Genomic DNA, 122,471 nt, shown 5'->3' with positions numbered 1-122,471 from the left:
GGCAGGGTCGGTCCCATGAGAAGGTGCTATCGACTTGCATCGTGGCACATATAGGATCCAGAGTTTTGGGAATTTGGCCCTTATTACAGATTACAGATTATTTTAATAATCTATCTCTTGTGAGTCCCTCAATTTCATCTGAGTGTGTCTTAATGCATGATGTTTTTGTTATACCTGTGGTTGGCATTTGCAAAAACATATATGTATATAAAGCATACTGTATGTATATATATGTAAACAAAAAACAATGCACACAGACCTTCCTTGTTTCAAGCCAGATGCCCACATGTCTTCCTTTTCAAACAACAGGGATCGTTGCCATGCCGACCCCTGGGACCTGACCTATGGAGGGGTGAAAGGTCAGCCTCCCAGCCTGCTGCTGTTGCCACAGTGATGAACGGCATCCTGAGAAGTGTGTGTCTGTGTAAGTGTGAGAGATAGAAGAGAGAGATTATTTATGCATCTGCCAGAACCTCTGTGCATGTGTGTGTGTGTCTGTGTGTGTGTGTGTGTGTGTGTGTGTGTGTAAGAGACAGACTGACTTTGTTCTCCATCAGTCATAGTCTGCAGTAGAGTTCTGATAATGTCATTAGGAATATTACAATCTGATTATGGGACAGCAGCAGGTCCTGTGTGTAAATGGACCAAACACAGGGCCACACACAGAGCAACTTACACTCTATACACTGAACACACACACACATACACAACTCCTAGACAACAACATGAACACATCTGACACACACACACACACACACACACACACACACACAGAAGAGCAGAGGGTCCCTGTATCCATGTCTACAGGGAGTCAATTTGCCTCAGGCCAAAGGAATGACATCACTAGGGGAAGTCAAAGGTCATGACACGGGGGTAGTAGTGATGTGTGTGAGAGGAGGAGAGACAGGAGAGGGATTTAGCCTTCAGACATCATCTGTTTTTCAGTAAAACAGAAAACATCTCTCTTTTTATATTAATGTCCAATTAATCAATGGACAGCTTCACTCACATACTGTAAGATGCCAGATCAACGGGCTGCTTCTAGTCTTCTAGTCTTTAACCTGCTTTCCGGTGCTGCCCAGTAGATGGATGAAAGGATGGAAGGGTGGATCCGGGTCAGTGTGACTTGATAGATAGGGTAGTTTGGGGTGAACTAATTATTTGGCTGGCCTGATTAGTTATGTGGGAGTTTAGTTTTGTTTTTGGTAGTGAGGGCATTTTATGATCTAACCCATCCTGACGTCCTTTTTGATTGGTCATCATCACTTCCACCTTTGTTTCTGAGAGACAACAGTAATTATAGAACAGCGCTGCACCTTATTCTTCAGAGGAAATGTGTCATTTGGGCTTACAGATTTTCCCACATAACCCCACTTTCGGCTGCGGGTGTTGCAAAAACGGGCGCCTCCAAGCTGTCGCGACAAGATGTAGATGTAATTGTTCTGCTTCCTCCAATATCTTGTGAAAAAAAAAAAAAAATACAAAAGAAGAAGAAAAAACTCACACATCCATTCTGCTCAGTGAAACGAGCTCACAACCTCGTGCCAACTGGAATCTCACCATCACTCAGTTATAGCCACAGCCATTTTGTATGCCAGGCTGCCTAAATGCATTGTGGGAGCAGGATGAATGTTTATGGTGATACGTCTATCCCACCTTGTGTGTGTGTGTGTGTGTGTGTGTGTGTGTGTGTGTGTGTGTGTGTGTGTGTGTGTGTGTGTGTGTGTGTGTGTGTGTGTGTGTGTGTGTGTGTGTGTGCGTGTGTGCAGTCAGCAGGAGAGGTGGAAAACAGCAGTTGCCTCTGCAGAGAATCGAGATACACAGTGGGCTTGTTCACTAAGAAAATAGATATCATTAGCTAGCTGTACACACACACACACACACACACACACACACACACCACCACACACAAAGTAGATATCATTAGCTGGCTGTTTAGTATTCATACCCATCCACTCTACCTCTCCTGCACACTCGCATCGAGGCAGAAATTAGCCAGCAGCACCTGACACTCCATCATGATGTCACAGCGGGATTTGGGTGTGTAGGTGTCCATCTGTGTGTGTGTGTGAGGGCGTGCATGTGTGTGTGTGTGTGTGTGTGTGTGTGTGTGTGTGTGTGTGTGTGTGTGTGAGGGCGTGCATGTGTGTGTGTGTGTGTGTGTGTACCACATTAGAGGCTGGGAGGAATAAAAAGCCTCCAGCCATTAGCTACCTAACACACCCTCTGCTTCCTGGAGGGAGGGACACAGAAAGACAGAGAGAGACAAAGAGAGAGAGAGAGGATGAATGGACATTTAAGAGAATAGTTAGACATACAGTGGAGAGGAAGAATACCAAAATACTTGTAGAACGTGTTCTACAGTGTTTACAACGTCTGAGACCAATGCGGTCTCCCGGGAAGGTGTATAAATATTACAACATTACACGGACATACCATGCGTCATGAGGACGCATTTTAGCCTTTTGCTGTGTCATTTCTACACCACGCATCCAAACATCCAAACTGCGGTAACATCCTCTGTTAGGTTGAGGCAACAAAACCACTGACTTAGGTTCAGGGCCGGCTCTAGCCCTTTTGGTGCACCGGTACCTCCCGCCCCCCCCCCCACATGGCGGCCTCCAGAACCCTAACCCTAGCCCTGTGTACTGCAAAACACATCAGACATCACAATGGTTTCAAGAAAAAAATTAAGATTTTTATTTTCATAAATAACTGTATTTATTATAATATGAATAAACAATTGGTCCCTGATATTGTTGGCCTAAAAGTGATTAGTCAGTTTCACCACAATTTACACTTTTATTAACAAATATGTGCAGCCTGGCAGAGGAAAAAGGGTGAGAAAGAGAGTTACAGGGCCGAAATGTGTATTTCTTTTCTTTCTTTCTTTCTTTCTTTCTTTCTTTCTTTAATTGTTACCTCAATGCAGAAAATGAGGCGCCCACTGGCATTTTTTTATTATTATTTAATTATTTAATTTTTTTAGGGGGCGACCAGCACCCTAGGCAACAGCCTATATGGCCTATGCCTTAAGCTGGCCATGCTTAGGTTTAGGAAACAAAACTACTTAGTAATGTTTAGGAAAAAACGTCATGCTTGGGCTTAAAATAAATACATACGGAAACAATTTAACATTACTACGGAAAACACGTCACAAACATCACAAAAAAATGTGACAAACTCCACTAACGTAGCTTACAAAACAAAACACCGGCCTCGAACACCGGCCTCCTGGTTAAAAGTCTTGTGTTTGTTGGACCCATCCACCTCCCACCCGCCTGCCATAAGCGAGAAAAGGTTTGTATTGCACGCCAAATACCTTGCGCGTTATGGTGGCATACATAGCACAGGCTGCTGAGACAGAGGTTGCATTTTTGAGGGTAATACAAAACTACATTACAAACTCACAATTTGTAGATTTTATGGCAAACACTGAATATACAGTATTTCAGCAAACTCAAAAAACCCTAAACATGAAACACTGTGAAGAGTCTACAGCCACGCTTACTGCCCTCTGGGGTTGTACTTACATGCTAACATGCTGATGTTCATGCTAATACTTGTTTATAAGTACAGCTGAGACTGACAGGAATGTCATTAGTTTTACAGGTATTAAGTCATAATCCAAAGTATTCAAAATTAAATTTTATGGGGAACAAAGGGATCAGCATTATAGCACTGTCATTAGCTGTGTTTCCATTCAATTGTCAAGCAAATTTTGTCGCAAAAACAAAATGCAAATTAGGCCCATTTCTATCAACTCTAGTTTTGTCAGAAGTTGGCGGTATAGGCTACGCTTTACGCGTTTTAAAATGGTTAATAAATACTAATTATAAAGCATTTATAAACATTATTCAGATAGATAGATAATACTTTGTCAATAGTTAATAATTAGTTTCTGCTCCATCTATCTATGTTATGTTTATAGATGTTTAATAAATGATTTCTTAAAGGTTTACAAATCATTTGTTAATCATTAACAAATACTTAATATAGTTTATAAATTGTTACAATGTGTGCAGAATTTATAAACTAATTATTTCACATTACACAAACTCATGATAAAATAACAAATTTTAATTTGACTAATAATTAGTAAACATTGTTAATTGTCATTTCATTGTTTGTTGACTGCAAAATAACTAAGTTTAATTACCATTTATAAATGATGGTTATTATAAAGTGTTACCAGACCAAAACACTGACTGATATTGAGAATATAAATTGTTTTCAGCTTCAGTTTGGATTCTTCCAGTCCGGTCTCTTCCTGATCTGACCCGAAGCCGTCCATAAGTGAACTATTGATCTGCATTGACGTCTGTGCCCAATAATCAATGATCTTCTCTTCAAAATTCTCCAAGCGGAGAGGAGAAATTGACACGTGGGTGGAGAAGTAATGACATAAATGTATTAGTAACGATATTGTAAATCAGAGTGAGGCACTGAGAAATGGGACAGAAATCGACAGCTGGGCAAAGACCATGGAAACCTCCCAAACTAAATAGTATTAATGTATACGTAACTAAATTACAAATTGCAAGAGAGAGAGGGTACCAAAAGATAGCCAGACAAGTGATGCCCTTTAATAAATGGCATAACATAAATGTGACGGTACATTATATGACCAAAAGTATGTGGACACCAGTATGACAGTTTTCCTCAAACTGGGAAAAACATTTCTCTAAAGGCCTTTACACACAGGAGGCGCACGTCAATATTTTTTTTTCAAACTATTGTTTTTGCCATGAGAATTTTCACACAGAATGTGAATATTATGAAAAAGCAATGTAATCTTGTTTAAGGAACGATTTTTCTGATCTTTCACACCGCAAATAAAAACATCTACCAATTCAACCAATCACGTTATGCGGAACCGACATATTCAAAATGTACACTATAATGTACAACAACACACAGGCTCCGTAGTCGTAACCAAGACTACAAACTTAATTACTCCTTTCAACCTTGACAAAGGCAGCACGGACCACATCCACTCCTTCCACTCTTACTTTTCACAATAAAAGCCCTAGACATATACACAGCGTTACCAGAGGCAAATTCACTCAGAGCATATCGCTAACAGGAAACTCAATAAAATAGGCCTAGTTTGCATAAGCTCAAACATTTTGGGGCCAGGGACCCTTTATAGTGTAGGACACTTTCCAAGGACACCCTTCATAATCATAACACAGATTAAGCATAAGGTTTACTACTATTTGTACTCTTAGATGCCATTTGAACTATTTGTATTCTAAAACCTTTCAACCTAAATACTTCAGACCTGTTAGATAATGATAAACAGAAACACATTTCAATATGAATCATGTTAATATCACTTTGTTTTGCCCTGATATTCTGGGTGCTTTGTAATCAGATTACTTTAGCATGGCTGGTTTCATGGCTTCGTTCGCTAACACCTGAAGACACATGACGCATTTGGTCTTCCGTCGCTGACGCTCAATAAAACCAATCTCGATATAACTGTTGTCATATTTAGCAATGCGTCAATTTATAGTTTGGTCTTATCATCACTTGACAATATGGACTGACTCAAATATTTATCCATGCTCGCCAGCTAGCTAGCTGGCTAATAAGCTAAGCTAAGCAGCAGCAGGAACGGTTTGTTGCGCCCTGAGTGAAGCGGCTGTTTCAAGACAGATTGATGTGATGTGTCAAATTCATATCAGAGTTTCTATTGGCCCAAAGCTAACATGGGTGGTAGTAATGGACACAATATGCTTGTTCTATTGACGCAAAATGGTCCCCATCTGGAGATATGTGCTTTTTAATGACACAGCACAATTTTATAATTTATAGCAAATTATTTTGTGGACCTCCACGGTAGAGTGCCACGGACTCCTGGGGGTCCCCGGACCCCACTTTGAGAATCACTGGCTTACGCTATACTAGCTCAGACAGACTACCCGCCGCTGCTCTGGGTCAACAGGATCCCAGTAGTTGGTGTTCTGCTTGCAAAAATCTATTCAAACCTTTTCATTGAACAACTGTCGCAAATTTGCATCGCTGCTGGTATGAATAGTTTTAATGGGAAAATATTCACAGGCGACTATTTGACATTCTACAGTGGAAGGACACTATTGTCTAAATACCATTGTATGATGAAGCAGTAACTAAGGGGCCCAGCCCCAAAATAAAACTCATTGGTTGTTTAAAATTCTTCGACCAAACGAGCAATGTTACTGTTTTCATGGTGATGTCAGTTTCCACTAACGACTATATGAAAGACATTTACATAGTGGCGATCAGAGAGACATGAAGAGAATAAGAGGGAAAAGGAGATCAACAGCCAGAGTAGGTAAAGACCTTTAAAATATAGCATCAATGTACTAATAGAGACAGATACGGTGTTATAGAAGGAACGGTAAAAAAAAAAGAAATTGAGAGAGGGAGAGAAAAATCGACAGGTTGGTGGATTATTGATGTCTCGTCAGACAAATGGCATAACAGTATTGGTAACAATATTAGCATTTTACCCTCTTGTCATTGCTAATAGGGCTGGATTGATGCTGTGTGAGCAGGGATTGACCCACAAGCCCCACGGTCCAGTTCTCTTAATTACATTCAGAGTGTGTAACAATCGGTATTTCACATTTACATTACATATTTGAGTCATTTAACTGTGGCTGAGATCCAAAGGAGCTTACAATGAGGGAAACAGTATAAAGACCCATGTTCTCACTTCACCAATGACAAAGGATCATAATTAGATGAGTCTAAATCAAGTCAAGTTAAATCAGTTTTATTTTTTTAATCAAAAATCAGAACTTTAGATCAAATGGCTTTATAGAATATGACACCCTCTATCCTTAGACCCTGTTAACAGGTAGGGGTGGGGGAAAATCGATTCACCTATGTATCGCAATTTTACCGCTTTTATTGTTGTAGTCTGAGTAACGTGACGTCATATCCATTCCGTATCTTTCAAACAAAACAAACAGTAGCGAACCGAAACGAGAAAGTATAAAACGGCGGAGGGTCTGCGTGGATACAACCTGCACCCTCACATGTTAAATCCAACGTGGTAAACACTACAGATCCAGTAAAGTATGGAAACACTTTGGGTTTCACACATTGCCAGGAAAAGCAGAGCTAGACATCATTGCTAAAGCTGCATGCTAACTCTGTCATGGACAGGAAACATTATCGTATCACGGTAACGTGCGGTCGAGCAGGCCGTCACTCTCATCTCCGTGGTCAAATGGGCCGACGCTACAACTGTAGAGCACCCATATACTGACATTTATGTTAAATGCATTCAAACGATGGAGCTGACCATGGATGTATAAAGAGAACGGAGCTGACAGGAGAGCTAGAGACGGACTTGGAGAAGTTAGAGGAAGTAGACACGTGGGACTACGTCCGGTTTTCAAAATAAGGTGTTAACAAGGGGAACTGTAAATACAAAATACATATATGGAAATAAGATTGATTGGATTATATTCACCAAAAGTATAAAATATTACGTGTTCCTTATAAATTAAAAAGAAATTACCACTAATTTGTGAGGGAAATGTCTTTATTCTTTGATTTCTGGGTTGCTGGAAAAAAATTTAATAAATAATGCCTGACAATGACTTCAGGACACCTCTGACTACATACACGTTGAAAATCAAACAATTTTACCGTATTTAATTTATATATTTTCCAAAAGTAAAAGTCCCTAGAAGTGAATGATTCAACCTTTTCCCATGGTCTAGGGTTAAGAAAAGTTAACAAAAATCTCAATAAATCGTAATATTGAATCATAATACATATCAAATCGGTACCCAAGTATCGTGATAGTATTGAAATAGGAGATAGGTGAATCATCCGAGCCCTATTAACAGGGTCTTTTACAGACTACCTCAAAGGCCGGTCGCAGTATGTCCACTTGAATGGCTGCGTCTCAAAGGTGGTGATGAGCAGCGCTGGTGCACCCCAAGGAACTGTACTGTTACCGTTCCTGTTCAATACACCTGAGACTCACTTCAACTCAGGAACCTGCCAATCATCTCTGATAACGCCTCCATCGTCAGATGTATTGACAAGCACAAAGGGGAGTACGGAGGCCTGATGGAGCGCTTCATAGCATTGTGCCACAACAACCACTAGAAGTTTAATACTGTATCAGTAAAGAGCTGGTAGTGGATAATATTATTAATAATATATATATATATATATATATATATATATATATATATATATATATATATATATGATACATGTATCATAAGAAACTAGAAAACCTAATGAATCCATTGGTACCAACCATTTTGTTGACCTCTGACCTCTGACCTTGAGATATGTGAATGAAAATGTGTTCTCTGGGTACCCACGAGTCTCCCCTTTACAGACATGGCCACTTTATGATAATCACATGCAGTTTTGGGAGAGTCATAGCCAAGTCAGCACACTGACACACTGACAGCTGTTGTTGCCTGTTGGGCTGCAGTTTGCCATGTTATGATTTGAGCATATTTTCTATGCTAAATGCAGTACCTGTGAGGGTTTCTGGACAATATCTGTCATTGTTTTGTGTTGTTAATTGATTTATAATAATAAATATATACATACATTTGCATAAAGCAGCATATTTGTTTAATCCCATGTTGATAATAGTATTGAATACTTGACAAATCTCCCTTTAAGGTACATTTTGAACAGATAAATTGATTTGCAATTAATCGTGATTAAATATTTTAATCGATTGACAGCCCTATTAATACAATAATAATAATAGCCTAATCCACAGTGCATAAACTGCTAATGGTCTCCGACATCAGGCTCAGTCATCACTCTGTCTGTCTGTCTGTCTGTCTGCTTACGCTATATTTTCTTACTGAAATAAATCTTTTGAATTAGGATGTAAATAATTGTGAATTACACCTAGAGTAGTAGAGTAGAAACGCGGTGAGTAAAAAAAACCAACAATCACATCTCTCTTTCTCCCTCCACTTCTGAATCCATTCATCCATCTCTCGCTCTGCCTGCTTGTAGCCGAAGACGATGAAACGGACGTGACGGGGATGAAAAAGAGACAATAAAAGAAAATGAAAACACAACAGGGAAAAGGAGGAGGGAGGTGAGCGCTGCAGGCAGACGTGAGGCTTTTTGTTTCTCCTGCCTGGCGAGTTCATGACCGTTTACACACACACACACACACGCACACACACACCAACATGTATGCGATACACACACGGACTCAGCATGCACTCAGAGGGGGAGAGTGTGTATATGAGTGTGTGTAGAGTTGGCACAGCTGCAGCTCTGGGTGGGGGGTCTGACACTGTACTGCCTCGGGGTAAAGACTCTGGTGCTGTGTGTGGGTGTGTGTGTGTGTATGTGTGTGTGTGTATACACGTTAGAAATGCTTAACACAGTATTGTGAGCGTGTACATGTGTGTGTGTCAGTGTGAGTGTGTGTGTATGAGGGTCTTGACCCCCATCAGTCTCACTCAGGACTCACTTAACAGCACCAGAGGGGGCCTCGAGCAACACAAGCACCAGGGGTGTGTGTGTGTGTGTGTGTGTGTGTCTGTGCTGTGCTGAGCAAGCAACAGACATAAACACAAACACACACACCTAACAACACACAGCCCACTGTAACTCATAGTACTGCTGCTGCCCTATACTTTCTATACAAAATAGAAAATTACCATATTATCTTTCAGTTTATATACGATAACTGATAACTGACCAACTACTGCAGTCTCACGCAAGTCACAATCAGGTGCAGATTAACAATACGATTGTGTTTCCCTGTGGAATATATGGCGTTTACTTTTCTGTTATCACTATAACTAACACACCTGGTTCAAAATGAGATTTAACAACTTGGATTGAGAAACTTAAAGGTGCATTGTGTAGGGTTTGACGGCATCTAGCGGTGAGGTTGCGGGTTGCAACCAACTGAAACTCCTCCCGTGTAGCAAGCGTGTAGAAGAACTACGGAGGCTGACGTGAAAACATGAAAACGTGAAACACAAATGTCCCTATCTAGAGCCAGTGTTAGGTTTGTCTGTTCTGGGCTACTGTAGAAACATGGCGGTCGGCTCTGTGAAGAGGACCCGCTCCGTATGTAGATATAAACGGCTAAGGTAACAAAAACACAACAATTCTTATTTTCAGGTGATTATACACTAAAGAAAACATATTTATTAATAAGATATTCCAATTTCTGCCAATAATGGTACAGTAGGTCGACTCAGGTGTGGACTACACCTGGAATCATGCTTCAGCGGAGATACATGTAAACATCTTTGCAAATTCACAGTAAGCAGAGAAGGGTGTTATGGGTAGCTGTAGGTCGCAGAGGCTCTCAAGGTGATGTGCACACAACCAAACTTTCAGAGTTTGGGCATACATTTGAGCATAGTATACTGCCACAAGGGATCTTCCAGCAGAGCTGAGGAATTTATTTTATTGTCCCATCCGTTTACGTTGAATGCGCGAGCCCCTGCAGTGCAAAACCTGTTGTTTAGGCAACAAAACTACTTGGTTAGGTTTAGGAAAAGATTGCAGTTTGGGATAAAATAAGTATGTTTGCTACATAAAATAACTATATTTGTTATGTGGGTTACATAGGTGGCATTAGTTAAGTACGCAAGTTACATAGCAAAAGTAAGGTAAAATAGGTCGACATTGACTTTTTGTTTCACAGGGGACACAAACTGCGATCTCCTGGGTGAAAGTTCCATGTTTGTTTGACCCATCCATCCACGCCGACCTCCTCCCTACCTGGACTTTGTTGCTCTTTATACTACGTCATCTGACTCCCTTACCGGCAGGCCTGCACGTCCTGCATCACGGTTAGCCTACATGGGTTGTATATGAATTACAGTGCATTACTTTTTGTAGGTATAAGGACGAACAGTGAATGAGAACAGCCTGAGCAGTTTCATGTAAAAACTATTTCACATGTTAGAACACATCTAAAAAAAGGCAACACAGCCCGTTCTTTGGGGCGGCAGTAGCTCAATCTGTAGGGACTTGGCTTGGAAACCGGATGGCTGCCAGTTTAAGTCCCTGCATGGATCGAGTACGGAGTGTGGACTGGTACCTGGAGAGGTGCCAGTTTGTCTCCTGGGCACTACCAGGGGCACTACTTGAGCAAACCCCCAACTGCTCGGGGCGCCTGTCCATGGGCAGCCCCCTTGCTCTGCCACCTCTCCATTAATGCGTGTGTAAAGATCCTGTTTGTGCATGTCTGCATGTATTTCAGGCCTGTTCGTGTAATGTGAAATAATGGAATTTCCCTTCGGGGATCAATAAAGTATATATTTTTCTTTTTTTCACTCCCAAGGCGTCAAATACCGACACTTTCAAAACCGCTACACAGGCACCCTATAGTGTCGCAATGCAACGCACCTTTCCATTAACTACAATGTAAACCCATCAACGGCAACAGTAAATGCACAGGGAAAGTGCTGTGGTGACGTAGTTTAAAGACCAAAGAGTTTATTCGTGTCCTGTGCTCACAACATCAAGTCACATTTTCAGTTAACAAACGTAATAGTTTTGAGCCCAACCATGCTGTTTTTTCCTAAACCTAACTATAGTGGTTTTGTTGCCTAATTCTAAGTAAGTGGTTTTGTTTAATTAACAACGTTAAGCACGTGTTTACTGCGACCGAAAAGTGACACAGGGGGGTCTAACAAAGCGTCAGTCAAGGATTATGTAAAACAGCAACATGTTTCCTTCAGGGCAGTTTGTAAAAGACCTTTAAAAAGGTATTCAAAGAAGGGAGTACTTCTAAGGTAATGATATTTTGCAGCTCATTCCATGCCCAGGGTGAATAAAAAGAGAAAGCTAATTTACCAAGCTCAGAGTGCACCCTGGGGACATTTAAAGTAATCCGATTGGTAGATCTATCGCTATAGAGTGCTGGTGTGAAAGGATAACAGGCTGGAGATATAAGTAGGTAGTTTGCCTAACAACGTCATGGCAATAAATCGCAACAGGTGCATTTTTCTCCTCTGATACAGAGTGGACCATGCTAAAGATTGATTTAGAATGTAATTGTGAGTGTGTGAGCCTGCATTTCTTACAAAACGTAATGCAGCGTGATATGCAGAATTAAGTAGGGATGAAGTTGTAAATGCATGTAAATCACATCACCGCAGTCTAATACAGATAGAAATGAGCTGTGACAGACAGCACAAAATCAATTCGTATGTAATCCACGTAATTGTGAAGCGGGAAGTATAAAGAGCGGTGAACGCCGTGTAAGGAGGAGGTCGGGCTGGATGGGTGAGTCAAAAAACACAGGACTTTCACCAGGAGACCAAGTCAAAGTTGATTTATTTGTCACGTAACTTCTGTACTAAAGTTACAGCACTTCCGAATTTATTTTAACCCAAACCTCGATCTATTCCTAAAGCTGAGTAGTATTGTTACCTAAACCTAACCAAGATGATTTATTCCTAAACCTAACTAAGTAGTTTTATTTTGAAAAGACTGGAGCAGAAATTAACACACGTATCACGTGTTGCTAGACATTTGTAGGAAAACGCACTAAAAATATGTTGTTGAAAGTCGTGCTGAGAGTCACAAAAAAAAGTGAAATTTGTGTCTATGTACACGAATCAAACAGATTAAATTTCGTGACTATTTCCCAAAGTGCCATGAGATTGTGTTGGCTCCCGCTACTACTACTGCTGCTGCTCATACTTAGTAGTAAGTCAGTAAAGTAAAGTTGGTGCAGCTCTGGGTTCAGTTTTTCAGACGTTCTTCAGCCTAGATTCCATCCAGCCGTCGCTGCTCACAGTATGTGTGGTAATGTGATATTTCTCATTAAACCAGGCAAAATAAGTCAAACAGACAGCACTGAAGCACACTCTGTGTGAATGTGTGTGTGTGAGAGTTGTGTTTGTGCTGTGCTGGATGAGTGGGTGTGTTCCAACAAGACAGGATATTCATTAATTTGGGAATAATTGATTATCGGCTTGTAGCTTTTATTACTTGGCTTGAGGAAGGGTGTGTTCCTTGTTTTTATTAATTTTATACCCATGAAACTCGTGATAATTGTAGCGCGCAGAAATATATCTTCTATTTTCTTTCATGCTTCAATGACCTCAGACCTCCTATGATTGTTTTCTTGTAATTTTAGCGATTGATCTGTTTCTCATGTTGACCTCAGTGGCGGTCTCTGTGGATGAAGTGAGAATTTATGAGAATGTAAAGTGTAAATTTCCATCTAGAGGCCCCTCGAGGTGTCTGAAGGAAAAGAAAACACAGCGACGCAATAAAGCATGTGAGAAAGAAGCACTTCAGCACTCGGTCTGACACCCCGAAAGAGTGAAATAACAGCTCTTCTGGTTGGAAAACATTTTCCATGCTTCATTTAGAGGATGGATGCTGTTTTCAAACACCTTCAAACACTCCCACACATTTACAGCTCGGGGTTTCCCAGCAAAACTAGGCGCTGCCACACGCACCCTGCCCGTACTGCAGGACGGCAGAAACACAGCAAACAGAAATGACATGTGGAAAAGTTGACATTTCAACCAAAGTGCCTTATAATACAGTTCATCTAGGGCTGTCCTCTACCAAAGAAATTCTAAGTCGACTAACACTCGATACACTTTTGTCTCGTTGATCTTATTGATATGATTTTGATGTATCGATTGGATCAGTTCGACAGATCTGTGAAACTGAGTTTCTCCACAGAGAATCACACAAAAGCACCACTTTAAATCTGGTGTTTACCAGAGATGTGCTCAAGTTTCTTGGAAAAGCATAAAAAAATTAATCGACTAAAGAAATCTTACTGAGACAGAACGACCGATTCGTCCTCTAATCGTCTAAGACGATGGATGCATGCTTTCTTTATAACATAGATTTTAATCTTTGGGCTTGGACAGGATATCAAGCTATTCCAAGTCAGTAGGTCCAAGTGAAGTCATGAGTCATCGGTGTTAAAGTCTTTTTTTTAATTTATTTTGTTGAATCAAATACAAAGTCATGAGTCAAGTGACATCTCTGTTCTAATGAGTGTCTTCGTGGCAAAGGTTTTGTTTTTGGTTACTTGTTTATTTCATTGACAGGTATCTGTCAACCTGTCTATCTAATGGTGCCGCCCAGGTTCAGCACCATGGACAGCAGCAGAACTACATACTGAGGCAATTTGTTCTTTTGCCTGATATTTCTCTCTCCCATCTGTGCAGCTGGAAGCCTTGTTGGCTTGGTATTTGTTGTTGTGTTGTTGAGAGAAGAAAAATATATTGCATTCTGGTTTGTCATCAGTACCTCCATGGTGCAGGGTGTTCAGACTAGGGATGCACCAATCCAAACTTTTTCAGTCCCGTTATCGATACCTGGCCTTTGGGTATCAAAATAATACCCACTTTTTAAACAATCTTCAACATTAACAGGAATTACAGTTCAAGTGTATACGTTTTTAATGCAGCAACAAATTGGTGGCACTATTAGCCCGATATCAGATATCGTTATCGGTGTATCCCTAGTTCAGACCAAAAACAGCACTGTGCCAACAGAAGTGCTTGTCCAACACAGTCTCACGGCAGTTTTTTGAAATAGTCACAAAACTGAATCTATTTGATTCATGTACATAGACAAGAGTTTCCCTTTTCTTTCTTGTCTCTCAGCACGACTTTCAAAAACATATTGTTAGTGCGTTTTCCTACAAATGTCCAGCAATAGGTGACACACGTGTACATTTCCGCTCCGGTCTTTTCAAATTAAAACTACTTAGTTAGGTTTAGGAAAAGATCGACTTGGTTAGGTTTAGGAAAAAATTGCGGTTTGGGTTTGAAGAACATCAGAAGTGGTGTAACTTAAGTACGGAAGCTACGTGACAAAAACTACTTAGTTAGGTTTAATAAAAGATGGTGGTTTGGGTTAAAATAACTCAGGAAGAGCTGTAACTTAAGAACAGAAGTTCAAATAAACAAATAAATGACAAATAAATCAACTTTGACTTGTGGTTTTTATACGGGACAGGAACACCGATCTCCTGGTGAAAGTTTTTTGACCCACCCATCCACCCTGACCTCCTCCCTACGTGGCGTTCGCTGCTCTTTATACTTCCCGGTTCACAATTACTTGGATTACATACAAATTTCGTGCTGACCATCATGAAAAAAATGTGAAATTGGTGTCTATGTACACGAATCAATACATTAAATTTCGTGACTATTTCACAAACAGACAAGGCTGGCTTGCCAGGCGGTTGAACAACACATGAAACGGATAATCCGACATTCGCTCCCACTTCACTCACACTGGAGGTTTGAACTTCTCTCTCAAGCTCTTTTTTTCATTCTTTTCACAACTACTACTGTCACTTTTCATGTGTACAAATCAATGCAACACTATGAATCCCTTCCAGGAAATACTGACCGAAAGTGTGAGTGTTATCCCCATATTTGGTTGATTATCACATCTCCCCCTCTCTACAATGGCCTGCTTTTCACTCCGCTCTGACTGTAGAACACCTATAAACACTTTTACATTCTGACGTGGTCGGTCGACACCTTGCACAAACTAGTTGGGTTTTTTTTCAGCACACCTCCACCTTTAAGGGTCTGCATTACAATACATGACTTGATTTTTCAGTGTGGTGTTGCTGGACACCTGACCTGAGGGAGAAGCTCACAGCTGAAACAAAGTGAATAAATTGTGGTGGAATTTGAAATCAGCATTATTGTTCCAAAGCCACCATGTGATTGACTTCATCGTATTATTTCCTGTACATTCATTTATTTTTTGAAAGTTTTATTTTACTTTAAACGCAAATTTGTTTTAACATCTCTGATTTCTCTAATGCATTAACGCAAGTCGTTGGAGCAGCTCAGTTTTAAAGCTAGAGTGAACATACTGGTACCAACCATAGCTTGTCGCGAAGAATGCTAAATAACGCTCCAAACTTACGCTAAATTCAAGATAAGTGAATGAAAATGGGTTCTATGGGTACCCACGAGTCTCCCCTTTACAGACATGCCCACTTTATGATAATCACATGCAGTTTGGGGCAAGTCATAGTCAAGTCAGCACACTGACACACTGACAGCTGTTGTTGCCTGTTGGGCTGCAGTTTGTCATGTTATGATTTGAGCATATTTGTTATGCTAAATGCAGTACCTGTGAGGGTTTCTGGACAATATCTGTCATTTTTTTGTGTTGTTAATTGATTTACAATAATAAATATGTACATATATTTGCATAAAGCAGCATATTTGTCCACTCCCATGTTGATAAGAGTATTAAATAATTGACAAATCTCCCTTTAAGGTACATTTTAAACAGATAAAAATTGAGTGTCTAATTTGCGATTAATCCCGATTACCTATTTTAATTGATTGACAGCCCTACAATATACACATTAGTCGTACAAAGACGACATGCATTCTATCTCAAACTGACTCAAACTCGTGGAACACTAGAAAAGTTTGCATGATGATGGGATCCCTCCCCCCCGCTTAACCCCTGCTCTCCACACAGACCTGGTACTCCAAATCACATTGACTGAACAACACCAACTCAATTTGTCCCGCCGTTAGGCCAGTGTGTAGCTGTGTGTCTGTTTGTTGACGGAAACGTGTAGGTTCGTGTTATGTTGGTGTGTTACTGTATCTGCACGTCTTTGTATGTCTGTGTGTGTTGGAACATCTTCATACGTCTGCGTGAGAGAAACAGAGAGAGAGAGAGAGACAGAGCAGGGGAGGGGTTAGGAGGGGAGACAGGCAGCACGGCGCCACCACTACAACATCCCCCCAATCAACGAGGCCCCTCTGCATGTGTTCCTGCTCCCTAACTCAATAAGGACAGCACATTGAGAAATGTGTGTGTGTGTGTGTGTGTTTGTGTGTGTGTGTGTGTGTGTGCGCTGTCGTAGCCTTGATATGGGGACATATTTGGGGAAATTTGATCTGCTCCAAAACGAGTCCAATGGAAAATTAAAATACTTGTAAGAACTATCGCAATGTGTAAAATTATGGATGTCGTTAAATTCCAGTATTGACAATAACCGTGATATTTAAAAATGAAATATTGACATCATATTATTATTACACATTATGGCAATATTGTGTAAACAATTCAGCGCCTCTTAAATCATTATGGTCAGTTATGGTAACAGACTCTCTCTCCACCTCCCTACACTTGTAGTTTAATTATTATTTTATTTTAAGATGACTGGCTTTATTTATTGTTTTTCCAGTTTTCTATAGATATCATGCAATGGCTTATTAGGGCCATTGTATGATAAACAAAACAATCATAAAAAAACTTAAAGAGCCGGGAGAGAGGGGTAATATTCAACAAAAACAATTGAAATTTCCGAGATTAGAGTTGCATATTTATGAGAAAAAGAACATTGAGTGGCAAATTAGTGAGACAAAACTCACAAATTTGTGAGATTTATAAAGTCATAAATTTACAAGAAAAATACTCTGAAAAATAGTAGAATATTCTCACAACATTACCCCCCTCCCCCGGCTACGTAATAATTTTTTTTGTACCTATAATAGCCCTAATACGCCATCGTAATACCGTGATAATATTGTTATCATGAATTCTTTTGGTACGATTGGTACGATAATCATGTAGTGAAAATCTGATCCTGTGACAGCACTGTGTCTAATGTTACTTTTATCCAAAAGTATTACAAGTTTAATTCAACATGTATCGTTTAGCGAGCCAGTACCTCAGCTCCTGTTCACTCACTTAATGGAGGTCAAAATAAATCCTACATAAAACCATTGCTTCAATGAAACAGTATATAAAACACTTCTGTAAGTCAGTGAACAGGGGTTACCAATATGCCACTATTTGTGTCCATACAGACAGACGTAGATTATGTTGTACAACTCTAAAAACATACAAATAGAATTAAATAAATTATGACTATTTTACTATATAATCTTGAGTTAGTGTTAAAGAACTATAACTCTGTATCCCATACTTTAAAGTAAATTGTGGTTGTCCATCATCATTTACCTGCTGTATATATATGACAGTGACTGTGATGAGTGGTTCCCTATAAATAGTTTTATTCATCTTGATTAACTCAGAGCAGATCACATGTAAATTTAATATAAATATGTGTTTTACTTTGAATGGACTTTTGCTAACTGTTATTATTTTGTATTATATAAAAAAAAATCCTCAAGGTCCACTTACTAGCTTGGTACAGAACATTCAACTGCATTTTATTCTTCAAAGGAAGATGTGAGTAAAGCTCCTGAATGTTTGTTTTATTTAACTACATTTCTAACATGTAGAATGAACTTTTATATTCAATTAATTCACGTGGAAAACAGACTTAGTTCACTTAGTTCTTGAGGAATTAGAGAATTTTCTACAAATTACCTAATTACCTTAATAAGCAATAATTATAGCACATTTATTCCATAATACAATATTAATTTGTTGAAAATGAGTAATTCACTCTGTTTACTGTAGTTAATGAACTGTTCACTGTTTGTATATACTGTTAAATCACTATTGATATTTTGATTCCATTTTTATAAACCCAATATAATTTTATTTCCATGTCCAGTAATTAACTCTCTGTTATGTCACTATTTGCTTTCATATATATTTTAAATATGTATAATTAGTAATTGACATTCTTTCATAATGAATGTTATTAACATAATTGTTCGATAAATTATCTATTTATTTGTTAGGATATCACTATCGTTTGTCAAATAATTTACTCGAAATGAAACTGTTATTGTAAATCGTAATTCATTTTATACATATACATATATATATATTTTACTGTAATTAATTCATTAATTAGTGTGTGAGCAGGTTGGGAATCAAACCTGTGGTGCTTCAGTTACAGGACACTTTTATTACACAACAAAAGTGTGTGTGTGTGAAGTTGAAACATATGATACACACACTCACTATTCAAATATATCTCTTACACACACACGCACACACACACACACACACACGATCATGCACTCAAAGAGAGAGAGAGAGATTTCCTCCCCCCTCTGTCTCTTTGTGCTTCAGGGGGAGATCAAACTCCGCCCATCCTCTTGCTCGACCATTCTCTCTACTACGCCATTGGTTAATCAACCCCTTTTCTGCTATCTGATTGGTTAGCTGCAACTCTCTCTTTCTCTCTCCCTCACTCCCCCCCCCCCATCTCTCTCTCTCTCTCTCTCTCTCTCTCTCTGTCCACCCCTTTCCCTTTCACTCCTGCTCTCTCTCTATATTTCTGTCCAATCATTGTCTTGGCTATCAATCAGCTCTGACAGAATGTGGGGCCCTCATGAAAAGAGAGAGAGAGAGAGAGAGCATCAGCAGCTGTTAACCTCTCTCTCTCTCTCTCTCTCTCTTTGTGTTTTGTTTTTTTTCTGTTCAGAGAGAAGGTGGAGCGATGGCGGGGTGGGCATTAATCAAACTAACCCCCTGGAACGCCCCCACGCACGCACGCACATGCACATGCACATGGGAGTTCACAAGTACGCTCCTACACATAAAGGTGACCACAAGCACACGCACAGACTGTGTGCAAATACACACACAATGGACAGTGAGTTAGCCTCTTCATGGACAGATGCTCTCTCTCTCTCTCTCTCTCTCTCTCTCTCTGTCTCTCTCTCTCTGTCTGTCTCTCTCTCTCTCTCTCTCTCTGAGCTCAGCTGGTGGTAGAAGTGTATTCAATTCCCTGTAGCAGAGGATGGCAGCTGGCAGAGCTCTGTTAGTGTGTGTGTGTGCATGTGTTTGTGTGTGTGTGTGTGTGTGTGTGTGTGTCAGGTGGTACCTAGCCAGACCAGAACCCAATGGGTCCATGTCCCCTGACACACACACACACAGATAAATGTGACACTAAAATGACGCGTGGAGCCGTGAAAGCGACGCACCGCGGGTGTCGCGCTTCCCCGCTACGCTCGGCATTGTGGGAAGTTGGCTACACGGATGGGGGGGAGGTGTTTGAGGGAGAAGAAAAGGACAGAAGAGAAGAAAGGAGGCAGAGAAAAAGGAAGAAGGGGAGAGAAAATGAAGAGAAGTGAAATAAAACAAGTTGACTGAAAGGCCACAGTGAAGGATATGATGACATCACACCATCTGGGAGCCATTTTGGAGGTCTTCTGCTTCTGAGAAACAATGGCGGCAAACAGTTGATTGTTGGCTCCAAACGGAGAGCTCATCACTGAGTTTATTGATATGCAAATTTGAGTATTGAAAATGTTTGGTTGTGTTTAAAACTGATGGGAACATTGTTGTTGCTGTAAAGATGTGTTCAGACTGAACACCAAGCACATATTCACCTCGCTTTATTCACGCAGGTTCAATCACTGAAGGGTTTATTTTGAGTCTGTTTATTCTCTGTATAACTGTCCAACCGTTAGCTGCAGCTAGCTAGTAGCATACCAGCCCAGTCGCACAGCAGCTTGTGACAAAAGTCACAAAGTTTAATGTATTGATTTGTGTACATAAACACGAATTTCCCTTTTTTTCCATGATGGTCAGCACAAAATCAATTTGTAATTCATGTAATTGTGAACCAGGAAGTATAAAGAGCGGCGAACGCTGCATAGGGAGGAGGTCGGCTGGATGGGTGGATCAAAAAATACCGGACTTTCACCAGGAGACCGCTCTTTGTACCCCGTGTAAAACCAGAGGTCAACATTGATTTATTTGTCAAGTAACTTCTGTACTTAAGTAACGTTACTTCTGGAGTTATTTAAACCCAAACAACCATCTTTTCCTAAACCTAACTGAGTAAGGGATAATGTACAGCTAGCAGGTAAAGCAATGGTCTGTTATACATAGCAACGGTCTGCTATAAAGAAATAACAAACCATAGAACGTCGTGATTGACCAATCTGTAATAAGTAGTTTTATTTTGAAAAAGACTGGAGTGGAAATTGACACGTGCGTCACGTGTTGCTGGACATTCGTAGGAAAACGCACTAAAAATATGTTGTTGAAAGTCGTGCTGAGCGTCACGGGAAAAAAAAGGGAAATAGATAGAACGGCTTCAGTCCCTCGTCAGAAAGGGCTGTCTGACGGCGAGGTAAAGTGATGAAAATATTCTAAATATAGCGTACACGTAAACTGATATTGATTTTTTTAGGTGGCTTAAATACATTTTTCTGTTGCTCCCATCCACAGCCTCTTTACCTCGCCATCAGTCAGCCCTTTCTGACGGGGAACTGAAGCCGGTATATCGCTCTAAGCCACCGGACTACATTCACAAAAGCAGTAATTTTACCTCGTAGAACACAAGAGTATATATACAATCCACTTCAAAAGATCCAAACTAACCCTTTCAGTTATTTCCAGACTTTTGGAGGATGGAACCTGCCAAAATAAATAAATAAATTACTTGATAAATAAATAAATGTGTCATTAAATGTAGCAAAAATAATATAAAAAATAAATGTAGCCATTAATTGATATTTCTGTTTTAATTTGCTTCTTTATTTATTTGTCTTTGTATTAATTACATTAATTATGTACTCTTCTGTTTAATTTTCCCTTTTATTTATTTATGTATTTATTTTTTTATTCATTTCCAAATTTACTTATTTATTTATTTATTTTTTGTTTATTCATGTATTTCTTATTTACTTATTTTTGCATTTATTTTTTATTTATGTTATATTTGTTTTTAAATGTATGTATTTATTTATGCTTTAATTTATTTATTTATTTCTGTACGATTTCCCCTTTGCATTTCACCACTTATTTATTTCCCCAAACTTATTTACTTCTGTATTCTTTTCTTTATACATTTAAAATTAGCATTATTTTGCCTCTTGCATGAAGCTAATAGGCATTAATTCAAACAACTGTCTTACCTTCCTTACATAAACTAAACTGTATGTACTCCCCATGCCATATAAGTCCGCTTGGTGCAGACTGGACACTTGCTCCACTTCTAAATAACAACAGCTGCCATCCAGTCAGAATTTGAGCTGGATGTCAGAGATAATGTGATTGGACAGACTTGTGTAAGACTTGATGCCACGCACTGATGACGTGTTACTTCCAGGTTATATTTTGTGTTTATTTCTCTGATAACTAGATTCTTGTTATTACACGCTCCAAGGAAGAGAGACTTATCAGCCTGGACAGTGACATGTTAATGGATTAGCTTCATGTAACGCTGACAATGATAGGATGGCGTGGGTGTGTATGAGACAGATAAGCAGATTCAAAGGACATATTGATTCCGTACCACTATACAACTGCCCCCAACATCCATTTGAGCCTTGTGTTTGTGTGTGTGTGTGTGTGTGTGTGTGTGTGTGTGATCTCCAACGGGATAAATGGGTTTAAAGGAGAATAATGTTCATCTTTTTAATTGAACGACTTTTTTTAAGCCTTTAAATAAGAAACGTTTGGGTTTTGCTTACTGTAGTAGCTTAGGAGACATTAGTAGCAGCAGAATAGAAAGAATAAGGTAAAGCCTGGAGTTGGTTTTGCTTCATTCTAACCAGAATGTGAATGTGTGACTTTCCAACACAGCGACTGGGCTGGACTTTAGTAGCACTAAGAAACATTTTACAACCACTGAAGGATCCTCAACTTATTCTGTGGCTCATCAGCACATTTCTGCAAACTGTGCCTGTCCTATACTACCAAAGAAAGAACTGTAACACACACTACACAGTAACATATAGGCTATAGGCCTACACTCCTTACAATACTCTGTTCCCTGGACCTTCCGAAGTAAAAACACAAATGTACCCCATAGTTAGTAAGTAATACAAACCTAAAATAAAGGAACTATTTTGTTATTGTCTGTAGCCCTCCAGTGTTGGTAGGCTGATGATAGGCAGGTATGATTTGACCTGATTACACAACACATTCTCACTATTAACTCATCAAATACCGCAGCTTGGTCAGTGCTCCTCAGCATCGGAGACCGACGCACGGGGTACCCGTCTTGCGTTACTTTTGGATGGACCAGGGACGGCGTGTCAATATACGCTCGTTACATGCATAGTGTCCTTTCAAAATAAACTTCCGTTTTCACAGGAAGTTAGGTTCAGGCAACACAACCACTTAGGTAAGGTTAGGAAACGGTCGTGGTTGACGTTAACTTCACTGACTAACAGCTCACACGACTCACGGAGCTGACAATACCAATGAGTCCTGTGACTAAAGACTGACGTGACAAAATAAGTCACTTTTAGTTTCACACGGGACATGAACACCGGTCTCCTGGTTGAAAGTCTTGTGTTTGTTTCCGTCATGAATGACTTTAAGCTCCATGCTTTTAGAGAACTGTGACTGGTTTTGTATGCAAGTAGAAACAAGTAGAACGATTAGAAAAACGTTTGAAAAACATAAATCTAATTTTTTTGTAGCAAAAATGTGTTTTTCTTATCATGTTAATTGCCTTGTGATCCTGTAGATATATCTTTGGACCCCTTGGGGGTCCCAACCCCAGGGTCGAGAGCCTCTGGTTTATGTTATAGTCGGCACGAAAAACGCTCACCCACACACACAATGCTGGACAAACACACAAACTGAGAAGATATGGTCTTAAACACACATAGACACAGTGAGGGAGTACAGTCATTCCTGTATGTAGACACACCCATATACAAAATGATTGTATACACACACACATAGTACACACAGACAGAAGGCCGCCAGTTTAATTAGCCGTTAATTCCCTGGATGCAGAAGAACTGTCTCTGTTCCCTCAGCGGTGGGTTTGCTCTGCTTCTGTCTCATTTAATGAGACTGAGGCTGACGAAGACATCATCCCGCACAACCGTCCAATATGGACGTGAATCCAAGGATACTGGACTCCAAACATGAAACGAAATGAGTTTTTATCTATATATATCATAAAAAATTCCGGTCTCACTCCCAACGCAGCAAGTATCGCCGCTTGGTCTTGTCTGATACCGACGCACTGAGGCGCACCAGGCTTTCAACTAACTGCAATGCAAACCCATCCACGTCATTATTAGACAGTAAGAGCAACTGACATAGTTTAAATAGGGAGAAAGTCTGCGTAGGGCGGGTGGGATGGGAGATAGGATGGGTCAAGAGACCGCTGTTGGTGTTGGTGTGTCAACAAGTCAAACTTGACTTATTTTGCCTTGAATGAGAGGTTTTCTAAAGGCACTCTGGTGCTCAGAAACACTAATGCTTTTGTCCACAGGGTCCGACTAAATCAACACAAAATTAAAGTTTCTCATAGTAGCTTAAAGTATAAAGACATATGCACAACAGTAACATAAATCTCAGATCTCAGGCTATATATATATACACAGTATATACCTACACACAGATGCACATTCATGCAGGAATTCAGACACACACACACACACACACACACACACATGCAGTGATACTGTCAACAGAAGCCAAGGTGACAGTGATGGATTGGGGTGGGAGCTACGGAGGCCAATAGAGTGACCTCTCCACCAATGAGAAGCTGGCCGTGTGACCTTTGGACCAATCACAGCACTTCCAGGTCAAATGTGACCGGAGGGCGAGCACCAAGACAATCTGTCCATCTGGGAATGAATGGATGGAGGAGAAAATGAAGAGAGGGAGAGAAAGAGAGAGTTAAAGAGAGAGAGACATAGAGACAGAAAGAGAGAGAAAGTAGTTCCATTTCTGAGGCTAACTTTAAACTAACTTTAAAACACCAACCTCAGCTGATTGTCTTAATAAACACCAGCATTTTAGCATCTTTCAGCTCATTGTTTTGGATGTGCGTCACACAACTTTACTGGTTCACTCTCAGCCGCGTGTGACGGCTACTTCGCTGAACGGCTACCTTGCTGAACAGCTGCGTGTATCACCCAGCCCTTTTCTTTCTACATAGAGTTTGTCTTTCATAATGGCCATTTAATTTCATTATAAATGTAATTTATATTCATTTTAGACAGAAAAAGGTTAAGAAGCATGAGGTAATTTGTAAATAATAGTAATAATCCACAATTAAAACCCCGTACTTTATTCATTCATGGAGCCGTGCAAGTCACTGCATGTTCTCCAACACTATCCTGCAAATATTTCAGAATAAAAGCCTTGTGTTAACAAATAACGTAGTTTTGTCCACAAAATGCTTGAGGGCTTTTATTTTGAAATGAAAGCAGGAAGTGTTGATTTAAAAATAAATCTTTACTTTTTTCATGTCCGTGACATATTCTACAGATACAGACATTGAAACTGTAGTAATGTTGCTGATATTATGTCAATATAAAGTCAATAGATCATTTTCACTGTCTGTTGTTGCTGTGAACCGCGCGGCTCGCGGTAAAAATAGGCAAGACCTCGAATCTCTAGAAGAGACGCAGCTGACACACAGCCGAGCCACGCTGGGCCACGTGGGCTGTGTGGCTGCTTTAACCTGTTAACATGGACGCCGAAATAAAAAACAACAGGTAATCCAGCCGCCACGCTAGGCGTGTGTGAGGCGACAACAATGGCGGCTCCTGAAGAGATAAGCGTAGATCATCAGTTCTATCAGAACTGGAGAGTATCTCTTCATTGACTTTTTTTTTGAGATGAATGCATATGAACTTGTCAAAATTACAATCCAAACATACGTCAGATCACATTGAAGTCTATGGGATCTTCTGTTTTCTTTCCCCCAAAAGGGGGCGCGGCCTTGACTTTTAGAGAAGTATACCCATATGTGCCGGTCTGATGTATTGGCTACAAGCTATAGTTTCTAGACCATCAGGAAGTTTTACCTCGGGAGCATTAACATCAGGGGGGAGGAACGATAGGCCGAGCCTCCTGCGCTGAAAGTGTGAAAAAACTTGTTGTAAAAGTGCCTGTGATCGGAATTTGACACGATTTCAAGTTGAATTCTGTATGTATGGGAGGGATTTTGCATTATGTAGAGACCGCGTTGGACTGGAAGGTCGCAAATTTTAAGACTGCTTGTGACCGCCCTTGAGCAAGGAACCTTAACGTCTAACTGCTCAGTGACCAGTTGTGGATGCCTGATTATAGTCAGATATTTTTGAATGTGAAGCTGTGTGACAAGCAAAAACTTTAACATAACTGTGTGTGTGTGAGTGTGTGGTGGGAAAGTGAGCTTCACCATACAGACATGTGTTAAACATTACAACCAATCAAGGGTGATGCGCGCACACACACACACACATACACACACACAGATTGAGTAGGCAAATCACGGCACGTGGATTGCGGCACGGTCAAAGTGATGGATAGATCCCGGGAATACTTCCCTGCTTCCCATTCCGCACCAGGCATATGGAAATTGCACGCACACACACACACACACACACATAGGTCTGTTTATTTACAGCGAGTGTCGGGCGTCTGAGATTGATTATAAATGAACACTGGCTCATGATTAGCTTGAACATGATGGTGTGTGTATGTGTGTGTGTGTGTGTGTGTGTGATATATGCCTCTCAAAGAGTTGTAGGTTAATGATTGGCTCTATGCTGGGAATAATGACTTACTGTGTGTGTGTGTGTGTGTGTGTGTGTGCGTGTGTGTGTGTGTAATATGACACGAGAAGAGATGCAGACCTCAGCCTTTAACAAGTGGTTGCAATTAGCTGTATTCTGCTCATAAATTACACACTCATACACACAAACACACAGACACATGCTCAAGTGCACACACAGTATGCAAAGATTTGTCAATCACACCGTCAAGAGCCACCATTATCACTACAATCATCATCATCATCATCATCATCATCATCATCAATTGGACCTGCTCAGGTTACTATTTGTTTCTGTGTAGTTAGTTTATAATATGCCTATGTATCAAAAGAAGTTATTAATTTATAATTTGTAACTTTGTTAGGAAAGGTCCAGTGTAAATACATGATTATCTTCATTGCACATCATCATCATCATCATCATCCTTTAATTTCATCAAGATTAGATGTTGCATGCTGAATACGGATGGATGAATTGTGTTGTTCTGTATAGTAACGCCCACAGTGTGTGAGGCCATGTAGCTGGGGAGGAGGAATAGTATAGATTAGAGTTCAAGAAATAGAAACAAGGTCTCGAACCAACCTGCTGTCACTCCCAATTCATCAGAACGGTCAGAGCAACTGACGTAGTTAGTAGTAAAAGCAAGAAAGTCAGTAGTAAAAGCAAGAAAGTTAGTAATAAGACCAAGAAAGTCCGGTGGGAGGGAAGTTGGATGGGTCAAACTAAACACTAATCTTACACCCAGGAGACCGCTGTTCATGTCCCATGTGAAACCAAGTGAACGTTGACTTATTTTACCGTAGTTTTGTTATACAACTTCCAGAGTTTACTAATGCCAGTTATGTAACAAACGTACTTATTTTAACCCAAACCACAATCTTTTCCTAAACCTAACCAAATAAACCTAAAAACTAAGTAAACCTGCGTTGGAAATGTATGTAAGAGACTTTATGAATGTGGAATGCGGAAACTGTATATTTCCTGTGAACATAGAGGTTTATTTTGAAAAGACAGTACGCATGTAACAAGGGAAAACTGACACGCCGTCCCCGACAGGTCCAAAACTGACGCTATAGGGGTACCTAGAGCGTCATAATTTGAAGCGTAAGGCCACTGACCAAGCGACTGTGTGTAGTTTGCATATTCTCCCCATGTTAGCGTGGGTTTTCTCCGGGTGCTACGGTTTCCTCCCACAGTCCAAAGACATGCAGGTTAGGTTCATTGTTGACTCTAAATGTCGCATAGGTGTGAATGTGAGTGTGAACTGTTGTCTGTCTCTATGTGTCAACCCTGTGGTAGTCTGGAGACCTGTCCAGGGTGTATCCCGCCTTCACCACAATGTCGACTGGGATCGGCTCCAGCCCCCTCATGACCCTGAATAGGATAAACGGTTACAGATAATGGATGGATGTTCTGTAAGGCAGCAGCTACACTTTATTTGCTCAGGCTGCAGGTAACTCTCACATGCCATGGACAATCATTCTTGCATAATTCACTTTAGCCTGAGCAAATAAAGTGCTGCACAGGAGCCTCCATGACAAGTCCAAACATGACAAGAGTAATAACGCACATTAATGCTCGCTACATAAATAAAAGCTTACCTCATGACACATTCGCCAAGGAGTCACTCAGCACCCCACCCCCTCATTTTAGAAACCCTTCGGATCATCTACACGATTCACATGAATGACCTGGCTGACACTAAAAACGGCGATTGTCACTAAAAGCCGACAAGTTTGCAGGTGTGCACATTTGTTATTTTTGTATATTTTGTTGTTTCAACTTGTTAATATTGATTTAACTTTGATCATAAACCTGAATCTGTTTCAGAGACTTATCACAACCTGTGTCATTGTTTCTTTGTTACCCCGTCTAGTGTAGAAGAAAACTTCAGCCAGTCAAACTAACATAGGACTTTCTCCCAGGACGCCGCTGTTCGTGTCCCGTGTGAAACCAAGTCAGCGTTGACTTTTTTACTGTACTGTAGTCTTGTTACGAAACTTAAGCAACACCAGTTATGTAAAAAATTTATCTACTTATTTCATTTAACAAACGTATGTATTTTAACCCAAACCATGATCTTATCCTAAACCTAAGCAAGTAGTTTTATTGTGGAAGTAAACCTAAAAACGAAGTAAACCTACGTCGGAAGTTTATTTTGAAGAGAGACTGTATGTATATAACAAGTCGTTACAGTGAACACATGAGCTTATTTTGAAAAGACACTGCATGTAACGAGCAGAAACTGTACGTTTCCAGTGAACGCGTAAGCTTATTTTGAAAAGACACTGCATGTAACTAGCGGAAACTGTACGTTTCCAGTGAACACAAAAGTTTATTTTGAAAAGACACTGCATATAATGAGCGGAAACTGTATATTTCTGTGAACACGGAACCTTATTTTGAAAAGACACTCTATGTAACAAGCGGAAACTGACATCCTGTCCCTGACACGTCCAAAACTGACGCTAGAGGGGAATCTATGGTGTGATAGTTTGAAGAACAGGCTCACTGACCAAGCGACGGTATTTGACGAGTTGGGAGTGAGAATGTGTTGTTCCACAGCTGTTCAACAGCTGTCTAGACATCTCAACACAGAGCTCAGTGTCACACAGGAAGGAAGGCCCTTCATTCAGAATACACAGAGACAATATCAGAGTAAAATCAAATGACAACTATTTGATATTACACTTTCTTCTATATTGGTCTGTGCTGCTCAGTAACAACAATGCAACACACACACACACACTCACACACACACAGAGACACACACACACACACACACACCAGACTGAACTCTGAGGCGGCTCCCACACACTCCACCCAGCTGCCATCACATGTCAGTCACAGTCTGCCACGACCAATCAGAGAGGCTCATCACTCCCCCATTGTACTGGACACCCTTTGGTCATTTTAGACAGGCAGAACTGACAGCCATTCAGACGACTGGGAGTGTGTGTGTGTGTGTGACGGAGAGTGGTCACCATTTGATCAAAGCTGACCAAGGCGCCATGGCTGTCTCAACAACACATAGCAACATCATGGTAACACCACTGCAATGATTAATTCTACCAATTTTCCATAAACCACTCCCCCCTCCCTTAACGCACGCACGCACACACGCACAATGGGTTTTTAGTTAGATGCCTGAAATAAAGTCTGTGGTTAACACAAGCTGTAAATACATCAATAAATATGCCACTGGTGAATTTTGAAGCCTATGTGTCTTAAAAAAGGTGTTTGCTAGCTTCCTGTGTGTGTATTATATATATATATATATATATATACATATTGTATATCTTTTTTTTTTACCCCTATCAGGAGTTATAACCCCATCATTTATTATATCTTCAGCTGTGTAATACTGATTTAGCAGTACAATAATTTAGTGCAATAATTCAGCCATGCAATAATCTGTTTACTCCAGCATTAACACATTTCTTTATACGGAACATTTAAACTAATATTCTTATTTTACACTATTCTTGCAATTTTATAAATGCATGCATTTATGTTATTTGGATAGATCCTATTTTTCCGCATTATAATTTGCACTTTTGTTTTATATATTTTCTTATTTATATTTTCTCATGATTTCTCTATTTTTATATATTTATATTTATGTTCTAGAACGGGAGCTAAATAACTCAGTATCCCCCCCCCCGGGGATCAATAAAGTATTTCTGATTCTGATATTTATTTCCTTGCCGGAGAGAGGGAAGTTTGTCCCGAAGTGGCCGCTGTATTTCTACCCTCCACCTTAAAGAAGGAGCTTCATTGAGCTGTGAGTGTGACTACAGACAGCGTTCACTGTGTGTGGGAGGGTGGAGGGACCGGATTGGAGTTGGGCCTAGGGGTAAGAACATCTCGGCCTCTGCTTCTTTGACCATCCCCTGTGAGTCATCCCACTTTGTGTTAGTGAAATTCTAAATCACTTGATCACTGAACCCAATGCAGTTTGGTTTTAGAGAACATCGCCCAACAGAAACCTCAATTTGTTATTTTTGTTGAGCAAATAAAATGCATATTGGATAAAGGGGGAGTGATTGAAGCCATATTTATAGACGTCCACCACAAAACTATTATCTAGATTAGATTAATCTGGGACATATAACTCAGGTAGTAATAGAAACCCTGTAGAACTCAGGTAGTAGAACACACAGCTTTGTCTGTGACTCTGGTGACTGTGGACTGGCTTTCTGCACCACCCAGTGGTTAAAAGGAGGAAGTGCTTAAATGACTAAAACATTGGTTAAGAGTTACTGTTGAGAGACAGATGTTCTGACGTGGTCAGTGTTCTGGTACCAGAGTTGGGCTGCATGTTGGTAAAGTGAAATCAGTAAAGGACAGTGACAGATACAGAACTAGTCAACCAGCCATCCACTAATGCAACAGAACACTTGATGATCAACTCTTGTACAACATTGGTCTCCCAACACAAACACGCTGTCACTCATTACACAATGACCTGAAAAACACTAATACAGTATAGAAATACAACAGAGCTAGTCAACCCTGTCTCGGCCTTGATTTTGATCTCAACCACACACCTGTAGAGTTTCGTGACTGCGTCTTGCACGGTTGTGACGCTATCGCACGCTGTCACGGCTGGCAAAGAACGGTAGGAGCTGTGGGGACTTGGTTTTGTAGGACTGAGAGACTACCCTGCTTTCTGGCCCGCCCCACCTTCCCTCGCCTCTATTTTCACTAACTTGTCTCTATATGTTTACCCTCGCTCTGGGATAAATGGTTTTTCTGTTGCTAATTGCGGCTGCGTGTTTTTCTGTTGGCTGGTTTTGTGTTTCTCCAATCAGAGCTCTGAGATCCTGCATGGAACCCGTTTGTTTTTCCAAGCACAGGGGCATCATTTATAATGAGTGTGTGTGTGTGTGAGACCCATTTTTGCTGTCTCGTGGGTCTAAAATGTCCCACCAAGTACAGCAGATCCTGAAGAATTACCACTATTTTCTAGATCTCATATACATATGAGGTTATAATTACATTAAGTTTAGACTTCAGGTATACTGTATGTACCAGGTTGTTTAGTTTAAACTCTTGAACCCAGAAGGTACCTAAAGCTTTATCTTAAGTACTTTAAAGTCAGGGGGGACATCCACACAAAGACGTTTACAGTGTAGAGTTAAGTACAGTAGGTGTGTCGCTGTTTGAAGCCAAAGGGAGACGTTGGTGTGCACATGGGAAGGTGGGATGGCGTTTTTAATATCGAGTGATTCATCTTGTAGATGATCTTTGGCCAGATGGTGGCATAAGAGGCCCCTCGGTTTGCTCCGGCCCAGACCTGGGTTCTATTTATTTACTCAGTCTTTATTTGAAGAGGAGGCGTGCGGCCCAGCAGTATAAAGGCCATGTGTTGTGTTTCTCTTTTCACTGCTGAATGAGGAATGATGGGAGCTTGGCGATGAGGCCCGATTCTTACAGCATCGCTGGAAGAGTGACGAGACTGGGTACAATCTGATCTAGAACGATCTGATCCAACTCCGACAGCGAGTCATCCGTGGTGGAGGTTTGTGAAAGAGTTCAGCCCGGTCGCACGGAAAAGGCGAATGAATGCGCAAGGCAAAAACATGCAATAAGAACGCCGTTCTTGCTTTTAGCGTGTCATTTGTACGCCATGTAGTCTGTACTGACTGCAATGTTAACGCATCTGCGTAAATATGCCAAAAAAAACACAGGACTTTCAATCAGGAGAGCGGCGTTTTGTTTTATAAACTACGTTACTGACGTTTATGACGTGTTTTCCGTACTTATGTGACGTTGTTTCCGTATATATTTTACTTAGTTTATTTACTTATTTTAGGGCTAACCATGACGTTTTCCCTAAACCTAAGTCAATCTAAATTGGTACTGCACCTTCATACACACGTGCAACTTTCACTCCTCGGCGAGCCACAGACACGCTATCCCCTGGTGGACAGGTGGGTCTATTACACACTTTGGCGTGATACTGGGTTGAAGAGTTAAACAGTATAGGATCTGATCTTGAGATCTCTAGAACTCATTGGAGGTCTCTGGAAGATTTAAAAGGTTTCTGGATACAAGGAGTTTTCTGTTCCATATAGGTTGTCAGAGGTTTCAGAAATGTTCTCAGTCTGTCAAACCTTTTTGGAGGTCACTAGTTCGAAGCTTTGTCGTATTCTGTTTGAACTTTCAAAAAGATCCTCCAAAAGATTTTTGGTCCAGCCTCGGTCTGAGGCTCATTCACATAAACGCTGTATTCAGCTATTAGTGCATTTTACAACTTTAAGGACCTAATGATTTAAATAAAGACTATTAGAGTGTTCGTACTGGGAATTTGATTTACATTGAAAAAAAAAAAAAAAAAATGATCCGCTGAGCTCCAGACGTCTCTTTCCCAATGTAAGTCTATGGGAAAAAGTCTTTTTGGGCCCAATGGCATCACGTGACGGAGACGGAGGTTGTCATTTTTCCAGGGTTTGGCCACTTCGTAAAACTGTCTTCAAAGCCGGCGCTCTTCCTGGAGGCTTGGTTTATAGTCCCAGGAAGAGTTGCCAGGCAACCAGTGGAGACTCCAGGAAGTTACTGGATTAGATTAAACAAGTAAGATAAAAAAGTGTTCATTAGTGAGCTTTGGTGCTGGTAGGACAGAACCACGTTATGCTAAGATAAACTAAGCTAACTGTCTGCTGGCTCCAGCTCCATAATTACCACAAACATGAGAGTGGCGTCAACCTTCTCATCTAACTCTAAGGATATTTGCCAAAATGTCTAACTATTCCTTTAAGGAGTATTTGTTTAGTGGATATACTTCTGGGGGTCTCTGGGGGGTTTTCAGATTTTTCTGGGGTGTCTGAGTCTCTCTGGAGATCTCTGGAGGTCTGTGGAGGCCGCGGCTGCCGGCTGTCGTTGGCAGTGACTCTTCTGCTGTCACTTGACTCCTTATGGCGTCGGTGGCTTGGCGTTTTGAAGGCGCTAATTAATTTTTACAGCCAGGCTTCCAGCTGGAGCCTGCTGTAGAAAAATAGCATAATTACATTTCCACATCACATTAAAGGTGACGGTTTGCAGGCAGAACATTTGGCCACGCAGAGACAAGCCTAATGGAAAGCTGAAACGTCACCTAGACACTGTAATGGTACACCACTGCTTTAGGAATAAAGCTTATTTCATGCTGCAAGACATCACAATATCACAGCAACAGAGACACAAACTATCTTTTAACAGGCCAGAACATGTAGTCGTACAGAGAGAGGCCAAATGTAGGCTTGGCAGTGGCTAACTTAGACAGCAAGACAGCTTAGTAGACACAACATGTCATTTTTATGTAACATGAGTTACATTTTTTAATACCAGGAGTCACATTTCTCCTCTTATGGTAGATGCTAGCTGTCTCCCCACATCTCTATAGCCTGGCCAAGCTAACATGAACAACCCTGATATCAACCCTCCATCAAACTTCTAGACAAGACAGCAAACAAATGGACCCCCAGATTAAAAGATTTACATCTTTAACACGAACCGACGGGCTTGGAGCTGTGAGACATGCACACACTGGGTAGGGAAGTCAGAAAGTATGAAGAGACGGACTAACAAATTGTTGGTTTTGGACATTTGGACATTTGGACATTGGAGCTATGTGGTAACTGTGCTACAGACATAAAAACCAAGATTAGGTTAGAATAATAATACAGAATCCAGGAAGTCTTGCTGGATAAATCGTCCTCAAAGTAGTGCAGAAAACCATGAAAAATACGAAGGCACTCAACACACATCTTCAGGTGTAAAAATATATAGTGATTTTGTTTTCTGAGAATAGACAATAAAACAAATCAACACGTATCGACTCTAGATCTTCTTCAGGGTCTGACAAACAACTAATCAGTCAGGATTATATACCAGCTGTGGGTGGCATTCATAAGGCCTTGTATATAACCAAGTGCTAAAGCGTTATCAAGGGCCTCGTGCATGCATATAGTGTGTCAGAGAGATATCAGTATACAAAAAAATAGAATTATTCAATTAGAGCTGTCAAAGTTAACGCAAATTCGTTTTAACGCCACTAACTTCTTTAACACATTAACGCAAATTGCGATTTTTTAGGTTGTAGCGGATCAGTTTTAAAGCTAGAGTGAAGCTAGAGTGAAGCTAGAAAACCTAATGGCTGGGACACACGTGAGCAGCGCGTGGCAGCTGCCTCACTGAACGCAACGTGTCTCACGCGTGTGGTGTCCACACCGGCAGCGTCTCTGCTGCTGCTGCTGCTGTCAGCCCTTTCTTTCTAGATAGAGTTTGCCTTTCATAATGGCCATTTAATTTCATTATAAATGTCATTTATATTTATTTTAGATAGAAAAAGGTTAATAAACGTGTGGTAATTTGTAAATAATAGTAATAATCAACAATTAAAACTACGTACTATATTCATTCATGGAGCCCTGCAAGTCACTGCATGTTCTTCAACACTGTCCTGCAAATATTTCAGAATAAAAGCCTTGTGTTAACAAATGAAGGAATTATGTCCACGGAAAAAACACTTGAGGGCTTTTATTTTTAAATGAAAGCAGGAAGTGTTGATTTAATAATAAATCTTTACTTTTTTTTCATGTTCTAGACACATTTTACAGATACAGACATTGAAACTGCAGTAATGTTGCTGATATGATGTCAATATAAAGTCAAAAGATACTGGAAGTACCCAATGAATACTAATGAGTTATGTTCAGAAAACTGAAAAAAGGAAAACAACATAGAATAAATCAACTAAATAAATATTCATGCCTCAAACATACTGTATGGAGCGAACTCTATATAGCATTCAATGAATTTCAGTGAAGAAATAAGTATACACAAGGAGAGAGACAAACAATTATCTGTACATGTATGTCCAGAAGTCACTGGTCATGTGAGCCACCAGAACTAAGCAGTGATTCCGTCCTCTATTTTAAACTATTATCTGGGAATAAAATCAGGATATTACAATAATAAAGGCGTTAGGGAGAAGTGGTTCCACACAGCAAAAGCAAAATTTGACCATACTGAATAAAATAGCTGTAATGTTATAAACTTTACAGGGAATTAAATAGATTCTTTTTTTTTATTTAAAGAAAATAAATGAGAGAGAGCCTGTGGATATTTGACCACCATTTTTCACTTAAAATCAAACAAAGTGCAACCAGCCAGTAAACAGTAATTCAATCACTTCATTTATGCTCCAGCAGAATAATGACTCTGCTTTAGAGCTGTAGATGACTGGAAATACACTCTCTCTCTCTCTCTCTCTCTCTCTCTCTCTCTCTCTCTCTCTCTCTCTCTCTCTCTCTCTCTCTCTCTCTCTCATATATGTAAGAGCTGGGTCTCTTTACCATTTCCATCCCTCCCACTTCTCTCTCTTTTTTATCCTCTCTCGCCCAGCCCACATTCAGTGACATCACAACTTAATTACCCAATCGCAAGGCGGCCACTTTGTCACTGTCAAAGCCCTGGCCAATCAGCTGCTGTATGCTAATCCCTCCCCCCCCAGCCAATGGCAGTGAGCGTGGCTCTGTTAGTGCCATATATAAACCAGGACACAAGAGGACAGCAAGAAAACCTGATAACTGATAACTTTATGTTTTCATCAATAAAAGGAGATGTCCCGCCCATGAGATGTGATTGACAGGTGGTCTCTGGGAAAGGAAGGGCACGAGGAAGATGAAGTAGAGGAACAACAAGAGAGAAAGGAAAACTAGATGATTGCGGCTGAAATTAATGGCAAAGCATTGCTGAAAATACAGAAATCTTAAAGCGCAAATCCGGAATAGACTTCTAGAAAGTAGGATTTGTGTGGAATATACCTTTAAAACTATAAGTTGTTACACAGAAAGTAGTATTTCGGTACTACCTGACTTCTTTTTGTTGTACGCAGCATTCACACAAATATACTTTTTGTTTTACAAATCTTTTCCTACTGACTGCTGTGGTGATGACTTCTCAATGAGACACACACACACAAACGCACACACACACGTCAGCAGTGAATGCCAAATCAAACAGGGTGAGTCATTTTAACCATGACACACCAGCCGACCTATAAAACATACACCTGCTCTGATGAAAGCCAGACCACCTGAGAGAGATGATGGTGATGATGGTGATGATGATGATGATGATGATGATGGTGACCTATTTCTTTCTGTTGAGTCAGCACCAATTCAAAATCCAATCATTACACTACCGTCATCCCACCTCTCACCAGTTTTTCTGAACATATATTTTCCATTTTTCTGTATTTCTGCAGGACTCTGTGTCTCATCTCAGCAGTGGCTGTTATATAAAACGTGACCCCCCCCCAATTAACAAAACCACACGGAGAAACATTTATACAGTACAGTATGGAAGTTTACATGTTTTATTGTTTTATCAAAAAGTAGATTTAATGTTATTGTACTTTAGTGTCAAGTGAGAAAAGATATCTATCAAGTGATCTGAACTAATTATAAATATTCAGGGCTTGAAGTGGCAGTACTCCCCTTATTCACATGTTGTCGCGTGTATCGGCCCGTATCTTATTCCACAGTGTTTAGACAAACTTAATATTAAGGGTATCAATTTCTTATAAATAAAACAACCCTCCAGGTTTCATGTATTGGCTTCTAATAGGCCTTCTGCCTGTTACAGTTGTCTGTGTTCCCTGTATAGTGAAATGAAAACATTTTAACATTTTAACATGCACAACTTTTTAACTGTGCTTTTAATTATGATTTCTTTGCATAACAGATATGATAATATAAGCTATTTAATGTCTTTCTAATATGCCGAAATGCTTCAAAACTCTTATATAGTCTGTTGATTGTTTGATGTTCTCCGATTCTCCATGTAACATCCACACCTACCCTAAAGGTTTTGTAACAGCAATAACATTATAAGTGGTAAAATTACTGAACATGGGATCATTGCATATTTGCCTGGAGTGTTTCCTACATTAATTAAGATGATTGGAGACTTTTCAGCATCCCACATTTCAGACAAGACTGTCCCACTTTAGGAAATAAATATTTGTCTGAGACAACTTGGCACTAAGAGTACTGATATGTCTACCATTTCTTTTATGAGTGTGATATCTGCATTTTTCCTTTTTTTTGGTTCGATTAGGACACATCCTGGGGATTTGGGAGTGGTACTGGGTTTGGATTTAATGTATTGGCTTCATATTGCAATATATTCCAGAAGACTGAAATGCAAAAATGTCCCACATTAGGCTAATTCACCCCATGAAGCCAGAGCTATAGGAATGGCTTCAAGACAACAATGTTAATGTCCTGGGGGCTTTCCTTCACAGACAGTTTGCTATCTATATTAGAGGTTAGTCCATCTTTACTGTAGAAATGACAAATACACTAAAGTGAACCCCTTATGGCTTCTCATTAGTTGATGCTATGACAGCTAATGACCACCAGAGGGCGACATGATAACTTCCCTCCTCAAGTCTGCAGATATCTGTCTGGATATCTGGATATCTGGATCTGAATCTGAAGGGTGGCAGGTTGTAGATTATATACCTGACAGCTGAAAAATAAACGAGTGGCCAATACATCCAAATACTCACATACATTCATCACTTCATATTTGCATGCAAATCCTATTTTATTTGTTTGATGCATCTACCATTGTCAACATCTGGGAGTTATTTATACATTTATACAAATCGTCATTTAGGGCCTATTCATTTCTTTAATTCTACATTCTTTCATACCATACTCACAGTAAGTAGGCTACCAATATCTATCACAGGTCCCACTGTCAGTACTACTGCATGAAAGGACAACTATTAAAAGCCACCACCAGAGGGCACTGAGCACGCCCGGCTAGCTCAGTCGGTAGAGCATGAGACTCTTAATCTCAGGGTCGTGGGTTCGAGCCCCACGTTGGGCGGTGAACATTTTTGATTTGAGAGCTTTACAATCTGCACAGCATACGACACCCTCTGTCCTTATTCACACATAGAGGATAATGGTGAGACAAGAGGAGAGAGGCTGGATCACACACAGAGGTGTATTATATTATTATATTATTATATTATTATATTATCATATTATAGTGTTATTTACCTGAACAGGTCAGGCAGACTGGTGGGCGCATGCTCTTCTGCCTCTTTAGGCGGCTATTAATCTTCCATTTGCAACGTGCCACACCAGCAACAACACACAAACGCCAATATTCCATACAAAATAACGCAGATAGTAATACTAGTGTGCTCACAGTGTGAACAATATTGGTAAAGTATGCGGGTATTTCGCTGTTCCATATGCAATAACGCACTCCAGTGCCACTGATGAGGGTCGATGCAGTAGTGATGTTAGGACCTCTGTGTTTATCGATCATAAATATGCGCCCAACGTGAACATAGCTAGGTAACTTAGCTCTGTTCCAGTCCCAGATGAAGCGTTATCTGACCTGATGTGTTTTATCAATCTATCAGTCAGGAAGAGAAAGAAGGATCAGACCTGTTGCTGGTGTGAGTTCATCTCAGTAGGAAACACACAGACACAGTAGCTTCAGAGAGAGAGACGTCACTAACACACTTTAAGCTGTGTTGTCCAGGTGTAGTCTTTCTGATTATGTATTTTCACAGCCTGATACTTCAACAGTTTTACTACAAAATGAGACTTTCTGGACTTAAATTATTGTAGGTCCCATGGTGGTCCACAGGAAGGGGCGGGACTTCACCTCCCTCTCAAACATCACATATGAGAAACGAGTTTGTTTATCTTTTTTTCCTTCAACTTACTTCCCCTTATATAAATACATAAATATATGTATATATATATACATATATATATGTATATATATATATAATAATATTAAAAAAATACAAAAATGTATATATATATATATATATACATTTTTGTATTTTTTTTTCAAAAGTCTTTGTTCTATATTTGTAGACAATACAAAGAACAATTGAAACAATACATACATAAACAATACATATAGAGGAAATAAATGGATAAATACAAATAAAAACAAAAACATAAAACTAAAATAAATAAATAAAATAAAACACAAAACAAGCCAGGGGGTTATGTAAATAAAATAATAGTAACTTAAGTAAACACATTTAAATGGGAGCACAAACTCGTCGTTTTAGTAGCCTTTTTGTTTTTTAAAGAAGATATAGTCTTAATATAAAGTTCCATTTCTTTCTTAAAAACATTAAAATGAGTGAATGTAAAATTTTGGGACAATTATAATGAGATTGATTAGAACATATTCTCTCTCATATATTGTGTTGAACCTTACAAAACTTAAAAAAAGTTCAAAGTCAGAGATAATATTTTCCAAGATAAATCTACAAATATCTTGCCATAACTCCCCCCCTTATATTACAGTTTCTGCTCTGAACCTCTACGTCGTCAGATAAATGATCAGTTTGAGTTTCTTAGATACCTCTTTGACTATATTTAGTCTTTTTCTTCCAGATGTGTAGACTAACCTCCACATCTGGATTGAACAGGGAATAAAATGGCTGACAAATAAACCACACTTTGTGAAAACATGGAAGAAAGAAAAGCTGCACGACTCAAATAAATGATAGATTTATACCTATAAGTTATCATATAGGCATCATGTATGAACATAGTGTAGTAGTAAAGCATTCATAGCATACCACTGGATGTCATCAACAATAGGTCGATGTTAATGTCTTGATTAGAATTATCCATTTATTATTATTTTAATAATTATTAGCTTGCACAGAACATCAAAATCCCACCAGAAAAAAAACCTTTAAAACAAAGATTGAATATTGATATCAGGAACAGAGGACCTCTCTTTTAAAATTCGAGCCCTACTTCTAATATATTATCACTGACTCAGTCAAACACAATTTATATAATAGTATTGAATAATACTTATTATTAATAAATTAAATATATAAAATATATATAAATAAAATATATAAATATTATTAATAATAAAACTTATATTATATTATATTATTATTATTATTATTATTAATATAACGTATATATTAGAATTATTTTAATATTGTATGAATAAATATGAATACATAAATAATAATTTAGCAGCCACTGTTCTTTTCTCTGCTCTTCTCAAAGTTATAAATGAAATAATCCTCATTTTTAATCTGAGTTCATGTATTTCGGGCTGTTCAGGGATCAGTTGTAAGAGGATGAGGCAGCCAACCAATCACATTACTCCGGAGTAAAACCAGAACGAACCATTGGCTGGACGAGTAGAGGCACGTGTCTCATGACGTCGCTTGATCTCTACCAATAACATCCCTGACCACACCCACGACTTTGAGTTGTCTCAGTAGAGCTCATTAATATTCAGTAGGGTCATAGACCTGAATCCTGATTGGATAAAAGACGCACAGAGGGCAAATGGATTATACCTTTGACATTATTAGTCTTTTTTAAGTTTTTTGATTAATAAAAAATAAAAAAATAATAAATAAAATAAATAAATAATAAAAAATCAGGAATCTCAAAAAAATCAAGGACAAATGTTTTATTATCAGTTTCACAAAATGTTGGACAGACAAAACGTCCCACATCAGGCTAAATGTTTTACACAACATCCAAATGTAAACAAAATGTCTTTGGCTTTTTCATCTTTTAAACTAAGAAAATATTTAATATCTATTAACATCTTTAACTCTCAGAAAATAGACATTATTCTTTATAATATTTCATAATCTTCAAGGTCCCTTTGACTCCTAAAATCAAATTATATGTACAGATACTAATTTAACCTTCATGAGACAATTCCACTTTAAGGAAAATAAGGGTTTTACTGACAGTGCAGACATAACATCTTACACCTCTTCTTACACATGGTGCTAACATTGTTTAGTGTCATAAGGTGCCATTACATTCCTTTAAATAAGCTTTACAAGACACATGTACCGGGTACGTCATTTAAGGAGCACAGTCTGAAAAAACTTTATTAAACTGAGCAATTCAGTGCACAAATGTCAGTGTGTGAATTTAAAACCACCCTTGGTAACTGACATGGTTTAATTTTAAAAACACCATTTTCTTGTTATGTGATATTCAGTTTTTTAGCTTTAATTAGCAGATATTTGCTGCAGCAGTGTGTGTTTTTCTGTGTCTCATTTTCTGATATGACATGAATGTAAATTTCCTAAAATATTTTTTTCAAAAATTATTAGCATAATGTAACGTTTTTTTGGGGAAAAGTTCTTCATCTATAAAACAGTGTAATTTTCAAATTTGACACATCAGCAATATGCAAAAATAAATCCCACAGTCAGATTCGGTTTACGGTAAATAAGAGTGGAAGATCCTGCTCCACCAAAATAAAAGCAATAGATTATTAATCACTAATCAGTTTTCCAGTATTTTCATAGTTTGGTTCTTAATTACCTTAATTTTCCTGATGTCATTTGGCCTGTTAAATGTCAAATCTATATGAATATGAATTATAGCATCACTCTCAAAACCAAATAAATTAATTGCAATGTAACAAAATGCCATTACACATAGAAATAAAATCCTATTACTGGCTGATTAATTGCTATATAAAGCAGCCTAGATTGTAATGACTCTCCCTTTAGTCTGTTACTATATAAAAAAAAACTAGTAATGTTCTCTAGATGTTCTTCTTGAGAATCCTAAATGAGTCAGAGTCATTTCAGTATGGACCATTTGATCTGCTCCTTGGCCGACTGCAGAACCTGGAAAACAGAAAAAAAGAACAAGATTTAGCGTGATGTAATGAAGCAAAAACAGAAGTCAAAAATATAAAACATTAAAAACATATAAATCCCATTAAATATGAAATAAAATACAGTATATTTACTTATATTTTAGCCTTATATCATCATGAGGCCATGTACAGTTAACTCATTAAAACCTGCTTCTTGTTTTGAAGACCCTTCATGCTCAGCATAAGTGAGAGAAAACTGAACAAAATGTTTGTCTTCCTGCTTGTTTTTTTCTGTGATAATCATTTTGATGATAAAAAATAAATGTTTGGAGTCAGTGCTGTCATTTCTTGTATAGTGTTGCAGTACCACCGTTCACCCACTAGGTGTCAGACTGAGCACATGTTCAGACAACTGAGCCTCTGTGTGGAGCTCCATGGCGCCATGTTGAAAGAGGGATAGGGGCCGTGTTAAAACTAGGGCTGCCAATCGAATGAAAGATTCATTCACGATTAATCGCATGCATTTATGCATAAATATGTGTACATATTTATTAATGTATATCAATTAAAAACACAAACCAAAGACAAATATTGTCCAGAAACCCTCACCTGTACTGCATTTAGCATTAAAAATATGCTCAAATCATAACATGGCAAACTGCAGCCCAACAGGCAACAACAGCTGTCAGTTTGTCAGTGTGCTGACTTGACTATGACTTGCCCCAAACTGCATGTGATTATCATAAAGTGGGCATGTCTGTAAAGGGGAGACTCGTGGGTACCCATAGAACCTATTTTTATTCACATATCTGGAGGTCAGAGGTCAAGGGACCCCTTTGAGTGTTATTTAACCTCCTTCATGACAAGCTAGTATGACGTGGTTGGTACCAATGGATTCATTAGGTTCTTTAGTTTCAGATGATACCAGTATCTTCACTCTAGCTTTGAAACCACCTAAAAGTCGCAAGTTGCGTTAATGCGTTAAAGAAATTAGTGAAATTAGTGTTATTATTGGGTTAACTTTGACAGCCCTAATTAAAACACAACACAATATATTGTTTGTGAAATGTTTACAGGAACTATTTATCAAAAACTCTGTAATTATGGGCCAAATTGACGTCCAATTGTCAGCCTCGCGTTTATGTACGTTGATCATTAAAATGATCATTTGATCAACGACTACACGTGTACAGACTAACCCCATTCTGAAAGCAAATCATTTGCTTACATGTCACACAGAAACAAGTAAAAAAAACAATCGTAGGAGAGAAGAATCTCTTTTTACACTTTTAACGGCTGAATTCTTTCATCTGAGTGAAGTTCCCCGTGGGATTAAATAAAGTTTTATCTATTTTTTTCTGAACCAGTGGATTTTAAAACTGGTGGTCACACAAGTGTGTTCTGATATCAACATTCACGTTTTTTTTTACACAGCAAAGTGACATGATGTGTGAAATGAAAGACGGATCGATTTTTGACATGGAATGAAAAATATCTAAAATACAAAGAAGACTTTTGAGCTCATTATGAACGTAGCAGAAGAGCCTTGTGTTTTCTTTTAGTGTTAAAATGTGTCGTGTGTTTGTTTCCTCCCCGTTGGTCTTTTCATGATCAACATTACAGTTTGTATAGTCCTCCATCCCTCCAACATCAATCAAGACTTCACTTCTGCACTGAGGTTATTTGCACTATCTTTATATCATGTTTATAGCTTATTTGTAATTTGTAAATTGTACATTTTTATTATTTTATTCTAACGTTTTTATCTATTCTTTTGTTATTATACAGTTTGTCTTGCACCAACAATGCCAAAGAAAATTCCTAGTGTATACCTCTTACACCTGGCAATAAACACCATTCTGATTCTGATTCAGGTTGTAGTTCCTCATCTTAACTGCAGGGGGCACATGGAGCTCAGATAACGGTCACTGCAGTGGGATCCTGGGAAATGCAGTCATATCAGCCCCATATGGAGTGTTCTACTGCTGCTTGTGCCTCTTACTGTATAACAGGTGCACAGTGTTGTAGTATAATATGATGATATATATTTTTCTTCATTATGGATACTACTTTTACTTTTGACATTTTGCTGATAATACTTTACTAAAGGGACATATCGAATGAAGAACTGTACTTGTAATAGAGTATTTTTTTTCTTTTTGCTTAAAGGGTAACTTCGGTATTTTTCAACCTGGGCCCTATTTTCCAAGGGACCAATAGGGACAACAATTTCTGAAATTGATTCGGTATTGAGGGAAAACGCTAACGTATACAACGATATGTAAACTAAAAGTGCTTGTTTTGGCCACTGACTCAGGCTCAGATTGTTATCATAAGTGTCTGCCAACATTATGAACCATTATTATTACTAGTTAAATAATTATTTAATTATTTACACAGATCATAGCCTTTGTCTGAGCATTTAAGTATTCTGGAAATGTTTGCAGTTAAAGAGCAGATTCAGAAAACATTTAAATGTTTCATTAATTATATTTGTTCACAGAAAAAAGTTATGATGAACAGTTTACTAATTATTTTACAAAAAGGACGTGCATGTTGTATTGATAAATTACAGCCTTATTGTACAGCTTCGAGCACTGCTGTACAGTAAATTGAAAAAGTCTTGATCTTGATCGGTCTAATTACATATCGGGAGCAAACATGACTAATAAATGACCACTTTTTAGCTTGTATCTGATGTTTTGTGTGACATGTACATATAGATATGGAAGGAATACAATTCTAAAATCAATTTCCTTGACCTTTGTAACGTTCTGACAGTGCAGTGCAGTGCTCCAGTGTTGACTATATCATGTTATGGTAGACTATTCTCACAGTGCTACAGTAGAATAAGCTGTGTGGTGCCGCGTAGGGCTGGTGTTAGAAGAGTTAGTAGAGACTTACGTTAGTGGTCAGCGCCAGTTTCTCTGTTATGTGCTGTCAGGGGTTAAAGCAGCAGAAAAAGAAAAGCTTAGAGCATGAGCAGACATACACACAGACACACGTCCAACATGTTCATTCCTGCACACAAGCAAGAAGCAGCTAAAGAAGACATCAGAAAACACTCCTGTTTTAGAATGCTGTTAAAATAAATCCAATCTGTATGTCAGGAGAGCTCTCTGATCATCCATCCATCCATCCATCCATCTCTGATCAGCGACGCAGTTTTACATCTGTCCAGTATTTAGAGAGCTACGGTGCTTTAGAGGATGTTAATGCATTTATTTATCCATCAATGCTGTACAGTGCTTTGGAGCTGAAGCCAAGCTAGCTGCTACCTTAACATGTGAGGTGAGCTAAAACGTTAGTATGCATGTTAAGGTAGCAGCTGGCTTGGCTGCTACCTTAACATGTGCAACATGTGCAACCAGCATTGTGGGTCTGTATGAGTGGCTGTGTATAACTATACCTGCATGTATCCATACGATTATGTTTGTGTTAAATGTTGTTGTGTATTATGAAACATAATAAGGTGCATAAAGTATTGCTATCTATAATCTGTGTGTCTCTGTACATGTATGTGCGTATGAGATATGCACGCGTGCACACATTCAGTGTCATTTAAGTGTACGTGTGCGTTACCTGGGCCACGCTTTGTTCAGATAATGGGTTGTCATCCACCTGTAAAACAAAATGACATCATTGAGTTGTCAAGTGAAGAATGCTTAAATCATGCAAACTACTTAATATACACACACACACACACACACACAATACAAAAGCAGAGCACTGCAAACACCAATGGATCTGTATAATGTAGATAAGTGACATTCAGTACACGCTGGTTAACTGATTAGCTCAGCCAATCACAACTCATATTAGATTTATAGCCATGCTGGTGGCTCTAGGGCTGGAAATGTTGGTCTGTCTGTCAGTCCCTCCAATAGTAACACAGAGCTCCAGGCTCGGAGGCTTCGGAGGCTCCGGCAGCTCTGGCGCTGAGGACCCATCTCCATTGCCAGGACCCATGGTGGAAAATCACCTGTTTTATCACGCTTATCGATGATAAACAAAGTGGTCTACTGAGCATATATTTAATACGTCGTATCACATCCACGCTGCATGACTTCCACCAATAACACAGAGGTCAACAATACAACCTTAATACTTTGACATGACATGCTTTTGTATCCTGATGATTGATCGTATCCTGATGATTGATCGTATCCTGATGATTGATTGTATCCTGATGATCGTCTCTGGTGTACACAATTTCAGACGTCACTTCCTTTTCCAAGCTCCAAGAAGGAGCTGGGCCCAAACCTGGAGCTCTGCAGCTTACTTAGACCTGGACAACTATTGGATGGCCTGCCGTGACATTTTGCGCAGACAACTGTGGTCCCCAGAGGATGCCGTAAAATGACTTTGGTGATCCCGACTTTTCCTCCTAGTGCCACCAGCAGGTCATAGTTTTAAAATATAGAACAATGCCAGCGTTATACTTTAAGCCTCTCTGTTAGTCAGCATGCTCTATCACCATGCATTTACCTCATCTGTCTCGCCCATCCCTCCTCCGTCCCTTCACTGTCTCTATCTCACTCATTCATTCTCTCTCTCTTTCACAATCTTTCTCCTCATCTCTCTCTCACCCTCTGTTTGTCTGTCTGTCTGTCTGTCTGTCTGTCTGTCTGTCTGTCTACAGCAGCTGGCTCTTGTCTGCTTGTCCCTCTACATTACCGGTGATGTAATCAAACAGGACGAAGCCATAGGCTTGCTCTGACATTAGCTGACACCAATCAGAAGAGGAGAAACAGAGAGGAGAGAAAGAAAGGTAAAGCAGGTAAGAGTAGGCAGGATGCTGATGAGAAAAGCTGTGGGAGGCTACAGTATCGTTCTCAACAGGCCAAACAGCCGCTTCACAATATAACATTTGTTTTCCAATGATTCAAATCAATGATGATTGGGAATGACTGACTGACAGTCATCTTACCCTGTAGTTGACCTTCTGTAGGACCTGCTGGGGGTCACTCTCCAGAATCACCCTGGCAACAGGAGGAAAAAAACATCCAATCAGGACTGAGTACAGCACAAGCAGGATATTTCTGGGATTATTTTCTGACATTTTATAGTCTAAACAATTATTTAAAAAAATGAATAACAGATTAATCAAGATTAAGAACAATTGTGAGCTAGTTCATATGTTAACTAGTTTGAATGGACTGTTAATTGACACAAAGTTTGTGTTGCAGTTGATCTTATAGATGGAAAAATGTGCACATATTGTTCTTCTTATTTCTCTCTTACCCTCCATCAATGATTTCATCCACAACCAGGAACACTCCTTCCATGTTGTCCAGTAAACACCTCCGCTCCACATTTTTCCTGCAGACAAAAACACAACAGTCCATAAATCACAATTTCTACATTTACTTAAAGGAACAGTTTGACATTTTGGATAATGAGGTCATTCACTTGTAGTTTTGTCTCAAATTAGATGAGAAGATCGATGCTGGAGCCGGGAGACGGTTAGCGTAGCTTAGCAAAAAGACTAAAGGCAGAGGGGAACAAGCTAGCCGGATTCCAAAAGTCAAAGATACACCTCTAAAGACCAGGAATGAACAACTCTTATCCTGTTTGTTTTACAAATGAAAACATTATGATTTATGGTTTTAGTGGGATTTGGTGGAACTAATTCTACTTTACAGATTTTACACAAAGGGGAAAAGAAAAGTGTTGGTTAGTACTGGATTGATACTCAGTATCGGCTCATTCCTTGAGTTTGGGTATTGGAAATCATTGGAGAAAAAGTCAGATGAGTGCAAGAAACAGATCCAATATGCAACTCCCTTTAAAACCACAAATTGTCATTTTACAGGTCTGTTTATGTACAGATTAAATAAAGACAAACAACATATTAATTAGAAAAAATTGCAGGTGTTGGCAAGGATTATATTCAGGATGCACCGATTGTAAAATCGATGCAAAAATACCGATATTTTGTTGTTGTTTATTCCCCCTTTGGTGCTAGGGAAACAAAGACATCTTCATTATAAAAAAAAAAAATACTGAACCGTCTTCACTTTAAAAGTGATTCAGCCCTTCATTCATATCTTGAATGAACACAAATTAAATCCTACAAATTTATGAAACAAGCTTTAAAATAACCTTTTTTCACATAAAAAAAAAATAACTGCTTCAAAAGCCCCTTTAGCCTGTATACAACTCAATGAGAGGAATTCATTACCTAGCCCAACAAATATAATAAATGTAATTAAATCAGCTTACGACACAACATTTAGCCGGCACAAAATGAACTCAACACAACACATAAACACTGGCCACTGCCATCGGAGAATGTCATTTTATTTGCCGATCAGTCTCCGAAGTCGACTTACCGATGTTCGGGCGACAAATCGGTGCATCCCTAGATTTTCTGTTAACTATGGATAAACCCAGACTAGCTTTCAGTCCAGAATGGTGGAAGCTGGGTGCTGATGTTGCAATATAACGACCAGTTGATTTTCACTTCTTAAGGCAGGAAGTGCTAAAATTCTAACTAATTTCCGGGTTTTAGGACTCATTTCTGCAGGACTGTATTTCCCAGAATGTCAAACTGTTCCTTTAATATCACAGTCCATCCATCAGGTCCCCAATTGAACAAAAAATTGTAATTAAAATGTAACATCTACTTTACTAGGTTAAAACAATGCCTGTTTCCTAAGAATTTGTAAAGAGTACACCATGTGGAAACAATAGGTCTACCATTATTAACAGGCCTGCATGGAGAACCTTCACTGATGTTCTACTGCACCGCTGTGATCTGGACATTTCCATTTACAATTTAGAATAGCCTATAATCTCTCACACTGTATAATAATATAATCTCTCAATGTCTCTGTCGCTCACACTCTGCATTACTACTGCATCGGTTCCCATAGCAACCACATCCGCCGCGGTTTGGCTGATAATGTTGCAGTCAACAATGAGGGATCCTGGTCTGCAACACACACGCACGCGCACGCGCACGCGCACGCGCACGCGCACGCGCACAGATGGCTTTGTAAACTAATCTTTCTGAAATGTTAAATAATTATCGAAAAATGAGGACTAGGTGTCTTCATGTCATCATTCACCTGCCTGGTTTGTCAAACATTATTGTTCCTGATTCCCTTTCAGGTAACCTGAGAGGCTCTGGTGGAGGGATGGTAGCGTTAGTGTGGATTACCATTAGCGCTGATGACACTGAGGCTATATGCATGACAATACTTTAATATCATATCTCCTGTAACCTTTTTTAAAAGGGGACATGTCGTGTGAAAAACTCACTGTCTAGGTGCTTGTGCTCATACATCTGGCTATCTGGAGTTCCTACCAACCGACAAACTGTGAAATCAGACAACCTGTCAGTTTATAGAGGGCTGTCTAGATCAGAAAACATGTGATTCAACAAGGAGGCAACAGGATACAGCATGTCCCTTTTGAGACTCGATGAGAGAACATACCTGAGGATCTGACTGAGGGACTCAAACAGGCAGTTCAGTACCGACATCAGCATGAGCTAGAAAGAATAACAAAAAAAGAAAATTGCATTTGATTTTGAAGGTGCATTAATCCGTTTCATCATGGTCACTTGGGGGCAAAATTCAAAGTAAAAAAAAAAAAAACAAGCTAAAAATTACACCCATAATTTGATATGGCGTGTTAGCAAACCATTGCCTGTATACATATCCAGCACACAGAGCAACATTTATGGAGGACAGAACCAACCAAAATACAAAATAAATGAATCATTTTAATAAATTACTCTGATTAAATGATAAATAAATAAATATGTCATTAAAATATGTGACATAAATTGATATTTCTGTTTTAATTTGCTTCTTTATTTATTTATCTTTGTATTAATTCCCTTATTTATTTACTCTTCTGTTCATTTAATATTTATTTATTTTTTATTTACTTATTTTTGCTTTTATTTTTTTATTATTTTGCATTTGTTTATTTTTCATTTATTTATTCATTTTTGCATTTATTTATTTATGCACAATTTTCCCTTTGCATTCCACCCCTTATTTATTTCTGTATACTTTTCTTTATACATTTCTTCACACATTTCTTCATGCATTCCTGTCTCATTATGCAAAATGAGGGGGCTGTCACTCAACTTGTGTCATGGGTCAGGGTCCATAAATAAATACATTTAATAATTAATTAATTAAAAAATAAATATAACATAAATCCAAAAATAAATTTAAAAAAAAATGCAAAAATGAATAAATAAAAAATAAATAAATGCAAAAGTAAATAAATAAATGTAAAAAACAATAAAATAAATACATAAATAAATAAAAGGGAAAATTGAACACAAATACAACACTGACATATTATCAGTAGTAACGGCTAACATGCTAGCACACTCATTCCAGCTCTGTTTTGGTCTCCACCAACTCCTGAGGGAAATATCTGTCTCTTTAGCTGCTAAATGCTCCATTTGTCAGTCTGCTGTTCTGTGCTGGGCAGATATTGTACGGTAGGGTGGGGGTCAGGCTCATGGACTACAGGGGTTCATCAGAGCTCTTTCATTGAAAACAGCTGGCTTTAAGAATTCCTTAACAGGCGAAGCTGCCAAGTCGTGTTTTTGCATGAAGTCTAGAAAAGCCCTACCACTTTTCTTCTTCAGCTATATTTAGCATCACTGTCAGGCTACTTAAAGTCACATTTTCAATCCCTCTAATCTCATGTAGTGAGAGCATCTCTTCAGGCGCACATAGGGGGAAAATACTCCAATAAATACTGTATGTCTTACTGGGATAATTTAGCCTTCAAGAGGCAGTCCTTTGATTGCCTATGAGCTTATAAATGCCACCTGCCGGTCATTTAAGTTTATTAGTTGTTTTTTTTACTTTAAAAGGTTGATTATCTTCACATCTACACACTGTAACAAGAACAATCCTTTAAAATACCCTTAATTAATTCTTAATTCACCCCTGAAGATGCACTAAGCACCTCCATCTCAAGTAGTTTGCTGTGGTAAAGAGGGCAGTAATTGGTCGATGAATTTTAAAAGGTGACACCAAACCCTTCATTTCAAAAGTACTGATTTTCCCCTTAATTTTATTCCTCATTCATTTAAAATGTTTGACATGTGTATTAATTATCAACTGAAGAGGTTATTAATGTTGGAACTTCACTATAGTTTACATTACGGGTTGTTGATGTTACTCTAAGGGATTCTTACTCAGTATTCAGGTATTTTAATAGGTGTACTCCTAATTTGGGGGTTAATTAATTAATGAAATGAAAGATTTTTATCTATTGAGGGTTTTTAATTCGTTTTCTGCGTGGATCATGGATCGTGGATCATTACCCCTAAAAAAACATTAAAGCTGAAGTTGGTAACTTTGAGCAAATATTTTTATAAAATATATTTTTTTATGAAATGGTCACTATATCCTGACAGTAGTCCATGAGACAGATAATCTGTAAAAAAAATGCTTCGGTGTCCTCTGATATCTCCTAATGGCATTTGCAAGATTTCACAGCACCGAAGGAAAACAACCAATCAGAGCCGAGCAGTCCCTAGAGCAGCTGTTACTGCAGAGGAAGAGGCTGCAGCTTTGCTTTAGCCACGGAGCCCGTATGTACGTAGAACCTATTATGCCCTGATATCCCGATTCAGTTTTTCGTCACGTTTTTATATCGCGATATTTCGTCACACCCCTAGCTGGTGATGATCTATTCTTTTTTCTTATTGTCCAAAAACTGTACTTAATTTTGTCTCAGTCCCACATACACCATCCGGCTGCACCAAATGTGTATTAATCCGCCGCTGAGAACAGTGACCAACACGTAAACTATTTCCTTTTTGTTCGGTAAAATCTACACTGACCAGCTGCTTTAGGAAATGACTGAGCCTTTATTAAAACAATCTGCAGATGAACAGATATTGTTTTGGCAGAGAAATCTAAATTCACCTCACCTCGTTCTCCTGAGGGCTTCCCACCACGTAGAAGAAGAGATCTATGCTGCTCTTATAGACGATGGTCATCCCCTCCAGGAACGCTATCTCATCTACAGAGAGGAGAAGGAGAGAGGGATGAGTTCAGGTGTACCTCTCTTTTATTCACATCTTCCACTTATTTCATTTCACTGTTCAAGACAGAATCCAAAAGTAGATTTAATAGAACGGCCAATAAAAAACATGACAAAGATTTAAAGTGGCCTTCATTTATTCAGGGAGGCTAGAAGGAAAAAAAAGATGAAGCAGAAGGGCAGAAAAGAGAAAAGGATAAAGATAGAGAAGGATGAAGGGATGAATGGATGAATGGTAGAAGGAGGAGGGAATGGGGAAGGAGAAAGGGAGGATGAGAGGAGGTGACAAAGAGAGGATGCAATAGAGAAAGGACAGACGGGGATGAAGAAAGGCAAGGAGGGAGGTGAAGGAAGGAAAGGATACGATAGGAGAGAAGAATAAGATATAAACCTGAGAGAGAGAGCGAGGGAGGAAGGAAATGAGGGGAAAGAGGAAAAAAGAAAGTGAGTAGAAGTTGTAGAATGAGGAAGGAGGGAGAGAGGGAGGGAAGGAGGTGAGGAAGGTTGAGAGAAGCAGAGGGAGTGAAGGGATGCTTTAAGGAAGGGAAGAGCAGGACAAAGGGAGGATGAGGTGGGAGGGAAGGAGAGGGGATATAGCATGACACGAGAGAAGAAAGAAGAGGAGAAAAGGAGGAATGAAGGAGGAGTTTAGAACAAAAGGAGGAGTATACTGGGTGGGTGATAAGGAGGCCGGGGTCAGAGACTCAGGTATCAGCTGGCTGAATCCTACAAATCCTGAAAATCAAACTTATTCTGCAGTGCAGAAAGGTGTTCGTCATGTTTCTATATAATATGTGCTGTTGGTTTAAACATTAATAAAAAAAATACAAAAGTCACAAGATTTCCAAGGTTCGCACTAACTTTTACTGTAGCATGGTTTGGCTCCATTAGTGGAGACCAGGCTATAAAACCCGCTTCAGGCTGGTATCACGTACAGGTGTTGGGCTACTGGGAGGTAGACTGTGTACCAGGTGACACAGGAGACGTGTGTGAGTGTTCAGTACAATAGAGAGGGAGGGCCACCACAACCGAAACACAGAGCAGAGAGCTACTTACTGTCGCCTTTGTGTGTCTTGTTGAAAATGTTCTTCTCAAAGTTCTTCTGTTCCTTCATGGAGGGGTAGAGCTCAGGGTCATAGTACTGAAACAGACACAGACATCAGACGCTGGATGAATCAGCTGGCTTTCATTCCTTTCAGGGCTGTTCCTACTAGAACTGATGGTACTGATGAGGAAGTACTGATAATAGGGCTGTCAATTAATTTAAATATTTAATCGCACATTTTTTATCTGTTCAAAATGTACCTTAAAGGGAGATTTGTCAATTATTGAATACTCTTATCAACATGGGAGTGGACAAATATGCTTGCTTTATGCAAATATATGTATATATTTATTATTGGAAATTAATTAACAACACAAAACAATGACAGATATTGTCCAGAAACCCTCACAGGTACTGCATTTAGCATGAAACAATATGCTCAAATCATAACATGGCAAACTGCAGCTCAACAGGAAACAACAGCTGTCAGTGTGTCAGTGTGCTGACTTGACTATGACTTGCCCCCAAACTGTATGTGAGTATCATGAAATAGGCATGTCTGTAAAGGAGACTCGTGGGTACCCATAGAACCCATTTTCATTCACATATCTGGAGGTCAGAGGTCAAGGGACCCCTTTGAAAATGGCCATGACAGTTTTTTCTCACCAAAATATAACGTAAGTTTGGAGTGTTATTTAACCTCCTTCGCTACAAGCTAGTATGACATGGTTGGTACCAATGGATTCTTTAGCTTTTCTTGTTTCATATGATCTATCTTCACTCTAGCTTTAAAACTGAGACAACCTAAAAATTGCAAGTTGTGTTAATGCATTAAATGCGCATAAATGCGTATCTAAATAAATGCGTTAGTGGCACCAAAACAAATTTGCGTTATTGTGTTAATATCGCAGCCCTAGTTGACAAGTTTTCTTCTGAGTGTGGTAGTGAAAGAGGACTCAAGTTGATTCCCAAATCAAACGATTTAAACATTATGGCCGTTCCTACACAGTTCTCCAACCATGTGTTATAGGCTATATGTAGCTACATACTTCTGAGACATTAGACCTGGCCCGAACAAAAACAAACTAAAACTAAATACAAAACTAACCCTTTCTGAAAAACTGAAACTAAAAACAAGCAAAAAAGAAATGCCGGTGGGCATCCTTCCTCATTTTCTGCATTGAGATAACAAATGAACAAATAAATAAATTGTAGAAAGACTGACGAAACACTTTTAAGCCAACGATATCAGGGACCAATTGTTTATTCATATTATAATAAACGCAGTCTTAATACCATTGTGATGTCTGATGTGTGTTGCGGTTTACGGGGATAGGGTTAGGGTTCTGGAGGCCGCCATGGGCCACTAAAAGGGCTAGACGTTTGCTCTGGATGGTCAGCAGTAAATTAAGCTATAGGGTTAATGTGCAGTTAATGGGCTAAAACTATGAGATCACTGGTGTGGTGCTTTAACCTTACCTTTGACAGAAGTCTGTTGCCATCATTGTCAAGAATGAAAAGAGCTTTGACTGTGTAGAGGGAGGGTTCCTGAAACAAGAAACACAGAACATCTTAAATATCTGAGCTTTGCCGAGTCGCCTCGGGAGAACACCTAGAGGTCTACTTCATAACGCCACAGCTACAGTCAAAGCCACTCCTCCCACACCTCACCGGTGAGTTGAATAAACCTTAACTATCCAGATAAAGCCGGCTTATCCAGCAACACCCTGAACACACATGAGACGCCCAGTCCAACCAGTTTCCACATTCATGTATTATCTCTAAAGATTTTTGTGCTTTTCTTTTGTTTGGTCATCCAGCTCTGTTTTAGACTCTCATTCCAGATATGGAAATGACCAAAGACATTATCCATTCTCCTGCTCATCCACCCTTCCATCCATCTATCCGTCCATCCGTCTGTCCGTCATCTATCCTTCCATCTATCCATCCATCCTTTCATCCATCTATCCGTCCATCCGTCCGTCATCTATCCTTCCATTTATCCATCAATCCTTCCATCTATCCGTCCATCCGTCATCTATCCTTCCATCTATCCATCCATCCTTCCATCCGTCCATCCATCCATCCATCTATTCATCTATCCATCTATCGTCCATCTATCCGTCTGTCCATCCATCCATCCATCCATCTATCCATCCATCCATCCATCTATCTGTCTATCCATCCAGCCAACCGTCCATCTATCCGTCTATCCATCCATCTATCCGTCTGTCCATCCGTCTGTCCGTCCGTTCATCCATCCATCCATCCATCTATCTGTCTATCCATCCATCCATCCGTCAATCTATCCGTCCGTCCATCCGTCTGTCTGTCCATCCGTCCGTCCGTTCATCTATCCATCCGTCCGTCCATCCATCCGTCCATCCGTCCATCCATCCATCCATCTGTCCGTTCATCCGTCCAGCCATCTATCCATCCATACATCTATCCATTCATACGTCCATCCGTCCATCCATCCGTCCATCCATCCGTCCATCCATCCACCCGTTCATCCATCCACCCATCCATCCATTCGTCCATCCGTCCATCCATCCGTCTGTCCGTCCATCCATCCGTCCATCCATTCATCCGTCCGTCCTATTGTCCATACGTTCATCCATTCATCCATCCGTCCATTCGTCCATCCATCCATCCATCCATCCATCCATCCATCCGTCCATCCATCCATCCATCCGTCCATCCGTCCATCCGTCCCTGCGAAGACTTTTCAGACCCGAGACAAAGTTCTGTTATGCACTGACTAGCATAGATTCACAGTCAGAGTGTATCACAGAACTTAGACCAGGAACTTACAACATCCACTGTCCAATTTTCCCAACTCGCATTACCATAGTTACAGGAGGATGAAGATGAAGATGATGAGGACAAAGACGTATTTGGATTAATCACCTTTCGTTTCAGGTCTTATATTGGCTAAACAGTGTTAACGTGGGTATACAATCACTTTTTGTGATAGAGAAATAATTATTTTGTGATCTTCATTCATAGTGACCTTAACTACCTGTCTAGAGATCACAGAACATGAACTCAGTATCTCAGACTTTAGTCCAGTGTGAGTCTTCAGCCATGCTAACGGCTCTGTGATGCTTCACTTAGGCATGATGGTTCTTTGAGCTAAATGCTAATGCTCGAGGGCCTGAGCCCCTCTGACTGAGGCTCAGCCCGTGGACGGTGTGAGGCCGGTAACGGCCCCCGTCGCGCAGTCTGCCCGGGGGATTCAACTCGGCGGGTTAGGGACGGCCGCTCGGTGTGGGAGGATCCCCTCGCGGGACCTCTCCCCGGTGCTGGCTGGACCTCGCCGGGTGCATTTTATCCGAGGCGGTCTGTCGGCGTGGAAAGGCTCGGGGCGAGGATGGCTCTCAGCTTCGCGGCCGCGAGCTTTACAGCGCACCTCCGCCGGACAAAGTGCTTGCTTTTGTGGTCCTGGTAGTCTCAAAGACATTTGTGGCCCTGGTACTCCATACTCTGACACTTTGTTATTTTCTTTTTTTTTTAAAGACCATACATTTTTTTACAGAAAAAGAATAAATATACATAGGACATTACAATCATAAAAATACAATACAAAAACAGTGATGTGAATCCTGAACACAAAACCGTTGAAAAACAGTTGAACAGTCTAACTCCACAATCCAGTACAACAATTTTCACAGTCTTTTCACATGTTTTCGGTAATTATTTTCCAACATTTAAAATGTGTTGAGAAACAAATCTCTGAATTTCCTTCACACGGCCTTTAAGAGAGTTAAAAGAGAGCTTGTTTTACTCCCTGTTAGTCACTCTGGATCAACATGACAAGCTAAATGCCTAAAATGTAAAAAATTGGCTTTTTGGTTTAAACACAATGATTTTCTGTGGAGTGTATATGTTTAGAAGGAGGTCACAGATTCAGACAAAACCAGAGGACCAATTTAGATGTCTGGAGACGGCTCGCTATAAACAAAATCAAAGCTTCTTGTAATTTGGACTTGGCAGTTTTCTAAACTGCAATTTTGATTTTTACCACATTATGGAAACAATGCACAACCAGGACATTCTAGGTATTTAGCTGATACTGAGATAAAGAATACGAGATGGTAGCAGAGACCTGTTTCAGTTTCTTCAACAATAGCCTCCATAAAAGCATATTACATCCATTATCTGTAACCGCTTATTCCATTTGGGGTCGTGGAGCCCAGCTGACATTGGGTGAAGACGGGGTACACCCTGGACAGGTCTCCAGACTATCACAGGACTGACACATAGAGACAGACAACCATTCACACTCACATTCACATCTACGGGACATTTAGAGTCAACAATGAACATAACGTGCATGTCTTTGGACTGTGGGAGGAAACCTGAGAACCCGGAGAAAACCCACGCTAACATGGGGAGAACATGCAACTCCACTCAGAAGGACCCCAAGCGGGGTTTGAACCTGCGACCCTCTTGCTGTGAGGCGGCAGTGCTAACCACTGAACGACCTGAGCACGGTGGCTCAGGCTGGTGCGCCAGGTGTAGAGAACGATCAGGGAGGCAGGGAGGCATCTGATTGGATCTTTCCAAGCGGGCCGCGAGGCAGTGATTGGTAAACGTTTTTTAAAGACCATTTCAACAAATATAACAAATAGTGTATACTGGATAACATCGTCAACCCTGCCTTTAAGATCCATGAATTTGAAGTTTTGAATGCATGACCTTTACTTGTAATGGAATATTTGTACTAAATGGTCAAAAGCTATAGAGGCCGAGAGAAAGAATAATGAGAAAGACACATGCGCCAAAAAGAACAAGCAAGAGATTGAGAAAGAGCAGTGGTAGAAGAAGTACTCAAATATATACAGAAATTCCTATATTCCCTTATAATATAGGTAGGGATGCACCGATACCACTTTTTTTCAGACCGAGTACAAGTACAAGTACTTACATTTGGATACTCGCCGATACTGAGTATCAATACGAGTACTTCTCTGTACCAAAAGACCCTCGTTAACAGCCAGCTGGAGGGTGTGAGCGACACACGACAGGCAGGGGAGTGACGTTGTATCGGAGCTGTTTTGCGAGTACGAGTACATGAGCACAGTATCGGACTCGATACCCGATACTGGTATCGGTATCGGTGCATCCCTAAATATAGGTAAGTACCTCTCAACACATAAGAATAACATCAAGCCATTGGCTGTCATACTTTCTATATGGCTAGAGTGGAATAAAGGCGTCTCTATATCAAAAAGGATGTAGCTCAGAACAAATAGAGGAGGGATCTATACATCTGAGCCCATGAATATAAAATGAGGGAGGGAACAGCTATAACTGTTACACCTGGAGTAAGTGTCTACTATATTTGCACGGTTAACACAAGAAACACTATATTATGCCTAAGGATGCACCGATACCACTTTTTTTCAGACCGAGTACGAGTACAAGTACTTACATTTGGGTACTCGCCGATACTGAGTATCAATACGAGTACTTCTCTGTACCAAAAGATGTAAAACAAGGATCACAATAACAGTCACTGTCAAAAGTCCAGTTCACCACATGCAAAGCATCCATATCACAATACTAACACCAAACATACTGTATGAAATATGATGGTTTAAATACTCATCACAGAAATGGGTCGAATTCGACTGTTTAGCTGTAAAATGAGAAAGTGTGTGACCCGGCAGCCATGTTGAGACCAGTTGATGAAATACCAAGCACCGCCCACCAGTCGGAGCAAACTTTCTCATTTTACAGCTCAATAGTACAAGATGTTCCTGAGAACATCTGAGGAGAGAAAAAGGCATTACAGTAACAGAATATCAATTCATATTTGATCAGCGCTGCCTAGTTTGACCTTTTGATCGGAGTTTGCGAGTGATTGACAGCTGCCTCGGTTGAATGAACAGCCAATAGGAACGCTCTCTCTCTCTGAAATGACCTGTGATTGGTCAAAGTCTCCCATCAGGGGCTAGATGTTTTAAAGCCTGAAAACAGAGCCATGAGGAGGTGCAGAAGTCTAATTTTCTCTCAGAACTCTTTTAATACAATATGCTGAAAGATTATTATGGAATAATGCCCAATGATGCCAAAAATATTCTGCATACTGCAGGTTTACTTTACATACATGTCATACATACACAGAGAGAGAGAGAGAGAGAGAGAGAGAGAAAAAGAGAGAGAGACAGATAGAGAGAGAGAGAGAGAGAGAGAGAGAGAACGGTGGACGTGGCACCTCCTCTGCTCTACACGTCAACCGATCCGTGCACATTATGCTGAACACAAGCAGACATTTAACTAGAGACACTGCCACGCGACCTGTCCTCGTGTCCTCACATATACACGTATAATAGACATATAGACTGTGTGTGTCCTGTAGTTGTGTCCTGTTGCTCTGACTGGATGAGTGGAGAGAGAGCAGCTGTTGTAATGAAGTTAAGTTAACAGTAGAAGAAGTTCTACTGTGGCTGCATGTGATACTGTTACCAGATCAGATCAGGCCTGCACGTCCACAGTCTCACAACATGATCAGGAGCACCGTGATGAATTAAGAGAAGAAATCAAACCTGTTCCTGATCTGGGATCAGTCTGCAGCCTCACCACCACCACCACCACCACCACTCCTCCTCCCACCACCGACACTGACATAATGCAACAAATGTCCCTGTCCTAATGAAAGCAGGACACAAATACACAGACTGCCGAGCACGTAACACCCGTCCCCCTAACTAAACTAAACGGTGTCGGTGTTCCGAGCCGGTGAAACGGCGGAGAGGCTCACCAGAGACGCGGAGTCCATCGCTGCTGCCGCCGCCGTGCTCGCTCGGTGTGTTGACGTGGACAGCTCTGAGCTGTCACACACACACACACATCACCGCCGCCCGGGCGCGATCCCGCTCCCGCAGCAGCCAACCGGATAAAACCACAGGAGCGCAGCAGATGCGCGCTCCCGACAGCCTTCTTCCTCTCGCTCTCTGGTCTTTCACAATAAAAGTCTTGTTAAAGGATAGGTTAATAATGTTAAAGGATAGGTTAATAATGTTAATGAATAGGTTAATAATGGTAAAGGATAGGTTAATAATGATAAAGGATAGGTTAATAATGTTAAAGGATAGGTTAATAATGTTAAAGGATAGGTTAATAATGATAAAGGATAGGTTAATAATGATAAAGGATAGGTTAATAATGATAAAGGATAGGTTAATAATGATAAAGGATAGGTTAATAATGATAAAGGACAGGTTAATAATGTTAAAGGATAGGTTAATAATGATAAAGGACAGGTTAATAATGTTAAAGGATAGGTTAATAATGTTAAAGGATAGGTTAATAATGTTAAAGGATAGGTTAATAATGATAAAGGATAGGTTAATAATGATAAAGGATAGGTTAATAATGATAAAGGACAGGTTAATAATGTTAAAGGATAGGTTAATAATGTTAAAGGATAGGTTAATAATGATAAAGGATAGGTTAATAATGGTAAAGGACAGACTAATAATGTTAAAGGGTATGTTAATAATGTTAAAGGATAGGCTAATAATGTTAATAAATATGTTAATAATGTTAAAGGACAGGTTAATAATGTTAATGAATAGGTTAATAATGTTAAAGGACAGGTTAATAATGATAAAGGATAGGTTAATAATGTTAAAGGATAGGTTAATAATGTTAAAGGATAGGTTAATAATGATAAAGGATAGGTTAATAATGATAAAGGATAGGTTAATAATGATAAAGGACAGGTTAATAATGTTAAAGGACAGGTTAATAATGTTAAAGGATATGTTAATAATGTTAAAGGATAGGTTAATAATGTTAATGAATAGGTTAATAATGATAAAGGACAGGTTAATAATGTTAATGAATAGGTTAATAATGTTAGTGGATAGGTTAATAATGTTAATGAATAGGTTAATAATGATAAAGGACAGGTTAATAATGTTAATGAATAGGTTAATAATGTTAGTGGATAGGTTAATAATATTAATGAATAGGTTAATAATGTTTAAGGACAGGCTAATAATGTTAATGAATAGGTTAATAATGTTAAAGGATAAGGCTGTTACATTCTGTATTTTTCACATTTTCAACAAATTCCATAAAAAGAACAAAATCACGACTCTTTGTAGGCCAAAAAGGAAGTGATCATCATACACAGCGAGGCTGTAAAGGAGGACAAGTCGGTGTGATGACGTTTAGTAGTCTCATTTAGCCGCTTGTTAACCTTTTTTAAGACACAAAAAGGCTTCAAAATTCATGAGTGGAGTATCCAGTATATTGATGTATTTTATGTCATAGAACAAAACATTAAAATCTCTTCAGCTGGTGTTAACCACAGACCTTATTTCAGGCATCCAACTAAAAACCCACTGACATCCAGACGAAGGAACTGGAAGTGCTAAAATGCTAATTTCTGGGTTTTAGGACTCATTCCTGTAGCACCAAAGCATACTGGGTTGCGCCGCCATTTTTGGAGAGTAGCCTACAGAGCTACGGTGGACTGTCATTATCTGTCACCGGTCTATTCATCTGTCATCTGTCAATCGTTCATCATCAGAAATGTAAATGTAAAGTGCACACAAATAACTATGTAAAGAGAAGCTAACTGAGACAAAGGAGCCATATATTAAGAATAGATAAGTTAATGATATTGATCCTTGACAGCTTACCTTTGTGTCTGACTGTATACTATATATACTACAATTTAGCTTTTGAATCTTATTCACTGTGCAGTGATATGTGTCATCTTTTGACAGTAAACAGCCAGCGGATGGCATCGTATACAGTACCCTTTATCCTCGACGTCACATTCCCATTCCCTATAGTTAATTATTATTAGCCTATTACTAAAAATATATCAGTAAGCCACACATTTTCCTTCATTACGATGAACAGTTTATTTTTGATTCAATCCCACATACATTTGCCATAAATGTCACTAGCGTGTTTTAATCCGCCTCTGAACATATAGTCCCCAACAAATGCAACTATTTCTTCCTGTTTGAGTTGTGTTAAAAAAACACAGTGATCATGTTTGTTTGCTTTTTTTAAAGAAACTCTGAGGCATTTTTAAAGATTCATATCTTCAGTATAGAAACCAATGGCTTTGGGTTATGAGGGGTGGAAATAACAATAAACTGATTTATAAAAATGGAGGTGATGAAAATGCATGTGAATCGAAAATTGTGAAGTGAAGAAAAAAGTGATAAATTGTCAATTGATTTGATGAACTTGATTGACATTTTATCTGAAACAGTGTCGCTCTGATAATCAACTGTGGATTGTTCACCTCATCATTCACAACACAATTTTTCTGTCTTCCGCCCAAAATGTAAATCAAAACCCACGCCCACTGACAAACAAAGACGAGAGTAGAGTGGGTCACTGAGTGGCATGTTTTTGTTTTTTTCGTTAGGCGGAAGCAACAAAAATTGCATGCAGTAAACGATAAATGTTAGTTGGGTGGTTTGGACTGAAAATGCTTATTATAATTATAGTATTTTACTGTTCAACATAGACCATTTTGGTAGAATATGAATAGAATAGAATAGAAATCATGTTGTTTTACTTTTGTTTTTGTTATTCTTTTTGTTTTGTTTTACTGGCGTCCGCTGGTCGCTTTCAGTCCAAAATGGCGGAAGCGTAGCTCTGCCGCTGGGCGCTGATGTTTAACGAACAATTGACTTTCAGATTCCACACTTCCTGTTTTTAACACCCACTTTCTATTTAACATTTGAAGGTTCAAGCTCAATGTGACATAAGCCGTGACATCATGGACCTGAACATGTATTCTTTATTATTAAGATTGACTAATTATTCAAACAATTGAAATACAGTTTTTCTCTGGAATACAGTTTGCAGGCAGTAGTTATTTTCTTTTATAATTATCTTCAATTCTATTTATTATTTCATATTTATTTATTTAGTTTTTAGTATTTATTTTTATTTATATATTTTTTTTATTCATTCATTTTTTTAATTATTCATTTATTTATTTATTATTTACTTAACCCGCTATGAATGAGTAATATTAAGAGATAGTGGTACAAATATTTCAGTACTATTCCCCCATTACTGTGGGATCGAACGCGCGTTCTCGATGCGCGGGCACGCGCCTCTCCAGAAGCTGAGCGAGCGACACACACACACACACACACACACACACACACACACACACCCCTAGCTTACGTCCCGTCCCCCCGCGTTGCATTCTGGTAAATTGAGTTTATTATCGTTGAGGAAAGATGGCAGGCGTGCAGCCGCCACCCCTCCGGAGCCTGGATGATTTCCTCCTGAGCTCGGCCCGGTTCGCCGTGCCCGATGTGCGCGACCTGGACCGCTGGAACAACCGCATCATCAACAACCTGCTGTACTACCAGAGCAACTACCTGGTGGCGATGCTCGGCCTCCTGCTGCTGGTGGGGTGAGTCCGAGTCCCGTTACTCTGACGTGGTCCTCCAGACCTCCACTATACCGTCTCTAACGTACTGGAGGTCTGGAGGAAACACTGACAACTCACACACTGTAGACTGTAATTACATACTGAACGTAACATAGATGCTCTATAAACTACAGTATAGAGCCCACAGACATTCACAAAATGCAACAAAAAACAGTAGTGTTCATGGCATGTACACTACTTTCTGCTAATGATGGTTCATAAATGTTCATACTCCCCTCTGTAGAGTAAACTGCTGAGTGTCTGTGAGATGGTGGAAGAAGTATTCTAGCCTAGTATAGTAGCCTAATACAACAGTGTAGAAATACTCTGTCCTGCTTTCAAATGTTTAGGTAAAAGTAAAATTACTAACATCAAAATATACTTAAAGTACCGAAAGTAAAAAATAGTCACTCTGCAGAATGGACTTTTTTAAGAATTATATATCAGAATCAAAAATACTTTATTGATCCCCGGAAATCCCCCGGATTTTGGCGTTAAAGGTCCCATATCATGCTCATTTTCAGGTTCTTGCTTGTATTTTGTGTTTCTACTAGAACATGTTTACATGCTGTAATGTTAAAAAAAAAACTTTATTTTCCTCATAGTGTCGGCCTGAATACGCCTATATTTACCGTCTGTCTGAAACGCTCCGTTTTAGCGCATTTTGAGGGAATTGCAACAGAATTGCGTTGCTATGCAACAGCTTGGGTGCATGTTTACTTCCTGTCAGCTGATGTCATTCACATACACTTCAACCAGGGATAAACTGGGACACATTTAGAATGTTTACATTTAAATCTGTGTAAAGGGTCTAAATATTATATATTCGTGACATCACGAATGGGCAGAAATCCTGACAGCTTGTTTCAAATGCAGAGTTTCTAAATACGGGCTGTGTGTATTTCCCTGTGGATTGAGTGTTTTGATAGCTTGATTTATATAGAACTTAAACCTGCTTTCTAATAAAAAAACATGAAAATGATATTAATGAAGGAGTATGTAACATGTAAATTATGTATGTAATGCTACAATATATGTAAAGACATATAAGTAAGTAATAAAATTATAAATAAGAATATAAGAAATATGTACAAATATTTGCATATATATTTATATAATAATAACTATTGATGCATTAATGTGTTCATCGTCCATTTAATGTTGCAGCTGGTAAAGGTGGGGCTTATATTTTATCATACAGTATACACTGCTGGGCAGCCTGCGGATTTCACTGAGGGATCAATAATGTCTTATCTTTATCCATAACAATACATCATCATTTATTTGTTGAATATATTTTGTACTAGTAATCTGAATCTCAAAAGTAACTAGTAACTAAATCTATCAAACAAAGTAGTGTAGTAGAAAGTTCAGTATTTACCTCTGAGATGTAGTGTATAATGTAGTATAAATAGACCCACTCAAGTAAAGTACAAGTACCTCAAAATTGTACTTAAGTACAGTACTTGAGTAAATATAATTAGTCACTTTCCACCACTAATGTTAGTCTGTGGCTCATTGGTTCCTACTGACGACGTAAGTCTTTAAAAACATATGAATGACAATAAACTCCCCTCTGTCTGCCATGTATTAATATTATCTCTCTGCTTCCAGATGCACAAAAAAACAAAAACAAAAACGTGGCTTCTGGCGTTACGCAGAAACCTGTTTAGGACGATACAAGCTGTAGCTATCTCCTCCGTCTGTGAAGGCCCGCCTCTAAGTACGGTCAAAGGTGGAGTCTCCAGACTTAGCTAGCCATTGGCCATATACTGTTTTCATACTAGATGCGGAGAAGTTGCCACTAAAATACCAGTGTACTTGGACGAGAACTAGTTTCACGATTTAAAGAAATATTTCACCCTCCAAAATGACCATTTGTATATCAATGACTCACCCTGTGTTGCCTCGCATGGAGAGTAGCGTGCCCGCACAAGCGTGAGACTGTTTCTGCAGAAGTGTTTCAAAGATACACTGATACACTGATACACTGTGTTATTTGGAATCTCCATGTGAGATCTGGTGACAATAAGAGAAATACAGAATATCCCTGGCACCTTCCCCCTCTGCACTTACTGTATGTCACCTGGTGATATAACACTTCCTGTGTGTTGGTAAATGTGTCTTCTTCTCTCAGGTATTTCCAGCCTGTCCAGTTGTTTGTCGGGGCGGTGGTGGTTACCGTGTTATTCCTGGGCTTTGTCTGGGTCGCCGAGAACCAAGCTCCCATTCGTCGTTTCCGTAGAAACCACCCATCGGTCGCTGTGTTGGCAATTCTTTTGGCCAGTTACCTCTTCGTATCGGTGCTGGGAGATGTGGCCGTGTTCCTGTTCGGGATAGCCTTCCCTATACTGAGTAAGTCAGGAACACACACATACACACACACACACACACACACACACACACACACACATTAACACCTAACATACATACATACTTTTTCCAAGTTTTTTTCTTGTAAATTTCCAACTTTATAATCTCGTGTTCAAATGTTTTTTGTTTTCGCAAATTTATGGTTTATTAATCTCAGAGAATAGCCAAGTTTTTTTTCTCGTAAATTTATGACTTTAATCTCTGAAATTCTGAGTTTTTTCTCGGAATATTAGCCCTCTCCCCCGGCTCCATCATTTTTTTTTTTTTTTTACCTACAATGGCCCTTACATGCCGCCGTATCACGCTTACATGCACAAAATATTACGTTTTTTGCCTTTACTCCGAAAAAGAAAATATTCCTATTAAGCTGTTTACATGGCTAATGAAAATGAATATTCCACTAATATTCCCGTTCACATGCAGCCGTGCATACTGAGATTAACTTAGAATGCCCCAATGGTGTACGTCCAAGAATAACTTACATTTCCCTCCTTTTCCAACTGAAGTCATGTTCCTCCTGTGTAGTTGTGTTTTTTTTTGGGCAGCCTCTCAAACCGTTGACTGCTTAGTTTGTGAACGACGCTCAGAGCTGACTGTAAACAAGCAAGAGTCAGTGTGTCGCAAACTGCTGTAAAAATCCTCAATCGAGATGCATATTCTGAATGTGCTGTACACATGTTCAAAGCATGCTCCTAAAACCTGAATTATATCAGTACATCTCGCATGTCTTCATTGGAAAATTCGCCAATCGGAACGAGGCCTAATTCAGAATATCCAAATGGAATATGCTGTAGCTAAGTGGAAGCGATTGGAAATCATTTGAGAATGAAAACAGTATTTGTTCTGTTAGAGAAGAGAAACAGCAGCAGAGCAGTGAGTGTCACATGTACTGATGGAATTAGTGCTGTTGAAGTACAGTCAGTGCATTAACATCATATTAAAACTGGAGCAGGTCACACACCAGGGAGCCTCTCCCTAAAATATGATGAAATATATTTATACAACATTTTGAAATAAAGGCCTGTCTCTAATATAAGCTTGTTTCAGAGGCCTGGTTCTTACTGCGGTTGAGGTAAATAAAGGCTCAGCCAGTGTTGAGAAATGTGGGTAATTTGAGACGAGCCGACCTGCGTCAGCTCAGTTAACCTCGCTGAAGTGATTCCTTCATCCCTCTCTCTGTGTGTGTGTGTCGCTCCTTCACAGTGGTTCTGGTCCATGCGTCGGTGAGACTGCGCAGCCTGAAGAACAAGCTGGAGAACAAACTGGAGAGCATCGGTCTGAAGAGGACACCCATGGGACTCCTGTTGGAGGCCCTGGGGCAGGAACAGGAGGCTGGATCCTAGAGAGACAAAAAGGAAGAGGAGATCTGCAGAGGTGGGGGGGGATAGTTTGGGTGCCATCTGAGGGTAATGGCAAGAGAAGTGGACGTGAAGTGGGAAGAGGCGAGGAAAAAGCGTAGGAGAAGGAGAGAATTACTGCAGGGAAAGAGGAAAAATAATAAGAAAAATGAAGTAGAAAGAAAGAGTCAGGAACAAAAGGGGTGGTTTGGTTTGTCAAAAATAATTAATTGGAGATGCTATGGTCCAATGGGAAAAAGAATAGAAATCATCATAATGAACAAATGAATCGAATCATCCCTGATCTGCTTTTGCACTTTAAGCGCACATTATTTTTTTTCATTTATTTCATTTCATGATACATTTCTGTGTTTAATGCAAGTGTGCAGTGTCGTAGCCGTATGGGCGTATTCACATTGAGTCACATTGAACCTTAAAGGGGTTGTATGAGGTACTTTCTCCATAGTCAGAGAATCACTCACAGTAGATGACGCATAAAATGTATTTTGCCTGAAAAAAATGTATATCTGTTAAAGTGTACGCTATATTTAGAATATTTTTACGAAGGCAAACTGAACTGAAAGTGAAACACATTTCTTCTGTTTTTGTCATCTGAGGTTGCCGGCTTAGGAGAGAGCATCGATAAGTCTCACTTTCAGTTCAGTTCCCTGTCAGAAAGGAGAAGGAAAGGGCTGTCTGATGGCAAGATAAAGCGGTGAAAATATTCTAAAAATAGCGCACACTTAAACGGATATCGATTTTTTTTTTTTTTTTAGGCGAGCCTTTCTTTTAGGTGTCTAAAATACGTTTAGCTGCTGCCCCGTCCACAGCAGTACATTGCTTTGCTGTGTTCCTGTCTGTTTCTTCAAACTGGGGACACACCGACTGTCATCTACTGTGGGTAATACACCTACTATGGATAAGTACCTCATACAACCCCACTTGGAAACACCCAAACTATCCCTTTAATGTGGCAGATTCATTGTGTATATACACATTGACTTGTGCTCTATTGGTGTCTCAGTGATTCGTGCTTATGTACTCTTATCTAAACATTGATCTGCGCTCCGTCTCAGCGCCTGTAGAGCTACGACGTTGATAACGTTATAATTATGCCAGAAAAAGTCAAAAGAAAGAAAGAAAGTAATCATAATTTTATTCTATTAAGCTGACACATCCAGTTATTGACTCATACGTCACAATATTACGTAACTATTTTAATCTTACAACTCTTCTTCTTGTAAAAGCACAACAGTATTCTGACTTTATGTCATACAATTGCAGCTTTTTCTTGTCAAGCTACAATTTTATTTTAAAAATATGTTCCTGCAGAATTACAACATCTTATGTTATTCCTTATTATGTAAAAATACAACTTAATTCTTGAAATATTACTTATTTTTCTCCGAAAATTCCAACTCTACTCTCAAAATATTTTCTTGTGAGTAGTATAACTTTATTATAATATAAGCATCTTTTTCCCATTCAAAATTACAACTTTATTTTCATAATGTTATAGCACTTTTCTAGGAATTATTTGACTTCTTTTTCTTAAAATCTCTGATTTCCTATACCCTTAATACACAGTGGCCTGATTCAGCAATATTGTCTTCCGTACACTTCGTATGTACAACGGGAAAACCAAAGTATTGATACTGTGCCATGGATGTGGTAGTCGTAGTAGTAATTAGCCTTTCCGTTGTCTCATCATAGCAAGTGTGAAGAGAAACAGAATATTATTCCTGTGGAACCACAGTGTGACAGGCAAGGAAATATGTCCACACTGTAAATACAGAGCAAAACAACAAGTACAACAAAGTACCAAAGTATCTCACAGGCCCATTATGGCTACAGACCGCTGCACATGTATGTGTTCTAGCTACATCCCTCCACATCCCATTCACACAAAAAGGCCTATAAATGCCACAATAATGCGCAAGGCGTTTAGCGTGCAATGACTACGCCTTTTCTTGATTTCCGCGTGTTATTTGTACGCCATGTATCCTAGACTAACTGCAATGTAAACGCATCCGTGTATAAATGCTACGGTAAGAGTCAGTGACGTAGAATAAAAAGAGATTTAGACCACTTATGGTGGGCGGGAGGTGGATGGTCCAACAAACACTGGACTTTTAACCAGGAGACCAGTGTTGCTTCGAGACCGTGACAAATGTCACGTGTTTTGTTGATGTTTGTGATGTTTTTCCCATAGTTGTTTCTGTACGTGTTTTAATTAGTCTACTTACTTATGACGGTACGATGGAATATTAGGGCCACATTGAGGAAAAAAAAATTATCTGAGATTTCGAGAATAAAGTTGTAATATTATGAGAATAAAGTCATAATATTATAAAATAATTTTACGTGTTATTTTCTTTTTTTCTCGTAAAGTTATGACTTGATTCTCGTAATGTTACAACTTTTTTCTCGTAATATTATGACTTTATTCTGGAAATCTCAGATTTCTTTTCCCCTCAATGTGGCCCTAATACTCCGTAGTACATTTGCACTTGGGCCCTCACTGCATTAGACTTATATACTATATACTAAGACTATAAGCTGTGTTACCTTCATCACAATGCTCAAATGTTTTGCGGCTCCAGACAGATTTTTTCTTTTTTCTTTGCCTAAAATGGCTCTTTAGATAGTAAAGGTTGCTGACCCCTGCCTTAACCTAACTAAGTGGTCTTCTTGCCTGAACCTAACTGTGGACATTTGCGTGGCGTACAAATGGTATGCACAAAGCGGCGTACAAATGACATGCAAAAATGCGTACTGATGACACGCGGAATGTCCGTGTAATGTCGTGGTATTTATACCGTGGTATATAGTCTCACAGGAAGGCGTATATATATACGATCTTTTTCATCTTAATTTGAAAAGGATCATTTTTATCATCCATTTCAGGATTTTGTCACTAAAATCATCCAACAGCATTTGAAATAATGAACTCACCTCACTGGAAGACTCTTCATTTGATTTGTGATCCAATGACAGGTGTAGATGGACATACTTAGCAGAGCAGATGGAGGTGAAACAGTAACAGGCAGGACCAGAATCATGACATTCTTGTGGTATTAATTGAAGTAACCTGACTCTTCATTAACTGAATTCAAATTAATTCCTTTTTCATTTATTGTTTACGGAAAGTCTTTATTTATGTTGTGCATCGAAAAGTTACTGAAGTGCTTAAATGAGGTGAAGTTCGAAGGAAACGGGAGGTTTTATATGAAGAACAAATGGAATCAGCTCCTTTAATCTAAGACTCTTTGTTGAGCATACAGTAATAGAGAGTTGATACAGGACAAACAGGAGCAGATATGTGAAGGAAACGCATCCTCTGTTTTATGTGAATCATTTCAGTTACCACATTTCTAAGCCTGTATTTATCCAGAATAAAAAAAGCGTCCCATTCCAGTCCTCCACTGGTGCTCTTCCAGTGCTGGCAACTGGGAGAGGCTCCATAAATGAATAACTTTGCATTCACCCTTAATTCCTTTATAACTTAAATTCTTGTTACCATGAATAGCCGTTCACCAATAAAGTGTGTTGGTTGCCGTGCCAACACTTGTGGTAATTGCAGTTTGCAATTTTCTCCTTGTAATTTTCTCTGTTTTTAGCCATGCTAGCGGTGTGGCGCTATAGGGACGGCAGTGTTTGCACTTTGGCCCAAACTGAAATATCTCCAAAAATTTGTTACAGACATTTATGGTGCCCAGAGGAAGAAGAAGCCTACTGACATTACTGATCCTCTGACTTGTCCTCTAGCGACACCATTAGGTCAGCGTCTCCAACCATCCATTGAAATATTTCAACATCTACTACATGGATTGGCAAAATATTTCTAGCACGATCATCTGGTCATGTTATATAGCTATACTAAAGGAGATGTTCTGATACCATTTTTTCCTTCCCGATACCGATATAGAGTACCGATCCGATAAAAAAATATATATAGTTCATATTATTATTATTATTAGACAGCTGATTGCTACTGACCATGTATGGATAGTGGTCAGTAGTAGCCAGTGGCAGTCATGATACATCCAGGCTAAAGGCTACTGTTTTGGAGCGGGCGAAGAATTGATTTCCGGTTAAACAAGTAGATTTTTTTCGGGGTTAATAAATTATGGTAAGGGATCGGTGAATTGACTGCCGTAGTAGATGATACCCGATCCCAAATTTTGCCCAGTATCAGATGCATTTCCGATACTGGTATTGGTATCGGAACAACTCTATGTACTAACGTGCTAAACTAAGATAATGAACATGCTGAAAATGATCTGCTAATGATTAGCATGTTAGCATCCTGACATTAGCATTTAGCTCACAGCACCGCTGTGCCTATAAATACACAACCCAGAATAAAATGTTGGCATTGTGCATTTTTACAAATCACAGATAGCCTACGACGTTGAAATGCGACATTTCTGAACAAAAAATATTCATATCAACATTTCTATACATTGGTGTATATCAGTGTTAAAGTGTTTTAACTGCTCGTGGTGCTTTTGCCGTTTCCAAACTGCATTCTCAATTTAGGTTTAGGCAACAAAACTACTTGTTTAGATTTAGTAAAAGATCGTGTTTTGGCTTAAAGTGAGTACGCTACTTTTGGTTTCACACGGGACAGGAACACCGGTCTCCACCTCCTCCCACCGCAGACTTCCACGTAATTTGATTAAACGTATTTGTGATGCGTCAAATACAAACGTAATCTGGGAGAAAAAACATTCCCTCGAAACGACAAATCGACAAAGCGGTTTCGTTTTATGGGAACGTAACTTTTAGGAGACAAGGCTGAAATACAGCCTCACAGCATCGCTAGCATGGCTGAAGACTCTTAGTCTTTGTTAATTATCATTTATCTATTAAGTGTCTGAAAAGTCCACAATCACCACCAACTAAACCAGTATCAAAATGGGATTTAAACCTTCACCTCCATTCCATAAACGTCAACACATTAGACCACAGTGTTTACATGAAATAGGTGGTCCATCATTGTAATATATAGACATGATGTAGGACAGCTGTTCTTTGAAGAAAGATTAAAAAGAAGTCACCCTTGTGTTGTTCTCGTGAGCTAACAAACATTTAGAAAACACTATTATGTAAAAAGGGTTTGTTAGCAGTTTTATAGGAAATCATTTTGTACACTAAAAGCTGAGTGAAGGGATCTGACTAATTGTTGTTTGGACTGTGCATTGTATTGCTTTGGTTAAACCTATTTTTTCATGTGTGCATTTTTGATATTCATTTCATATTGTTGACAGCTGAAGACTTTGTTAGCATCAGGGCCCTGCAGAAACGAATTATGTTAGGTGGTTTCGATTTTCTTATTGTATATGTGCCATTGCAGTTTTGATATTTGCCTTGTATGATTATGTTTTAGACATTTAGCTGACGTACTTAACCAGAGCGAAGCACGGAACACGGCGTGTTATGGGACTTGAACATGTGACCTATCTGTTACGGCTCTCTATAGCCGCTGTGGTTTGGCCCTGCATCTGTAAACACAAGTCAGGAAAAAACACTTAAATCAGAGCATAAATAAATGCTTTTTGGTCCACTCTGTAACTCATAAGGATTCACTGAATTACTAGAATGTATAGGAGAATATTTCTGTATGACTAATTTAACAGGTAATGATTCTGAATGTTCCGTGTTGCCTTCCATTCAGCTAAATGTTTGAGTTTTGACTCACCAACACCATGTCTTTGATTGTTTTGCCAAAAGCTGGTAATTACATTTATTTAAAACATTTTTTCTAAATAAAACAAGAATGCTGTATTTTGTTTTGGTCCACACTATGAACTGTGCATGGTCTCTGTCCTCCTCCTCAGCAGCAAGACATTCTGCTCTGTGGAGGATTCACTGATCTGTTCAAACTGAGGTCACTTAGGTCACATGATGACACTAGAGCCAGTTCCTTTCGCTGAATGAAGACTGACATGCTGGGAATTCTGGGAATGAAAATGACGAGATTTATAAAGCAGCTACCTGCTGCTTCACTACTAAAATATCTGAAGGATTGAGGATTGGAGGGGTTACTGCCTCAACAGCAGGTGGTGCTCTCTCTCAGTCACACACACAGCAACAAACTCTGACATGCACACAAATCTCATTGAACAGCTGGTACAGTAACAATAGAATCTTTCTGCTCTTTCTCTCCTTCTGTCTTTTGCTTTCTGGAATCATTTTGATATCGCAAGAATGTCACATCAAATCAGATACCAGTCAGGGAAGAGGTATTATTAGCTTCATATAGTTAAAGTGTCAACAGTAAAAGGTGATTTCGCAGTAACATGTTCGCTATAGAAGACAGAACCTGCCAAAATCAAAAATAAATAAATGGATAAAGAAAGAAATACATAAAAACATAAATAAATACACACATTTAAAAAAAATGAAAAATAAATGTGAATATATTTATATAAATTAATAAAGAATAAATACATAAATAAATAAAAGGGGGAATTAAACAGTAAATAAATAAGGGAATTAATACAAAGATAAATAAAAAATAAGCAAGTTAAAACAGAAATATCAATGTATGTGACATTTTATCAATTAATTAATAGCTATATTATTTTTGCTAAATTTAAACCTGCAGTAGGCAGAATGTTTTTGGCATCATTGGGTAAAAATTCCATAATAACCTTTCAGCATTTTGTAATTCAAGTGTTCTGAGAGAAAACTAGAGATCTGCACCTCCTCGTGGCTCTGTTTTCAGGCTTTAGAAAATCTAGCCCGTGAAGGAAGACTTTGGCCAATCACAGGTCATTTCAGAGAGAGAGAGTGAGTTCCTATTGGCTATCCATTCAACGGAGGCAGCTGTCCATCACTCGCCAACTCCGATCAGACAGTCAAACTAGGCAGCGCTGATCAAATATGAATAAATATTTTGTTACTGTAATGCCTATTTCTCTCCTCAGATGTTCTCAGAAACATCTTGTAGTGTACTGTTTAGCTGTATAATAAGAAAGTGTTTGACCCGGCAGCCATGTTGAGAACAGTTGAGGAAATACCAAGCACCACCCACCAGCCGAAGCAAACTTTCTCATTTTACAGCTAAGCAGTACACAACAAGATGTTTCTGAAAACATCTGAGGAGAGTCAGAGACTGTCAGGATATAGTGTCCGTTTTATAAAAATATTTTTTTTAATCATATTTACTCCAATTCTACCCACTGCTGCTTTAACACAAACATAAATGAATACAAAATGTAATCAATTTATGTCACATTTTATCAACATTATCTACATTTATTTTTTATATTATTTTTGCTACATTTAATTACTTTTTTTTTTTTTTTTTTGGCAGGTTTTGTCCTCCATAGCGAACATTTTACTTGTAATGGAGTATTTTTACATGGTGATATTGGCACTTTCACTAGCATAGGGGGTGAATAAATACTTCCTGCACACACACACACACACACACACACACACACACACACACACAGGGAGGAGTTGTCTACGTCATCACTGGGTGTGTTTAACTAGGTCCTCTCTCCTCTCAGTGAGGCAGAACAGAAAGAAGCCGGGACGGTGAACCAGCAGCACACTGCTGGACTCTCTCTGCCGGTAAGACACGCTCATATTATTCTCTCAGTATTCTGAACTACAGTCAGCTGAATGAACTAACATTACTTTGTTATTAACCTAATAACCAACAGATCCGCTCCCCAAGGTGCTGTTTGTTCAGTAGCAGCTGATCTTAGTGGAATCACTACAATATCCCCGTAATGCTCCTATAATAATAATAATAATAATAATAATAATATATTATTACAATAGTCTGACTGTGTTTTTACTGTCAGTACGTTCGTTTTAGAAATATGTAGTGAAAACGTCGCGTGATTAATATTTTTCTGCGAAGCTTCCTGGTCATAAATGTGGAGTTACATGAGGTCAGTTTATCAGAGGGCGAGAGATGAAAACATTGTGTAACCTGTTGCTCATATTCACACCACGCAGAGAGCCAGGACACGTGATCACCACCACATAAATAATAATAGTGATAATATACAAGACAACATCAGGACACGTGATCATATAACGCTAATAATAATACTACAGGACAACATCAGGACACATAATAATAATAATATACAGTACAACATCAGGACACATTATCATATAATGATAATAATAATACTACAGGACAACATCAGGACACATGATCATATAATAATAATAATAATAATAATAATAATAATAATAAAATAGAGGACAATCAGCTGCTACACAGTGTATTAATGTTTACATTAGCTTAATATTAATGCAAGCTATGGGGCGTGTATGACAGTACTACTTTGTGATACTTGTATTTTCTTGAGTACTTTAATGTTATGCTACTTCTACTCCACTACAAAACATTGTACTTTTACTCCACTACACTTATCTGACAGCTGTAAATAGGGGAGAGCGGGGTCGGTCGGGACACTTTGGGACACCAAATAGAGTGCTAAAGGAATGGGTTTTTAGTTAGATGTCTGAAATAAGGTCTGCGGTTAACACAAGCTGAAGAGATTTTAACATTTTGTTCTACGACATAAAATACATAAGTAAATATCCCACTGGTGAATTTTGAAGCCTTTATGTGTCTTAAAAAAGGCGGTTGCTAACAAGTGTCTAAATGAGACTATTAAACGTCATCACGCCGACTTATCCTCCTTTACAGCCTCGTTGTTTATACTCGCGCTCACGCGACCGTGGTGTAGTTCGTTTATATCCTAACGTTAGCTTTTTACTTCTGGCGATTGCATTCACACTTCATAAATCATAAAGTGGTGTTCATTTGTGGAGATTATCTTGCTGAACAAAACGTGTCAGTATCATAAATGTTTGTTTGCCACAGAGCTGATTTTCTGCAATAATCCAAAACCCAACGGAACAATCCCATTGGCTGTTAGTTGAGGGAACCACGGAGATGATCACTTCCTGTTAGTGGAGGGAACCAGGGAGATGCTAACTTGCCCAATGATGCCAAAAACATTCTGCCTACTGCAGGTTTAACACTAATAGAATAAAACTTTACTGTCAAGCAAGATGAAAGATTGCCTTTGTCTATCTGACGGTTCATTAAAACACAACAACACTGACAGGAATAAAATACACTAAAGGAAAGCGGATGAAAACAACAACCGAAGAAAACAACAGAAACCGATTAAAGTGAAGTCTTTAAGAATTGAACAAGTCAGGGAGATAAATCACTTCTTATATGTAGCACCTAAATGTTACAATAGACTCTATTTCCTCCAGACCGTACAGTACAAGATTATACTTGACTACATCATGTATGAGAGGATAACAGTACACAACACTGAACTATAGAATATAGTTAGTCTTTATATATCTGGGTTTTAAGGTGGTGCTGAAAAGTTCCCGTCAGCTGTTCCACTGCAGCGTCTGTAAACAGGTTTGCATAGTATGAAGGGAGGGAGGAGACAGGGAGGGAGGAGGAAGGGAGGGAAAGGGATTTCCAGGCAAACACTGGCAATTACATCATGTGGCTACAGTGAGTAAGCAAGGCAGTGTGGGGCAGGCAGGTGGTTACCAAACCCTTTCTAGAAAGAGGTAGAAGTTTCTGACAGAGAGAGAGAGAGAGAGAGAGAGAGAGAGAGAGAGAGAGAGAGAGTGGTGATACCATAGTCTGTGAGCCTTATCTCCTCACACCTCCTGACTAACTGCTTCCTCTCTGCAGGTCAGGCTGCGCTGACAATGGAAGATTAGTTCTGATAACTTTAGTGTCGTTATTATTATCTCTAGTACAGCTGTCGTAGCAGAAGTTAGGGTTACTTTTTTTAACTATTATTGTGGTTATAACAAAGAGCACAATGATAGTTAATTGCAGCCCTATATACACAGTTCAAAACATTAAAGGAACAGTGTGTAACATTTCTATTATCAGAACTGCAATATAATAAGGGCTGTAAAAGTTAACCTGATAGTAACGCAAATTAGTTTTAACTTTTTTAATGCATTAACACAGTAAAACTTAGGGGTACTAAGTTGGTTGCAATCTGCAACCACACCTCTAGATGCCACTAAACCCAACACACTGTCCCTTTAAGTATATTAACATCACAAATGATATTTGCTCTAACTTGTGAAATATTTGACCTGTGTTGTCAGTCCTCTGCTCTGAAGTAAGCTGCTCTCTTACATTCGCAGGAAGAGACGTTCTTGGAGTTTCCATGAAGAGCGACAGGTTTTTGGATGAACCTGAGGAAGTTTCACCGTCAATCTTTGTTTTTAGATTTGGGGATTTAAGTTCCTTCTTCTACACTTGGACTCTGAGCAACTCAAACGGAGCAGTTGTGTGAAACTGTGTAGTGTCTTCTTCTTCTCTATCAGAGCAGTTTTACATTATAATTTAAAAGAGGAAACCCGGTTATTTTTAGAGTACCGAGGATATTTTTAAGACTTTTTTGTTGTTGGACCCAGAGGTTTTTTTTCGAGCCCCTCTCCTTCCACAGGGTGGTCAGCAGATCCTCTAGGGACTTGCCACTAAGACAGAGGAGACACTTGTTGTGGTGGTGACTGAGCTGACCTCTGGACACTTTGCACGTCCTCGGACGTACCAAAAGACCATGCTGTACCTAAAGAAATACTTCACAGAGGGCCTCATCCAGATGGCCATCCTGCTCAGCCTGGTTGGAGTGAGGGTTGATGTGGGACTGGAGCCTTACCTGCCTCCTTCCTTGCACGAGATGATCCTGGGTCCGACCTCGGTGCTGACCCAGACGCAGTTCCACAACCTCCGCAACCGCCTGGAGGACGGCCAAGACCTGCACCCCAAGAGTGTGGACCTGGACGGGTTCTTCACGGCACGAAGGCTGCTGGGCTTTGTCCGCTCTCTGGACAGACTACAGGTGGGAAAACATGTCTATTTCCATCTTTATCTACGTGGTCCCACTGACATGGAATAAGAACTATATGGTACTAAAGGTTATAGCATTTTAGCTGCTACAATGCAGTTTTTATTTAAAGGGAGCATATCATGATGAACTCTGGAGTTCCTACCAACCCACAAACTGTGAAATAAGACAACCCATTCAGTTTTTTGTGATCAGAAAACATGTGATTCAACAAGCCAATCAGATCTGGCTCCCCTTCCTATGACACATGCAGGCTCATTAGAATAGAGAGCCTAAGTCCCGCCCCTTCCGGTGGACCCCATGGGATCCTATTTTGGAAAAAATATGAACGGTAGTCAACAGAGAGAGACAAATGTTTTTTTAAATCACACATATGGTGTTTGTTCATTCAAAAGATAATTTTGCAAGTCAAGAAAGTCTCAGTTTGTTCTCGTATCATTTAGTTTAGTTAGTGAACTGTTGTCTCGCACAACATATGTTAGCAACACTAGCTAGCGCTAGCAAACTTATAAAGCTATGTTTCACACACAAATGTAACGTTATCTTAACGTGTTTTATTCAGCGACTCTTGCAAAATTATCTTTTAAATGTACAAACATCATATGTGTAATTCATGGAGAAATTCAAACGGGATTAAATAAATATTTGTCTTTTTTTCCGAAATAAGGTCGAAGGGGAGGGACTTCACCTCTCTATATATCGCCCACAGCCTGAGAACTACCTTTGAAAAGGTGCACCATGTTTTTCTCTCCAGCCAATCAGAGCAGACTGGGCTTTTTCAGGAGGGGGTTCTTAAAGAGACAGGCGCTAAAACGGAGCGTTTTAGACAGAGGGTTAATACAGGTATATTCAGACAGACAGGATGAGAAAAATAATGTGTTCTTTGAACATTAAAGTATGTAAACATGCTCTAGTAGATACCCCAAATACAAGTGTGAACCTGGAAATGAGTAGTATATGTCCCCTTTAACAGAGGCTCTTACAAATCTCCCCCCTTCATACCTTTCTCCACAGGTTCCTCAGGCAGAACTGGAGACATGGCTGGTGCAGCGGGAGCCAGATCCTCTCCCCATGGGACGTCCAGACCAGTCCTCCCCACTGGAGAGAGCACCTGCTGGGGTAGAACGAGACCGAACCGCCCCGCCTGTGGAATCCAGAGCTGGCCTCGGTACCCTGCAGGAAGAAGAGGAGGAGAAAGAGGTACAGCTGTTTCATTCACACTATTAAAAAACATTAAGGATTTGTGTTTTAGCTTGTTCTTTCGTCAGGATTGGAGCACTCGGTCAAGAATCTTCACCGTTCAGACAAGACTGAAACTGATACGACTATCTCCCATATTTAATAATATTTAATCAATATAGAAACCTTTACATATTGTAGCCTGCTAATGCAGTATAGTTTTAATTCCCACAAGAAGAAATATATATTTATGCAGAAAGGGTTATGTTGTAATTAGGGCCGTCAATCAATTAAAATATTTAATTGCAATCAATCACAAATTAATCACACATTTTTATTTGTTCAAAATGTACCTTAAAGGGAGATTTGTCAAGTATTTAATACTCTTATCAACATGGGAGTGGACAAATATGCTGCTTTATGCAAATGTATGTATATATTTATTATTGGAAATCAGTTAACGACACAAAACAATGACAGATATTGTCCAGAAACCCTCACAGGTACTGCATTTAGCATAAACAAATATGCTCAAATCAAAACATGGCAAACTGCAGCCCAACAGGCAACAACAGCTGTCAGTGTGTCAGTGTGCTGACTTGACTATGACTTGCCCCAAACTTCATGTGATTATCATAAAGTGGGCATGTCTGTAAAGGGGAGACTCGTGGGTACCCATAGAACCCATTTACATTCATATATCTGGAGGTCAGAGGTCAAGGGACCTCTTTGAAAATGGATATGACAGTTTTTCCCCGCCAAATTATAGCATAAGTTATTTAGCCTCCTTCGAGACAAGCTAGTATGACATGGTTGGTACCAATGGCTTCATTAGGTTTTCTAGTTTCATATGAGACCAGTATCTTCACTCTAGCTTTTAAACTGAGCCGCTAAAACCTAAAAATCACAAGTTACGTTAATGCGTTATTATCGTGTTAACTAAAACAGCCTTATTTATGATGTTACTATGTCAGAGGAGACTTCAGAGTTCAGTTCAGGTACAAGGGTTGACATGGTGACGTTTATTTCAGATCAGCACTCTCTGTTGACCTTTGTCCATGCCATAATAATCCTGTGGGATCGAGAGCAAAAGCCCTGATCATGCACAGTATGACGGGTTACACAACTGCTGCGAGAGCTTAAAGACAAAAGTTGTTGCCTTTAAGCTCATGAAAGTGTTTCCAGCCAGTTGGTCTAAAGGCTGGGGCAGGCTTGAAACAAACTAGTTTGTACTAACGTGTTGTAACGGCATTTCTACGTTTTTACTAGTTTACACATGCGGCCCGATTACAACTGGATCTGATTCTAAAATGTGAATCAGCTGCTCCGGGAAGTCATTTAGTTTCCACAGCCGGAATTCAAACACTCAAGAAGTCTGTTAGAAGACTACTGCCCTACCCAAGAGAAGCCACAGAAGTAGCAGTATAAATAGAGTTATAAATGATATAAATCAAATTACATTATGTGGACAACAGTGCTGTTTTTGTTTTGGCTGTCACTAAAACTGAGCGTCCTGTCATGTGATATGATGAGTCAGAGCTAGATGAGTCAGCACGAAACCTCAACGAACCACAGATGACCTCACCAGGAAAATGAAGCAATGCAGTCAGTGCAGTTGAAATACAGTAGGAACACCCTGCTGGAGAGAATACAGCTTTTAAATAAACACACATAAACAGGAACAGTAGCCTGGGAGTCACAGACCTTTTCCACACCTCAGTAACCTGGTAACTGCTGGGTGTATGCAGTAACCTCGTTCCTTCAAAACTGTATGCAAACATTAACAGAATAAGAACAGATTGCAATAAGTGTTCCACAGCTGAACAGTAAACTAATTCTAAAATGTAAGCACATTCATACAGTGTTAAAAAAACATGCTCTCTTACTGCTTAATTAGACCATTGTTGACCATTATTACACGGCATTGTTGAATACTCAATTATGATTGGTCAATCACAGTGTTCTATGGTCTGTTATTTCTTTATAGCAGACTGTTGCAATGTGTAACAGACCGTTGCTATGTATAACAAACTGTTGCTATGGGCGCAGTTCTGATATCGGACTGTGGCGGAAACAATTTTTGTGTCAAATTATTGATTTCTTCAGTAAAGTAGCCGTGTAATAAGCGGGACAATGTACAGCAAGCGGGTCATAGAGTGCTCCAGGGATGACGTATTTTTGTAGTCCAAACAGGAAGTGATCATCTTCCTAGTTCCATCCACTAACAGGAAGTGATCATCTCCCTGGTTCCCTCCACTAGCAGCCAATGGGATTGTTCCATTGGGTTTTGGATTATTGCAGAAAATAAGCTGTGGCAAACAAATGTTTATGATACTGACACGTATTGTTCAGCAAAAAAAAACTTGTTGGTGGGGAACAAAACAGAGCTAAAAGAGAGTGAATACTGGACTGTTATTTGTCAAGTGACCAGAAGCACAACTCTAAATTAATGCTAATGTTGCTACATGTCTGCTCAGTGTATATCAAGGCATGAACGACTATATAAGGATGACATGTCAGTGTTGTTCTTAGAGCTTTTTCTGCTGCCCTGAAGAGGCCAAAAATAAATAATTTATACTGCTTTAAAAGGCACCTAAAGTATCTGTTCATGTCCGGTGTAAAGTGCAAAGGTGTGTCCGTGTTTTAAACAAGATACATTATCTTAATCAGTGTGCTTTAGAGGTGCTGGTAGGGAGCAAGGTGGTTGTTTTCCATCAGCTTCTAGTTTTTATGCTAAATCTCATCTAAAGAAAGTGAATATGGGTATTTTCTAAAATGTTAACTATTTCTTTAAGTCAGATACGATAGGTAAGGAGAATCATCAACTGATCTGGGTGGCAGCACTGGCTTCATGTTCTGGCCTGCATGAACTTATGCTGTGGGCTTCATCTATTAATGGCAACACTCAGGCGTGCTTGGTCAAGCTCTGGCCCATAAGACAGACTGAAGCACATACAATACCTGGCTGTCAGATCCTTCACCTCAGACACAGACATGTTGAAACTGAAAATAATCTGTAGAGCACATCATGCACTAGTTGAAGGGGCCACTCTGGCCCCTGAGGCTTACAGTTCACAGAGTTGAGCAGAAATCTTTTCTAATGACTGAAACAGGATTTATACTTCACCGTTAGGGGGCTGGGCAGGAATTATGCAACCCAGTCGGAAAGAAAAAAAATGTTGGCATTGTACCGTATGTTTCTGTAAACCATGGGATATGTTGAATGTTGACATTTCTGAACCAAAAAAATATTTCATGAATATATTTCATAGTAGTCTTGTATCATGCTTGCAGAAACGCACAATGCCACTTGGTTAACGTTGTGAAACGATTAGTTGGGTTTGGACAACAAAACTACTTGGTTAAGGTCAGAAAAAACATCATTTGTTTGTGGTCAAATAACGTAACCACGTAACGTAACTACTGTAAATAAACAGCAGCCGCCCTTAGCGGACTTTCTTACATAACGTTACGTAACAAGCGTAATGTAAGAACCGTAACAACCATAAATGAACAACAACTGCCCTTTGTGGACTTTCTTACGTAACATTACGTAACTAGCATAGTGTAACAACCGTAACAGCCTAACCACCATAAATAAACAACAACCGCTTTTAGCGGACTTTCTAACGTAACATTACGTAACTATCATAGTGTAACAACTGTTACAGCCTAAGTACCATAAATAAACAACAGCCGCCCTTAGCAGACTTTCTAACGTAACATTACGTAACTAGCATAACTTAACAACCGTAACAGCCTAACTACCATAAATAAACATTAACGCCCTTAGCGGACTTTCTTACATAACATTATGTAAATAGCATAGTGTAACAATCGTAACAGCCTAACTACCATAAATAAACAACAGCCGCCCTTAGCGGACTTTCTTATGTAACATTACGTAACTGGCATAGTGTAACAATTGTAACAGCCTAACTACCATAAATAAACAACAACCGCCCTTAGCAGACTTTCTTACGTAACTAGCATAACGTAACAACTGTAACAGCCTAACCACCATAAATAAACAACAACCGCCCTTAGCGGACTTTCTCAAGTAACGTTACGCAACTAGCACAACGTAACAAGTGTAAAGTCAACGTTTAGTTTTGGTTTCAAACAGGACACGAACAGTCTCCTGGGTGAAAGTCCTGTGTTTGTTTCAAGTTCCATCACTTTATGTGGAATCACACAAACAACACTGTGACAAAACAAAACTCTCAAAGCCTCCATAACACACACTCAGACACACCACAGACGCCAGTGCTAACAAAGTGGACAATATATAAATAGCCCACAGATTGACCAATCTGGACACACACACACACACACACACACACACACACACGCACACACACACACACACACACACACACACATTTACATTACAAACTTGATATAACACATAGAGATCTAATTACATGCCGGACTGCCTCTTTCTCTTCTTCAAACTGGAAGTGAATATAACATTGTTTATGAATGCTCCTCGTGTATCAAATGGCACGCGAACGCACAAACACACACACACACACACACACACGTACACACACAGACTCACACAGCACTTTATTAGCTTGTGACCGACTGGCTTGTTTTGAAACCTGATCGCTGGACTATTGCGTCCTGACACACATCCCCCAGTTTTGCAATCCCTCCTGTTTACTGCATCAACACACACACACACACACACACACACACACACACGCAAAGAGCCAGAGGCATGCATGAAAACAAATGTACACGAATGCATGAGGTGCTAACTTGTGCTTCCCTCTACTGCAGGAGAGTGTAAATGCACAGTGTGTAATGATGGACCTGTACATATTAAAAGTTGTGTTGTTATGTAAAAGCTATGTCTAGTAGTATGTCAATGGAAAAATAATCCTAGACAAACGGGTTCCGCCCTATCAGCTACATAACATATATACTAATATTAGCTGAAAACGATTTTATTACGAGCTTAAGTCGTTTCACAGTGTTCTGGTTTGACTATAAAAGCATGTAGCTTGCATCCATGCTGCTCTGTAGCAGGATTGTAACATAAAAACATCTGTACCTAACATACATTGTTACTCTGTAGCAAAACTTTAATCACAGCAATGTAGACGGTCACTGCTTGAATACTCTTATCTGATAGGCCACAGAATGCGCATTAAATCCATTTAATATACACATACACTGACCATGTAGTAGTAGTAGTAGTAGTATTAGTAGTAGTAGTAGTAGTATGGTATCTAGATTATCCGAAACTTGGTCAGTGGCCCTACGCTTCAAACTATGACGCTCTCGGTTTCCTTTAGCATCAATTTAGGACGTGTCACGGTCGGCGGGTCAGCTCCGCTCATTACGTACATCGTGTCTTTTCAAAATAAACTTACATGTTCACAGTAATCGTACGTGTCCACAGGGGCGTTTTTTATCGCGAGGGGACGCGACGTTTCCCAACATTGGACGCTTGGTATGCTGTCCCTAGAAACAAGGCACTCGGCTCCTGATTGGACGAACGCTCTCCCGCCGTTGGCTGCTGCTCCCAGCTTTCAAACCGGAACCAGTATGGAGGCTCGTTTGGAAACTTTCTTCTCTTATTTCACGTAAATAGTTCACTGAAATGTGTTTCTGAAAACATTTGAGGCGAGAAATAATCCATGCAGTTGCTGAATCTGTCTTTATTTTGGATCGACAACGTTTATTTTAAAAGATCCTCGGGAGTTTCGAGAGGCGGCGAGTCGCGTCAGACGCCCGTGATTTACATAAAGTAGACGAGCCCTCAACTTTATGCAAATGAGGAGCGGGCGTCGTGACGCCTAGTCTCTGGAATCGTGACGCCACTCTACCAGAATGCATTGCGTGGCTGCTTACACAGCCAATGAATGGGGGGCGTGGAAAGCACGGAGCCTGTGGACACGTACCATAACAGTTTCCACTCGTGACATTATATGGTTTCTTTTCAAAATAAACTTCCAATGTAGGTTTACTTATTTTTTAGTTTTACTTACGCAAAAAAACTACTTGGTTAGGTTTAGTTAAAGTAAGGGTTAAAATAAGTAGGCTTGTTACATGACTGGCGTTAAGTACGGAACTTACGTAGCGAAACTAAAATAAAATAAGTCAACGTTGACTTGGTTTCACACGAAACATGAACAGCTGTCTCCTGGGTGAAAGTCCTGTGTTTAATTGACTCGTCCAACCTCCCCAGCCACCCGCCCTGAGTGGACTTTCTCGCTCATACAGACGCCAAAGGGTGCATCAGTATCAGACAGCAAGGGGCACTGACCAAGCGTTGGTATTTGACGAGTTGGGAGAACAGGTTTGTTTTCCTCCCAGAATCTGTGACATCTTTTGAGATGTCACTATTAAAATGCACTTGACTTGTCTGAGGTTACTGCTGTACATTTTTCATGTGACTCCTTAGTTCCTGGGGCTCTCAATTTCACTCGTGTAGTAAAGTAAGGGATATGTGCCCAGGCCTGACCCATTTATGTTCAAAACTACATACGTGTCCTTGCTGGCCAGCTGTTGAGGGTCTCTGGGTTTGTCTGTAAGCCCCCAGCCAGGTCAGCAGAATGTTAAAGCTATTCTGAGCCTGGCTGTCTGTCTCTGGGTAAACAGGAGCCTTTACGTTCTGTTAGTCTGGTAGTATGGAAGAAGACAGTACACTAACTCCAGTGGTTCACATGGCGATGCCTTTACCGCTACACCATTTGTTTCTGTTAAATCTCTGTGACATAAAGGTAAAATAGAGTCAAACCAAGAATGCTTTTTCTGTGCTGTAACCGTATGTGCCCGGGTGTATCTTTACATCAAATACTTGGTAAAACATATTTTTCCAACAGATCCAACACGTTCTCCTTACAACTTAAATATATATATATATATATATATATATACACTACACTATAACTTAAATACCACCCACTAAAATGTGATCATATATTTTGGCTTGATCAAGTCTACCTAGTCTTAATCAAGTCTCAACATGTCCCATGAGGCCTACCCGCTGCCGTGTTGTTGAAGCATTATGGGATCTGTAGTTGAATACTAATAAAATAACTGTTGTGACAAGAGTAGCGCAAGGTATAGCAAGGTCCTGGGTTCAAAACCCAGTAGAACCAGTACTTTATATTTGCTGGGTGCAGAGCTTATTACAGCAATTAATCGCTAAACATTTTTGGAAGTACGCTTATTCGCTTTCTTGATGAGAGTTAAACCAAAGTTATACTTTCCATGTTGGCGAGGGTCCACATGTAAGAAGTAAAGAGTACGGTCTCGACCTGCTCTATATGAAAAGCGTATCAGCGTATGAAAACCTGCATTCTCTCTACCAGCCAGCAGGGGGCGACTCCTCTGGTTGTATAGAAGTCATTGAGAAAATGAGCCTACTTCTCACTTGATTTATTACCTCAGTAAACATTGTAAACATGAGTTTATGGTCTCAATCGCTAGTTCCAAGTCTTCTTCAATACAGCATGATGTTCATTTAGTAAATTGTGGTCCCATTTAGAGTCAAATAGACCATAAAGCAGGGGATGCTTTAAGGCGGGGCTACCTTGGGATTGACAGGTCGCTACCACAGCATTGTCCGGTCTGGGAGTTGTCCGTGTTCATCACTGTTAATAATTATAACATTTTGGTCACGTGAAAATGTCCTATTCAGCATTCGGTTGTACTTAGCTCCTCCCTCTCGTGTCACTTTTGGTTGCAAAAAAAACAATATGGCAACGGCCAAAATGCCAAACTTGAAGCTTCAAAACCGTAGTCCACAAACCACTGGGTGATGTCAATGTGACTACGTCAACTTACAGTTATATACAGTCTGTGGTACAAACAGAACTACTACGCGTCCGTGGTGTTCACAGCAGTCTGTGCACGTGTTCGTTTGATAGTGTAGCTGAGGCTTTTCATGGGAAGATTGACGCCACGCTCATATCTGTAAAAACATTTTACGGTTGGATTATGTACTGGACTATTTCTTGGCCAAGACTAGTTGCCAGGCAACCAGCAGGTACCGGTGCAAGTTACTGGTGGTAATATGTTAATTTTGTGTTAACATCTTGTTCTGTTGTCCCAAAGTTAAAATCAATGAATGCTGTTTTAAAGTCATATATCATGAAACTGAACCATGTTGTGGTTATCACATGTGCTTTACATGCAGAGGGTTCTGAGATGGAAACCCAGTGTAACCAGTGTGTTACTGTCTATAGAGACCGTACAGTACTCACCATGAGGTGTTCAGGCACTTTGGAGAGTTTTCAGAGACCCTGTGGTGTAATGGCTGCTCTCACTACATTGTTCTTCCTTTTCGTCTCTGCAACCAGGAAGGAACGCATCATGTACTTCATCACAGCGGTGCTCTGGAGGAGAGAAGAGAGGAAGAGGAGGAGGAGGAAGACCTGGGCAAGAGCACAGATGGAAGAGGAAGACTAGGAGGTTCCCAACGCCGTACTGACAACAGGGAGCTAACTCAGAATGAAGTAGACCAGGTAAGACATAGAAAGAATCTGATTCATTATCATTTCATCATGATAATAAAATGCTACCATATTTCATGTTTCCTCCTTTGAAGATTTTAATATTCAGGAAGATACTTGAAATCTGAGTCACCCCGAACAGCATGATGTTGGCCTGTTGGGCTAACGCTTTGGTCCAGTTTAAAATATTACAAAACTACTGGATGGAGCATTTAGGGGGATCTACCGGTAGAAATGTAATATAATATTAATAACTATGTTTTCATTAGTGCATAATCACCTGAAAATAAAGAATTGTCGTGTTTTTGTTATCTTAGAATGAGTTGTTTATATCTACATACGGAGCCGGCCCCAGAACGGACAAACCAAACGCTGGCTCTAGATAAGGACATTCGCGTTTTCACATTTTTGCATCATCCACCGTAACTCTCCGACACTCTTGGCAAACGGGAGAAGTTTCAGTTGGTTGCAATCTGAAGCCTCACCGCTAGATGCCGCCAAATCCTACACACTGCCCCTTTAAGGCTCGGTTATGAGGATGTGAGGATAACGATGGGATCGGCCGTCACCCCCAATGAAAATTGCAACAGGAAGTCTTAATATTAGATTTCAGCTAAGCAGTAAATAGTGACTGATTTAAAGAGTCCTGTATCAGTAGAACGTGCCTGACATACTGTATATTCTGTAAACCGATGTGAGTGTCGGGTAAGGTGACCAGAGCGCCTGTCATGCTTGGAATCTGAGCTGAATGCTTCATCTATAAATGCTGGCTTGCTGCTTAGCTCAGCAGAATAGGCAAGGCAAGGCAAGGCAAGGCAAGGCAGCTTTATTTGTATAGCATATTTCAGCAATTCAAAGTGCTTTACACAAACATTCACGAACATTGTGACAAAGTGCAAAAGAACATTGCGACATAATTAAAACAGTCATAAAAACGTTAAAGATTAGAAAATAAAAACAAGCAAAAAAAAAAAGCTAGAATAGAAACTAATATAGTATAAAGTGTAACACACAAGAGTAAAAGATATAGTGCAGTACAAGAAAGGAAAGCACGGGAGACTAACTTTAGCAGCTGCATCCCAGGGTGCTTTCTAACACGTAACATGCACAGATGTGTGTGTGTGTGTGTGTATGTGACATATGAAAGATGACAGGAAACTGAAAGTGAGGAAAATTTGCTTATTTGACATACTGTCTTTCATAGAGGCATTTAAAAAGATCAAATATGGGGTTGTGTATGTTGTAGTGCTGTTGTTGGTTTTTAGGGCCGATCTTCAGAGAAACCTACAAGATGTTTCTGAGAACATCTAAGGAAAGAAATAGGCATTACAGTAACAGAATATTGATTCATATTTGATCAGCGCTGCCTAGTTTGACAGTTTGTTCGGAGTTGGCGAGTGAACAGCCAATAGGAACGCTCTCTCTCTGAAATGACCTGTGATTGATCAAAGTCTCCCGTCACGGGGCTAGACTTTCTAAAGCCTGAAAGCTTTAAGTGAAACGCAACTCAATTTTAATGTCTGCTTTTCTCTCTAAACCATCTTCCTCTTTTCTCTCTATTTTCAGACTTCTTTGTCCCTCCAGGAGTGTTTGAGGCTGTTGGAGGAAACCTTTCCCTTAACAGAAGAACAACAGGTACCACCTCTTCTCTTCTCTTCTCTTATGTTCGTTCTGTTGTGTCCTTCCTTCTTGATCCTAGAACAGCTCTTTCTTGTCCCTCAGTTGTGTGATGTTACCGGTAGAAGGGGAGATCTGGAGCGTCAGCCATCAGGCAGGGAACCCCTGCTGTCCCCTATCATCCCCACCGGTAACCCTTCCTCAGACCTGGAGCTCCACTGGCAGGACCTGCTGGCCATCATGGAGCCTGAGGTGACTGGGAGGATGAAAGTAGATGAATTTACATTTGGCAAAATAGAATAAGATGAAATGACAACGATGAGTATGCAAAGATACAATAAATCTAAACCTTTTTTTTTTTTTTAATCCTCCTTCTCCAGAACACAGATGTTGACATGATGACTTCATTTGACCACACCCAGAACTCAAGAGCTGCCGGGACCCTTCAGGGTGTCGGGTCTGAAACTCTACACCAAAACTGTAACAACCATGACAACAGCGTAACGGAGGCTGATCAGGAGGTCTTTTTAATGGAGACTCCCCCGCAGCACGGTAAGTCATTTCAGAAGTCGACGTCTGTTGAAAATGTAGTTTTTGGCAAGAAACTTGAGCAGCAGCAATATAAAATAGATATTAGAGAGGGAATTATGACCTGTTTAACTTCCAAACAAAAACCAGTATGCAAACGGTAATAAAAGAGTGGATGTTGAAGTACATGGGATTTATTGTTTTTAGGGCTGTCAAAGTTAACGCCATAATAACGTGTTAACTCAAATGCGTTTTAACGCCACTAACTTCTTTAACACATTAATGCAACTTGCAATTTTTAGGTTGTAGCGGCTCAGTTTTAAAGCTAGAGTGAAGATACTGGTATCATATGTAACTACTGGTATCATATGTAAAACCTAATGAATCCATTGGTGAAGGAGGTTAAATAACGCTCCAAAAACTACACTAAATTTTGGCGTGGAAAACTGTCCTGGCCATTTTCAAAGGGATCCCTTGACCTCTGACCTCCAGATATGTGAATGTAAATGGGTTCTATGGGTACCCACAAGTCTCCCCTTTACAGACATGCCCACTTTATGATAATCACATGCAGTTTTGGGGCAAGTCATAGTCAAGTCAGCACACTGACACACTGACAGCTGTTGTTGCTTGTTGGGCTGCAGTTTGCCATGTGAGCATATTTATGTTAAATGCAGTACCTGTGAGGATTTCTGGACAATATTTGTCATTGTTTAGTGTTATTAATTGATTTACAATAATAAATATATACACATACATTTGCATAAAGCAGCGAATTTTGCCCATTCCCATGATGATAAGAGTATTAAATACTTGACAAATCTCCCTTTAAGGTACAATTTGAACAGATAAAAAATGTGCGATTAATTTGCAATTAATTGTGATTAACTATGGACAATCATGCAATTAATCATGATTTAAAATTTAAATCAATTTATCAGCCCTAGTTATGACAAACTTAAAACCGTTAAATAAGGTTCTGAAATAATCATAAAACCATAAAAATCTTGTTCCGTGAATGACTGCGCTAAAAGCTGTTGCCTATCCTATAATTCTTAACATTTTGTCTCTAGGTTTGTTGGATCTTCCAAGGCAGTCGGAGCTAGAGCCGGCCCTGCTTCCACTCATCCCCAGTGCACAGTTGGACGACCACAGTTCAGCCTTCAACACGAGGGACACTAGTGTGAATCTTCCTGACAACACACACCTGCTCGCAAAAGACCCGTCAGAAGATTTCTGCATGGGACTAAATGCGGAAGATAACTCGAGCACCTTTAACTTAAATCTGCTAACGCAAAGTCTTGTGGACACCATGGAGGGCAGTCCCAGTTCACAGTATGCTCACCCCCCTGAAACCCCCCCTACCTTCGATGTTAGCTTTCATTCGCGTGACTTGACACCTTACAGTTTCACCCCATCTCCGGAGGGGAATGGTATGACCCGAGACCTTCTGACATCTCCCTCCAGTGTCTTTCTGGTCGACGAGGAAGAGGAGGATGTCGATGATGAAGATGGCCTCCCTAGCCCACTCAGTGACCTCTTAGAGGATGCTGTCATCTTGGATGAGATGAGATTGTTGGACCTGGCTCTGGAGGAAGGGTTCAGTCCCGAGATGGCAGCCAAGCTGGAAGAGGAGGGTTTCCTCGACAGTGGAACAGCCCGACAGGAAACGGACAGAGATGATGACCACTCAGGCTCCAGCATGGCGGTCACAGAGAATCAGCAAGGTAATTAACCGCCTTACCATTCCTTCCTCTTTCTTTTAGAGGGTTAGAAATGGGGGACAGGGGATGTTAAGGGGGAGATAGCAGGTCAACAGTAGACGTCACATTGAAGTTGTGTACATCATCTGAAAGCTGGGAACCTGACGATGAATTTGAGATGCAGCTCAGCACTGTGTTCTGGTCATTAATCAGAAATAAACATTCATTTGAACTGAATTAATTAATTAAAGTAAATTGTGAAACTGTATAAGAGCGTATGACATTATGATAGAAGTATATGATGACCATTCCCATGAACTATTATGTCTCATAAGTTGTAGCAATTTTTGGTTTGATACCATTTGTTACAGATTTGGTGGTAAATTTAACAATTTTTTTTACCACTCAAGAATTGATCAAAATGATCAAGAATCCCTCCAAAATACCACATTAAGACACCAAGACCTTGAGGAACACCATAGAAAAAGCCATGCTGTGATTTGGTATCAAAAACTTTTGACATTTGGAGATTTCTACAAGAATTTAATTTTTCATCGATTGGATGGCGAGCACTTCTGATCTGTAAACTGCTCAGAAACCCCCTTATTGTCAATCTAGCTAGGAAAGCCATCCATCCTCTGAATACTCTAGGTCTGTAGTTTGTGGTTGTAAAGTTTCATGAGGCTGTGATTATCGTAGAGGAAATGTGGCTACTTCCTGCAGTCAAAACAGTTTTTTTTTTACTATAAAACTGTAGAACTTACCTTGACCTTTCCTTGTTTCCTCCTCCTAGACGGCCAGCACGAGGCAGACTCAGACTCTGGTCTTTCTCTGGACTTCAGCCACAGCCCTGCTTCCCCATGTGCTTCTGAGGCCTCCTCTTATTCCTCTTCCTCAACTTCCTCTTCATCTTGTGTGTCGGCTGTGGGTAGTCCCTTCTGTGAGGACGAGGATGAGGACGAGGACGAGGACGAGGACGAAGAGGCTGAGGAAGGGTTAGTTTGTTTGGATATGGACGTGGAGCTGACCATAAAGCAGGAGGAGCTGGAAGAGGAGGAGATGGGTGCAGTAGGAGGAGGGTACCCGGAAGATGTGAAGAAACCCTTCCCTCCCAACTATGGCGATCACAAGCTGTATAACGGCTTTCCTTGGCTGGAGAATATCGGCCACGACCACACGTACAACCAACCCCGGTCATCCGCCTCCTCTCCATCCCTGGGCAAGATGCCCGCCAAGCACACCAAATCCTCCGTGCGACATGACAACGCCAAACCTTACCACCGTTCCTCTTCCAGACACATCTCCGAGACCAAAATGTGGGGCCGGGATGAGCGGCGAGCGCGAACCCGGAAGATCCCTTTCTCCAACGAGCTGATCGTTAATCTGCCGGTGGAGGAGTTTAACGACCTCCTGGACAATTACAAACTCAGCAGCGAGCAGCTCGCGCTCGTCAGGGACATACGACGCCGCGGTAAGAACAAAATAGCCGCCCAGAACTGCCGGAAGAGGAAGCTGGACGTGTTGGTGGAACTGGGAGACAGCGTGTCAGGTTTGAGACGGTACCGTTCGCGGCTGCTCCGAGAGAAACAGGAAGCCCTGAGGAACCTGCAGGAAATGAAGCGTCGACTGGACACGCTGTACCAGGATGTCTTTTCCACGCTGAGGGACGAGGAGGGGATGCCGTTGGATGCCGCTGAGTACCTGCTTCATTTCGAGTCCAATGATAGCGTCACGGTAGCTTCGCGCCAACAAGAGGCGGCGCTGCTGCCACCGACAAAACCCAGCAAGAAACAGAGGGACAAGAAGAAGTGAAAAGGTGGACAAGCAAAGCCATATTCTGGCTTCAGGAGGGAGTATGATCTGACCACAAATACAAACAGGGAATCCTGATGCGGTGGTGAATGAAGAAACTTTATCTGGGGTCAGTGGAAGGTGCTGAAAGGTACCAGGAAATATCCCTGACAGTCATGTTTTTGTTTAAAGACATTTCTACACTGGAAAAGGACTCAAGTTCAACTATTGTTGAGCGCAAGTAACTCTGAGGTACATCTAGGCTACCGACAGATGACCTGGGACCAGCACTTTAAAATACTAGTTCAATGCCTACGCACAACCCTGCTTGAAAATGCTGAGTCGAACGATACAACAGACTAATAGCACGCCGGATCCTGGCCGTCAGCTGATACAGCCGAACAATCGCAGACACCACGATGCCTGTGGGCCTCTGAGGAAGGGTTGCCAGAAAGCAGGAAGGGAAGTCGTGATCGTACCCCCCTATGAGCTGGTCGGGGTGCATCTCACTCAAAGACAATCAGTAGGCTCAAGACACGGGGGGTCATGGGGATCAAACCTGTGTATGTAGAGTTGTTCCGATACCGATATCAGCATCCGAAATGTGTCCGATACTGCCCAAAATTTGGTGTCGAGGAAAATGTCAGCCATTTGGAAATATTTCATAGGGAAAAATCCAACAAGTAAAACGGCGATATGTTCAGTATGTGAGGCGTCCGTTTGGAGGGCTGGCAGTACCCTAGTAGGTTGTATGAATATCACACCCTAATACAGGACAAATGAGCAAACAGGCTGTCCACTGAGGAGACAGCTAAGAGAATGCGGAATTGTTATTTATTCCTAGCTTCATTACCTCCGCCAAGGCCGAAAGGCCTAGGAAGGGTACATGGGTACAACAATACAAGTTGTTAATGTTTCAAGATTTGGTATGTCAAATGCCCCAAATACACATGGATGTACCTTTAATTAATACTGTTAAAAAGGACAGCTTTGGCCTACAAAGAGCAGTAACTCTGGATTCCAACACTCTCCAAACTCAGGGCTGATTTCTGAATTGTTTCAAGCTAGGATGTCACCCTCTGCTGGTTGTGCACGTAGCTGAGTGAGACACACACTGTATAGAGAGATTCGGATGAATCTATTAGTACAAAGGAATTAAACATGGTTTGATGCTAAGAATGATATATTTACACATCTGACCTAAATATACATTATTCTGAGTTGTAGTTGAGAGTCTTCTGTTCCAATAGTTCTGATTAAGTCATGCAGCTAATAAATGATTGTGTTACTGGCAAAGCAAATTTAGAATTTCTCAGGAATGAGCGCAGTCAGAAGAACACGCTACTACTGTGTAGTCAGACCTCAAACAAACACATTTTGTAATGTTGCTGGATTCTTTTTAAGCAAGAAATAGTCGGCGTTCAGTGTTTCACATAGTATCACACTCCTCATATTAGAATACTGTAAAAGATGCAGTGGAATGAAACACTGTCTGCCTTCTTTCATGCTTAGTATCTCCACCACTGATGGAACAAGCTTTTATTAATTGTTTGTTTGCTGTTTAAGTGTTTTACATTTTGTGCTTGCTGGTATTCAAGGACATGGGACCTTGCTTTCTGTAATATTAAAAAAAAACTAAAAATAAATTGTATTTTTTTTGAGTCAGATGTTTTTGAGTCTCCGGTGTCGACACAGTCACAATAGCAGATATCAGGGCTGTGAGGTGTAGCCATTTGTGGACACTCACTCACTATCAGCAGTCCTTTATAGTGATGGGAATTTCAGCTCTTTTTAGTGAGCCACATCATTTGGCTCAGCTCACCAAGAAGAGCCGGCTCTTTCGGCTCCCAAACGGCTCTTCATTTTACCACCTGTGCCTTTTATATTTCAGCCAAATTTAGCGCTGTTTTGACCTATGATTAGTATGTGTGGACATATATCACTTAAATTATTCAATATAATTATACTAAATCTTATAATTTCCAGAAAACCATAATTTACATGCTGCTTCGTTTCAGCGCGCCGCACACCCCCGCCCCTCCCTGCTAAATGGTATGATCCATGTCTGTCATCACCTGATTTGTCACACGGATGTCAATAACACAACATTCAGTCACAGTCAGTGCATGGAGTGCCTGTGGCACGGAGAATATCATCCTATCATTCTGCCTTGAATTATTAAAAAAAAAAAAAAAAAAAATACGGCTCTTGGACGGGAGCCGGCTCTTATCGTTCACTTAAAAGAGCCAGCTTGTTCGCGACCAACACATCACTAGTCCTTTACAGTAACAGTGAAGATATAAACTGCATCCCCAATCAGAAAACATGTGATGAGAACTACCTTTGCTAAGGTGCATGTTTTTCTTTGCAGCCTATCAGAGCAGACTGGGCTTTTTCAGGAGGGGGTCTTAAAGAGACAGGCGCTAAAATGGAGCGTTTCAGACAGAGGAAGAATAGAGGTATATTCAGACAGACAATTTTTTTTTACATTAAAGCATGTAAACATGTTCTGGTAGAAACCCAAAATACAAATATGAACCTGGAAATGTGCATGACATGTCCTCTTTATCACATGACCTGGACCAATGAAATGATTTGAGGTCAGAATTGGTTTTAAGTGTGCAGTACTACCAGGGATGTGAAAGAAACATTGTAAAAACAAGTTTCACTAAAAAGTGTTCTGTGCAAAGGGAGAGAAATAATGATTCACTTTGTCAACTTGAGTTGAGAGTACAAAGACTGAAGAAAAAGAAGCATCCACACGTCGTCTATGTGGAGGTTGAAAGAGGAGGGTGGAGTGGGCAGGATAGTCAGCTCCCAGCTCGAGCCATTTTACTGTTGAATCAAGTGTTTCTAAGATTAGATTGTATTTCTAGACAAACAATGCTCCATGCAGACAAAGAACGTCTATTGCAAAGAAGTGAAAGTTAATAGTTCGTTCCATTGCAACATCAGCGCCTGGCAGCAGAGCTACGCCTACGCCATTTTGGACTGAAAGCAACTACCGGACGAAAGTAAAACTCAATTATTTCTATTCCACTGTATTCTACCTAAATGGCCTGTGTTGAACAATAAAATATTATGAATATAATAAGCGTTTTCAGTCCGTAAAGAGTGGCAGCGGGAGTTTCAAATCTTTGCTTCTATACTCTGACGCAGATCTCACAATGCAGCCTTAGCAGTGAGTTGTGGGCATTGTGGGAATTGCCAGTCAAATGTTGGCTGTAATAAGGACAATAAAGTGCTCTAAGCCATCACTGGGTGTTTTAACATGTTTGGTTTCTATACATTCAAGACTGATACGCAACAACAATAATGGGACGTTCTCAAGCTTGTACCGAGGTTATAATAGTTATGAATTTACAATAATTTGGGTTTTTTCAGCCCTGACTTTTCAATTTCATATTAATTTAGTTAATTTTCAGACTGGGTTTGCTAGTTTTAGTTTAGTTTCAGTTCTTCCAGAAAGGAAAACGACTACTACTATTAATAAAAAGGCTGATATTAATGATAGTAGTAGTGGGTGTCAAGCAGGCAGCAGATGCGGCACTGATCCAGGTGTAACCCCGATCCATGGATACCTGTGAGAGGAGAAAGCGCAAAAACTCCGGGGAAGAAATCAAGTTAGTAACATGCATGAGAGGACACATCCTGCTCATCTTCAGGTTCATACTCGTATTTTGGGTTTCTACTACAACATGTTTACATGCTTTATTGTTAAAAAAAGGCTTAACTTTTCTCATACCGGCTGTGATGCAGCACCTCTTTTCACCCTCTGTTTGAAGTATGTTACTTGGTGACATCACCACATTACGGAAGAAGAGGCAGGACTTCAAGCAAGGTGTTTCAGGCAGTTCAGGATCAGTGTTTCTGTGGAGGACAGTAACTCTCTTTGGCGTGGACTTTAGGCTTTGTAACTTTGCAGATCTTTATGTCTTACATATAACACATACACAGTCTTACATATAACACACTAAAGGAAAAGGAAAGAGCACAAAAGCATAATAGGTCCCCTTTAAAGGATATGTACTTTTTTTAGTTTCAGTTTACAAAAAATATTTTTCACTGTTTATTTTTTTGTTTTAGTTTACTATAATACACACACAAAAAAACCTCTGACAAAACAAAATAAAGGCCACCGTTGGTTTTAGCCGTCACACAGCTGTCCAAATGCTCACATAGCTGTGGTAGTTACATGTGTCCTATAGTGTGCCATTAAAACACAACGGGACCAATTGAGACAAAAGTACAAACTGTTACGAAAACGAAAACCCTTTATTGTTCAAAACAGACAATTAAAAGTAGATTCGCCATGACAGTGACATTTTTCAAGGGAAACCAATAAACGTGCAACTGGACAACACAAGCTAATCCGCTAAATACAGAGAAACGTTTCAGGGACGATATAGAAAAAAGCTAAGTAGCAGACCCGGGAGCAGTTAATTCAGTCCCTCCCTGTCAATGGTGAAGTATACAACAGAAGGCAGTCAGGGTGCAGGACATTATACTCATAATACTGATGTACACGACAAGGTAGAAGGGACCCAGCATATAGAGAAACTAGCATACAGTAGGAACAGCATTAGCACAGCTAGTCGGAGGGCTTTGACTTCAAATGCTAGAAAGTATTTACAGCCGAGTTCTGATATGCTTACACAACCTTTTAACAAATGGGACTGTTTTAATGCAGCTTGCTGCTTTGCGTTTTTGTACATGTCATGTCACCGAGGGTCAGTTCATTAAAATGAAAAACATTCTGCGAGAAAAAGGCAAATATTTAAAAAAATAGCTGCTGTGTCGAGGGCTGGGACATGAAGCAGAAAGACGATGTCCACTGGAAATGAATGAGTCACATTACAACGCAATTCCCTCTTCGAGGTCAGTTCTCTGATAAATCTCCAGCAGCAGAAGGCCACCCAAAGCGAAAGGGGATCTGAACTAGCTAACCCGGGGTCTGCTAACAGAGGAAGCTACTATGCTATTTTTTTTAATACAGTATACATAGGAATAAGCACAGCCGGGCTCCATTCAACACATTAAACGCTGGGAAACATGAGGCAGCAGAGAAAGAACGCTCGTGAGTTGATCATCAAAGTTCTAATGCCGGTTTAATTATGCAAATACCAAAAAACAGGTGTTAAACGTAGGACGGTCTGCGAGCCAGAGGAGCAAAAGAAATACTGGGAACGTGCTGAGTCATCATGTGTTGAGTGTTGCCCGGCCGGTGCAAGCTAAAATAAAAGTCTAGAAAAAAAACACACGTGTAGCGGAGTGTGTGTGAAGGTTTAAAAAAAAAAAAAAAAACGAGTGGAAATGACGATATTACGCGTACTCTCAATCATCGCCCTTCTATTAGCAGTAAAACCTAGTTGTGTTTTGATACAGAGCATGCATCTACTGAGTTGCCAGAGCTGCGGTCTCGTCAAGGAAAAACCCTCCACCGACCGGCCAGAGCGGCGGGAGAATTAACGAGTCGGCTGGTTGACAATTCAACCGACGCGTGGCTCGTCAATTCCCACACTGATAGTTCTCTTGTCCGACGCTTGTTAACGAGACTTTTGGTTCAAACTGGGGCACATTTTACACTGAACGTTATCAACAAGTGAGAGGAGGTGCCCTTTATTTCCCAGAGAAACATGTTTTGATGATCACCCATCAGAAAAGCTTGTAACAGCAGCTCAATATACGAAACATGCCATCGTTGACCTACTTTATGACGCCAATTTTGGCGTCATAAACAAAAGTTCCACCTTGTTAATAATAATAAAAAAAAGGACAAATCAACTCTGGCTTGCTTTTTATAAAACCATGTATCTGATTTGAAGCAAGGCATTCAAAAAATAAACGTTAGCAGCTCTGGTAGGTTAACATTGGGGATAAAGGTCCTGACACACCAAGCTGACGGTCGGCCGTCGGGACAGTTTGGGGTCGTCGGAGAGCGTCTGTCTAGTTTTTGCGGTTTGTCCCTCACCGTCGGCTCTAGTCTGTCCGTGACGGAGACTTTTCGGCCGATTCAGCATGTTGAATCAGCGGCGCCACGCGTCTAAAAAAAATCACTGATAAGCTGTTCAACTTAAACAAATCAGTGCAAGAGAAGAGAAACGGAAGCGAGGAAAGCAAGCCAACGAGTAGAGTCAAGAGGAAAAACAAAGAAGGCTCTTCTTATTTTCCATCTTCATCTCATCTGGTTATTTCAATACACGGATATTTTCACAGCTACATGAACATCTGGAATGAAGCTAAGTGGTGAGAAAATGTTTCATGTATGTATCATAAATACGGCTTGTATATCCGCCGACCTCGGTCTTCCTGTTTCTCTTTTTGAATGATGAATACAGACTACCGCCGCCTGCTGGTGTGGAGAGTTATTTCATCTCAGAACGTACGCGCTAACTGGCCGTCGGCTGTAGTCTTTGCGGTGTGTTCCAAGTGCAACTTTTTGGCCAAGACAAAGGCAACGCGGGGCGGCTCAACAGTCGGCCTTCGTCGCCGTTAGTTCTCTGACGTCTGCTTGGTGTGTCTGGGCCTTAAGGGACTGTAAAGAAAGGCCAAGAGCCTGCAGGGTTTCATCCCACACAGCTGAGCTCTGTGCTGAACACGCCGTCAACCTGTTTGGAAATGGAAACCTGCAGATTTCCAGCCTGTTTCAGCACCGTGTCCATTCTAGCTGTAGGATTTGTTTGACTGAATCGTCGGACGCTTTGCCTCTCTAATCTACAGGTTGAAGGACATCTGAGCTTTTTTTTCAAGCATGCAACTCCTCACCTGAAGTCATCCAGTGTGCCCGTCACTATCAGTGTGGAAAATTACAACCGGCCAGATGCTGATTTTGCTACTGTGTGTATACTCTCTTCCAGCCAAGCTGGCAGGCACCCAACCAACCATAGTTCTATTAAAAAAATAACTTGATAAAATTGCTAACATGGCAAGAGAAGTTTGGGAGTCAAGCCACAGCTGCCAGGGAATGAACTGAGTCTGTACACTTACATCTTTACCTCTGAAAGTTGTCATTTTGCTTCCAGCCCTGTTCGGCTTCCTACTTGACAAATACTGGGTTCCACGAAATACTGTGAATCGACAGTTTTACATTCACGGGAAAGCTACAGGTTTGCCACCAAATGAGCACAAAACCTCAACTAATATTTGGATAAAATACAGATGTGTTTATTAATTTTAATAAAAGAATTAAACAGGAAGCAAAGCACAAGCCTTGGGCATTTGAACACTGGCTGGTTGGCTGCCACACTGGCTGACTATAACCCTTCTATGTCAAACTGTCCATGTCCGAGTGAAATGCACAGTCGTCATTTGGCGTTTGAGAGTCTCGATTGAAGAATTACGTAGAAAATAATGAGAACCCAGGTGGCACAAAGAGAACAGATTTTACACTTTCAGTCGAGATACAGGTGGGAGGAAAGCGCGGCAGGGAAACAAACCTCTTTCCTCGGTCAGCTACGGTGGCAGTTCAATCTCAACCGTCTGCCAAAGTAGCTGCTCCAATCAATTACCAGCAATTAATAGTTAACCAGCAAATAGTTGATTTCCCACCCTGCACCTCAACACTTCTTTTCTTTTCGTCTTTGCACCTCCCTCCTCCACCTCCTCCTTCTTCTCCTCCACCTCATCTAGTCTTTTTTCTCCTCCTCTTTCTTCTCCTCCTCCTCTGTGGGGTAAGAGTGCCAGGTGAGGCGCTCCTCGTAGAAAGAGATGACCACCTGGGGACATTTGACGTTGGCCTCCTTAGCTGGGACCAGGTCGGCCTCGTCGGAGTTCTTCCTGTTCGTTTTCAAACCACGGGAAAAAGGGATAAAGGGAGGAGAGAGACAGATGACAGAAAGACGAGTAGAGAAAGGGGTAGAGACACAGAAAAGAGGAGAGGACATAAAAAGAGAGAGCAAAAGGAAAGGACAATGGAGGAGAACCAAGCGGGGTAGGTAAAGGGAGGAAGAGCAAAGAGAGAGAGAGAGAAGTGTTAAGACAATGGACTCTTCACATTTATTTCCTCCAACAATCAACACAAATTGAGGGGATTAGCCTGACAACCAACAAGGAGAACCACCTCAAGTTGTATTTCCTGTATTACTTCATGCTTGCGTGTCTCCTGCTTCCCTACATAGCATGATTCAGCGTTGATGTCATTTATTTGTTTTTTTTAAACATACAATCAACTGGGGAAGGGCAGTCGTGATATTATGACGTGCTGAGATTGGCCCTGCTAGCATGTATTTAACCAAGCAATATGTTTCAGTTTGCAACACTCAACATGTCTCTGGCTTGTTAACATTAGGGATGTCATGAGAACCGATACTTTGGCATCAAGTCAATGCCAAAATTCTGAAAAACGTGACGGTATTCGTTTTTCTACAGTACCACAGGGACTAGGGCTGGAACGATACGCCTATCTCCCGAGTAGATACTATCACGATACATGGGTGCCAATTCTATATGTATTGCGATTTTTAAGTATCGCGATTCTACAAGAATTGTGAGTCAATATTACAAATTATTGTGATTTTTTGTTAACTTTTTTAACACTAGACCATGGGAAAAATTTAAATCATACACTTCTAGAGACTTTTACTTTGGAAATTAACTAAATTAATTCAGTAAAAATGTTTGATTTTCAGCCTGTATGTAGTCAGAGATGTCCTGACGTCAAATATATCAGTCATTGTCAGGCATTATTTATTTGTATTTTTTTCCAGCAACCCAAAAAACAAAGAAGAAAGACAAATTAGAAGTATTTTCTTTCTAATTTATAAGGGACATGTAATGTTTTATACTTCTGGTGAATATAATCCTATCAATCTTATTTCCATATATGTATTTTGTTCCGTTCCTGAGATATCGCGTTCACGAGAATGGACCGGACGGACGGACCGTGGCCGGCACTGAGGCATAAACAGCCCTAATTGTGTGTTAAACGTACCAATGAAGTTCAAAATCACCCCAGAGGAGCAGCAATTCCACTTTACAGCCATCTCACTGGACCTTTATAAACAGACGGTGAAGACCCACCACTTCATGAGGAACATCAGCTCTCCACTGGAGTCTGTCGCTCCAATGATCCTCTCCGGCTGCAGACCTCTGCCAAAACCTCTGGCCTTCTCTCCCTGGAGACAAGAAGTACAGGAACAAGAGAACACGATGACCAAATGAGGACAACAGACTGGTCGGATGATGATGCTGCTGCGATGGTCATTAAAGCACTGGGATTACTTCAAAAGTGTTAAATTTGTTTTTTGGTGGTGGCTGATTGCTGGGAGTCTTCGCTCACCTCCTCCTTCTTCCTCTTGCTACTTCGCTCCTCCGAGTCTCCCGAGGCCTCACTGACAACTTTCCTCTTGCCCTCCTTCTTTTTCTCCTCCTTCTCTTTGTGTTTCTGCATGTACTCGGCGATGAGGTCGGGGCAGTCCAGGTTGTCTTCCGGCTCCCATGTGTTATCCTCACTGTGGAGGTGGGTGCAGACAGAAGAAATGAATGGAAGATGTTTTAGTTAAATCTCACTCAGTCCTCGTTTCAGGCAATATTCTCCCACTTAGTTACCCATTCTTTTCCTTTTCTCAAAACAACTTTGAGAGCATGATACAAACACTAAACTGGTCCCTAAATGTACAACAGAAACGTATATCTCTAAGTATTATTACAGACTCGTACTCACTCTGAGAACCCCTTCCATTTCAGCAGAAACTCTGCTCTGCCTTTCACCACTCGGCGGTCCAAAACTTTCTCCACCACATACTCCTCCTCTTCCTCCTCCTCCGGTGCTGCTGCTGCTCCTGCTGGTCCTGGTGCTGCTGTTGCTGCTGCTGCTGCTGGTCCTGCTGCAGGTGCTGGTGGTGCTGCTGCTTCTGCTGCTGCTGCTGCTGTTGCTGCTGCTGCGGGGGCTGCAGGCTGCTCCTCCTCCTCAGCCTTCTTACCCTTCTTTCCTGCTACGGTCGCCAGCTTGACGTCTGCTGAGGGTGCCTCTGGTGGACCCGAGAGGAAACACACAGAGATAACGATACAAGGGTTAGAATAACTAATAAGAGTGATCGGTGTATAATTCACCTATCAGCCATAACTGATTGAAATTAGGACAGCATGGGCACTAGGGATGGAACGGTTCAGGTAAAAAGTCCGAACTGTTCGGTTCGCTAGTCACGGTTCGGCTTGTATATGAATTGTTCGGTTCATTTGAAATAAGTTATGAGGCCGATTGTGTATTTTTTTTAGAAATCCAGGCCTATTGAAGGACGCTGGGACACGGGCGGACATGGGTCTTGGGGTACGGGGTTTAACACATGCGCAGTGTAACTGAAGCTGCGGTTGTGCGTTGCTATTGGCTCAATTTTGGCGAATGCAGACCAGATTTTACTGCGCATGTGTTGATGAAGCGTGACCCAGCCCCCTTCACGGATGAAGTGTGGCTGTCAGTCAGTTAAGGAAATGGCGAGTGGACACGATAAAGTACAGTTAGAGGATCCACTAGCATCGTTTGGCTCTGCTGTATGGGAGAATTACGGATTTAGTGTTACCTATGAAAATGTGGTGGATAAAACGGCGACTGTGTGTGAGCACTGTGCAACACGTGTGGTTTATGTTGGCGGCAACATTGTCGAGTAGGAAAGAGCAGCTCCTTCTCCCCGCAGCATTTAAACAGCCTCTACATGCAGATTAAGACGGGGATAAAAACATAACTACAGCATCGGGGAGGTTTATAGTGAAAGATATGCAGCTTTATGCAGTCGCGGAGGACGCTTGATTTCAGCATATGATTAACGTAACGTTACGTGAGCCGCGCTATACACTTAAGCAACACAGTTATTCCAGCAGCACAATCCCTGTAATGTGTTTTATATTTATTCATTATTTTTAAATAACACAGTGGTACATAAATCCAACCGTATTCCTCCAAATACTGCACTTTTTGAGTGGAAAAACTAACCTTTCAATTAAGAGCTGATAATCAGGGAATTGAGACATACTGTATGTTATACTGATGTTGTTTTTTTGTATAGTTCTGGTTGAGCTTATGCTTCAATTTATGTTGATGACCTTAGTCTATAATTGCATCATATTTATATGAAAATAACAAAGCTGCATTTTTTGTTTGCACTTATTACTGTAGAAGACTTATTCTTTCAATTAAGATTTGACAATGAAAACGTGTTTATGTTCCTTATGGAAGCCATACTTTTGTTGAGGCAAACATTTGTGAACTTATTTTTGCCTAATAAATGAAAAGCATGTTGAAATCAGAACATGACCTCCTTGCTGTAACATAAATGTACCGAACTGAACCGAAAACAGTAACCCCAAAACCGTGATATGAACCGAACCGTGAATTTTGTGAACTGTTCCACCCCTAATGGGCACCCTGACCGGTTTGCGGCTGCGCAGCCCCATACGCAACAAACTGCGATGCACTGTGTGTTCTGACACCTTTCTATCGGAACCAGCATTAACTTTTTCAGCAATTTGAGCTCCAGTAGCTCTTCTATTGGATCAGACAACACGGGCCAGCCTTCACTCCCCACGTGCATCAATGAGCCTAGGGTCTGACCCTGTAACCAGTTCACCGGTTTTCCTTCCTTGGACCACTTCTGGTAGGTCCTGACCACTGCAGACCGGGAACATCCCACAAGAGCTGCAGTTCTGGAGATGCTCTGAGCCAGTCGTCTAGCCCACACTATTTGGCCTTTGTCAAAGTCGCTCACATCCTTACGCTTGCCCATTTTTTCTGCTTCCAACACAAAGTTCAAAGTTCAAAATGTTAACTTGCTGCCTAATATATCCCCCCCACCGCCAGGTGCCATCTTAACGAGGTAATCAATGTTATTCACTTCCCCTGTCAGTGGTCTGAATGTTATGGCTGATAGGTGTAGTTTAACATATTTTAATATTCAAATTAGGGGTGGGCGATACATTGAATATAGGCGATGTATCGCGACTTGTCTCACGCGCGGAATATAAAATGATTATATCGCGAACATCGACTACAAATTGTCATGTAATGTTTTTAAGCCACCCCGCCGGCATGAGACTCGCTTTGGCATTTCCTTCTCTCCCTCTCTCCTACGGCTCCCTCTCACACACCCATACGTCACAGACTCCGCCCCCATCCAGGCCTCTCTCCTGGGCGAGTGTGTGTAGGGTTTTTTCCTGCTCAGAGCATTACGAGGCGGCCACCTCCGTCAAATTTTGCCCCGCCTCTCGCGATAAAGCTCCGACGGGTGTCTTCGTAGAAAACACTATTTTCTAACAAAAACGCACGTGACTCCGCGGAGCCGTTGAGTGAGGGCTCGCTGTTCCCACTTTCGCTGCGGGGAGGGGCGGTACCCTGCTCCGTACTTAAGTACAGTACTTGAGTAGCCTACAGTCCACCACTGCTAGAGCACGAGATTAAAATTGTTCCAATAGAAACCACTAATGAATATAAACAAGAATGTTTTAATGCAGACATATGCTGCAGTGACTACATGAATCATCATATTGGTGTGATTGTATGCATCAAAGGGTTAAATTGAGCATTTATGAAGTGCTTCGATATTTGAAAATATTGCGATATATAGCGTGTATCGCGATATAGCCTAAAAATATTGCGATATTATTTTTAGGCCGTATCGCCCAGCCCTAATTCAACTTTTCTGCTTGAATGGAGAAAACACATGGGCTGGTGAGGCGGCCAATCCTTTAATACATTACTTTTAATTCATACAACAAAATCCACACACAGATTAACAGGGGATGTAATGGCTGAATGATGGTAATAAACCACCCGAGAGTGTTCAAGGCTAATAGCAAAATTCTTCCTGATATGGACTGTGCTGCAGCTAAAGTTGAAACAGGAGGATCAACAAGCTCTGCAGCTGTACCAACACAGTGATCCCTTTTGAAATGAATGAGTAACCCTCCCTTTTTGACACAGTGCTATTGTTCGGTCCTACCTGAGAGAGAGTAGTATTTCTGAACAGTAATAGCACCATAGAACACAAAAACAGATGAACTGAAACTGAATGCTGATTTGGGCTCATAGAAGTCCATGTATTGCAGCATAAAAAGAACATCCTAATTATCTTGTGTATTACTCATATTTGCTTCAGCTTCTTTGAGGCTGCTCACCCATGAATCTTTTTCTCTCTGATTATGATACCTCAGCTCAGGATACCTACAGATTAGGGGTGTAACGATTCGTCTACTACATCAATTTATATTCCTACGATCCAACTGCATCGATAGGTTCTCGGCAAGTTGTCCTTCACGGGGAACGTATATCGATCTGAAATTGATTTGCAGGGTAAATAATCGATTGTATCGATACTAAGAATTTGCACCTTGTATTTAGACACCACATACGTTACGTGAATTGATTTTTGCTACCTACATCAGCGATTGGATAGAACACATTGAGCAGACTAAGGGGTTGCAGACAATCTTAATTAGTATGGTCCCTGACTCCCCAGCTGTCATCACATTGTGAAGTTGTGTATTTGTGATGATTCTTGGATTGGAGGCCCATCAGCAGAACCCAAAATCCTTCAATTTATGATCGGAGAAAACTACAGACTCCTCTTGGACTTGCAGACTCCCCATCCAACCCAGATCAAAAGCCAGTGGGAAGCCATGTTAGTCCCAGCTAGAGAGAGAAAAGAGGCTGAAACCTGAGTATGCAGGGACAGAAAGGGGGAGGGGTCACCAGATTAAGAGCTGCATCATTCAAAGGACTGGCTCCGACAAACACTGTTACATCTGGACTGTGTCTCTGGAGTGGTTCAACACCAGCAGCCATTTTGACAGGTAAAACCACTGAAGAATGCCCAAGTCATGACACCACATCCGCGCTAGCATCTGTTCCACGTACTTCCGTTACTCTACAGAAACCTAAGCTAAATCAGCTCCACTACAGCAGTTGGTAGAAGAAATTGTGCTCTCCTCTAAAGTCATATTTTCACCTTTCTTGTTGTAATCTCTTCTTTCTGAAAACTTCTACAGCTTCAGTCCTGCTGTTATTACAGACATGTCTGAGCTGGTCGTCCCCCCTGACATTTAGCAAGCGAATGTCTAGGGCTTATGGGAAATGGTGTCTGTTAAAGGCCTCAGAATCAGAAATATTAACAACGTTATAAATTTTTTTTAAACCACTATACTTATCTAGACCAGTAGTTCTTATGGAATTTTGTCCCCGAAATGACCTTTTCAACTATTTCATAAGTACAAATTTCAAGAAAAGATTTTAAATGTTATTAACAAATACTATTTTAAAAACAATGAAACACCCAAATAATGCGTCCTCAGTGAACGGATCAGAAGTGGACAGCTCTAAGTACAGGTGTGAACGCACTCAAGACGCACAGAGGACGCATTGAGATCTAATCTTTCAGACCACATTCAGAGGTGGTGTGGGCCACATTCTTTTAGCAGTGTGTAGTGAATGTGCCCTGGGTCACATTAGGAATCGCCTACTCATTTGACGTCCCGCTTGGATCCGCAGGTCTCTGAGCTCCTCGTGTGAATAGACAGACAGACGTGAGCGCTTGTCTGCCTCGCTGCATGGAAACGTCTTCTGTGCTCTACTGTATTCTGTCAGTACAACTGTATTTTATTAAAATATATTTTATCTATAGGCTACATATCTACAGACTCTCAGACTAGGCATGGGAAGTGTATTATTATCATATTGTCGTAAATGTGTCTGTGTCTTTGTTCCGCTGCTTTGCACGGAGCTGACACCCGCCTGTCCGTTCGTCCGCCCTCCTCCCCGGCTCTCTGAAGCCATGTACCCACTGTTGTCTGGCAAAGACAGCGGTGCCGGCGGAGCGGAGGTCCAATACAATAACCTCCAGTACAATAATCTCTTATTTTGATGTTAATAAAATGTACCCGAATTCAGGAATATGTAGGATATTACTACTGACATTCCTGTATTATTAGGTCACAACGTCTGTTGTATTAGCCATGAGTTTACTACGTGTTTATTTGCATATAGAGCGGGGAAATGAGAACCCATCACAAGTGGTCACTGGAAATGCATTCTAATGCCAGGTGTGAACAGATGTACTTAAAGCTATCCACTTGTGATCAGTTCACTCAGGATGCATGTTAATACTAGGTGTGAACAGCGCCAGAGCATGCAGTTTCTATTTTAATACCATTCACATACTTATGAAAGCTGGCCTTCTCATACCACATCAAGAAAAAAACAGAAGGGAGTGCTTGTCTGTGGAGGAGGACATAAGACAATGGCATTGTCCTCTGTCCCTTCTTGGTTAAGATCAAGATATTCTGCTCTCGGAGACAGGCCCACATTAGTGCTGACCGATAAATCATATTTTCATCAAGGTTTGAATATATGCGATAAAAAAGACTGTCTGAAACGTGATGAATAAGTATAAGAAATGATTTAAAAATTTGGCAAACTCTTGTAAATTGATCAGCTGGCTGAGACAAAGCAGCCCTCCTCCCTCTACCAGCTCTACCTGCAGGCAGTCAATCACATCAGCCGAGGGAGGTGGACCAAGGAATCACTGATATACCAATATGTGAATGCACTAGTAGCTGAATCCAGAGTTATTTCCCTTCCTCCGTTCATGTGAATGAGACCCAGACCAAGGCTGGTCCGAGGGCTGGGAGGCAGAGTTAAAGGAAACGCTACTGCGCCTGCTCTATGGGCCCAATGGATGCGGAAGATCGCCGGATGATCCAGGTAATTTATCACTCAACAGTCGAGCCATTTTGGCTCCATGCGCCACTGAGCAACTCTCATAGCAAATTAATGGGAGCCCGCCTCTGACGCTGTATCCAGTTCTCTTTATACATCCATGGTTCAAGGCGGGAATGCTGCGCTGTTATTCCGCTTCGCTGTTTTGTATGAAAGGTATGGAGACGGAATGGGGGGGCAGAGTTGTTCCGCCGATGAGCTGGCAGCGGAGGTAGTCATAGCGCCGAGCCAGCCGATGTCTGTGTGAAAGGGACAGCCGGCACGGCGAGACTAAATGCACACACACACTAGACGATGTTGTGTTTAACGCCACGCCCCTTTTGCTCCCGTGATGCCGATGTGCTGTCTAAAAATCACACACCGGGACGGCGGACCTTCTTTACGGCAGTACAGCAGAATCTCTGTGTGAAAGGGGCTACTGACTGATGTCTGTGTTCGTCAACCCTTCTTAACTTCACTCAGGAACATCATTTATTTTATTAAAGTGAAGATTGTTTCCAGTGAGATATTAATGACTTTTTATGGTGACTATGCTGTTGTAAACAATGCTGTTGCTGCTCTAGAAACAACATTTAGCCTAGTTATATCTAAAATATTACATTTTAATCTGGTTGTGAATTTAAAGACAACCAGGCTGACACAAGAAATGTATAGCTAGTAGGGGCGTCACGATTTCGATTCTACATCAGAAATCGATCGAAATTAGCTTCCGCTCTCAACCATTGAAATCAAAAGCAAGATTATTTTTTTCTCTCTCCACCCCCGCCCACTCACATGCATCCGAAGGAATAATACAGCTGGACTCAGGAAATGCCACCTCATTCATGGTTAAAACTATAAAACCAGCACAGGAATCACAATAACCAACAGAAGCCACCATGTTCTGAACAGACACACTACACTAACAAAAGGGACATTTGCATTTTGGAACATAAAACAGCAGAGTACTCAGTTCAGCACTCGGGACAAGGCAGGCATGATTGGAAATGTGGGTCGCCCCTGTCGCTACGATACTCAGGGCACTTCCTGCATATCTGCAAGGCCTGTTGAAGGAGGCTGGGTCACGCGCCATCAACGAGTCATATCTTTAGGGGTATAACACATGCGCAGTAAAATCTGGTCTGCCCTCGCCGAAATTGAGCCAATCGAAACAAATGACCCCAGCTTCAGTTATACTGTGCATGTGTCATACACCATACCCTAAGACCCATGTCCGCCCGTGTCCCAGCCTCCTTCCATAGGCCTTGCATATCTGTAGCACATTACACTGCAGGAATTTGCCTAGCCACTAGCAGACTTTAGTCAGTTAGTTTCCTTACTCATAGCTCTTCTACTCTTACGTGGTTTAACATGAAGTCACTGCATCTCCCGACAGAACAACACCGAGGATGAATTTCAGCCTACATACAAGTTTTTTCTGCTCAACGTTGTTGAATCAGAGCAGCTGATATTGGTAGCGAGCGCAACAAGCTAGCGGGACTGCTGAGCGCACGCAGACTGTGTCCAAAGCTCTGCCTCCGCTCTCGGTGACAAACAGCGATCAGAGAAGAGAGGGGAAAAAAGAGGAGAGAAACATGCATGACAGTAAATGACAACTAAACTGTATTTCTGTAGATTACAGCAGACTTGTTATGCACTGCAAAAGGATTTCTGTTTTGTTTTAGTAATGATTACGTACTGAGGTGGGTCACACAGACACTGGTATTGAAAAGATGCAGCTTTTTACATTGTAGACTGTTGTAGTCTAATTTTTGTAACACTTTCTAAACGTGGATTTGGAGAATCGAGACACCCGTAATAGCTAATATACATGTTTCAATATTTGCTTATTTATTGCCAAGTCATATCGTCACTGCAATAGTGAACATTGTTATCATTTCAGATTTTCTTCATATTGTGCAGGCCTAGCCCACATTAGTCATTAATTGTCTCTTGCTATAACAAAAATTATACAATTAATAGCCCCTTGCAAATTATTATTATTATTATTGCACTGGTGCACCCAAGTTTTTCATTGAGGTGCACCCAACACTTTTCACTGTACCTTTTGGTGACGCAATAACACATTTTAAGCATTTAATTTTTTGTCAGTTCCCATACACGTTGGCCATTTTTTAACACATCATGTAAATTATTGTAAACAGGAAGACAGGTGTAGACACGTGTTTTGAATCAGATGAGTTTGTGTTTAAGTGAAATCCACATGTTTACACTCTCTTTCATGAGCTCTCTCAGTCTCATTATATTCCACTCGGTAGCTGTGGCCTAGTGGTAAAATTCAGTATGTCGGTCCAGTCCGGTGTTTGTAAAATTGTTCAACTCTGTCTGATATGAAGCCCCAACCATGACTGGAATTCTGTGTGAGAGCCTGTGGACGGCCGACCAAAATTTCTGACATGTCAGAAATTCATCTGACTGTCCGATGGCCGGTCGGGAGGAGTTATTCGGTCCTTGGTCCCCCTGTGCACGGCAAACGAAGCACAACGAAGCTGAAATTTGATTTGATTCTAAAATGAGTTATGTTGCTCAAAATTTGGGCCAGAAACAGGCTTAAATCATACAGTGTATGCCCATCTCAACAGTCTTGGAAATGCATGAATTGGGTATGACTAGAAATGAGTCCAATTGTATTCAGCAGGTGGGTTTTAAGGGGTTAACTATTTAAAAGCTAAAATAATATTCATTTAGGTGAACTTGGGATCCTAGTAACATTTTTCATCTTAACAATACAAAACAAATGTTGGGCCTGTGGGCCACCATTGAGTTCCAGAGATCTGAACAGGTCAAAGGGTCTATAAATTAATTAAAATAAATTAATGTATCATTGATGTGAATAAGTGCACATTTGAAGAGGTTACGTCCCCAAACAAAAGATGATGGTATATCATCCCTACATGTGTGTGTTAACTCAGCAGGGATAACATCAATGAGAAAAGTTAATCTACAGGAGAATACAGAATGCATGACTGCATTATATATTTATTTTATTTTGAAGTGTCACGTGAATGAATGAATTGGGTATGTCTGGAAATGAGTCCAATTGTATTCAGCAGGTGGGTTTTAAGGGGTTAACTATGTAAAAGCTAAAATAATATGAATTATGGGGAACGTGGGATCCTAGTACCATTTTGCATCCCTGAATGTGTGTGTTAACTCAGCAGGGATAACATCAATGAGAAAAGTTCATCTACAGGAGAATACAGAATGCATGACTGCATTATATATTTGTTGTATTTTGAAGTGAATGATGTGTTCCTTTACATAAATAACGACGTTTCCTGCAATAAATTAATGCAAAATAGAGCACAAATTGGTGCCAATAAAACAGTCCTCAGGTTGCAGGTTAGATGTAATGTTGGGTCGCGGGGGAGGAAAAACGCCCCCCGCCGCCCCTCCCCCATGTCTACCGAATAACCGTGGTGGTGATTTGCAGACTGCATCCACAGAAAACACACTGCGGCAGCCGCAACTGGACCAACATCTAGTCAGATCAGAACCACAGCTCCTCAGTAGAAGGGTCTACAGGTTACAGTGAGATGACACAAAGCCCGTCTGTCCAGTTGCATAAGAGCATCGTCGCAGCCAGCATGCTGCACATCGTCTTTACATCACGCCTGCACGAGCAGCAGCTGCATTAAATAGTCCAACGAATGCCGAAAATAAGTTCCTACAATGTGGTTCAACTTGACCTGGTCGCAATGTGTTACAATGAGCCCAAACCTGAGCCAGCACACGGGTCCAGGCGGCCAGCCCCCTTCAACCACAGCAGAGCAACATGGCTGGCGCTGCTCCTCTCTCCAGCTCCAGCTAGCTGCCGTAACGTAACGAGAGCCTCTTACCTTCACGGAGAAAGCGTCGGAGCGGTTGTATGGGCTGACGGTAGGCCCGGGAGGAAACACCGTGATTGGACCCGTCTGCTGTAGACGAGTAGCAAGCCGAAGACGCGCCAGTGGCGACCACACAACTACCCGACGGCTGAGTGGCGGGCTTTGGCTCTCTGTGTGTTTTGCTAGTGAATAAACACACAATAGCTTTCAGCGTCGCTAACAACCAGCACCGATCCCGTTCTGCCCGCCAACAGCACCGCCGGAAGTTACGTCAGGGGATAGTATGGCAGGCAAGGCATTATGGGAGGTGAAGTCTTCTTCCTCTAAGTCAGAGGTCTCAAACTCGCGGCCCGCGGGCCAATTGCGGCCCGCAAGACGATATTTTGTGGCCCCCACCTTGATATGAAAGTTTAATGTTAGTGCGGCCGCAAATTTTTTTTTTTTTTATGAAGTTTTTTTTTGGGGGCATTTTTTCATTTTTATTGACAGGACAGTGGATAGAGTCTTGGAAAGGGGGGAGAGAGAGAGTGGATGCGGAAAGGGCCACAGGCCGGATTCGAACCCGGGCCGCCGCGGTCAGGACCAAGCCTTGTTACATGGGCGCCCGCTCTACCAACTGAACTAACCAGGCGCCCTCGGCCCGCGAGTTTTATGTGAATGGCAGTTTGCCGTAGAAGGTCCCTTTGTTGCGCGAGCCCGAGCTGAACGAACCTACCAATCACAGTGGGGTATATGGCTCCCGGGGGCGGGCAATCGGCCGGGCTTGATGCAAGCAGAGAAACATTTCACAACAACTATGGCGGCCCGTGTAACATCGCATAAGCTTGATTAAAGCTTGATTTATACTTCTGCGTTGAATCGACGCCGTAGCCTGACGTCACCTCTCCAGACATGGAACTACACGTCGCGGCGACGCAGACCGCAACAGCTGTGATTGGTCCAGTCTCTCAGCGATGCTGAGCGGCCAGGACCAAGTTCTACTTCTCTCTGCCTCCATCTGTTCAATGTTTGTTCACACAAATCCACTCACATATATTTTCTCTTTTCGGCGTTGCAGTAATGTCAGTAAAAGTTCTGTGGTTCAACAGTTATTAGCTCCAACTGCGCTCAGTTTCTGTTTGGAGTACAAGAAGAAGAAGGAAACTCATAGAGACGCCGCCGCCAACTAGCGGTTTGGTGGTGTAATTGCAGAGCAACACAAACACAGCAGGCACAACTTTATTGCGGAGTGACACCAAGTGGAATGAATATATATCATGTCTTTTTCAAAGCCTGCAGTGAAGAGAAAGGTTGGTGACGAGCACAGACAATTTCAGGAAAAGTGGGAGACGCAATAGAGGCCATGTTCAGAAGAACCGTTCATGTTCTTCAATGTTCCATTCATGTTCAGGACAGTTCATGTTCAGAAGAACCCATTCAAGTTAAAGAACTGTTAATAATGACGTTTGAGAAGATTGATTTTTTTTTTAACCATACTTTTTTTGTGGAATACCTGATGCGGCCCAGCCTCACCCAGACTCTGCCTCCAGCGGCCCCCAGGTAAATTGAGTTTGAGACCACTGCTCTAAGTCTTCTTTAGTGTTTATTGGCGGTTGGTAAACCAGTTTTAGAGCGCATTACCGCCACCAACTGGACTGGAATAACAAGAGATTATGCTGGGAAATAAATCACTTAAAGGGACTGTTTGTAATATTCAGAAACGCTTGTTAACAGCGATACCTGTGGCCGTTAAGTCAATGAAAGTCAGCGTCGGGCTCACGCTTGTCCTCGCTCTAATAGACATGAACGGGCATTGCTCAAAACAGTGAGGCGACACACGTCAGCTAAAACCACAATATCACTCTATATTTCAGCTGCTTGGCAGTAATGTTAGCTGACCAGACGAAGGTCTCTCCATGAATCACTGCTGATCCTAGTGTTGGCTCTGAGCGTTATCGTCTCCGACCGCAGCCAGAGGGAGACACTGGCACCCGGTCGGAGACGATAACATTTCTCTCTGCGGAGCCCCGTCACTTCAAAAGACACAGGAAGCTGCAGCATTTATTTCTGCACACGTACGTCCACTGTACATTCACTAGATATTCTCAGAGCTACGAAGTCTTCTGCAGTGTGTAGTGTGCGCGCATGAACGTGAGGTGGAGCGAGCTGAGTGAATGCAGGCAGAGGAGCAGAGGAACAGATTACAGCAGAGACTCCGGCCCTGGAGACCAAAGCTACGGTCTCCCCTGTGTCCTCCGACCGCGGCCAACACTGTTTAACAGACGGGCTTCACTAGATAGAACTTTGAGGTTCTGATGCTTCCATGTAGTTTGTGTTGTAATCTAATAGTACGTGTCCACAGGGAGTCTGAACAGCGTAGCCACACGCGAGTGCGCATGGGAAACCGACCCGGTAGATTTATACGTGTAAACAGTCCCTTTAATTCAAGAAAAAAAATTAGATTAATTTGGCTAAATTAGTTTTTTTATGAAAACTTTGTAGGCCTAGCCTATATCTTGCTTGCTGTTTTCCCCAAGAGATCTGACAATAGAGTGGTACACACAGGAATGAGTCCTAAAACCAAGGCCCATGGAAAGGAGGCTGGGTCACGCGTCATCAACCCGTCATATCTCCGGGGGTATAGCCCATGCGCAGTAAAATCTGGCCTGCACTCGTCGTAATTGAACCAATCGTAACGCACGACCGCAGCTTGAGTTACACTGCGCAAGTGTTGTACCCCATTATCCAAGACCCGTGTCCCAGCCTCCTTCCATAGTCCTTGCCTAAAACCCGGAAATGAGTTAGCATTTCATTACTTTCGGTTCCCTCGTCTGGAAGTCAATGGGTTTTGAATTTGATCCCTGAAATAAGGTCTGTGGTTAACACAGGCTGAAAAGATTTTCACGTTTTGTGCTATGACATAAAATACGTCAGTAAATACCCCACAGGTGAATTTTAAAAAGGCGGTTGCTAACAAGTGGCTAAATAAGACTACTAAACGTCATGATGCCGACTCGTCCTCCTTTACAGCCTCGTTGTGTATACTCGCGCTCATGTGACCGTGGTGTAGTTTGTTTATATCCTAACGTTAGCTTTTTACTTCCGGTGATTGCATTCACGCTTCATAAATCATGAAAGCGGTGTTCAACTGTGAAGATTATCTTGCTGAACAAAACGTGTCAGTATCATAAACGTGTGTTTGCCACAGACTTTATTTCTTCAATAATCCAAAACCCAATGGAACAATACCATTGGTTGTTAGTGGAGGGAGGCAGGGAGATGATCACTTCCTGTTAGTGGAGGGAACCAGGAGCACTCTATGAATAGTCATAGCTCACAGTTTCCCCTCCCTATTAAGAGGGCGGTTTCTCTTGATATTGTATTTTCTATTCATGTTCGACTGTTTCTGGTCGGCTACAGTGTGAGCATTTTTCCGGACCTGTATGACATATTCTCAGACGAGTGATGATATTTTCTTCCCTTCGTTTCCAGCCCACCATCCCTCCAGCATCGACATGTCTTTGTATATGTTTATGTCTTCCAGTTTTATTATCATCCCAATAATACTCCTGCCGTACTGATTGTGCATTATGTCTTTTTGCTTAATGGACCTTGTAGGTCTACATGTACACTTCTGAGTGTTTGTTTGGCCAGAATATCCACCTGCTGATTTCTCTCCACACCAACATGAGCAGGAACCCAAAGGAAGCGTGTACCCTTGCTCTTCATCCTGTACATTATAAGGAATAGTTCTAAATGATGAGCAGCCAGATCTCATGCTTTTTAGTGCTGAAAAGCTGTCAGATGCAATAACTGTGTTATCTAATATAATATAGCATGATCGATGGTATCAAAGACAGCAGTTAAATCCAGTAAAAGGAGTATGGAATGTTCAGCTTTGTCTGCATGCATGAGGATGTCATTGGTTATTCTGAGTAATGCTGTTTCTGTGCTATGTTTTTGACGGAAGTCTGATTGGAATTTGTTGAATATTTTGTGCCCCTTTAAAGGGACTGTTTGTATTTTTACACGCATAAATCTACCGGATCGGTTTCCCATGCACGCTCGCATATGCGCGCTCGGGTGTGGCTACGCTGTTCAGACTCCGACTCCAACACAAACTACACGGAAGTATCAAAACCGCAAAGTTCTATCTAGTGAAGCCTGTCTTGCAAAACAGCTGGCGGCGGTCGTAGTACACGGGGGAGACCGTAGCTTTGGTCTCCAGGGCCGGAGACTCTGCTGTACTCGGCTCCTCAACCTGCCTGCCTTCACTCAGCTCGCTCCACCTCACGTTCATGCGCGCACACGCCACACTGCAGAAGACTTCGTAGCTCTGAGAATATCTAGTGAATGTACAGTGGACATTTGTGCAGAAATAAATGCTGAAGCTCCTCCAGACCAACATAGGTTTTCCGTGTCTGGTGAGGTGACGAGGCTCCGCAGCGAGAAACATTATCGTCTCTGACCAGGTTCCGGTGTCTCCCTCTGGCCGCGGTTGGAGACGATAACGTTTCTTTACAGTGATTCATGGAGAGACCTTCGTCTGGTCAGCTAACATTACTGCCAAGCAGGTGAAATATAGAGTGATATTGTGGTTTTAGCTAACGTGTGTCGCCTCACTGTTTTGAGCGATGCTTGTTCATGTCTATTTAGAGCGAGCAAGCGCGAGCCCGACACTGACTTTCTTTGACTTAACGGTCACAGGTGTCGCTGTTAACAAGCATTTATGAAAGTTACAAACAGTCCCTTTAATAAGGATGATAAAGCAATTATGAATATATAAATGAGAAGTTAAGACCTAGTTACAGGAAATAAACCACCATAAAATGTGAATGGTAGTTACTCATTAACTAATGGTTAACAGTTACTTCCTCATTCGTTCCCGAGTAACTACTCATATTTTCGTGTACCTTATTGTAAGGTGTTACCGCGGGTTGTTTTGTTTAGTAATAGTAACCTGTGTTTGATTGTGTGAGGGACAGATTAAACCTGACTAAACTCAAATTACCGGGGTCCAAATTATCGATCAGTCAAGTGCAACATACAAAAGCACCCAGATTAATAGGTACTAAAATCACTTGTTCCAAGCCCCATTGGTGTCCCTACCAGCTGTTCTTGTTGTGGTATAAAGATAATCTGATGATGCTGAACACCTTCAAGACACTTTAGGATGTCTTGCTGACACCTTCCTCCTCCGTTTGAATAAGCACGTGACCACTGCACTGAACAAGACCGGCCAGGCAGACCTAGTGAGACTAATCACAGTTCATCACGGATCTGGTATATGCTGAAAAGGCTGGCTTGAAAAACTATGTAGCAATAAACACTAATCATGTACACATTTAATTATAATGCACTTTGATTTCTTCATTTGAAATGATGCTGCACCTGCGTGGAAGAGTCCAAAGTAAGCGGGTCTCGCATTAGGACCCAGAAAAGAAACTCCAAACTTCCCCTGGGTCTTCCTCCTGCATTGCAACACACCTGAGAGTGGTGTGACTGTGTGCTCTGATAGCTTCCTCAAATATTTAAAATTATGAACCAACCAATACTGTGTCCTTTGATTTGCATTTTTAGATTCGTCATGTGAGGTGAGGAACTAAAACTTGAGTGATTGCTTAATGCACATCAGCCAAGAAACATGGTGTGCGCTTAAGTATGATACGGATATTCTGTAAACCACCTGAGGCACACATTTAATCTATGTTTTTTTCCTGGCACCTGCATGTCTCTGACTTGGGGGAATCGTGTTGTAGTTCATCAAGGTAGGTTAATATGTTTATTTTATATATATTTGATGTAATGTTTGCTGTAATGTCTCTCGTATTTTGGTGTGCTTCTGCTTTGTGTTTCAAAAAGCAGAAGACCAAACTGTTATGCAACTACTAAACATGAAGCCATTGTTACAATAAGTTGTTGCGTACGTCATGAGTACTAAAATATACTGTCAGTAAGATAATGGTTGTTTGTTTGTTCAATCGTACGTTCTCTGTGGTAGGTCCTGAGACAGACCGCATGTATCCTTGGTTTGCCATGAAAGATGACATTGACAATGACTTCAGCTCATCATGACTGAATGCCAGCTCTACCATGTTGCTGGTATTTGATTTATGACAAAAAAGGTTTTCCATGTTGTAAGCAGAGCAACGTGGAACACTGTGAAAGTTATAGTCTTCAAATGGGCAGTCTCAATTGAAACACTTGCAGGTAGCCAAGTTTCTATTACAGCAATACAACTATAGTCAAATGACTGAAGGTCGTGTCATAAAACAGATTGATCATACATAAAATTATATATAAAATGGAAAGAGCGGAATGGTAAAAAAAAATTCCAAGTTTCAGCATAGCTATCCAGTTAGCTCAAGAAATCTGCTGCATGAAACTCTGAAATTCAATTCAATTTATTATACCCCCGCAACAACGTAGTCGGGGTATATAGCGCTCCGTGTGTCCGTCCTTCCGTCCGTCCTTCCGTCAATCCTTCAGTCCGTTACACTTTTGTTTCCGGAGCAGAACTCGGAAACTATTTAACTTAGGAATTTCAAATTTGGTATTCAATTCAATTCAATTCAATTTATTTTTATATAGCGTCAAATCATAACAGAAGTTATCTCGAGATGCTTTATATATAGAGCAGGCCTTAGACCGTACACCATAGTTTAGAGACCCAACAAGATCCACCAAGCGCGCTGTGGCCAGGAAAAACTCCCCGTTTAGTGGGAAGAAACCTGGAGCAGAACCGGGCTCTGGGTGGGCGGTCATCTGCCGAGACCGGTTGGGGAGAAAGAAAGAGAGAGAGAGAGAGAGAGGCAACTACAATAATAGCACAGCAGCTGTAATAACTAATACAAGTAGGACTAATAACAAAAATCAATAGCAGTGGATGTAAAAGAGAGATAATACAACTATCGGAATGATATCATTGGGTCATCCTCAGACGGGCTTTCAAGCGGAGCTTCCAGCAATCTCAGTCCTCCATACATCCGGCTAGCTCGCCAGCACTGTCCAGCATGTTGGTGTTGGACGTCCCTGTGATCGATGCCCGTGCGTTGGTTCCCACAGCACCAGCATGCTTGCTGGGAGTTCTTGATGTCTTTGGCAGTGACCGAGAGGTCTCATTCTCCAGGCTTGTACGATGGTTGACAGTGTGCTCGAGTTGCCTTTTGGGGGTTTGAAGTCCAGGGTGCCCAAATGTTTTGAAATTTTGGCCAAAAACTGTGATTCTGAGAATTTTTACCTCATTTTCATAAGTCAGTACTCAAACCGATTAATCAATTATCAATATCTTAATAGTTGACAACTTATCAATAAATCAATAGTTCCAAAAGGGCAAAACCTTTGGCTCTACTTCAGTAGGGGTCAAGCAGTGAGCAGGGGGTATGTGAGCCATTCTCCCTTTTGCCTTGTTTTTATATAGCATCAAATCATAACATAAGTTATCTCAAGACGTTTGCGTATAGAGCAGGTCTAGACCGTACTCTATAATTTAGAGACCCAGTAAGAGATCCCTCATGCACCAGGTGCAACAGTGGCAAGAAAAAACTCCCCTTTAACAGGTAGAAACCTTGGGCAGAACCAGGCTCTGGTTTAGTTGAGATCAATCAATCAACTACCTGAAGTTAGGTGACTGATTATCAAACTGTCCTCTCATGTGATCAGGTGAGCAGTGATGGCATCACATGAGGAGCTCCTCTTGGGAGTACTGCAGGACTTGGGGAATGAGGAGTTCGAGCATTTCAGGTGGCTCCTAAAGAAGGCTGAAGTAGACGACTTCCCAGCTATCCCAAAGAGCCGGCTGGAGGAGGCCAACAGGCTGGAGACGGTGGACCAGATGGTGCAGACCTACGGCCTTCCTGGAGCTCTGCAGATCACAGTGGAAGTTCTGAAGAAGATCCCCAGGAATGATTTAGTGGAGCGTTTCTCCAAAAGTGGTTTTGAACCCAACAGTAAGACAGAGTTGGAATCTAATTTCACATTAGCCTCCTGCTAATGACATGAACTATATTGAATCTTTAATAGGCCAATCTGACACTAAGCCAAAACAACTGAATCATTCCATCATTATGAGCAAAAATATGGAATCAGATCAGTCTCAATACTAATGAATGCAGAAGGATTCACAAATACATAAATGACTCTCGCCACAAAAATAATGATTGTTATTCGGACCAAGTAGCCTACCTTTGGACTGCGGGAACAAAAGCACTCCTCCTGAGCCTGTCTAGTTCGAAGCTGTGGTTAACATCATAGCTAGGCTACCTACCGTTAGCCCAGCAGAATAGGGGCAGGTCTTCCTGCAAGTCATACATACCCTCGTGGGGGCTCACTCTGATTGGCTGATAAGGAGGGATCTGATCACATCTGATTGGCTACAGATAATTCCCTGTTGAAAAAAATGTGTGGATCATGCGACATCAGGGGCGTCTCATAAAACCCACACACAATCCAATGAAGTTCACACATGAAAAGCAGTTTGTAAATGTAGGTTAAACAGTTTGTATATCAATGTAACATCCAAATATGTTTTTGATGAAAATTGCAAATACTTTTAAATACATATATTTGTGGATTTCTGTTATATTTATTTAAAACAAGACATATTTGTGTGTGCATCAGAAATATATTTCTCAGCCTTCATTTTTTATATGTATTTCTTTACATTTATATACAACGATAACTATTTTTGAGTGCATTCAACAATATTTTTGTGGAAAGAGTCATTTATGCATTTGTGAATCCTTCTGTGTGCATTCATTAATATTGAGAGTGATCTGACTCCATAGAAAAAGGAAACCATCCTCTCCCTCTCCCTTTATCTCTCTCAGAGGATGCCACTGATGTTGGAGAGACTTCAGAGAACACAGGAGCTTCTTCCATTCAACAGGCACAGGCAGCTCCTCACCCTGCCACCATGCCTGGGGCTCAGGATGAAGGTGAAGCTATTTCAGTTTACAGTTTGGCCACTTATGATTTCATTCATTGTTACCTCTTAAGAAATATTTTAATGGCAATTTCATAGAAAATGTGCTTCGTAGGAAATGTAATGCCACCTGGACTACATTTTGAAATAAATAACACAGAAACCTTTTATATTTAACATATCTGTAACAGCTTGCTGCTAATGCCAAATGTTCAATGGGCAATTCAAAGCACTTGATTAGTGTTAAGGTCCTGACACATCAAGCCGACGGTCGGCCGTCGGACAGTTTGGGGCCGTCGGTGAGCGTCTGTCGGCCTAGTTTTTGCAGTGTGTAAACCAATCAGTGCACGAGAAGAGAATCGGAAGTGAGGAAAGCATGCCAACGAGTAAAGTAAGACTCTTTTCATTTTCCATCTTCATCTCATCTGATCATTCCAACACACGGATATTTTCAAAGCGACATGAACATCTGGAATGAAGCTAAGTGATGAGTGAAAGTGGTGTGAAAATGGTCGGCAAACGCCGCTTTGTTTCATGTACGTATCATAACAACGGCTTGTATATCCGCCGTCCTCGGTCTTCCTGTTTCCCTTTTTGAATGATG

At 40.6% G+C, this 122,471-nt stretch overlaps 5 protein-coding genes and 1 non-coding gene across 9 annotated transcripts in view; 4 read left to right on the top strand and 2 right to left on the bottom strand.

Annotated features, from left to right (window-relative positions):
• Positions 1-38,209: 38,209 nt before the first annotated feature.
• Positions 38,210-38,282, top strand: trnak-cuu. Its single transcript has one exon. It is a non-coding gene; the product is annotated as a tRNA-Lys (tRNA).
• Positions 38,283-40,868: 2,586 nt separating this feature from the next.
• On the bottom strand, positions 40,869-60,045 carry copz2 (COPI coat complex subunit zeta 2). 3 transcript variants are annotated; one of them, XR_005209970.1, is made up of 10 exons: positions 59,891-60,045; positions 54,601-54,669; positions 53,133-53,217; positions 51,964-52,055; positions 49,487-49,542; positions 47,289-47,366; positions 46,975-47,026; positions 46,634-46,770; positions 45,627-45,665; positions 40,869-42,072 (listed from the first exon to the last, which is right to left on the bottom strand). XR_005209970.1 is itself a non-coding variant. In XM_037792721.1 (10 exons), the coding sequence occupies exons 1-10, from the start codon at positions 59,906-59,908 to the stop codon at positions 42,025-42,027; spliced, it is 570 nt and encodes a 189-aa protein (XP_037648649.1). In that variant the 5' UTR covers positions 59,909-60,045; the 3' UTR covers positions 40,869-42,024. The 3 variants fall into 3 exon arrangements, 2 of the variants coding, with proteins under 2 accessions (XP_037648649.1, XP_037648650.1); XM_037792721.1 differs by lacking the exon at positions 46,634-46,770 and adding an exon at positions 44,949-44,981; XM_037792722.1 differs by lacking the exon at positions 46,634-46,770 and having other exon boundaries at positions 59,891-60,043.
• Positions 60,046-63,315: 3,270 nt separating this feature from the next.
• praf2 (PRA1 domain family, member 2) lies at positions 63,316-68,034 on the top strand. Its single transcript, XM_037791149.1, has 3 exons — positions 63,316-63,535; positions 65,691-65,908; positions 67,130-68,034. Exons 1-3 carry the CDS (start codon positions 63,357-63,359, stop codon positions 67,267-67,269), a joined length of 537 nt encoding a protein of 178 aa, XP_037647077.1. The 5' UTR covers positions 63,316-63,356; the 3' UTR covers positions 67,270-68,034.
• Positions 68,035-74,741: 6,707 nt separating this feature from the next.
• nfe2l1a (nuclear factor, erythroid 2-like 1a) lies at positions 74,742-95,103 on the top strand. Of its 2 annotated transcripts, none has more exons than XM_037792743.1 (9): positions 74,742-74,850; positions 77,443-78,143; positions 79,164-79,349; positions 87,647-87,811; positions 89,366-89,434; positions 89,522-89,668; positions 89,797-89,968; positions 91,018-91,671; positions 92,441-95,103. In XM_037792743.1, the coding sequence occupies exons 2-9, from the start codon at positions 77,862-77,864 to the stop codon at positions 93,457-93,459; spliced, it is 2,694 nt and encodes an 897-aa protein (XP_037648671.1). In that variant the 5' UTR covers positions 74,742-74,850; positions 77,443-77,861; the 3' UTR covers positions 93,460-95,103. The 2 variants fall into 2 exon arrangements, with proteins under 2 accessions (XP_037648671.1, XP_037648670.1); XM_037792742.1 differs by having other exon boundaries at positions 89,522-89,686.
• Positions 95,104-100,137: 5,034 nt separating this feature from the next.
• cbx1a (chromobox homolog 1a (HP1 beta homolog Drosophila)) lies at positions 100,138-113,236 on the bottom strand (the record flags this gene model as incomplete). Its single annotated transcript, XM_037791521.1, has 5 exons — positions 100,138-101,214; positions 102,457-102,551; positions 102,716-102,887; positions 103,100-103,406; positions 112,978-113,236. Coding segments are annotated over 5 exons (984 nt in total), but the record flags the coding sequence as incomplete, so codon positions are not given.
• A 5,260-nt stretch (positions 113,237-118,496) lies between these two features.
• LOC119500959 (NACHT, LRR and PYD domains-containing protein 12-like) overlaps positions 118,497-122,471 on the top strand; it is a 14,045-nt gene continuing 10,070 nt past the window's right edge. The window contains exons 1-3 of the mRNA XM_037790998.1: positions 118,497-118,712; positions 120,607-120,893; positions 121,773-121,880. Of these exons, the coding sequence (XP_037646926.1) occupies positions 120,617-120,893; positions 121,773-121,880 (385 nt within the window). The 5' untranslated portion in view covers positions 118,497-118,712; positions 120,607-120,616. The remainder of the gene's footprint in view (positions 118,713-120,606; positions 120,894-121,772; positions 121,881-122,471) is intronic.

The sequence above is a fragment of the Sebastes umbrosus genome, chromosome 14 (genome assembly GCF_015220745.1).
Source record: "Sebastes umbrosus isolate fSebUmb1 chromosome 14, fSebUmb1.pri, whole genome shotgun sequence".
Taxonomy (NCBI): domain Eukaryota; kingdom Metazoa; phylum Chordata; class Actinopteri; order Perciformes; family Sebastidae; genus Sebastes; species Sebastes umbrosus.
This window is presented reverse-complemented; position numbering and strand designations above follow the sequence as displayed.

Bases quoted from the DNA above. Each gene is read 5' to 3' on its own strand.
- copz2 (XM_037792721.1), bottom strand. The intron at 53,218-54,600 runs GTAAGGTTAAAG...TGTCTGTTTCAG, and splicing joins GCAACAGACTTCTGTCAAAG to TACTATGACCCTGAGCTCTA. The intron at 52,056-53,132 runs GTAAGTAGCTCT...TCCTCTCTGTAG, and splicing joins CAAGACACACAAAGGCGACA to ATGAGATAGCGTTCCTGGAG.
- praf2 (XM_037791149.1), top strand. From the start codon at position 63,357: ATGGCAGGCGTGCAGCCGCCACCCCTCCGGAGCCTGGATGATTTCCTC. The intron at 63,536-65,690 runs GTGAGTCCGAGT...TTCTTCTCTCAG, and splicing joins GGCCTCCTGCTGCTGGTGGG to GTATTTCCAGCCTGTCCAGT. The intron at 65,909-67,129 runs GTAAGTCAGGAA...GCTCCTTCACAG, and splicing joins GATAGCCTTCCCTATACTGA to TGGTTCTGGTCCATGCGTCG.
- nfe2l1a (XM_037792742.1), top strand. From the start codon at position 77,862: ATGCTGTACCTAAAGAAATACTTCACAGAGGGCCTCATCCAGATGGCC. The intron at 87,812-89,365 runs GTAAGACATAGA...CTCTATTTTCAG, and splicing joins CTCAGAATGAAGTAGACCAG to ACTTCTTTGTCCCTCCAGGA. The intron at 89,435-89,521 runs GTACCACCTCTT...CTTGTCCCTCAG, and splicing joins CCTTAACAGAAGAACAACAG to TTGTGTGATGTTACCGGTAG.